The 144,179-nt window shown below is 39.8% G+C and overlaps 2 long non-coding RNA genes and 2 pseudogenes across 3 annotated transcripts; 2 read left to right on the forward strand and 2 right to left on the reverse strand.

Annotated features, from left to right (window-relative positions):
- Nucleotides 1-18,000: 18,000 nt before the first annotated feature.
- LOC106782498 (uncharacterized) lies at nucleotides 18,001-85,780 on the reverse strand. The gene is made up of 3 exons (XR_001379676.3): nucleotides 85,668-85,780; nucleotides 30,360-30,391; nucleotides 18,001-18,514 (listed from the first exon to the last, which is right to left on the reverse strand). It is a non-coding gene; the product is annotated as an uncharacterized lncRNA (long non-coding RNA).
- Nucleotides 85,781-109,620: 23,840 nt separating this feature from the next.
- LOC102149298 (uncharacterized) lies at nucleotides 109,621-121,503 on the reverse strand. Of its 2 annotated transcripts, XR_011422140.1 has the most exons (5): nucleotides 121,463-121,503; nucleotides 117,534-117,662; nucleotides 112,175-112,352; nucleotides 110,969-111,099; nucleotides 109,621-109,762 (listed from the first exon to the last, which is right to left on the reverse strand). It is a non-coding gene; the product is annotated as an uncharacterized lncRNA (long non-coding RNA). The 2 variants fall into 2 exon arrangements; XR_001379250.3 differs by lacking the exons at nucleotides 117,534-117,662; nucleotides 121,463-121,503 and adding an exon at nucleotides 113,306-115,425.
- Nucleotides 121,504-123,359: 1,856 nt separating this feature from the next.
- On the forward strand, nucleotides 123,360-123,723 carry LOC100066922 (small ribosomal subunit protein eS1-like; annotated as a pseudogene).
- A 14,503-nt stretch (nucleotides 123,724-138,226) lies between these two features.
- Nucleotides 138,227-139,573, forward strand: LOC100072528 (tubulin alpha-1A chain-like; annotated as a pseudogene).
- Nucleotides 139,574-144,179: the final 4,606 nt, after the last annotated feature.

The following is a 144,179-nucleotide window of genomic DNA, read 5'->3' on the forward strand; positions in this document are numbered from 1 at the left end:
GTCTCACCCACACCAAGACACCTGGCCGCCAGATTCACACACCATCTTGTCAAATCCTGTCAGTTCATCAACAGCACAGAGGGTCTTTGGATTGGGGTGGCCCAAGGATGGAATGCTTACCAGAGAAAGTATCACATTTTATTCTTTTTCACTGAATGATGATTATCAGAGAACGTTGATCAGCCAACGCTTGTTATTCTCCTTAGTGTCTGGTAAACACTCGTCTGATCCCAAACCACTTTGCTGAGCATTTATTGCAGAAGTGAACTGAGATTATATTTCTTAAGTATTCATCAGACGTTCATGGGCACCCACACATATTTTTCTCAAGATAAATACAGGCAGCCCTTACTCATCCCTGAGCATGAAATTCCTGCTGTTTTTGGTAAGATTCATTACATGCCCTAGGAAAGATGGTTTATATGCTTAGATAATGTGCTGGGGATTTTTTAACGAGGCTCAGGTACTTCAGCTGTTTCCCAAGAATGTCTTGTGGTTTAAATTCAAACCAGGCTGCACTCATCAACACATGTTGCTTTGATGAATTATTATTTATGTGAATTGACAAAGCAGCGTGATTCTTCCATCAGTCATCAAGTCTGCCCTTTCACAGTTGGCAATAAATGTTTATTCTCTTCAGTCAGAATGATCTAAATATACTTGAAACCTGCTGTTTGCTATGATTTTTTGGTGATAATGGTAACTTCTTTTTTAAAAATCTGATTCAAACATTATACCCCTCTTCACTGGGTTCAATACCAGGAAAGCTATCTTTCTGCAATTTTAGTACTATAATAAATAGCCACCAAGTACCTAATGATGTTGGATTGCTTTATCTCAACAGCTACTCAAGGCTCAAACACACCAAAGGAAATTAAAGAAGATAAGAAAAGAGAATATCCTGGTCAATGATGGAAACAAGATGTAACAGATCACCTTTCAATGAACATGACTTTCCGGGACACCTGTGGAATAACCAGGCAGAAATGTCTAAAAAGGGTCCTTAGAGGGGCAATAATGAAGAAAAGGTTGAGAAATACTGCCATACACTGCCCGCCCAACTTATAACTACTACAACAACGCTGGTTGTTATCCCATCTTCCCGAGTTCCAAACTCTCAATGTTCCCCTATTAAAGATGATTCTCTATTAAATTAAAAAACAAATTCGTTGGCCTAACATCCAAGGTTCCCTATCCTCTTGAAACAATCTACCTTTTTGGCTTTCTCTTTCAGTCTCATCTTATAACCCTCCTGTTCAAGAAAACTAACCTTGTCATTTCTTAACCATGCCCCAGATTTCCTTGCCCCATGCCTTTGTTGACACTGTTCCATCTAAGAATCTGCCAATTTTTATTCCCTTTTCCACTCCTCTCTCCAAATTTTATCATCTTTTAAGTCCTGGTTCAAATGCTACTTACTCTTTCAAGGTTCCCCCTGTTTGCAAGAGAAATCTAAGAGTTCATCCTCCCCTTTGAACTTCTAACTAATCACTAATGCTTACCCTCACTGTACCTGGAACTCAAGTTATTTGGGTTCTCTCATTTCCATCATTAAGTATAAGTTCCTTGAGGAAAAGGATTGAGTTTTACACAACTCCATACCACCTTGATGGTCTAACACAGTACTTTGAACATATTAAATGCTCGATTTTATCAACTAAAAGAAAAAAATTATCCTTTAACTCTTTTTTTAGAAGAAAATGTGCTTTTCGGCACAGTTCAATCCCTGGGTCAACATGGGGTTAGTTTGAGTCTTTCGTGAACTCTTGCTTCTTCATAAGTGCTGATGACCGCAACGATCAGTTTGGGGAGACTTCACAGATCTCTTTTCAGGCATTGCTCCAGGAAGATTCCTCTTACCCTTTGAATCAATGTCAATTATTAGCTATGTCATTATGCGTGTGTAAAGTAATACACAAGTGGCTCTGTCTCAGGGAGTTAGGAAGGACTGTGTATAACCGTACTTGTCTCTCCCTCTCAGTTATCCAGGTGTTTTCTATTTTTTCCAGTGCCAGCATGGCTTGTGTTAAATCTGGGAAGACAGATGCCTTAACAAATGCTAATAGGCTCCCAAATGCATAGATGATGGCAGTATGGTGATGATTTCTTGAGTTCCTTTGATTAGCGGTATTTTCCTGAATCATTTCAGAAAAGTAGCTAGAATACCAGGGAAGCTTTTCTGCAGCAGCTAAGTAAACATCGAGCATATCTTGCATTCTGACTCAGCCTAGGCTAGTTGGTCAATGACTCAGGAGAAAGAAGTAGTTCTTCTTTCTGCTGTTTAAAAAGTCTAAAGCTTAGTCGGGTAAAAATATCATTAAAAAAGTCTTGCCAAAATCACACAGCTTGTAAATGGCAGAGCTGGAATATGAACCTATGTCTATCTGATTTTAGAGATGGACAACTTTGGCCATGCTGTCCACACATGACCCTCTCCATGAAGCCTTCTCCATTCTGTCACTCTTCGACTCCAAAAGGCTCCCTTTGTTGGTCAAATATAAAGTATATACTTTTCTGATGGGGAAAGCACAAAGGTTATGAATGGATCCCAAATTTCTAAGAACAGTCGTCAGCCCTGATAATCCTCTAAATGGCTATAATCACTAGTCCTAGCTATAATAAAAGAAATAAATATAATTTTCTTCATTGATGTCATTGTTCCATTAACCCAAGTTGTCAAATTATGGAATGAATTTTTCAGGAAAGTGGATTGAGCATCATCTCTGGACGCTGGACTAGTGTCCATTGGTCCTCAGTAGTCTGAATGGCTTTTGAACATAGCATCAAAATGAGACCATTTGCCATCATGTTTTGACATTCATCTTTAATTGGATTCATTCCTTTTTCAAGTAGCTGGTCATAACTATATTTATTTTCAAAGTTCTTTGCATCCTTGGTACAATTATTTCAGTTGTAATTTATTTATTGCATACATAAAACTATTTCCAAAATTAAACTGTAATCAAATATATAATTAATGATACAGACTTGCTAATCCACTCCACCTATTTTGCATTTTTGTGTCTTGATTACAGTCTTCCAGAAAAAAAAAAAATTGTGGGGGGAGATATATGTAAATCCTCCAAAAAACTACTTTTCTTCTTCACTGTTTGGACAAGATTCCCTTCCCAGTTTCCTATGATATGGGAAAAGATGAAATCAAATGTGTGGTATTGTTTTCGTTAACAGTATTAGGACATTAGCCCTTTCCCTGTTTTGCAGATTCATACTTGGGAAAAGGATGTGATGAATTATATATATATTACATATATATATAATATATATATATTCAGTAACAAGAGATAAAAGGAGTTGCATAATATTTTTGGTAGTAAGTAAGAAAATATTGATATGCACTTCCCAAGGTCCCAATTTTGAAAGAACTTTGCTCTCTGAGTGTTAAGTTAGTAAAATCCATAACAATCGGTGTTATCTGTCAGCTGTTGGAGATGTAGTAAAATATGTATATATAATATACACATATATTTACATATATATATACTTATATATGTGTTTAAAGTGTGTGTGAAGGGTATTTGTGTGTGTACGTATGGGGTTTTTTATACACACACACAAGCCTGGAATTTGCAAAACTCCAACTAAGGTGAACTGAAATTTAACATAATAAGGCAAATCTATAATGTTATTGTGTACATTATGAGGAATCCTAAAAAATTGTATTGTATTCACCCTGGAGAACTGCATGACTAGAAAGGAGATGTTCCGCCCACATCAAGTTAAGAAAAAGCTAAAGCCACAGGAGCTGGCACAGTTTTATCTAGAACAATTTTATCTATCTTTATCTTGGAAAAAAAAGAGAAAAATTTGACCTTGAATTAAATAGATGAGTGGTTTTGACTAGGGTAATGCACCAGGTCCTAAGCCCTGAAAGAAATTTTTCTTAATTGTCCATCTCTTTTGGCTCTGCTTCTTATGTTTCCTAAGCAAACGTACAGATGGCACAAAAAGCAGACCTCAGATGGAGAACATTGGTGTTCCAGATTAGGAATCAGACTCTTAGAAGTTTGATCAGAGTGAGTTGGCCTCACCGAGTCTGATGAACTCTTGGACATTGACAACTCAGTGAGAATTTTAGTAGAAACCCATCTTGCCTTCTCCTGGAGGCACTCAACCTCATCTTCACCCTTCACAAATATTCTAATCATTAGAGACAAGAAACAAATCACTTCACCCAAGAAAAAAAAAAATTTCTAGTGCTAATTCTGAAAAATTTCTCAGGTAAGATTTTGCAGCATGTACTCTGGCCTAAGTAGTGGATAACATTCAGAAACAGTCAGATGGCAGATAGTTTCATACAACCCTTTGATAAAAACTGAGGACATGCCATTAAAATTTGGGGAAAAGTAATTCTGAGTGGCATCAAGATAATGTGGTCCGAGCAGTACCACTTTTCAGTGATCCAGCCTGATGCATGGGTGGAACTTTGAGTGCCCAGGGAATTATCTTCCAAGAACCCTCCAAATAGTTACTTCCTCAGCAGAACATTGAGGATACGGGCTGGAGGCAATCAAAGCTTGCATTCTCTATGGAGAGTGTGGAATCTGGAGGGAGAATTCAGAGTCTAGAGGGACAGTCTAAAGACCGTATCCTGAGTTGGTTGGTTGAGGGAACATCTTACGCTTTAGGATTTGGGACAAGGGGCAATTATTCAGCTTCAGATCCTTCGTGGAAATAAAGAAACCTAACCAAGACCTCTGCCTCGAAGGAGAATGGTTCAGCTTCTACACAGTGTGACCAAAAAGATAACTGATGGAAAAATAAGTGTTTTTCTCAAGCAACTGTCTTTAGTCTGTTCTATCAAGTAAGCAAATTGCTGACTAAAGCCCCAAGATCTCCACTATGATGAGTTTTACGAGAAAATTTCCAAAGGAGAAGTTCCCATGTAAATGGCCCTGGGTCTCCCTTTCATTGTGCCTATGGAGACACAGCCAGGAAACATGGTGAAAAGGTGTCAATGTATATGTTAGAGGAATATAAGGTATTGAGTTGAACAAATATTATGACCTTACATTACAATTCCTCTTTTGTTAGGATTGTATTTTATTTGCTGATTTCATCAAGCATGTCCCTAGATACTATGAACAAGCCACATTTCACTATGACTGTGGCCAATATAACTGAATATCAAATTCCTTCAAGTTTCTGTTCACAGCCTTTATTTGATGCACTTTGTTCTGTCAAAATGTGGTTGTTTGTGAGGGATTTAACAATCTGGTCTTTGATTTCTTAGAAACGGGAAAATAATTTTAAATTCTTCTTCTTCTCATTGTATAATTAAGGCATATTTTTTATAAATTATAAATATAAATCAGCCATAATCACAACACCCAGAAATAACATTTTGGTGTGTAACTTTGTCCTCCAGATTATAAAAAGTACATTTATAAGACGTATCAAGAAAGAGAAGAGAACGCGTTGGTTTAGAACAGTGATTAAGAGCAGCTGCCAAGGCTGACTATCGACAGTTACTAGCTGAGTGGCCCTGCACGTCTTGCTTAGCCTCTCTGTGCCCTCATTTCTCATCTCTAAAACAGGTATATATTAGCTGTATCAACAGCACCCTCACATACCATTCCACAAGGCCAAGTCTTAAGCAACTGATAAAAGGTATGAAGTGCTCTCTTTGTCTCGATTTTTTTCTTATTTATCCTACTTTTATTATTTCTTACTGTCCCTCACTCCTCCTTCTCTCTTGATTTTTAAAGTTTAAGTTACTTAACTAAACCTACTTTCTTGACAATAATCACTCAAAATTTTTTTGTTGCCCAAACCCTTTGAGCATATAATGTAAGTTTTAGACTTTCTTTTCAGAAAAAAAACAGTACTTGTACATGGGATCCTAGGGCAAGATATTTACATAACATTTCAGGCCATTCACAGCTCTTCGCCAGTTCCCTGAAGAATCTAGAACTCCTATTCTAGCTTTCCTTTCTTCCTCTTCTCTCTCTAATTTGATTTTCTTGTCTGACAATACTCCCAATAACACTTTGGAAGCTTTCCTACAGCCGCTGGCAGGACGGACTTTTCCATTCGCTTCTACGGCTCACAGCAGCTGTGGGACTGGGGGCTGGGAGGGGGGCGGGGGAGAAGTGTGTGTCAGTGGAAATAAAGAGGATTGGCTTCAGCAGCAGCTTCCTCTGACCTGCTGGACCCACAGATAATCAGTTTCGTCACCTATGCACAGCCAGTTTTGCATGTGACAAAAATATTTGTGAATCCCAGACGTGGGAAGAGAAACAGAAGGAATAGTATAAAACAATGAGAGAACAGCTTCAAAACGAGCAGAAGATTCTGCATAATATGGCAAAGTCTTTGTGGGGTTCTGGCTGCCAGATGCTCGCTGTTCAAAGATCTAGTTACTGTGCAATTCACAGAAGACTGAAATACCGGGAAATATACTAATAACATTTGCAGCCGGTCCCAAACCAGGAAGCTTGCAAGAGAGCTCCTGGCCGGGCAGTGTGAACTCAGCCTTCTGCTTTGTTCATGAGGCAACCTGATCACTTGCTTAAGGGGAGAAATAGACTGTTTTTCAACCTTGCTTTGAAATCGTGAAAATTCCTGTCATAAAAATAAGAAATCGTATATGTAGCCTTAGGGTCGGATCACCCACTGCTTTCAGGAGTCCTCAATAGAGTTATTATGCTTTGGAGCAAGAAGGTGAGGGGAGATTATGGTTTCATACCAGTATTTGAATTTCCTGCTATTTGTTTGCTTGAGAAAGACTCTTATCATCATGAAAACGTTTAAAGAATCGAAAAGCTCATTTTTTTTGCAAATCCAATTTTTGAAATAGAACACTCCGGGATGGAATGGAACAGCCACAGAATTTAAAAGTGTGTTTTATATGTTATTTTTTATCTCATAAAACATACCAATCTAAGGGTTCAATTTGTATCGTTCTTCTTTTCATATTCCAGTAACATACTTAAATACTAGAAAATACTCTGTCAGGGGCAAAAAAAAGATAAAAGATCCTCTACCATGTGATATCCCATGATATTTTCCTCAGTTGTTCATCACATTGTATTTTTGGCTGTGCCCCAGAAACCACAACCCTCAATTACAGTTGCTTTCAGACATGTGGAAGAAACACATGCTAAAACAATTAACAAAACTATGACATTTACATTTTTCCCCAGGATGTCAGTCCCTGCGATGCTTCAGCATATGATTCCATGTGAATCAAAACAATTGTCATAAATCAAGCCGACCGCATTTATGCTTACCTAGCGCTTTGAAAATATCAAAAAGTAAAGTAGGAGAAAACAGTGTTTTCTTAGACTAAGCAGACTCCACTCCCCGTTGGCAGCCGGAGCCACACGTGACAATGGCAGGAAGGCAGAGTTTCCAAGCCTTTCATCCTAAGACCATGCTCAACTGCCATTTGATTACTAGGAGCTCTGAGCTGTCTCATTTACCCTACATTTGCTGCTCTTTCTGTGTTGACAGATTTTAGTGCTTATTGAATGGAATGTGTAGGATAATCTGAAATTGATGACCTTTAAGTAGAAGATGAAAGTGGAACATCAAATTGTCATAGTGTAAGACTGGAGGTAGCAATGGTAAGTGAATCTTCTAACTTCATCAGCCCATATGTAATAGAACATCTCAGAGAACAATGAGAATACCGTGCTTTTGTTTATGCCCCATCATCAAATTGATTCATAGGTCTTTGATAATAGTTTACCATTGACTCTCTATATTTGTAATTCCACAAGCATTTGTCAGTCAGCTACTATGGGCCAAGCACATAGGCATTGTAGGTATAAAGATGAATAAGACAAGGCCCTTGTTCTCAGGAAGCTCAAAAGAGCGGAAAAGACAGACAGACACATTAATGATTGTGCTCAGTGGGAAGCGAGTTATAACCAAGCTAACCAACACATTCTATGAAGCACAGACAAGGAAGAAACACTTCATCTGCAAATCACAACCAAGCCTATGACTCTGACCACAGCCAACAAATGTCTTCGGGAACTGTGCTGCATATCTCTTGCTTGTCCCTCTAGGTCTGCTCTCTACCTTTCTCCACTTTGTTCTTGCCCCAGGAGGCTGACCCCTGAGGACTGGACCAATAGGCTCTTTTGCCCTCTTGGCTGAAGGTAAGAGGATAGGAAGAGAATGAGGTCAAGCTATTTATCCCCATTACCTCCATGCTCAGTTTCCAGGATTGGTTGCATCTTTCTACCAAAAGCCACAGTTCTTGTCTGGTGTCCCTCTCCACATACCTCCCCATTCCCGGTTCCCAGCCCTACTCTCCCCTTGGCCCTTCTGGCCTAGGAGAGGTGCTGCACTATGCCTGATTGGATTCCCTAAAGAAGAAACCCCTTCATAAACTCTCTCCAATTACCTGGTTTGAGAACATTGCTTCCTGTCAGATCTCTCGCTACTGCAGCAACCCTCTTAGAATTTAAGGGATTAAGTCCAGTGTCACTCTTAGAGAAATCAGCTCTAACCAGTAAACCAGAAGCCTAGAACTGGGTTTTATTAGTCAGTGAATACCCTCAGTTAGATACTCCTCCAAATAATTCCAGTTCTTACTCAGGAGAACCATATGACATTTGAACAGGCCCCATCCCTTCAGTTCTGACATAGGCAAGCCATACTAACACCCACCCTTCTGCAGGGGAGCTTCAAAAGCAGAGCATGTTCTCCAGCTGTTAGAGGCAGAGGAAGTCAGAGATACGTGCTCCTGCTGTCCTGGCAAAAAGTCATGCTGTGAACCGCCTGTGGAGGCCACCTGGCAAGGCATTGGGGTGGCTTCTAGGAGTTGGACAGGGCTCCTGGCCACCAACGAGCAGAAAAACCAGGACCTCAGTCCTACAACCACAAGGAAACAGCTTCTGCCAACAACTAGGGAGGACCCCCAGCCCCAGATGAGAACCACAGCCTGAGGTGACACCCTGATTTCAGCTGATGAGACTGAGCAGAGAATCCAGTCACACTGTACCAAACCTCTGGCCTACAGAAACTGTGAGATAATAAACATGTGTTTTGATAAGTCACCAAGCTTATGGCAATTTGTAATGTAGCAATAAAGAGCTAAAACAGGCCACAGTGTACCTTCGCTTTGTCTTGGAGAAATGAGCTAACTCATGCCAATGTTTTGCTCAGATAAAATGTATTCCTTTAAGTGCAAACACTTGATGGATATATATTATCCATTTATCTGCCTTATTAAATGGTACTTAGTACCCTGCCTAATATTTAAAGAATCTAATAAATATCTGTTGAATGAAGTATATATGGAAACATTTAACTTTTTTCTGCCTTACTCGGACTACTTAACTTTGTGAACACCAGTTATTTGCTGCACTCTGCGATAGATTATATTCCTCGTCACCATGCCTGCTTTCCCTCACTGGGAGAGAGTTATGCTTCTCTGCTTCTTAGAAATGTGGTTTGGCGTGTGACTTACAATGGCTAACAGGGAGCAGAAACGACATGGTTAGCTGCATGCAGAAGCTTTAAGAGTCATTTTATGCTTTACTACCCCTTTCTTCTCTCTGCTGTGGTCACTAGTACGTCTCCAGGTAGGGGCTGCACTGCCTGAAAGGAGGATTATAATGCCACATAGCAAAGCCCCAGCCAGTCCACAATTGGCATGTAATATGACCAAGCAGTAAACATGTGCTGTTCCAAGGCACTGCGAGACTAGGAGATTTTGGTACTGTGGCATAAGCTGGCCCACGTTAACTGATACAGACTCCAATAAGACTGATGCCCTCAAGGGTTGTGAAGAAGTAGCCAGCCATTTTCCATTAGTACGAACTACCTCTTGGACAGATACATTTCCTGGATTCCTTCCAGTGCTGTCAGTTCTAAATGTATCCTTTTAAAGTATATGCTTCTTTTAACTGCTGCCTTCTTTCATACACAGTGCCAGGCTTAGGACCCTCTGTCCAGAACAAAACCATACATTGGTTTTGCAAGAATTTTTTTCCACTTCCAGATTCTTCTCATTTTCTTTCAGAACCATGGTCATATTTCAGGGTTTAAATGGAAAGATGCCTTCCATATGGGTGAAACATTCATTCTTACACACAAACTGGTAAAAAAAAAAAAAAAGAAAAGAAAAGAAAAATCTAGGTGTGAAATATTAAACAAAACTTTGGTTCTAAAAGTGTTTAATCCCAGGAAGTCATCACAAAGTAGCCGTCCCTTCTCACGAAGCTCTGAAGGTGCGTGGGTACCACAATCAGACTGATTTTAGGCGCTCGCATTCTCACCTTCACACCTTGCCTTAACTGATACCTCACTGAACCGCTGGGGCTGGCTAGTTATTGGGCATCCGCAATGCTTTCCCTGCTCTGCTGATGGGGAAATCATCTCTTACTCTGTTCAAACTCTTCTGATTCTCGATACTGTGGGGATTCACCGAGTATATAATCTTTGCCCTCTATAAACTTGTAAAGTTTTGTAAGCTTACATTTTGCAGCTTGAATTTTAAAAATTCTCTTCTAAAATAAACAAATTAAAATGTTTAGCGTCTGAGGAAAGGCAGAAGAAACATTGCTTAATGAGATAAACAGCCATTGAAAATTCATTTTTCACCATGCTCTCTGCTCCAGTGCCTACTGTCTAAACTAGTTCACAGGGTTGAGGGAGAGCGAATAGGCAGCTCTCCATGAATAGTTTTGAAACACTGTCTTCCTTATCCTCCTTAAGTACCTATTTCCCATAAGTTCTACCTTTCCTTTCTTCTTCCTAGACGATAAGGCTTCTATACTTAGGAGAAAATATTTCCTACATCGTTTTACTTGATTACCTTCATCGAATTTAACTTTACCATATTCTTTCCTTCTCAGAACCCCCTAGGGCCTTCCAGTTTCCTCTCAAATCAGATAAAAACTGGCCCGCAGCTGGTACAAGGTTCTTTGTCAAATGACCACAGCGCCCTCCTATCCAAGCAGAAGACAACGTTCCTCATCCAGGTCATGATCCTAGAAGGACCACTAGGCAACAATAGTAGGGTCCTTGCCTATAACACCAGGTCAGGGTGCTTCACTTCTTTTATGAAACATGGGTTGGTTGACATCTCCCCAGCCTGACATTAAAGACCCTATAATGCTGCCTTTCTAATTCAGTCTTCACTAACACTTTTCAATCTGGACAGCCTGGTCTCTTTGCTTTCTCAAAATTCCCACCTGAGTTCACTTAGTTTTTTTTTCTCCCATCTGGAATACCTTTCTTCTCTCTCCTTTACTTTTTCAAGTCCTTCACTTCTTTCCCCTCCTTCAAATCCCATACTCCCCATAAAGCTTCCAGGCCTGTATTGCAACCGCAGTGACTTCCCCTGCTCTGAATGCTCTATGGTTCCATTGACAACTGCAGTCATCATGAAGATCTCCAACGGGCCAGGTACTGTGCTGGGTGCTGGGGATTTAAAGAGCTGCAAGACAGTCCTCACAAAGCTTTCCTTGCTATTGGGGAGATAAAGAGGATAAATATCACTAAATTCCACTAGTACATGCCACCTTGTCTCTGATCCACAAAAAATTACGTGATATGGTAGAGTGATCTGTGTCACTCATTTAACAGTATTTGCAAAAATACACACATGATGGCTTCTGATAAACCCTGAGTTGTTAGTTGAGACATGACACTATCAAGGAGCCGCTCTTCAGTAATCTAAAAGCTTTGTGAGACTAGAAGCCCTGGGACACTGATCTGTGGCTCTACAATTTCCAAGATCAATACAGCACACGTGGCATAGCATCATAGCAAAAAGTACAGACTTTGGAGGCGGAAGATCTCAGCCTGAATCACAGCTGAGCCACTTCCTAGCTGTGGGTTCTTGAGTAGATTTCTCTGTGCTCGAGTTTGCTCATCTGTGAAATGGACACAATAAATGTACATACCTTACAGAGGTTTTGAGAAAATTAAATGAGATACCGCAAGTGAAGCACTTTGCGCAGCACCTGGCACACAGTAAAAAGTCAATAAATGTTAGATATTTGTATGTAGTCTTAATACATCCATAATGCAGGTGCCTGGCTGTCCAGTGATACGGTTCCACTGCCCCTAAGGAATTAGGGACACAACTGTGAAGACACTTTCTGCATGACTGGTCCTCTTGGGGTTAAAAAAAAAAAAACTTTTACATTTAAAACCTAGTCTTGAAGAGAATCTTTCTAAAACTCTGTTTCTTACTGCCTGAGGGACTAGGGCAGGATTCTGGTGAAAGCCATCTCATGCTGAGCTGTGGACAGGGGTCAGGGAACTCCACTCCACTCTTGGCTCTGCTGGTGTGAGCAAGGGAGAGTCAGAGACAGGCTGACTACAGACCTGCTGGTTTGCCCAAGACCTTACTGGCTACCCTTGTTGTCCCAGCGTTTTTATTAATAGCAACTTCTGGGTTGATAATAAATTGCTCATCTGCTCTAGCTGTAGAGCCTTCTTTCAGTTTCCCCCGAAAGAGTAGAGTGAAGGGGGAAAGCAGGCCTGGGTTTAAACCTGGCTTTGCCCCTCATTAGCCACGTGTCCTTGGCAGTCAGCAAACTTGGCTGATTGGTGAGCTTTGCTCACTGGTAACATAGTATTGCTACTACCCATCTACCTCGTGGGGCTGTGGTGATGGTTACATGAATGCATAGGACCTGAAACACAGAAGCTGTCCAAAGGTGTAAATTCTCTTTCTCTACTTTTCTACCCTACCTGTGAGAACAGAAAAGAAGCCCAGCAGTGCCCTTTTTTGAGGTGACACTGCATCTGCCGGGCACCGGCCCCTGCTTTGTGCATAGGTTTCACCTGCCCAACAGTGCAGAGGGAAAAGGCCCTTCTGGGGTGTGTCCCAGAGCTTCCGGAGAAGGAGGGAGAGACCCTACGTCTCCTGGTTACAGTCCGTAGCTGTAATCATTCAATTACACCCTTTTATGTTCTATTTTACTGCACCTGAAAGGGCCAGGGATATCTGGATATCTAATAGCTGCGTTTACCGGAAGGGAGCTGCTAAACAGAGTCCCACAGGCTGTGGGCGGGTTTCCAGGAAATGCTTGACTTGTTCGAGCAGAGCTGTGGAGCGTGTTCATCAGGCCTTCATGGGAATCACTTGCTGTGCTGCTTTCAGAAGCTTGAGGGCTGAGGTCTTGGTTTTATCAAGTGCAGCAGAATCTTAAAGGAATATAATTATAAAGGGAGTTGAAGATTAATAGTGAAATGTTTGTGGGGATTCTACAGGAATGGCTTTAAGCCAGTTGTAAATACCACGTCACTACCACCAGCAGCACCACCACCCCCAACCATGACTTCTATTTTATTTCCTTCTGAATGAGGTTGTCTCTAGAATTTCAAGCCCTTGGTGATGATGTGTGTTTTCATCTGTTGATCCTCTCATACCTCAAGTTGAAGAGGTAGAGGATGCCAATCTTTTTCTACAAAATAGAAAGCAAATACAGTGAAAAAACTTTTTTTTTTAAAAGATTTTATTTTTCCTTTTTCTCCCCAAAGCCCCCCAGTACATAGTTGTATATTCTTCGTTGTGGGTCCTTCTAGTTGTGGCATGTGGGACGCTGCCTCAGCGTGGTTTGACGAGCAGTGCCATGTCCGCGCCCAGGATTCGAACCAACGAAACACTGGGCCGCCTGCAGTGGAGCACGCGAACTTAACCACTCGGCCACGGGGCCAGCCCCCAGTGAAAAAACTTTTAACTTCACAGATGGGCACTACTCGCTATATTTCAGATTATTTAACATAGATGTCCCAGTTGATTTGAATTCTTACAAAGGGCAGAGACAAAGGCTGATTAAGATGAATTTTCATTGTCAGAATTTTGGAGTCTGGCATTTTCCTTGAGTTTAAATGCTATATTAATAAATGTTGAATACCATTTAATGCCACTACTTTTTCTTCTTTGAATTGAAGTCAGTTATTAAAAGGTCAAACATTACGAATGATTCTTAGGAAAGAACACTATGGAAATAAAATACAATGCACATATAGCAAGCACTTTTTGAAAAATGTTAGTACTCTAGTTAGTATGAAAGAATAAATGATCAAAATCTAAAGTTGAATTATTAATTTCTTTTGAACTTTAATAAACGAAAACACAACACTACCTGAAATTAAAATAGAGTATAATTATTCATCAGCTAGAAATAAAAAATTAAGAGGTTTTTAAAATTTTTAACTACTTGAACTCTTCATTTAGAATGCACGAAGGACGTTTTGTAAAGAATTTTTCCTACTGCATTTTTGACCAAAAGAATGGTGAATTTAATTAAGGGGATACTTATGGAAGAACTAACAAATGTTTTGTCATAAGGAAATAAACACCTTTGCATGCAGTAGACGGCACTATTTTGAAGTGGGAATTGATTCCATCTTATACTTTGGTTTTGTTTCAAATTGTTTATTTCTGTAAAAGGGAGGAGGAGGTATTCTTAACAAAAATCTTTCAATCAGCTATTAATGAATCACTTGTGGTCAGGTTCACAGACAAAAGCCTTTTTATCGACTGAGTCAGGTCAGGTTTCCAGACTTTTCATGCTCTTTCTCATCCCATGAGAACAAGACAAGGCAGAGGAGACATGTTTGGGGCCATACATTATTGCCAGTTTTTGAAGTAGGGGCAGTAATCAAGAAATTTGCTTCAAAGATGGGATCCAGTTCCAGGTTTAGCATGAACAGTATGATATTCCTATTCAGTCTGTGTATATTTAAGGCCCAGCATTCTCTTTCTGACAGACATGTCATGTTTGGGGGGCATAGCCGTAAGGAATCAGTGCTGGGGCCCAGGACTGTTCTGGTCCTTGTTCAACCCTAAGGAGCCACGTGACCTTAGTCACATCCTCCAAACTTCTCAACCTTCATTCCTGTCAAATGATGGGTGGTCAGGCCTCTTCGGAGGTCCCTCCCTACTAATTCCATCCATATTTCTTTCATTTCCTGCCATCTTTTTGTTTTAATTCAGGTCAGATAGTTATTTATCTATTAGTAAAAATTGAGAACTATATTATTTGTGATAATGAAGTTTCAAAATTCAAAAAGAACTTGGTTCGTTCTTGGTCTTGTGACAGTTTAAGAAGTCACCCTTTTTTGAGGCTCCAATCTTAATTTCAATCACAAAGGAAGTGGTGATTTGCAAGGCTAAACAGCAGAAAATAATATAAATGGTAGAAGGAAAAAGGAAAAAGAGGAGTGGGGAAGGCACCCAGGATCAAGAAAGTGGGCAATTTCTTTTCTTAAGCAATACCCTGATGGTTAGTAAATTAAGAAGCGGTTGACACACCCACTGTGTGTGTAGAAGAGGAGGTGATGTGTTACTGAAGGAGAGTCCAAGAGCTGATTAAAGGTCAGGTGTCAACCATTTGGCTGTGGTTTTTATGTGCCTTCTACATTCACTGCTCTGCCATAAAACTAAAATGTGACTAGTTAAATGAGTGTTGCTAACACAGGATATTGAGGTTGTAATAATAGGATAGCACTGTGAAGAACTTTTGAGAAATTTAGAACCTATTTCACAGTCTTTCTTAAATAAGATTGAGATATTTGTTTTAGCTTTTTAAGAAAGAATTCACTTAGAAATGATTATAACATTTTTTATTTAGGGAGCTAGATATATAGAGAGATATGACTAAGCTAAGTTTGCATGAAATTGCTAACAAATATATATGTTTGAAATAGACAATTGTCTGCAAATCCTTTTGTTATGCAAAAGCCTTGCATTGGAATGGAACTATGTAGCTGAGCATGCTGTGATTTTAATTTTATATTTTAAGTTATTGTAATAAAATTCTAGATACTGATACCCACACGTTTAAAAAACCAACCTAAGATGTTTGCTCCTGTCTGTAATAACTCTTCTGCTGGGGCAAGGCAATGTGGCAGGGCAGCACTTTCAGAGCCCAGAGAACTGGCTTCTTGTGTGTTGCTGCAAGCGTCACTCCTTCTCAGTATCCCTGCTTTCTAATTACTAAGTCTATAAAATAGGGATAAACAACTGTGACTTTACTAAAAACAGAAGACCTGATCATAGGTTACCAGATCTTACTTCTAGCCCTCAGATGCAGTGAGTGTGTCAACTCATGGCTAAAAAGTACTGAAACTTTAATTTCTAAGGTACTGAGAGGCAAAAACAAAACAAAACAAACTAGCGAAAAATAGCCCACAAAGATGAGCAGCTCATGGCACTCTCAGAATGACTTATTACCGATTCTTCTCTCTCTCACTTCCAACCACACTCTGATCTCTGCTTCTCTCCCATTCTTTCACTACCACTACCAAGCTCGCGGGTCCAGAGGCTTGTCAGCTATAACTGGTAGACTAGTAGCTGTACTCCTTGCTTCCACGCCTTCCCTTCCTCTCCCACAGAGCACTCACTCTTCCTAGGAACAACCGATGTCATCATATCCCTGAGCTCTCAAATCTTACATTAGAAAGTTCACATTTGGTCTAGCATTCAAGACCCTCCATGATCCAGCCTTGTTTTTCCTTTTTAGCTCTGTGGCTCTCCATTCTTTGACCTATAGAAATTCTGGCTCCAAACAAACTATATTACTCATTAGCCCCTGAATTGCAGTGATAATGTCCTGTTGCTGCAATCTTTTTCATACCATCTTCACTCTCCCTCATGTGCTGTACGTTGGAGAGATCCTCTTCAAATATTACAATCTTACCCATTCTTTAATGTCAGATTCAAGTCCAACCACTGCTGTGAAGTCCTCTTTCTCCTCTGAACTCCATTAACAAATCATTTATTTATTATTCATCTTGCCTTTTACATTTACTCTTTTTGTTAAAAGTTTTACTTTCCATGAACTTCTGTTTCTTCTTCCATCTGAGCCATAAGGTCCTTGAAGAATGGACCTTAAATTTTGCTTTTCTCTGTCCCCTGTGCACTTACCCAAAGCTTCATTCAGCACTTCTTGAGTGATATAAAAACAATTATAAAATGTGTCCATGCACCTTGATGTTATGCCTATATTTAAAATCAAATTGTCCGTCAATTCAAGTATTCCTTAATCCTTGACCAGCGCTGTCATCACGTGAAATATACTCAATTGGTAATGTGTGAAGTGTATAGAAATTCAAACATACTTGCATTATTTATTCTCAGATGTCAACAGCTTTTCAAGCTTACATTTAGAAAAATCAATGAAAAATGATAACCAAAAGTGTTAGTGTTCTCTTAATTTCTATTACACATATTAAACAGAATTCTAATCTTTCACCATAATATTTATCACAATTGTTTCAGTACAAAAACCTTGAACATCTTTCCCTTTCCCTCTTCTCCTTTGAGCCAGTGTTCAAGTAAACCAAGTAATAATTCAATCATGGCCAAAATATTCTTCCTTGTGATTCAAAATTAAAATTCCATGTGACCTGTAATTTTTTATAGCACTAACTTCTGGAAAAACACAAGACAACGCCTAAGCAGTTTTAAGAATGACACTATTCAGATATGAGTGTTGGAAATGGTCACGATTTTAATTAATTGTGAACCGCCTGTAAAGCCCAGTTTTTATTTGACTTTAGTTTTTTATGTAGTAAAGTGAGAGACCTATTTCTAGGAAGTCTAAAGGTCTTAAATTGTAGGAATTAGTTATATACCTAGATGATGCTTTGCTACAATCCATCTTGTTTTTACATTATATTTTATGACCTGGGAAGGGAAAAAGTAGAAAACTATAATGAGAAATCAGAGAGGTTGAAGATGGAGGCGATTTTCCTGGCTTTCCCTGCGGTGAATTTCTGGTGGGGTACACAGGGCCTTTAAAGCCGGTGGGTGACCTTGTCTTTCTCTGCCCCTTCCTGCTGAAGGGCCCACAGTGATGGCTCCATAGCTTCCATCCGTGCTCCTAGCTTGGATTGTCACACTTTCTCCAAACTGGCCAGTGTTCGTGCGTCTCAAAGACCCATCCTCAGAGATGCAGGAAGAAGACGCCTGTGGTATTCTCGCTCTTGTATCATTTTAAAGAGCACATTTGCCTGATTTTCTGAATATTTCTTGATTATCATGCTTTTGAGTTAGAATTTTTTCTTTTTTTAATTTTTTATTATTTTTTTAATTGCAGTAACATTGGATTATAACAATATATAGCTTTCAGATGTACATTGTAATATATTTCAAATTCTGTGTAGATTACATCATGTTCACCACCCAACAACTAATTATACTCCATCCCTTCACATGTGAGCCTAATCATCCCTTTCGCCCTCCCCGGCCCCCTTCCCCTATGGTAACCACCGATCCAATCTCCATTGCTATGTGTTTGTTTGTCACTGTTTTCATCTTCCACTTATGAGTGAGATCATATGGTATTTGACTTTCTCCCTCTGACTTATTTCACTCAGCGTAATACCCTCAAGGATCATCCATGTTGTCACAAATGGCTGGATTTCATCATTTCATAAATAATGGATTTTTCAAACGAATTTCCACTTCAGCTGCCTTTCAACACCATCAAGTTCTGTTCCTTTGGTCCATTGGGCTATGTCTGCAAATTCTCCAGCAGGTGAGTCTTGAGCCCAGCCTGGCATACAGCACCTGTGGGAAAGCCAGTCTAGTCAAGCATCAAGAGGAACTTGGAAATTCCACATCTTAGCCCAGAGGAACATGCACCAGGATGGAGATCTGAAAATTTTAGGAGCTTTCACACAGAGGAACTGACTCCTTTGTAGAGAGAGAGTTCCTAAAACATGTCACTTAACATCAGTGCTAATTCCGATCTCTCTTCTGCTATCACTGTCTGGAAATATCCTCTTTGTTCCCTAAACCTCCTAAGAAGACAGTAAGTTCTTCAGGCCAACAGTTTAAGTTTTAATTTCAAAGCTTGCTTTTCTAGGGAGCTGTTATGAACATAAAACCAGTATCTCAAATTTAAAAGGCATTTGTTCCAGATAACTTTTTGGAAACTATTTAATTTAGATGTAAATTACTTCTGGACTCAGCCATGAAGAATCCCGTCACTGTTTAATTTGCCAACAATTTCAGTGGGAAGACGGAGTTCATCTGTGAGTTGTCTGGATCCCGAAATCTGCCTGGATGAGTCATACCTAGTAAGTGCTTCTCCAGCGAGCGAACCCACATCTCTCAAAATGGTTTCACTGCCACTAAAAATGACCTTGCAGAAAAAGGAGAGTGTGTGTGAGCTATCTATCCCGCCAGGGGAGACACAGAAACTCTTAGCTTATTAAAGTCTTGAGAAGTCCAGCAGCGGAGAAATGTGATTTGCCTTGTGTCACAGTACTTCCCAAACTTATTTGGCCATGAAACTCTGAAAAATTGGTTTCTACTTAGCATCTGGAGAATTGATATTTCGCAGAATATACTCTGGGAAATGGGTTAATTATCTTGCCTTACAAAAAAGAGAGACAATTTTTTTTGATATAAAGTATAACTGAAATAAACAGCCATTTCATTTTTATCCTACAATCATTTGCCGTTGTCTCACCATGGGTTTCTCACCCATATTTCTAAAGGCCTGGTTTCAGGTAGTCTAAGAATACATCATTCCTTTTAGTCGGGTTTGGAGGAATGTGTGTTAAAAATGTGACTGGGGATTGCACGCAGTGTCTGGAACTGAGAAGAGAGACACACAGCTTGGGTTTCCACCCACACATATATCAGTGTGATCCTAACGTTTTCTCTTCCTCTTTATTTTAGGTTTTCTGTTGAGTCTATAATTATACTAGATCCCTAGTGGAGTTAGTAGATGTACTGATGGGGGGTCAGCAGGACATCAGCTGGATAAACTTCTCAAAAACTCAACAGAATTCCTAATGAGATGATTGAAGCTATGCTCTATTAAATATTTAAGGTCCAAACTAGACCAATAGAAAATAACTTCTACACAGAAACTGCATGGGAGGAATTTTAAGCTAAGGAGGCACACACATACACAAAGCAATCAAAAGCAAGAACTGCAGACTTACAGGTACGTTCTTCATTAACGTATTCTGACACAGTAATAACTTCTGGTTACATAAGGCACACGACAGAGAGCAGACAAGACTATTGGTCTAAGTGTCTTAAAAATATTCCCTAAGAAGTGGGAACTCTGTCTCCTCTGAAGGGAGTGTGGAAGATGGTGGGAAGCAGGAACTGAGTCATTATTTGAGGGCAAAGTACCAGAAGTCCCGTGACCTGTGATTTCGCTCTATCACCAGTGTCAACCTACGGCCAGAAAATGGGGGTCCTTCGCAACATAGAGACCCATAATCCTCTGATTAATAAGCTTCCCAATTCTCCAGCCAGTAACTTTTGTTACACTGAAGTTTTCCTTTGAGAGGGTTGACAGTCTCCATAAGTTAGGACCCGAATGTCCCCTTGGCTCACCATATCATAGATGCAGAAGTGGTCAGGGAAAGAGTTAAAATACTCCAAATCTGACCTCCTCCTTCCCACACACACCCCCATAAAGTCCCTACACCAATAAAGTCTGCCCTGGATATCTCTGGGAGTCTGAGAAGCGGTCTTAGGCGTGCCTCTCTAATGGTTTGTGGGTCCTGGGGCATTCCTTCTTCAGGCTCTCACATTCCTCACCAGCATGCCAGCCCACCACCATTGCTGATAGTGCCTTCCGTGCTCTTTAAAACAGGCCCTGGTGCACCCAACGCTGCCAGTCACAGGTACCAGAGCATGCTGAGCTCCCCACAGAGATGGTGAGATCACCTCGCCCCCATACCACATCACAGTCTCTACAAATCCCTTATTCCCTTCTCTCACAATCTCACAGAGAACTTCCAGCTTCCTCAGGTTGACCCCAAACCCTCGGTCCACGCACCCTGGACAACAGGGAGGCTAGGGGAAATTTCTACCACCAAAAGACTCTAGTGTTAATACCTCCACCTTCTCCTTAAGCCAAATAAGCCCACACGCAAATCACCTTGAGCCCTTCAACTCCCCAACCTCATCAGACAAATCCAGATGAGTCTTAATTTCCTTTTGGGGCTGCCTGGACCCCCGTGGCTCCATATACAGTTACAAAGGCAATGACAAAAGGAAAAATGCTCACACCCCTCGGGCCACAGATGGCCACTTGGGGCATCTATGGCCTTGCTGCTCCACTTTAAGCTTGACCTTGATATTCATCTTAACCACATTTCAGTAAAATGTTTGGAGAATTGTGTTAGATGATGTTCTCTACCTCAAGTAGGAACTTCCTCCAGAGATGGACCTGCCCTTTATTATGCTGTAAACAGATCTGGCCCCGACTCTCAACCAGGACTTAGAAAATTTGGAGCGCATTCAGAGAGATGTCAAAGGATGATTAAATATTTAAAGCACTGAGAAATAATGGAAGAAAGCAAAAGGCTCTGGGGTCACTGGCAGCATCCCACAAGAGAAACAACATGGGTTTCATAACAGAGAGACCTACATTTAAATCCCATCTCTGTCTTAATAACCGTGACCATGAGCATTTGCTTAACTTCCCTGAGTCCCAGTTTTCTCACCTCTGAAATAGAAATTATATGTGCTTTACAGATTGTCTATATTGTCTGTTATCTAATAAAAGATATTAGAAACATAACGGAATTTTTTAAATGTGTAAAATGTAAGCTCCATTTCTTCTCAGTCACAATTAAAAGATTGGAAAATTTGGGAACTAAAACTCTTGCGTTACAGAAATAACAGAAACAATGCCACCACATACCCCCCACCCAAACATAAGCCTGCTGCTGTGTAAGAACAGTTGAATCAAAAGGTCTCTTATGATTTTGAAATACAGAAATATTAAGACTGGTCCCATCAGCTGTCCTATATTAGTGCCTTCCCTGCACCTTCCAGTTGATTCATGAAGTAAATACATGTTTTCCGGGAATTGGGGATATATAACGATTTTGCCTTTAATGCTAATTTAAGACTAGCAAGCAAATTCAACTTAAGATTAGCAAGTGAAGTTATAAATAACAAGCATTTCTTTCTATATTCTGAGTTGCCATCTATGTTATTTTCACCGCTATAGGACAGATGAAGAAAGGAAAAAAAGACATAGATATATCTCAGTAGTAACATTAAAATAGTCATATTAGAAGTATCAGTAACCATACTAAAATAGGAAGAAAATCTCATTGTAGCTAATTGGTATTTTTCTTGAGCTTCTGTATAAAGTAAATGGCTTTTTTGTACCAGGAGTACTTTTGATTTGTAAGGTACACTTTGTATATGAAGGACAACACAAAGGAAAAGAAACTCTCATAAAGATGAAATGGTATTCTTGTTATAGGAATAAAGTTTTTACCTGAAATCTCTCCAGAAAATAGTAATAAATAGGAATATCATATATTATGCATAAATAAGTAAAATTAATTATATGGAACAAATAATATTAGAAAGTAGCAAATTGTCCTGAGCTGTGACAAAAGTTAATAGGATGCTTCTTCGTGGTTGCCTTAAGAGACTGCCTGGTGTCAAAATAGATCAGTCATACACATAGCAGGAGCCTCCGGTATTTGTCTCCCCTTACCCTGGGAGAAAGAGTTGAAGCAACATGCCAAGAGAAGCATAAATATCGGATACACTCCTGGCACTCTCTGTACGCTTACCACTTACAAATTGGGAATCATAAAAAAGATGTCTAAGCCAGGATGTATATGCCAGGTATACATAAATATGATTTAAGAAATAAGTGGTCTTGATTCAACTCTAAGCCTTAGATTTTATAAAATTTCTTCCCTTACATAAAGGGGAGTTTCACGAGGGTAATCAGTTTCAGACACAAGTTTTAAGGAAGAAATGAGGTTTTTTCTTTAAAAGGTCTTCAAAACTTTACAGTTGTGATATAAATTTTAAATTTGAAAATTGAAAGAGCTCACAATCCATGAAATGCTCATGGCATTTCCAGAAACACTTTTTAAATTGCTACAGTATCCGTTGAATATGTATTTATGCATTTCTCAATGGATTATTCTCCCTTGTTAACTAGACTGAGAAAAGGCAATAAAATATTCAGCTGCCTCATGCAGTCTTTCTGATAAAGAATTCAGCTATAACAGCTACTCAACCAGCCAATGTCTTATTCAGGGATGACCTGAAAACTCTCATCCCACTAACCTTTGATAAAAAAGTTTCCCTACTGAAGAACAGCAAATAAATGAAAATTGAAACTATCACATTTGTCTAAATCAAAGAGCAGGTGTTCATTGTCTTTTTCAGAGGAGAGCTTATATGAAGTCACTTTGTTCTGCGTTTACTTTGCATTTTCTCAAGTCACAAGGATTTCCCTTTTGGAAATTCTGTTCGTTTAGAACAGTAGAACGCTGAAGAGTGTTGTGTGAAGGCGCTACACAAATCTAGCAGGATTCTGTAATGATTTGAAAGAGCCCCTGCAGCTTTGAAAGGGAGCTCTTAGAAGAGGGCCAGCCATCTTACAGAAGAGCTGTGGAAAGCAGCCCATAGCACATTCCACAAACTTGCCCGATAGACCGGGCAAGTCAGGACCGCATTCACATTCACAGTCACACACAATTATGCATTCGTAATTGTGTGCATTTATGCACATGATGATCTTGGGTGATACCAGGAGCATAGACAATGAAAATCACCAGATAACCCCACCATCTCGTTTAAACAATTAGTTTCAAATTTATGTCTTTCCGAGATTTTCATTAGAACTGCTAAACCTAAAATAAAAGAAAATAAATGTGACTAGATTGAGCTTCTCTTTCTTTCTGTGTTGCTAAAAGGAGAAAGAGGGGCAACATATGTGAAAAGGGAAATAAGGGAACTGTATAATCTGTGTCTAGAAAACAGGCTCTGAACAATAAAGATATCGATATAAATCTGCAAATAGAGAAATAGGACTGGGAGTCATTTTTTCCTTATAAGAATCTTAATATTTAAGAACATAAGAACAATTCACCCTTTAGTCCATTATTTAAAAATTTAAATGATATGTTGGTTATATTAATTGTTGCTAATTGAATGTGATTCAACCTCGGATCTCACAGCACTTTGCAAAAAAAGTTTGATGAATATTTAATTCCAATTTATTGAGATAACTATTTTCTTCCAGTCTGACTGCATCCCCTATGGTTTCACACAGCTTGGTAAAATGTGGCTGAAGACCTGGCTACTCACTTTTACTCAGTCATCTCTCTTTGCTTCTAAAGTCATCACAAAGACTTTTGCGTCTAAAGTCTTTACCCCTTACGTGTCACTTTTGCATACATTGCTGCTTTGTAACATTTCTTAACTCTTTTCCTTAAATAATTATCTCACTTCCCTTGTGTGTATTTTGTGCCTTCCCAAATGTATTTCAACCTTTTTAATATCAGAGATAGAATCTTGGTTATGTCCCAAAGCACATAGGTCTCAAAGACCTCTGAAAGCCAAGGCTCTGTGTGTGTGTGTGTGTGTGTGTGTGTAGAGATCAGAGAAACTCATCTGAATGTACCAGGGCCATTTCTCATTACCCAGAACCCGTGAACATGGTCAGCCTACAAAGACACTCTCAGTTTTGTCTAGACCAAAAGGAACGGTGAGCCCAGTAGAATAACTCCTGACTGGCCTTGGACATAGACCTTAAACTTGCAGTTTATTTTCTGCTTCTAACTTCACTTCTAATATCATTCATCAGACCATGGCACCGAGGAAAGGGGAATGAGGAAGAGGTGATCAGACCTCCCAGCATCGTCGTATGGGCTCTGGTGTCTGGTGGTGGGTGGGTGAGACATGTAAAGGGACTGAGGCCATGTTTTACGCCTTTCTTATCTTCCCTCACCACCCTTATCAATTTCCATACCAACTGGGTCAGTGTGTGCTTCTCACTAAGGGCAGAGTTCAGGAATGGCACTGGAAATGGGGAAGGGGATTCATTTATTCAGTCATTGATAATTCCTAGAGTCCTACCGACCCTGTCCTAGGCACTGTCTTAGGACTAAGACTGCAATGAAGAAGAAAATGGGCAAAGTTCCTCCTCACATGGACCTTCTGTTCTAGCAAGCAATGGGTAACATGGCAGAAAGCAAACAACAAAAGAGCACATAAAAAATAAACAAGCAATAATATTTACTAGTGAAAAATGCTCCAAACAAGATAAAACAGAATGGTATAATAGAGATACGGGTGTTAGGATGGGTGGCCATTTAGGCGGGTGGTCAGATAAGACCTGGCTGAGAAATAGACTTTTAGGCTGACACCAGACTGAGGTGAAGGAGCCAGCCCCTGAGCTTCATGGAGCAGAGGTTCTCTGCTAAAGAAACAGCAAGTACCTGGCTGAGTTTTGTGTTCAAAAACAGAGAGAAGTCCTGTGAGGCTGGAGCATGGTGAGCGATGGGCAGAGTGGTACAAGAAGAGATCAAAGAAGTAAGACAAGCCAGGGCCTGCAGGCCTTTGTAACCTCAGGAATAATTCGGAATTTTCTTCTAAGTGCAATAGAAATCCAGTAGAGGGTATGGCACAGATGTGATGTACTCAGACCCAACTTTCCAAGATTGCTCTGGTTGCTACGTGGAGAATGGTGGGGCTGGAGCAGAGATAGGTGTGGAAGCTGGGCCATGCTATCACAGTAGTCAAACTGGCTTGAAGTGAAGCAACCAGTGGAGATGCAGAGGAGGGGTGGTTTCGGGGTAAGATATACAGGTGATGCTGAAGAACTGGAGCACAAGGAGTAAACAGCAAAAAGAGTCGAGGATAGCTTTTGGGGTTTGGACTGAGAAACTGGGTGGAGAGTTATTACAGTTACTGAAATTGGGAAGCAACAGGCTTGGAAGAGGCAGAGGGGGAAAGTAAGAGTTCTGTTTTGCGGCTGGTGGGAATGCACACTGGTGCAGCCACTATGGAAAACAGTATGGAGAATCCTCAAAAAACTAAAAATAGAAATACCATGTGACCCAGCTATCCCACTACTGGGTACCTACCCAAACAACTTGAAATCAACAATCCAAAGTAACATATGTACCCCCATGTTCATTGCAGCACTATTCGCAATAGCCAAGACATGGAAACAATCCAAGTGCCCATCAACTGATGAGTGGATAAAGAAGATGTGGTATGGGGCCGGCCTGGTGGCGCAGTGGTTAAGTGCTCACATTCCGCTTCAGCGGTCTGGGATTTGCCGGTTTGGATCCCGGGTTCAGACATGGCACCGCTTGGCAATCCATGCTGTGGTAGGCGTCCCACATATAAAGTAGAGGAAGATGGGCATGGATGTTAGCCATGTGTTCCTCAGCCAGTCTTCCTCAGCAAAAAGAGGAGGATTGGCGGCAGATGTTAGCTCAGGGCTAATCTTCCTCAAAAAAAAAATTTAAAAAAATAAAAAAAAGAAGATGTGGTATATATATACAATGGAGTACTACTAAAGCAGAAAAAAAGACAAAATCGTCCCTTTTGCAACAACATGGATGGACCTGGAGGGAATTATGCTAAGTGAAATAAGCCAGACTGAGAAAGACAAACTCTGTATGATTTCACTCATATGTGGAAGATAAAGAAACACATGGACAAAGAAAACAGTTCAGTGGTTACCAAGGGAAGGGAGTTGGGGGTGGGCACAGGGGGTGAAGGGGAGGACTTATGTGGTGACACACACCAAATAACGAACAACTGAAATTTCACAAGGATGTAAGCTATTATGAACTCAATAAAAAAAGTCACTGGAAAAGAAAAGAGTTCTGTTTTGCTGTGTCACGTTTGAGATGATGATTATACTTCTGAGTGAAAATTTTAGTCAGTCAAAGTAGTTCAGAGACTAAAAGGCACGAATGGGTTCAATGATCAGCATTTTAATCTGTGGAACGTAGCTATGGAGGGGACAGAAATAAATGACAGTCTTCCCTTCCTTCAGGAGCAAACAGAGCCCTGGAGAGACAGCCATGTCCACAGCTGGGTGTATGATAGGTAAGATCTTTGGCAATTGCTGGAACAGGCCCCTAAAGAGCATTTTAGGAACATTAACAGAGAGGGAGTGATTCTGACTCGTGTCCCCTTTGATCCCACTGCTGTCATTCTCCTTTTCTGCAAGACTTTGCTACCTTCCCACTTCAGTTCCTTTGGGTCAGACTCTATAACTCTTCCAGGCCCATCAATTTTTAAAGCTATTAGGGGAAATTGTGATTATTTTTCCATGACTAATTCCAAAATGTTATCAACACTTTACGGAGTTAAAGATTGTTTGTGACGATGTTGCTAGCTTGGGCTTCTTCTGTGGACTTCGGATTTCATATTTTAGGGGCTTTTAAATGCTTTTGCAGGTCAAATACTAGAGCACAGCCTTAAATCAATTTTAGCACTTTTTAGCACAACACTTACACTATTTTGTTGGAACTAAGTGTCAAGGACCATATGATCTTTGGTGCCCAAATTCTCAGAGAACTTGCAGTTTCTGATGTAACATTTTTATAGATAATTTCTTTATTAAATAGATGGTTTATAAGTATTCAGAAAAGTGAGCAATTGGTGAAACCAATTACAAAAAGAACATTATTTTGGTGCAAAACAATTTTTAATTCCTTGTGCTTTTCTTAGTGTAAGGTTTTAATGTGACTTAAATATGTATTTAACTGTGGCCATTACAGCCTATAAAGGCAAGAATCTGTGAACTAACTAGTGAAAATTTACATCATGAGTGGGGTAGGCTTTGGAAGACCCACAACAAAATAATGACCAAAAACACACAATACCCCTCCCCAAACTGCGGATGGTATTTCTTTGTAAATAATATGTCCAAAGCAATATGCCTCATCAATAAATCAGTATAGATTCTGATCAAAAATATCTTTTTAGGAAAATGTGGTCTTTAGCAAGAGAAAACCACTTATTTTAAACACCCTGCTCCACTGCAAAGCTCCCTGCCCGCCCTGATGTCCTGCCCTCTGCCACCGCATGAATCACTTCCCCATCAGAGCATCACAGGATGTTGGGTCCAGAGAGAACCTTAGAGAGCATCCAAGTTGGCCACCCTGTCCACTCGTGTGAGCACACTCACTTTATACACACGAAAAATCTGAGCCCCAAGAAGCTTGGTGATGTGTACATGGTAACATCACCGGGACAAGAATTCTTCAAGTTTCCAGCCATAAGCCATGGAAATAAATCCTCAATCCTTCCATCAATTAATATTTTACTTTCCTTTGTAGAGTTGATCTACAGGTAGAGAAAATAATTTTATTAAAGGAATCTACTCTGAGATACGAATCCCCTTCCTCCATCCTCACCAGAATTATTTACTGAATTATTATTAAATTAATTATTATTAAAGAATTATTTGCTATTGCAAACACATCTCTAAGTGGTGATATTTCAGCAATGGGGCAGTTTTAGGGGCAGGGGATCTTTGCCAGAGCCATTCAAACCACACACTTACCTTCACCGCTTATGTTCTCTGAGGACACTGATGTGTCCTGTGAAAACCACCAATTCTCTAACATCAAGATATGAGGCTCCAGGCAGCGGACACGATCAAGAACCCCTGCCCCAACCAGAGGAAATGAAGCCTCTGGCTGTAGGGAGGGCTTGCTGTAGTTCTCAATACCCAAGTTCCTGGAGTCCCCACGCCCTGACTTTCAGACCACAGCAGTTGAAAGGATAGCAAGGAGACTTCCTCAGCTCCCTTCACTCTTGCCTACAGAAGGAGGGACTGGGCAAAGGTGTGTCTGTGATCCTCATATCCCTCCCCCACTATTTGTAGTTGGTTGCTTGGGCCCTGGTGTCCTAGTCCAGTTCTTGCCCTCAGTGATGGTGACAACCACTACCTTAGGGGTGGAGGGGTGTGCTTCCCAGCGGCTGGTCCTGTATGCCATCCCTAACTGACCCATCCCACAAAAATAACAAGGATGCAGAGAATCCCTGCTGCCGGTGCCCTGGGACTCACACCCAGGCAATCCCAGGAGGTCACCAGGACAGTTTACTGCTTCAGTCAGTTTAACTCTCCCCCTTTCTCTAGCTCCCCTCTCTCTTTAGGAAAAAGAAAATGACAATAACAATTTTGAGAACCCTGTACTTCCCTACTAAAGGTGCCCCCCGACCCTCTTTCTTCTCTCAGGGAGAGTGTTGCTGGGCTCATAAGGTGAGTTTGGCCCCAAGCTGTGCTTCTTCAGGGGACTCCTCCAAGTGAGTCCAAGGGAAACTCAATCCAAGGGAAGTCGCCCTCCACCCCAGCCTCATCCTGTGGAGGAACATGAGCTCTGCCTCTGGGGAGCTCAGGGATAAGACGTAGTTCTGAAGGGCAAATATGGCAGACTGCTTTCTTAGCCTGCTCCAAAACAGTCCTCCACTCTTCAGTGATTTCTCAGAGTCTGGTAGCCAGCTCATAGAACAGAGGCATCTGCTCCCATTTAAAAGAAGTTAGAGCATATTAGATTCAGCTTTGAAGAAAAACAACTTTAAATTTGGAGAAAGGCCTTTGTTTAATCACATCAAGTCTGTGTCACAAGCTGAAAAATGCCAGGAAATTCCAAGCTAAAGGGATGTACTTCATCTATAACTCATACCATGGGGCTTATTTTTATTCTTTCATATGCCTGCAAACAGAGAATGAAGCAACAGAAAAACTCTGAGTTGCGTGCGTTTTGTTTTTTCTCTTTTTCTTTTTGGGTCTTGTCAGTTTGTGTTATAACCTTGGCATTACTCTGCCTTTTTTTTCATTTAATAAGACTATGAGATTAGACTGGTCCTGTTCTCCTATTTCTTGTTAGTGCTGAACAAGCACTTTTGGCACTCACAGCTCAAATTTCTGCCATGTTGCTCTGTGCCTTTGTATGTTTGGCTATGAACTCAAGTGTCTTGACCTACCATCTATCTTTAAGGCCTGAGAAAGAAATTATTTTAGCATTCCTGCTCTTAGCTCATATATATAAATCTTGGATCTATGACATGTCTGCAGCTCTGAAGTTAGCACAGCCATGAAGAACAAAAGGAGGGGAGGGAATGGGGTGGGGGTGGCGGGCAGGAAGGAAAAACCACAAAGACTCACAAGCAGAATAGTATTAAATCTCCTGCCTTGTGCCCAGGCATGGGTTCTGGATCTTATAAATGGGATGAAGAATGTATGTAACTCCAAAAATATGTAATTCTTTCTCTTTTAAATGTGGAAAGTGTTCTTTATTTTTTTTTAGAAGATTAGCCCTGAGCTAACATCTGTTGCTAATCTTCCTCTTTTTGCTGAGGAAGATTCACCCTGAGCTAATGACTGTGCCAATATTCCTCTATTTTGTATGTGGGACACCTCCATAGCATGGCCTGGTGTGTGGTGCGTAGGTCCACACTCGAGATCTGAACATGCGAACCCTGGGCCGCCAAAGCGGAGTGGGTGAACTTAACCACTATGCCACTGGGCCAGCACCCAAAAGTGTCCATTTTTCAGTCTGAGTGCCCTGAATTTCTGTATTGATTTTAGAGTTGTGTGGTATATAATAAAAATATGGAGCTTGCCACAGACAGCACAGCTTACCTTTTCAAGGATCTGAAAGCTGATCACTCCAACTGTGTGAGAATAAAGGAGAAATAATTAAATATTAACACCGAGTGTAGCCTGGTGACATAATCATGATTATGATTGTCAGTCATTAGAACAGAACAAAGGATGCTAAGGAACAGTGATAGGAATATGGCTTTAGTGAAACAGAGAGTGCTCTGTAATAGATAAAACTTTAGGATTAGTTCCCGATCAATTAATAAGTATTTATTGAGGACCAATCAACTATACGCTTCACTTACTGTAAATGTAACCTATGGAACCTGCCCTCAATGAGCTTCCAATCTACTTTCAATATGACAGTATAGGATATAGGATACATGATAGTGCATATGTAGACACCAGGACTTAAAAGTTCATGTGCAAGGACTGCTCATGGGAACCTGCAACCACTCCTCCAATGGGTAAATCCGTGACTCTAGAGTCATACAGACTTGGGTTGGAATCTCACCTTAAGTCATTTTTTCAACAGTATTTACTGAGTGCCCACTCTGCATCGGTGTCTGCAATGGACACTGGTGGTGAAGCAGTGAGAGTAAAAGAGAAACAATCCTTCCCCTCTTAGAGGGACACATACATTAGTAATCACACAAATGTAAAGTCCCAAATTTTATAAACACTAAGGGAAAAGTTTGGGGGAAGAAAACAGTGAAAGGAGGTTCCAGTTTAGACTGGAGTCAGGCGAGGCATCTGTAAGGCAGAAGCCAGAGTGAATATCGTCAGGCCTGCCAGATGATCACGGAGCAAAGGAGAGATCAGAGTCAAAGAACAGGGCTTACAGCAACCCCACTCCCCCCCAACCCCACCCCTGGGAAAAATAGTGTATCACTAGGGATCGAAATGATCTTGTCCATGAATCAAGCCACCTGAAGCTCAATCTTCTCGTTAGTAGAGTTGAATATGTAAATACCAACCCCAGATTTACATTAGAAAGTAACTAACTAACATCTTTACAGAAACAGCAGGATATCTTAGGAAAACTTACTGAGACCATACTAAAGGTCCGTTAAATGCCTACTGAGGAGCACCACAGACATAATGGAGAAAAAAATAGGTAAAATATTTACAGTACCATAAAGAGGAAACAAATCCTAAAGCGTAAAGGGAACCATGATGTCTGCAGTGGGAGATAATCGTGGGGCCCTTAAGAGTCAACACTTTTTTTTTTTTAGTTCAGTAAACTGTTAGATTTATGAGGCAATACGTTCATGAGTTCATATAACTAAATATACAAACGGGCCTATTTGTTTTGGATCATTCAGTATCTGAGAGTGAATTATTCATTCAAGTATTAATAAATTAGAATTTTTTTATTTGGCAGTTGACAAAATTTACTTAAGGAAATAAAAGAAATATCCACCAAGTTTGGACTGGCTTATGCATTTTTTAAGCTGGCTCAAATCTCCAAGTGTAGAAGAAAGTTCAAGTTATTTATTAATGTGTGTCTTTTATTCTGCTGATTTATAGTACATGTAAAAACAAATCCTGAGATTGTTTGGAGCTCCAGTATGAAAACAGCAAGAATTTACCTGGCTATTATTTAACCCAATGATAATACTGACTTTGGTACCAAAGAGAAATATGCTATAAGAAACAAAGCCGATGGAATTTTCCTCTATTATGAATCAACATTTAACGACACTCCATTCCCTCTCAAAATATCACTTCTGTATCTTCTTTCCCACGACTTGAATATTCTTTTTCTTTTGTATTCTTTACTGAAATATGTTTTTGGTGACTTTGAACTTCTGAAAACAATTACAGTTTTGGCCCATTCTTATCTAGATTCAGTAGGGAAATGTTGTTCTATCATCCACTCCATACAAAAAATAATAGCCCCCAAAAGGTGATGTGTAGTCTCAGATCCATTAGGATTCCAATTTTTCCTAGAAGCAAAACAAAAGACTATTTATTTGACTCCCTTCTTCCTTAAAAAAATCATGGCTATTAACTTCACTTCATTCTGTTTTCTTACTATATTGTTCAAACACCTCTCCTCCAAAATATGTCTTTGCAATTCCTTTTGTTCTGCTTTCTTTGCTGAACTTAATGGAAAGTACAAGAATCTGCATGCTGTTTGCTTATGAATTGCAGAAATTGTGCACATGGCTTGGAAATTTTACAGCAATATCGTAGGAAATCTGTCCAGGTATCTGTCACTGCCCATTCTTTCCAGCACTCTCAATGTCACTTTCTTTCAATGGATGTTGGCAAATATGTTTGTCCTCCACTCTAACTCCTAATATTGAGAGAGGGAAAAACCACAAAACTTAAATCCCTGAATTGTCCCATCTTTTTTAATCTGACTATCATCGTTAGAGTTGTTTTCACCCTTACGCTATCTATAGCTTAACAGAAAACCACATCCTTTCTCTTAAACTGCAGTTTACATACAGCATTTTTCCAGACCCTGATACATAAGAGGCAAGTGAAATAATAATTCCCTTCCTTTCATCCTTTTCACACATCTTGCTACGTCTTTGATCCATTATTGCTAGATAACTGATTTAAATTGTAGTCTAATAAAATTAATCATTATTTCTTTGTCAAAAATCTCCTGTTAAATGTGTTTCTGTGAATTTGACCTGTGGATTTGCCTTAATCCTCCATTTCAGTTCTCTCTCATTCATCTTGTCTAAACGTAGTTTTCTCAAAGGAACTTTTGCTCATCTCCTGTCTTCTAATTGCCCCAACAATCCCTTGCTTCCCTAGCTGTCACCAAAAGTTGTATTCCGGGGAAGATTTCAATCCAGGAGCATGTCCTCATCAATTAATAAATGACTGCTCACCACCGTTGACTGCCTACTCTGTGGCTACTCCAGCGCCCTGCTAGATTCTGTTGGCTATAAAATTATAGATCAGATACAGACTTTATCCTCAGGATCCAAAGTTGGTTTGGACACAAAGCAGTGGATAAACAATTTAGTCCTCAAGTTGCACTAAGTCATGTGAAGAGAATTTAGAGAAAAATAGGATAATTAAATCTGGAATACACATTGAAAACTCCATGGGCTGGGTCAAATTTTGATACATAAGAGGAAGATGGTAATCAGCCTGTGGACCAAATAATATTCTGCTCAGTGGAATGCAAAGCAAGAGAATCCCAATATGCATTGTGCTTTGTGGCACATTTGTTAGGCTCGGAGGAATTGATTCCTGAATATTAGGTAGCAATGATTCCGCCTAATTACGTTTTTTTGGAACAGTAGTTGAAACAGCAAGAGCTGAGCGAGAGCATAGCGACACTCATGTAAACTTCCCATTTTACCACACTTTACAGGTTTTTCAAAGCGTTCCACATTTATCGTCTTATTTGACTCTGTAAAGCAGATAGGAACCATATATTTCGTTTTAAAAATAAGGAAATTGAGTCTTAGTGTAAGAATCTTATCTGGTGCCTTCTGGTATTAGATGCAGAATGATAATGAAAACACAGGCCTTGTGATCCCAAGCTCAGAGCTCCCACCCTCGCAAATGCAATAAAAAACTTCCCAGTCAGAAATCATACAGTAATGATTTTCCATGGATCTGTTCCATAGAGGTAAGGCTTATGGAAAAGACTAAGTGTATTTCTGAGGTTGATTTGTAAAATTTCTAATTACAGATTGCAGGGGGAAAAAGCAAACAGCTAGGGCCTGGCCTGGTGGCGCAGCGGCAAGCCATGCTGTGTCAGGCATCCCACATACAAAGTAGAAGAAGATGGGCATGGATGTTAGCTCAGGGCCGGTCTTCCTCAGCAAAAAGAGGGCGATTGGTGGCAGATGTTAGCTCAGGGCTAATCTTCCTCAAAAAAAAAAAAAAAAAAGGAAAAAACCAAACAGCTAAAAGTAAGACATAATTCTTTTGGTTTGCATAATAATTATTTTAGCTATATATTTAAGAATAGATTTTTTAAGTTTTTAAAAAAATTTCAAATGTCTACTTTATGTATGACCATTTGCATATTACAAGTCCCAGAGATGAACAGAAATTGTTCTCATTGCCCACCAAAAGCAGAGTTCACATTCACCTTATGACCAGTGGATTTTAAGATGCAATTCCACCTGAAGGCTGTTTGAATTCTTTACCTAGTCTTCAACTTTCCCAGTACGGCTATTAATTAGATAGCACTTTCTTAAAATACACAAATACTTGTGTGTTCTATTCTTTGTTTGCTTAAAATGCAAATATTTTAATTACCTGCATATTTGAAAATCCTAAGAATCTTGTCCATATGGAGAACTCAATAACGCATCATGGAATCTGGGCAACCATATTGCTATTGCCACCATTTTTTCTTAACAATCCACATATATTGTAAACTTGGGGACTATGAATTAAGTCCTTAGCTTGACCAGGAAATGTACTAATATTACAGATAGTACCTCATTTAACTCTCTCAAGAATCCTGTTAGGAGAGTTTCATTACCCACATTTTATACATGAAGAATTGATTTTTGGTAGTAACCGGGTAAAGAGAGATCATTTATTGTGGTCATTCCATCAATGGAATACTTTCATAAAAAGGAAGGTATAAACATATCTGCCCTTGTTGTTGCCTCTCTCTGTTACCCTAAAAAGTAATAGTATTAAGTTAGCTCTTTTCCCCCTGATAAGAGAGGGTTGTGGTGCTATAAATAAATTGCAGCAGCAGATATTCAAATGGATGCAGAGTTGCTTTCATTGAAAACCACCCATTCCCATTAATTACACTCACCTGGGGCTCCTGCTAGACGCCGTGGAACGACTGTGTGGTCCACTGCCGTCTGGGTGACATTTTGCTAACAACAATGTATATAAGAGCCAAAATTGACTTCATTTGTCTATCCATATCCTTAACTGGGTCAATGCCATTCATTCTTTGCCAGCAGAACAAGTGCTGAGAGCAGCGCCCCCTCCTCTGTGCCACCTTGCTAAGCCGTCTCTCTCTCCTCCCTCCTGAAACATCTACTCCCTTAGGCTATGGGATAGAGTCAAAAGAACTTACCAGCACATTGGATTTAACCCTTAGTCTTCTATAAATTGGGTAAGTTCAATTGCCCTCAGCAACTATTTTTTTGTTTATTCACTCATTTATTTGGCATATATTTATTGTCTACCTATATTGATGAACTAACAGGCATCTTGCTATCAATGGTGATACTAGTGTGACTTAACATGTTCTCTCCCAAGACTACATATTTGGATTTTAACAACTGCCTTAGATCAAAGTAATGAACGTTAAGCATTAACGAATATGCAAGAGGCTGCACATTTGGACAGAAGCCCTCACCAGCTGCCCTCAGGTTCTGCCTGGCAGCATTGACTCCATCTACAAATAATTCCAGCCTTGGCCATCTACCTCAGGATTCACTGATGCCTTCTCAAGTATGAATCCTTGTTTGTAGAACTCTCTCCCACCAGAATGTGGTTGTGTTTAGTTCCGCTGAATTCCAGCATAAAATGTATCTGATAGCTGGATATGTCAAAATTCTTTTCATAAAAAGACATTTTCAGAGACAAATTCTGGGAGCATGTTTTCTCCACAGTACTTTATTTATGCCGCATTTTTATGTGAACAGTTCTAGGAGTGAAGGGAGAGAGGTGGAGAGCGGGAGAAAAAGTATGACAGTTCCTTGCTTCAGAGGAGTTCATGGTGTGGAGGGAGAGATAGATACTAACACATGCTCACAAACACACAAACAACATGGTAAATAAAGGGAAGAATGGGGAATGATGCTGGGTGCAAATTGGAAATGGAGGTACCCCACCTCAAGTGTCAAAATGGATACACTGGTGTCCTATTTGCAGTTACTGCTCTTCACTCCTGTTTCCCAGGGTTGTGACGGGTGAGAAATCTCAATATGCTTATTTTCTTGCATTTCTATCATTTTACTAGTCAGTCATCTTCCTCCTAGCCTTCTGGACCTTCAGTGCTATCTTCTATGCAGAGGAGTTACATGGGGTCATAAAGGGTTTCTATAAGTGAGGTCCGTGGACCACATGCCTGAGATTCACCTAAGACGTCTGTTGAAAATATGGCATTCTGTTACTCCACTCCAAACGAATGAATCAGTGGGACTCTAAGCTGCATTTTAACATGCTCTCTGGGTGTTTCCAGTGAACATCAAAGTTCAAAAACTGCACTGAAGAATGACACTAGACTAGAATGACTAAGCCCCCCTTTACTTCCTATCTAAAATGAATGAAGAGCTGGATTAGATCATCTCTAAGATAACATCCACCAAAAATGTTCCGTGATTCTAGATTAAATATTTCTATTGTCTTGTTGTATTTCCTTTGGACGCTTTCTATTATTTTTGTGGTTTTTTTCCTCCAATGCCTAATTCTGTAAAGCTTTTATTCCCCCTCACTTAGCATTTCTCTTAACTAATGATATGAAAAAAACCAAAAGAATGGAATGTTTTACTTTGGACATTTAGACAACCTTATGTATAACTGATTTAAGCAATAATGGGAACGCTAGAGTCTGATGGAAGCATTACTCCTGGGAAATTCACTTGGTTAAAATCCAAATCATAAATTTTTAAATGTGGAACAGAGGAGGAGTTTATATTTATGCTCTATTTATTATTAACGCAACCCTCTAGGACGTGGACTTTATTTGCCCTTTGTCTAAAATATGGATCCTAAGCACATCATTAATAAATGAGATGTTCTCAAAACAGGTATTTTAAAATGTCGAATCAGAATTAGCTCGGTTCTTGTTAGCTACAAGCCTGCACGTTCTCGCAGACAGAATACTCAATTTAAACAATTAAAGGTGTTGTGAATGAGTGTTTATTAACTGAGCCATAGCGTTACAGCAGAGGCCCTTTTCCACTTCCTTTCGTCAAACCCATTGAGGATGCGACACAGAGCGATTTGGCAGGTGGCCACCCTGTAAAGCAGCAGAATGGATTCACCCTGGCAGATTTATATTATAAATTGCCAGACTTTTGCCATTTGACTTGCTAGCATGTTTCTCTTTTTTTCTTTTTGCTTTCCTTTTTTCTTTTTGGTCCTTTATATAAAAATATATATTCTTCTCAGCAAACCTATAATTCATAGATATAATTAGCATCATGTTAGCTATTTATAATTAAATTGAAACAATGACTTTACAAAATATTTTGTGAAACACGTGGAATTCTTTCCGGAGAATTTTCTCGAGATCACATAGGAAAATCTCTAATGGGAAGGTGACGGGTATTGACGTAGAAATATCAATTGTAAATATCCATGTTCTATGCAGAAGCCCTATTTACCTCCAAAACATGTAAACTATACTTTACGTAAGTGCAAATCATATAATATTTACCCTTGAAGCAGGCCAAAATTTCTTTTTTTCCTTTAAAGGAATTCTAATTTAAGTCAGTTTGAACTTTTCCATTATTGAAATATTTCTTGACTGAATATGTGTGTTGAATTCCCAAACTGATTTCTTTTTTCTTTTTTAAGATTGGCCCTGAGCAAACATCTTTGCCAGTCTTTCTCTTTTTGTTTCTTCTCCCCAAAGCCCCCCAGTACATAGTTGTATATTCTAGTTGTAGGTCCTTCTGGCTCTGCTATGTGGTATGTGGGACGCGGCCTCAGCATGGCCTGATGAGCGGTGCTAGGTCCACGCCCAGGATCCGAACCGGCGAAACCCTGGGCCGCTGAAGCCAGACACGAGAACTTAAGCACTCGGCCACAGGGCCAGCCCCTCAGACTGACTTCTTAAGCCCTCTGTATCATATTTTAAAAAACAAAAGAAAACAAATACAAAATCTGCCCTGAAACCTGGGCAAGAATGGCACCTGCCTTGGGCCCTGTGTTTTAAAGGACTCTGGATATCACAAACAGAAAAAAAAATCCATTAATGACAAAATGGGTGCCTACGTCACTTAGGGTGCAGAGCTCAGTTCAAGACCCTGAGCAACACCTGAAACCTTTCACATCTGCTTTCCTGCCCAGCAGCATGCAAGCCCCGGGGAAACACTTTATCACATCTTTTGCCTTATATTCTCAAAACGAAAGGCCACAGTCCTCAAAAGTCTGCAAGTTGTGCCATTGCCAATGTTGGAGATGGACACCACTTCCAAGGGCAGAGAAGATTTGGGAGGCAGACACATTAAATAAGAAAAAAGACAAATGACTTAACTTGCCAAATCTTTCCTCTCAGATAGCATGGTGCAATACATTTTTGCATAATGAAATATGATTTCCCAGTACTGCTGAGAGCATCCATTTTTATGCTTCCATTTGTGTCTGAGTTGGTCATTCTGAAAGGACTTGCAGATTAGCTAGGTATTCACAAAAGTTGCAAGTGGAAACTGACAAACATTTCGTAATATTAAGCAATTCCGATTACTCTTAAATTTCTATATATGTGGTCAAGTAACATGCCTAAGGCATGATAATGATTCCTTACATTGGCAACTAGATGGACACAAAATGCTAGAATAATATTTTAACACAAAATATTTAACAAGTTTCAATGAAATAAATTTTAAAAATAAGTAATTTTATTAAAACGTTTGGTGTATATAAATTAAAATTGGCATTTTGCCTGTAATTTTAATAGATAAATTTAATATTTGAGAAGAAAAATAGTCTTTCTTGAAAACCACTTTTAATATTTTATATTTACTTCAATTTATATCTTGATAAAAATGTATTCAATGTGTATACTTTTAATTCTTTAGGTTACTCTCAATACAAAAATAATGTAAGAATTTAGCTTATAGCAACATTAATTAGAGCAGAAATGCTCTGAAATAAATAACATGTATTACTATTATTACACATCAAACATACCTGGTTCATAAGCAGAATACCCAAAATGTGCAATAATAATTAAATTCAGTTGTCTTTGATATCTTCTCAACTTTTAATAAATAAAAATTACAGCTTTGCATAAATTCTCTTAAAAGTCCAACAGTGGATCCCCACAGAATAAACTGATATAAGCACAACCACCTGAATTGGATAAGTGCAAATAGAAGCAGTTCTTTTCAGAAGAATAAATCTTGATAAAAATAGTGATCTCCAGGGGCCGGCCTGGTGGAGCAGCGGTTAAGTGCACAGGTTCCACTTCTCAGCGGCCCGGGGTTCGCCAGTTGGGATCCCGGGTGCATACATGGCACCACTTGGCAAGCCATGCTGTGGTAGGTGTCCCACATATGAAGTAGAGGAAGATTGGCATGGATGTTAGCTCAGGGTTAACCTTCCTCAAAAAAAAAAAAAAGAAAGAAAAAAGAGAGATGTCCAAAAGCCATATTTTAATATTGAATCATGAAAATATCTATAGGCTATCTAAAAACAAGGGATGTAATTACTCAACTATATGAAAAAACACACATACACAAAAGACATGTACAGTTGTTATCTGAAAATAACCTACCATGAGTATTCACTCAATGCAACAAATTACTCTTTTATTCTGAGATTTTTAAATCCTAGATCAAAGTTACTGTAACATTTCTGGATTTTACTTTGCTTTGTATATCACTTCAGATCATTACCCAAGTAAAAGGTTTAAAAGATACTCTTTTCACCTGTTCACTACTCAATTTTGTTCTGGCCTCCTCTATTTCAAAACATCCTATGAATATATCTGACGTGGGCAAGAGGTTGGTTGTTTTATCTCCTTTATGTGCTAATCTTCCTTTTTCTCTAATTCCCAGAATCTGTGACAGCTGGTGGCCAGAAAACAGTCTATCATTTTGCTAATAATCAGATTTTGCTGTCATTGCAAATAGGAAATGATGCAAATTAAAAAGAGATTTCAGAGGCTGACCCCATGGTCGAGTGGTTAAAGTTCTGCATAATCTGTGTCAGTGGCCTGGGTTTGTGGGTTCGGATCCCAGAAGTGGACCTACTCGACTCATCAGCCATGCTGTGGCAGCATCCCACATGCAAAGTAGAGGAGGATTTGAGCAGATGTTAGTTCAGGGCGAATCTTCCACACCACAGAAAAAAAAAATTTCATCCTAGACATTTGGAAAAAAAAAAAATTTTTCAAATGACATTTTGAGAGAGCTGGAAAAATAATGCCATGTGTCCATCTTGGGAATGTTAATGTTTTACATGCTGAATGGGGATTCTTGATATACTTTATAGTCAACAGGTCAATAAAAGTCCTAGAAGCTCTTGATCATTACTATTATTGTTGTTTATTTTAAAAGTTTTCTTCAAAGGACAGCACATAATTTCTTTAAATCAAGTAAGTTTTTCCAATACTTACACATACTTATATGAATTTTCATGCCATAATTTATTCTTAAATTTGCTTTGAGAATTGGTAATTATTATGATGTCCCGCAATTCATTCCTAAAACTTTTTTTTTTTGATGGGTAAGATTTGCCCTGAGCTAACATCTATTGCCAATCTTCCTCTTTTTTCCCATTTTTTTTTTCACCCTCTCCCCAAAGCCACAGTACTGAGTTGTATATTCTAGTTGTAGGTCCCTCTATTTCTTCTACATGAGCCGCTGCCACAGCATGGCTGCTGACAGACGAGTGATGTGGCTCTGCGCCCGGGCACCAAACCTGGGCCACCAAAGGGGAGCGCGTTGAACTTCAACCACTAAGCCATCAGAGCTGGTCCTCATAAGACTATTTAAGGTTAGCTTTATGACACATACAAATGTGAAGAAAGCTATTTGGGAAAGATAAGTAAAAAGAAAAGCCTTTTTACTTCACAATAGCAACATTTTTTCTTCAAATAGTCTAAACGAGATTAAAAATTTTTAAATGACGGGGTTTTTTTTCTCTCTGTGTACACTGTCTGGGATTGCCATATAGTTTTCTTTCTCTAACTATTGAAAATCACTGTGAAGGCAGAATGATAATGATGTGTTCTATAGAACAAGATAACTTAGGAAATCAGCATAACACTGAGAAATTATACTTCTTTGGAAAAATCAGAATGAGGCTATGTTCGGATAATTTTTGTATTTGCATTTATTTCTTTGTTTATATTCAAAGTCACGATCTATCCGCACAGCTTTCTGCTCAAATGCATTGTACTGTGTTTGCAATCGATAAACACTATTCTTTAAACTATCAGTTTGCAGACTTGTAGCCTTCGGCTTTCATTTCATTTCCTTCCATTTCAAAGGCTCTTGGTTGCATTTTTACATTTAACTGAGCGTACTTAACAGGGACATTGCGTAGCCTGCAAACTACCTAGAACTGAAGGGCCACGTTGAAGTTAGTTCAATACCGTGGCCTCACCCACACTCCTTAGAGGATGCTACTGTTCGTGAAGAAACCATTATGTTTCTGGCTTTGATCGTACATTAGCCTCAAAGAGTGAGTAACACATCAGAAAACAGGGCCTTAAATTTTCACATTTTGCACCAATGCTTATTATTTTATACTAATGATTCTATAGAGAGCCCCGGGCCCAGTGGAAATGCAGGGTGGAGGGATTTGTACCCTGTTGACTCGAATGACATCAAAAAATCAAGGAGAATGTTCTCCACTTAGAAATAGCCTGGCTCATGTTCCCAGGGAAGTGTTATTGACAAATTGCAAACTTACACGGGCTTCCTTTCCCTTTTCAGCAACCTTTGAGGTTACTCACCACTGAGACCAGGGTCCAGTCCCACCAGGCTTGGAAATTACCAGAAGGCGCTAATACCCGTTGCTGGAGCAAACCCCGTACACCAGGCACAGTGATCACAGCAGAGAAATGGCCTCGTCCCTCTGAGTTTCCTTATGTACTTCCATGTACTCTTTAAACACTTTATCAAAAATTGAAGACCGTTTTCTCACAAAACAAGAGTGTGTAGTGACTTTAACAGCTAAAAATGTTATCTAAAGAATGACGGGAGCTGCTATCAGGAAACTTGCTGTTCGAAGTGTAGTCCCCAGACCAGCAATGTCAGCATCACTCAGGAGCTGTTAGAAAAACAGAATCTCTGTGCCCTCTGTAGATCTGACGAACCAGAATCTGGATTTTCACAAGATCCTGGGGTAATTCACGTCAACAATAAAATCCGAGAAGCACAGCTCTAGAACAGTTTTTCTCAAACTATCTGTGGTGAAGGAACTGTTTTTTATTAGTAATTTATTTACAATCTATACTTTTGTAAACTACAATAAAACTAAATTACTAGAATAATGAAATGAAAGAAACAGAGGCATACAAACTACAACTCCAATTTTTCTTTTATTAGAATCACAGACAAAATAATATTCTATCAAATTTATAAGGTGTTTGGGGATAACTTTCCACAGATGTGCAATATCTAGATCGTCACCGACTTTATTGATAATTGTTGTTTTATTATGAAATCTATCATCATTTATAGAAGCTCTATTCTTTCAAGCTTCTAATTTCATATTAGCTCTTCAATTTTATCTGCCACTGAAAATCAGGTTGCATGCCTTCCTTGCATGCATACAAGTATTAAAATCACTTGAAAAAGAAAAGCAAACACATTACAGAGACAAGAAATTCTGGTGGGCCAATTCCTATCTTTAAACAGTTGGGACCAAATTATTTCTTATCTTGCAGATGCACAAAGAATGTATATCATAGTGTAAACCTGCTCGACAGAAATTGTCCTCTCTTTCAGCCTCTCACCTCAGCGTGCAATATCAGTAGTTTATAATCCGTTTCCGTATTATCTCATGATAAAGAAAATAATCTCTAATTTAACGCATTAGCCTTTACATAATACAAATTTTTACTATGTTGTTGGGGTACTGCTTATTACAGCTGTCTTTTCATTTTAATAGAAAAATTTCCTTGATGAAGGAAGCAGTGCGTTACTTTCATTCTAACCCAAGCTCCTCAAGCTACATAACAACTCCAGAACATTATTCTGTCACAGCTGGCCCACCATCAGAACGCTGTCCCGTGCAAAACTTAGACTCCAAACCAAATTTGTTGATAATGTAATACTTCATCGTTTTCTTACTTTTATACAGTTTCAGAGTTAGCATTCATTGTCATCACTGAAGGTCAAAAAAATAATTCTTCCTTCACATCACCATCATGTACAGATTGCACATACGCTAAAAGAATTGCTATGTTAATAATACATGTGCATTTGTCAAGTGCAATAAAAAAAATACTCTGCTGGTTTTGCTTATTCTTTGCATAGGTCTTCCACAGAACTGAGCAGTTTCTGAAAACATCCAACTATGATGTCATTGGAAACACACATAATCTTACCTCTTCTCTGCAGATTTTCCCAGTATTTCTAAGACAGCATCTTTGATTCAGTCTTTCACTAGCGCTTCAGCAGTTGTCTATGATTTCTGATTCTTAGCACCCCAAAGTGCTACTTTACAAAAAGACTGAAAATCACTAATATTAATTAATTACTAAATATTAAGCACCTTCTTCTATTGGCTTTTGAATTTAACAGTCTTTCTTTCAGAATCATTTTGGTTTTAAACCTGTGGTTTATGATTTGTATGTAAATGACCCTCAACTTTTAATAGTTTCTTTACTTCATTAGCCAATACATCTTTACTAATAACCAACTGCGATTTTAGCATTCTGCCACCAATTATGACTACAAAGTAGAACTCAGGGTGTGAGGATCATAATTCCAAGTAAAAGAAGTACAAATTCATTTGGTCTTTACTTTCTTAGAATGACTGTCATAGTCATCATGATCATTTCATTTACTTGTATGTTCATACTTAGAGAAATGCTTCCTTTTCTAGCCAAAAGTAATCCAATGAAGCTATTTTACCATACATTAATTAAAAATGCAAATAAATAGTGCATTTTTATGTCTGTTATTTAGCTGATAATATTAAACCATAAATTTAATTTGATTAATATGGAATGATTTGAAAATTACAAGTTATAAGAATAAACAAATGCTTGCATTTTCTCATATTTCTATATATTTTGGAGTTGCAATTGACTAACCTGAAAATGTCACATGTTGCAATATATTCTTACTGTGCATAATTATTATGCATCTCATGCCGCATAGGACTCACAGTATAAGTTTGACAGTATAAAACTAGTCTATACTCTGTTCACAGACACAAGTCAGGAGCTTAAATATAACAACAATGTTAAATTGCAATAAAAGCTTCTAAATGCCTCCTTTCAATTTCTGTACATATCTCATTGCAGAGCACCAGAAACACTATTTGCAGTCTGGTGCCAGTTGGTGGATCACACGTTGACTAGCACTGACCTAGTCTGGCTTTCAGTTCTGCTGGGTTTATTTCACTAGGTATGTACTGAGCACTGTGCCGTGCAATGAGCTGGAGGTGATTAAAGCACATATCTACACTGGAGATGCTAAAAGTCTCCTTAGGGAGACAGACAAGGAAATGCATGGTATATTTACATGTGTATTTGCCCAGGATTTTACTTAGAGTGCCCAGACATACAATTAATTCAAATAAGGGACTAGGAAAATTTTCCTAGAGAAGATAATGCCTGACCTGCATATATTATGAATGAGCGGCAATGAAATATGGGAAAGTTTTTCATGGAGAGAGCCTTCTTAAGGAAGAGCATGGCATAAGTGCTTGTTGGAGGAAGTAGGGGGAAGTGTGGACACAAGGAACACTTTGGTGCTTCTGAAGGGTGACATGCGAGGCAGCACATGAGAGAAAATGGGACTGGAGAGAAAGCAAGTCCGCCTTGTGGAACCCAGGAATTGGACCCATGAGATCTCCTAAGAGGAAAAGTGATTTACTCGTGTGTGTGTGTGTGTGTGTGTGTGCGCGTGTGTGTGTGTGTGTGTGCTCTGCTTCATTTGTGAACATACGGGAGTCAGGCACAAACCACCCCATTTCAGTGATATCCAATCTAGCACAAAACACTCAGCTGTTATACATCTGCCTTTTCTATGGTCTTTAAAATTTTCTGTTACTCTTATGACTTCAAATCCCCCTTTGTAACTATGTACAATTAGTCTTTAATTTCTCGAGAATTGATCTTCCAGTTAGGTATGATTCCAGAATGTTCCTTCTCTCTCTCAAACTAGATCCTTCTCTCTGATACATTGTTATATTCATCTGATCAAGAGGATGAAAAGAACAGGTTACACTGACTTGGGACAATTTCATTATGTGTAGACCAAGAGGACTTTCTTTAAAATATGGCAGGAAGATGTAAGCTGAAAGGCACTAGAAAAAGAAACGGTTCTTTGCTACGTTTTTTATTAATATATAGCCCTTCTTCACTGCATCCTTCGTTATCATAAATAATCAAAATCACTATGCTGTTAGGTTAAATTCCCGTTCTAACTTCCTTTTTTTTTTTTTTTTTTAAAGATTTTATTTTTTCCTTTTTCTCCCCAAAGCCCCCCGGTACATACTTGTGTATTCTTCGTTGTGGGTTCCTCTAGTTGTGGCATGTGGGACGCTGCCTCAGCGTGGTTTGTTGAGCAGTGCCATGTCCGCGCCCAGGATTCGAACCGACGAAACACTGGGCCGCCTGCAGCGGAGCGCGTGAACTTAACCACTCGGCCACGGGGCCAGCCCCCTAACTTCCTTTTATAAGCCTACAGACCTTGAATAGCTGACTGTTTCTTGTGTTCTGACTCTCTTTTTAAAATTCTCTTTGTCCATGAATCCATCACTCACTGTGAAAATAATTTGACCACTTTAAAGTGCTATTGATTTGTTTTTACTTTATGCCTTTTTTCATTTCATTAGGGTAGGAAGCTGGATGTTACCCTTTCCAATTAATTAATGTGTTTATTTGTGAAGTTGTTACTTAAAGGAGCAAACATATCTTCTACCACAATACATTTCTGGACGCTGTCACAAAACAAATTGTTTCAGAATGAAACCTACTTTTTCATAGAAATAAATTAAAATCAGAAACTATTGTTTTTTGATTCCTTCCATTTGTTTAGGTTTCTCTGTTTTTGCTAGCCCTAGCTACTCAGAATAAGATAAATCAAAAATAAATTCATCAGGGGGCTTGCCCGGTGGTGCAGAGGTTAAGCTCAAACGTTCCTCTTCAGTGGCCCGGGGTTCGCCGGTTCGGATCCCGGGTGCGGACATAGCACCGCCCGTCAAGCCATGCTGTGGCAGGTGTCCCACATATAAAAGCAGAGGAAGACGGGCTGGGATGACAGCTCAGGGCCAGTCTTCCTCAGGAAAAAAGAAGAAGATTGGTGACAGACGTTAGCTCAGGGTTAATCTTCCTCAAAATAAAGGAAAAAAATATTATTTCCATTTTGATGATTAACTTTGAGCAAATAAAATGTTACAGGCAGCCTCTACAATCATTTAAATTCCTAAGACAATGCTCCTCACTGAATAAAACTGATATGAATGCCCACCATAAAAAAAGAAATTAGCACATAAAAATACTATTTTATGACTATACTAACTAGGCTAACTGTAATGTATATGTTACCTAAACATTTAAGAATAATTAATTTGTTTTCTGATTTAGAATTTGGAACAGCTTTTGGACTTGATTTGAGTACCCCTGCCATTTGAGATCATTGACCAGGAAAATTTGAACTACAATCTTTCTTTTCCTTACACAAATATCCTTATCAAAAGAGAGCCTTTCAAAGTTGTTCCATAGACCTTAGAACATTTTCAGAGTCCTAAAATAAGTGCTTAGTATCTTTATTGTTGATCTAGTTCATGTTTCTTAGAATGAAAAGCCAGCTTTTAAAGTAAGGACAAACCCAACACTTTTCCCCATTTTCTTCTACGACCTCAGGTAAAGTTTCTCACCTGAACTTTCCTGATATCTGCTTAATGATCATCAGCGAACAATAAGTCGTTATTCTCTTCATCCTTCATTGCCATAGGGCCATTTTGAGACTTAGTTGACAGTTGTCACTGGCTTTGACATTTCATTAGAAAAATGAGAACTATATAAGCGAGTATCCAATAACTACTCCATGCTTTCAAAAGAAACCTCCAAATTGCACTTGAAGAATTGTAAAGTCTGGACTAAGGAGTGCTAATTTGTGAGTATGTACTTGGGGTTGGGGATGCCAAGTAGCAAATCAAAGGTGTTGTGACTTGTGGTGTGAATGGTAATTGGCCAGTAAGGAATGAGAGAGACAGTGAAGTTCAAAGTTGCAGGAAATGACTAACCACGAGTAACAATCCAGCAAAGTGCTGAAAATTACAGGCTCCACATTCGCTCTCCTTTCCCTCCACTGCTTCTTCTACAGAACTGCTTCAGACTCTCCAGCACACGGGGAGAATAAATCATAAGAGCCAACAATTACTGGTGTTTGCAAACTGTTCCAATTCTTATGCAACAGCTAACCATTGCTCAGATCTTTATTTGATTATGAAAACAATTTCTTGAAAAGCATATCAATGGTTTGCATCCACATATATAATGAATAACTTGACTTTATATCCTCTGGAATTCTCATATTTCTCTTCTATTAAAGTTATTTTGTAAGTTGGATTTCTCCACTGGACTCTTGGCTGCTCAAGGTCAAAGTCATGGCATGTTGTGCTGCCTGTACCCTTAGCGTCCGCAACAGTGCCTTCCTAAATAAGGTGCCCAAAAACGTGTGTGGAATTGCTTGCTTTTAAGTCCTGTTCCCTTTCACAGTTACAAGTCTTTCTATTCCATAACTGCCCACTCCCTTTATTTTATTTTTTGGTGTTATTTCCTCCTCCACCCAGACGGTTGCATTGATGAAAGTTAAAAATAACAAAAACCTACATGCTTTGTGTTTGCAAATAATCTCACGAATGGGGTTCACATCTTTGATCCACTTCTTTTCTTTGTTCACATCTGTTGCCCATTTTAATAGAAATTCTCTTTCAGAGCTTGAACTGCAACATTGATTCACCACCATGCTTTTGTTTCCTGGTCCCAGCATGGGGCAGCAGGCAGCAGAGATTTTCATGGGAGGAAAAGATAGAGAATGAACCTCCAGCTACCTTCTAAAGAGTGGATTTAATATTTTGATTATACTTTCCTTTGGAGTGGGAGGCTATTCCTAGGGTAGGTCAGATACTTAGAAGCGTGTTTGGAAGGACTGCGTGGCATTCCATTCCTACTCAAGAATAGGTAATGATTAAACCAGAGATTAAATGCCTCTGTTCAAAAAAAGCAAAAAACAAAAACAAAATTCTAGATTAAGACATCACTCATGATCAGATTATAAAACAATTGCCAAAATTAGCTATTTACACTCATGTGACATTGATACCATACCAAATTGTGTGTGTGGCGTGTGTTTGTGTTTGCACGTGTGTGTAAAAGCATGAATTATGCAAGGAGAGGAATTAGTCAATTAGACATTCAAGCAAAAAATCTATTTGTGGTTTTATAAAGAAAATAGCTAACCAGCTAAAACTTTTACTCTCCAAATAAGTGTGAAAGCGTTGTATAAACATATCTTATGAAGACAGTCTGAGTGTGTGCTTTCAAAAGCTGTTTTGACTTGGTCCTCCCAGCCCCCAATGTTGTTGTTTACTCAGAAGATACTCTGTTGATTGGGTTTCTACCAGGTCCCTGATGTTTTAATAAGACATACACTTATTTAATTCTTCTTGATAATGGGTCCTTATTAATTTATTTCCAAAACAAGAGGAAATGGCCCCAGAAGCCTTCATTAATCTCTGAGATTTTCTTTCTCATTCATCAAAGAATATTACTCATTTGAATTACATTCCAATCCCCTGCTTCAGTAACAAGAGACTGTTCTAGCAATGTAGCCTTTGGAAGAAATGGGACAGCAGAGGGAAGAAGAAGAGATTTGTGAGTAAATTGAAGAGGCAATTTCATGGAGGATTATTTTTCTTTGGAAGTTTCATGTTTGGGGTTTATGTCTAGAGAAATTTAGGGGAAGAAGGACCATCAGTTGCTATGGTCTTAGGGCATTGCCCATTGTCTTTTAAGATTCCTAGTCATTGGGTGGTGAACATGACGTAGTCAACACAGAAATTGAAATATGATGATGTACACTTGAAATTTATATAATGTTATAAACCAATGATAGCTCAATAAAATAAATAAATAAACAAATTTCCAAAAAAAATTCCCTAATGAGATAAACAGCCCCATGTCTCTAACACAAAGTGGAATAGGAAACGACCTCGTTGCTGCTCAGTGGAAGAGGATAGAGGGACGAAGGCTACTTCATTTCTTCTCCACTACTTCCCTTGTCTCTTTGTCCTCCTGGACAGGACAAGTTGACCCCCTATTAGAGCACTCTTTGTTAGCTCTAGTAGTTTCTATTTCAAAACAGAAAATTCCATGAGTAAGGGTAAATTTTTCTGGATTTTCATCTCAAAAGAGCTTTGTCAAAAGTGCAAGTAGATGTCAGTATTCCAGATTCAGATTTAGTCATATGGTTGGGTAAAACGTGGCGCTAGTGTGAACTTTTCATATGAACGTGTTACGTTTGCATAAATAAAGTTCTTCTCTCCTTGGCCAGCTGTCTCACAAACTCATGCTGTCATTCATGGAACCGTTAGGCACATGTGCTGAGGAACCATTAGGCACATCTCCGCTATTGGAAAATCAACTCAAAACACACATCCTAGTTTTAAAATACACATAATATGTCATATTCTTTTAGGAAATCAATTACAAAAAAAATAAAGCATTAATTTAGATAACATTTCTCTTTTTTTTACTATCAGTTGAGAAATCGCGTAAATACACATAATTGCATCCAGGAAACCGTGAACTTTAATATATCCAATTTAGTAGTAATACATACACGTGTTTAGGTTTAAGTACAACAATGGTGTATTTCTTCCAGCTGGTATGTATGAATACTTCAAAGTACTTAGTTCTTAACTGATGAAGATCCCATGTCTTACTGATTTGGTTTCTAGAAAACTATGGGGTTTGTTATTTTCTATGAGCTGGTGGCATTTGAGAAACACATGGGTAAAAGACTTGCAAAATTTATATACACATGCACGTGGGGGTACTTTTATTGATCTCATATGAGAAAATAGAATCCCCAGGTTGGATTTTTCTGTGGAAAAATTTATATTATAACTCTTCCATTTGCTCCCTATAACATGGTAGACAACTAAAATATGTTATGTTTGTTTTTAAAACCAGATGGAAAATTGTGCTGGCTAGATAATACAATGTCTTCTAAGGATGCACAAAAAATATAGCAAGATCCTTTCTTCTATCTTGTTTTAATCTTTTTAGAAAGAAATGAAATTCTTTCTGAGGGATTAGGATTACTGTGTATTTTTTTCTTTCTCCCTTTTTTCAGAGGAAAAAGAAAAAGCTTGCATAAAACAGGACTGTATGGTGCTAAAAGCTGGCTGCTGGAGGCCCACAGTGAGATCTAAGCAGAGTTCCAGACTGAAATAAATGTCTGAAAGCAAGGCAAGCATAGTTTCTTTCACCACTGCAATGTTCCATGTATGAATCTGAGTGCTGGAGTTCTTTTCTGCATTTTTGGTTTCTGTTTTTATAAAAATAAAAACCCTCAGTATAATGACAGAAATAATTTCTGAAGCCACTAATGAGTTTTTCAGAGTCAGCACAGATTAGTCGCATTGTCATTGTTTCCTTCATTGTGTGTTCCACACTCTGTACCCTAAATCTGCAGACAAGTTTCTTTTTTAATCTTTTGACAAGCACAGTAGAAGTTTCATCATCAAACAATTTACTACTTGTTTTTCGAAGGTGATATTTTACAATACAAGATAGATTCTCAAATAAGAAGGTAAGAGTGGCCCTTCTGGAAGTTAGGCCCTTACAGTTAATAATGTCTTGGCATTTTCAACTTTTTGAGTTATATTATGACTCATAGTACTTTGGTAGACATACTTATTCAAGTTTTCATAGGAAAACTGTTGCGTATCCACTGAATGTTTTTTGCAAATCATTTGTGTGTTTGTAGCATTCATGAAAATAACAGCCGATATTCATTGAGAGCGTACTAGGTACCAGTTACTCTTCTATGCTTTATCTGAGTTTATTTATCTACTATTTGAGTTAGGTACTCTCATATCCACGAGGAAACTGAGGCACAAATACCTCATTTAAATAACTTATTTAAGGTCACAGAGATGGCAAGTGGCAGAGCCAGAATTCTAACCTATAAAGTCTGGCTTTAGAGCCATGACACTTAACTAAGACTCTATGGGCATGGATAGATCCCCTGACCTTGTTACCCCATCATTAGGTGCTCCTGGCCTTGTCAAATGATGAAAAGGCCTATTGAAGCCATCCTAGTGCAATGGTTGAGGGACAAAGCTTATTGAGAGGATGCTGTCTATACTGATGTGATGACCCATATGGTGTCGGAAAAGTGGCTCCTGGAAAAATTTTGACTGACAATTCCGAGATAGATTAGAGCTGTGCAGTCCAATGTGGTAACAAGTAACCACATGTGGCTATTTAAATTCATTTTAATTAACATCAAATAAAATTAAAAATTCAGTTCTTCAGACACATTTCAAATGCTCAGTAGCCACATGTGGCTAGTGGTTACTTGTTGGACAGCGAAGATACACTTTCATTGTCATGGAAATTGCCACTGGAGAGCACTAGTTTAGGGTCTAAAGGTGAAAAGGACATAGAGTCTGGCAGTGATGGCTGACACAGCGTTCAGAGGTGGCTGCAGGAAGGGCAGCTTCCTAAGCAGACCCCAGCTGCAGCTGGGCCTGACCTGCTCCAACAGCCTGACCTCTACACGATGCGGTTTGTTGTCTAAGCCTGATTCTGGGGCCCACCCAATTTTCTTCTAACAAATTTCTCTCCTGTTTAAGTTAACCACAGTTGTTTTCTGTTAGTTCCAACAAGAACCTTTCCTGATAGGAGGTCCTTTACTTAGCATTTCCTAAAACTGAAAAACCCTCACTTTGGGAAATTTCTGATGTTGAATTATTACATATTAACATAATTGTCCTTGAACCTCACAGGATAATTACCTAGAAAAAAGTAGATGTTGGGATAGAATCATGTAGACCTGGGATTTGCGTGAGGGTAAATATTTTCCCTTGGTCTAGTGAATTTAAGGCTGAAGGACACTCTGTTTGGTGGTGAACTGAGCATGCTACAGAGAAGAAAACCAGAGGCTATATAGGATGTGCTTTGTGAAAGCTCCATGGCCTACAGGCTTCAAGGCAACTATATCTAATAGCATATAATCCCAAATCTTTGATAAATCTTGATGAGAATTATAGCCTACAGAGAATTACATGAAGATTTTGTCCTACACTTGAGATGGATGGCCGAAGAAAAAACTGTAGCTACAAAGTAGTAACCACCAGTAACAGCCGACTGTGCCTGGCAGAGTTGCCACCTTATAAGAACCATCTGGGTTCAAGGCAGCAGCATGGCAGATTGACAAGAAAGCCAGAGTGAAGAACTGGGCTAGATCTGTATGACAGCGCATGTGAAACAACACTCTGGTGGAATGAAAAATACCGGAGAAGTGTTCTAAAGACTCGATTTCTTACAAGGGCCCATAAGGACTCAAAATCATAATTTGGGTTTTAATGGAAACATAATCTTACACATTTTCAGAGGCTGAAAAGGTGGATGGCATTTGAATTATATAAGGAGGAACTTTTTTTGCTATCAGATGTATTCAATACCAGAACGGGCTGACTTGAGCACTAATAAGGTACTTGTCGCTGGAGGGACTTGGCTAGAGGTTGGCTTAGCAACTGTCAAACACACTGTAGAAAAGATTTCTGCACCTCTCACCTAAAGGCTTTGTGAACCTCTGATTCTAAATAGAATAGCCTTCACACGCGAATGTGATTTCAGATTGCAAAGGTAGCAAATTTTTCTTTAAAACCGGGGAAAACCAAGAATAACTATTAAAATACTTGGAATTTTGTGGCTGGACTCTAGTCTAACTCTCTTAATGCCTGGCTCTTTCCGTTTTCCTTCTCTTTCCTTTGCATGTAAACTAAAATGTGGTCTTGAGTAAGGTAGAAGTTATTAAAATGTTTTACAGGAAAAGTAAATGATTCTTAATACTATTAGAATTTTAATCAGAATATGGTTGAACAAATCTTAGGGAATCTTAATCAAATTCACTACAAAGATTAAAACATTTCTCTGTAGAAAAACAATCATATAAATTGTTCTGATTTCTTCAGTGTTCTGCATATTTATGTTTCCAAGAACATTTCAGTGAAGGGCTGAGCAACTTGGGGAGATAGAATTATGGCCGGGTTTTCCAGGACATTCACATGTGTGACCAGCTCTGAGGATATGCTTGGAATCCGTTCCTGGCCCAGGATCAGATACATATACAAACTCCTCATAAACTCATACCACATTTTCATCCTATCTGTTTCCAAGAGTAATTCTTCACAAATGCTGGAAGCCTGCTTTACGTTTTACTCATTTATTAATGACCCACATAATCTATAGTTTTTTATACCTTTGAAGACTTCAGGTCTAGCTTAATCTCTGCCTGTTCCGCTTTTTACATTTAGTTTTTCTTTTAAGTTATCCCCTCTTCCGGCATATACTATAATGAAATATCAAAATAAACACTCTTAAATTTTACCAATTTTTTTCACAAATTGATTCAGCAAACGTTTGTTTTAAAAACCCATTGTTCATATAGATAGATAGATAGATAGATAGATAGATAGATAATTTGCCAAACACTGTCACCACAATACGATATTGCTTGATTGTTGTACATGTTCCTACTTTTATTTGAGTGTGTTCTTGTTTCTTGTGAGTTTTGTATTTTCCTCCATAAGTAGCTTATAAGCTCTTTGAGAGCAAAGTTAATGTTCCCCATATAGTTGAATAATGCCTGGAACATACTAGATATGTGATAATATTTTCTGATTTCATTTTTAACTATGACTATTTTTATGCTAAACACGGCAAAAATCAAAGAAAGGAAACTATCAGTAAGCAATAATAATATAATACTAATATTAGCCAGTTTCTGTTGAGTGCTATGTGCCACTCACTTTTAAATGTTTTACATGAATTAACTTATTTAATGCTCACAACAAACCTTTGACATGAGTATTATTTTTATTATTTCTCCTTTCCTGATGAGAAAACAAAAAGTTGAGTAACTGGCCCAGGGCCACACAGTAAGCAAGTGGCGAAGTCAGAATTTGAACTCAGATCTTCTGGCTCCAGGGTCTAGCCTTCTAACCACAAATGTATGCTGTCTCCAAAGATGGAGAACAAGTTGAAAGACTTGGAAAATGCACTTTTTTTCTTTGTTTTTTTCCTTTGCTTTGCGCTCATAAAATCTTCATCTGGTGGATCAGATAGTCAAAGATGGTGAGGAAATTGAGGAAGTCCCTTCCTCTGTAACACCACCTCCAAACAAGCATCCTCTCCTCTAGCACACAGGCAGACAGCACTAGATGGAGGGGAGCGTTGCAAGTGCCCTAAGAATAGTATTAGAGACAGTGAGAGACTACAGGCTGCTGAGCTCTCCTTCCTGCACCTGACAGCATAGTTCTACATCCCGTAAAAATAAGCACAAATTCCCTTTAAACATCTTATCTCCCTGTGGTTATTCAGTAATAAACATCTTGCCTCCAAACTGGAGGTCACTTTATGTTTCTGCCTTACTCTGAGACAAGATTACACCAAGATAAGGTTGTAGATCAGTCCAATTCCTCTTTCATACATGGTTGTTCGTATATCTGAGATGGGCTCACTCAGTCATTCATTCCTTCAAAAAACCATCATTCAACCACCTTTCTATGCCAGACACTCCATATGATTGGGGCTACAAATAAAAACAATACAAAATTGCTTCCCTCATGGAATTCACAGTTTAATCAAAAGATAGATAATCAACATATAATTGCACAGGGAGGGAAAACAGAGGCCTCTCTCATACGAGTAAGATATGTCCATTTCCTATAATCATTCATGCAACCATTCAAACATTTATTCATTCAGTAAGCATCTATTAAGAATATAATATATACAGCGTGCTGTGCGATTGGTAACTGTCTTTTGTAAAAATACATCCCCGGAACTGAACCTAGCATTCCAGACATGCCTGACCATCGTGGAGCACAGGACCGTTGGTCTACCTGGCTCCAAACCCAGAGGACAGCTTATATTGGACTGTACTTGATATTGTGCCATCATCCTATAGTGAGGGATATTACGATAAGTACTTCTGTAAAGCCTGTCTCCAGATTTGCTGTAAGCATATCTGCATGAAAGCCTTTCTGGGGATGCCTAGGAGAAACCTCTCTCTAGTTGCACATCAGGAATAGTTGTGCTTCTTATAGGTATCTGGTTGGCTTTGACAGCATGGACACTGTGATCATTGTAAGTGATTCTATTCCTAGTTAGCTGCTAGACTGTATAAATCAGTATTTAGGAACCCCTTCTCCCATGCCTTATTCAATTACCTCTACTGGTCCAGCCAAGTGTGTGTATAGGACATCATCCCAGGCAGTTTTTGAGCACAGTCCTTTTGTTGTTTTGTGCTGACTTTCTCTCTGTTTCAATTCTGATTTATTTTGCCCTCATTTTATCTTGTGATAATGTACGGTTCTTTATAAGTTATTTATATCTTGTTAAAAGTAAGATTTGGAGGAGAAATAACTCGATATCTAGCAAGCTAGATGATAGATAGACAATAGGTGACAATGATAGATAGATAGATAGATAGATAGATAGATAAACAGACAGGTAGATAGATAGATAGCAGGCAGCCAACTAGGTCCTGTAAAATTGCTTGAATTTGATACTATGCTTCTATGACCATTGACTAAAATTTCACCTGTTCATAGTTTTTAGCCATTACTGTCCTCTACTTAAGTGCGGTCTTTAGCACTAATCCACTATAAACCTAAACTGAATTAAGTCCCTTTGATTTTTCCCTCTCACATGCCTCTCTTTTCTCTCCAGTCCCATTTCCACTGTCCTTGTCCAGATCCCACAGCCAGGCTAAGTCAGTGACTCTTACAAATATCCCTGTAGCAAATTCAAATTGGGTTTCTGTCCCATTTACAGTGATCCTCACAGTGACTGTCTCTATGCTACACCCACTCTCTCCCTTGGGGGAAACTGGTCCCTGTCCCCCATCATATTGGACATGTGTTCTAAATATAGCTGCCAATTTTTTGCTTGACATCATCTGCATGGCCACAGTATTTTACTAGAAGTAATATAACACTTAGGAAGGTATTTGGCTGCAAGTAACCAAAACTAATTAACAGTAGCTTAGGCAATAAAGGTTTGTTTTTCTCACATAATAAGAATGCTGGAGGAGCCAGCCCCGATGGCTTAGTGGTTAAAGTTCAGAGTGCTCTGCTTTGGTGGCCCAGGTTTGGTTCCTGGGTGCAGAACCACACCGCTTGTCTGTTGATAGCCATGCTGTGGGAGCAACTCACATAGAAGAACTAGAAGGACTTACAAATAGAATACACAACTATGTACTGGGGCTTTGGGGAGGAAAAAAAAATAGACAGGTAGATTGGCAACAGATGTTAGCTCAGGGTGAATCTTTTCCAGCAAAAAGGGAAAAAAGAGGTTTAAAAGAAAGGAAGAATGCTGGAGGTAGGTAGTTGCTCACATTTGTTATAGTGACTCAAAAAGTTAGGGCCTATGTCTTTGCAATTCCTTTGGCAATTACCACGTACATATTAACTCATGGTCACTAGTTGGCTACTGCAGCTTAAAGCATTATGGCTGTTCTAACGGCAAGAAAAAAAGCAGAAGGAAAAAAGCAGGCCCCAATCGAGTCCAATCTCTTTTATCAAGAGAGTGAATGGGTTCTTAGAAACCCCTGCAGCATGCTTTCCTTGGAATCTCATTGGAATGAAGTGAATTTCAAGGACATCTCCAGTTTAAAAAAACGCAAGTTAGAAAAAGGGAATAAGATTGCAATGCTTGGCTTAAACTAAGCGTGATCAGTCGCACAGGATTGGGCCCACTACATCCCTAAACAAACTCCAGGCTCTATTTTCAGTTAAGAATCTGAGAGTGGATATTGGACAGGCACGTGAGCCCTGAGCCTGTCAAGACATCCCATCCCGTGACCTCAGTGATTTTTCCATGGATGAGCACATGATCCAAACGTTGCCGACAGAGCCGTGACACAGGATTGTTGAAACTTTCCGGCGAGACAGCTGCCTATATTCACAGATTAAGATAATGAATCTTTTATGGGAGAAGGAAGCTGACATAGAAAGAAGTAAAGACAAGGAATAGAAAAATAAAATCCAAATGGCATTCAGGTCACTGATGCTTATAGAGCCACTGTTAAGGCTGGTTTTACATGTACCCTTGGTTATAGGATCCAATATATTCTCTATTATGCTCAAACCAGATCAATTTAGATTTCTATCCCTTCAGCCAAAGACTCCTGACTAACCTATTTCTTAACATGTTTCCCTGCTTGCAGCCTCTTCTCCCATCTGTCAGTGTAGCCCCGAGCCCTTAGAGTTGTTTTCCTCAAACACACATCCAGTGATGCCATCAATTTAAAATCTGGGATGCTTTTCTCATCATTTGCAAGGTGAAATTCAAAAGGTTTATTATATTAAAAGCTTTTCATAACCTGACTCAGACACCACATACAAGTCTATGCTTTGGCTGTATAAAACATTTGTGTGTGTATGTGAGGAATATTGTCCCTGAGCTAACGTCTGTGCCAATCTTCCTCTATTTTGTACTTGGAATGCCTCCATAGCATGGCTCGATGAGCGGTGCGTAAGTCTGCACCCAAGATCTGAACCCATGAACCCCGGGCCACTGAAGCCAAGCGTGCAAAGTTAACCACTATGCCACCAGGCTGGTCCCCTGGCCATACAAAACTTATAGTACTTCTACAACGTGCCATGAACTTCCATGCCATGATCTCCTTTATCTGGGATGCCCTTCACCATATAGTCCTGTAGATAACTCCAATTACTTCCTCAGGACCCAACTTGGCATAATGTGCCTTTATAGCTTCCTCTGCCCTGCGTAGGGATACTCACACCTATACATATACACCCCTGGAAAATGTCTCGCTCAAGTCCTCGTCTCGGCTTCAACTGCAGCTTTTTCTTTGCAGGGAAAGATTCGCCCTGAGCTAATATCCGTGGCCAATCTTCCATGTTTTTTTTTCTCCCCAAAGCCTCAGCACAAGTTGTAAGTCCTTCTAGGTCTTCTATGCAAGCCACCACCAGAGCATGGCAACTGACAGGTGGGTGGTGTGGTTCGATGACCGGGAAACAAAGCCAGCCAGCCAAGTGGTGAGAGGGCCAAACTTCAATCGCTAGGCCATGAGGGCTGGCTCAAGTCTCTTTGACACGCCTTTATCACAGTGTAGATCACATCACAATATAATTACTCCTAGCCAAGTGTGAGTCCCACAAGGGCAGGGACTAAGAATATTCAGTAAGTATTTATTTAATTGAAATAAGTGAAATATTTGCACAAGTAGAGGAAGAAAGGAACTCCTAAAATCATCTGAATTTTTCTCCCACTTGGCTTACATTTAATTAAATTCCCCAGTGCTTTTTCCTTGAACTGCTATTATAGTCGGTTCCCATCCTGTAATAACGTAACTGATATTTTATAATTTAAAGGGAGAAATTTGTGTCTATATATAAACAATCTGGCATTGTGTTTTAGTTCAGCTGTATGGCTATAAAATACTTTGATAATTTGATTCTAGAATTGGAAGCTGTCTACCCTCCTGTATTTATGTATACCTTTAATAACAATCACGTCTGCATTTCTACAAAATGTATTGATAATATGCTGAACAGGATAAAATTTAGAGTTGTAAGGGTCTCTGCTAAAACCCTTATATAAAGGTGACATTGATTCATTAACCAATAGTCTTTGAGCCTATTTCTTTATCTCACTGTGAATCCATCTACCTGGTGTTTCATCCAAACCACAATTGTTAACCTTGCTCTCCAGCACTCAGTAATTTTGGAATGATATTGAAAATATATAAATAAATATGCCTCTTTTACAGATTAAGAAGCTTAGTTTCAGAAAAGCTACATGACTTATGAAAGCATATAGAACTGCTAAGTGGGAGATTCAAGTCAATTTTTGGGTTCTAAGTCCAATGATCGTTTCACTACACAACCCCGCCAAGTGAGACCCTATCGAATGTCCTACTAAAATGAAACACTGTACTGTCACATTTTTCTTATCTACCACTCAACAGAGCTCGTTTAAATAGGAAATGGTGTTGCTTTGGTATGATTTGTTTTCAGTGAATCAATGGAAATTCTGAGCAATCACGGCTTCTTTTTCTACATGCTTACCAACCATCTGTTAATAATCTAGTTTAATCCTAAATATCTCTTCTGGTTATTCGAGACGCCTCTAGTCAGAGTGTTTGCTCAGCTTCTTAAAATGCCAGAAACTAAAAGACTTCTGTCGATTTTTCACTTTTGTAAACTTTTTTGCTCAGAAGCTATATAATCCAAGGAGGCTCTGTGTGGTCATGGAAATATCAGTGAATAAGCTTAACATCCACCACAAGTCCTTTTTTTTTTTAATCTGGGGAATATTCTCTCCTAAACTATTGGCGTGGACAGTTTCTTCTTCCTACATAAGAAGGGCTTATAGGCAAAAATCTATTTTGGCAAAGAAGCACTATGTATTTGTTTTGAATTTGCATGCATAGCAAGCCCGCTGTTTGTTTTGAGTTAGATTGTTATGTATTTGGTATATTTGGAGGGCTTATGGAGATCGGGGTAGGGGACTAAAGCACTGCCCCCAGCCACCTTTGGTGTTGCCACTGGATCCTGGCCAGTTACTTCACATGCCTGAATTCCCATCTCATCCAAGTGACATACTTGCTCTGCGGTCACAGTAGTCAATAAGACTAAAGACTGAACAGAAGCCTGCTAATTGTCCAGACTGCTCATGTCTGGCTGCCAATTGGCAGTTTCCCCTGGAACAGTAGTACACTGCTCAATGAGAGAAGTCAGTGTAGACCAACCTGAGACACTTCCATCCCCCAAGGGGAGCACAGCAGAGGGACTCAAAGACTTTGCCAACCAGAAGTCTGAAGACTTAATTTCTCCAGGGAGGAACGAGCTGCTATACAAACCAATAAAATCACAAACCAACAAATTTAGACTATAAAATACCTCTTCATAAAATTCACACTGTGATGGAAGTAAAGGATTCGATCCATCCTTCAATCTCATTTCGATTGCAGACGAACAAAAAGAAAAAGATGAAGAAGCACCTTTGTAAGGTAGACTGAGAAAGTTAAAATCAGTTTCCAATTTAGAAGTTCCTTGGAGAACAAATAAATGCTATGTCTGTACATATTATTACTTCTTGCCTGGGTTTGACTATATTCCACATAATTAATTACACATCTTATAGACACACATTCACATACACACACCCTTGATTTAGTGAGAAAAACAATGTAAATTAGGAACTTTCTTTCTCAATTGTCAGGGCAATAGGGCCAAAAAACATTACCACTCAACTTAAACCAATCTCCTAAGCTCATAGGTATTTCCTTCCTGTGACATCGTCAGGGCCAACCGTGGGGACAAGGCACTAGGCAAGTATTGCTCTGTGTGCCCATTCATAATGAGGGCAAGTTAATACAATTTTTTGAATTTTAGAAGTCCTTTCTCTTGAAAAGGAATGTAGACATAAAGGATGCCTCTAAGATGGGACAGTGAAGAACTGGGAAGAAGAAAGACTCACTTTTATGGTTTTGTCTGGTTGTGATGAAGTTAAGATGAAGTGACGTGACTATGGCTTCATCTTCTGTGGGTGGGTCTTAGTATTATAAATGTCTCTTGGTAAACCAATTTCCGTCTGCTTTATAAGCAGGCTCTCAAACACCAATGTTGGAGTGCCCATGGTAATGCCATAATCTAGGGGTGATCTCAGACATAACTTTTAAAACTCAATTATAATAATCAACCATTTCCATACTTTTCCAGAACTTAAAAATGATGTTATTTGATTAAATTGTTTGGTCACTTAAAGGAACAGTATCCCGGTCAATGTTTGTTTGTTTGCTTCTAATAAAATTTACCAGTTAGTGATTTTAACTTTCTCTCTTTTTTTCTTCAATTTTGGAAATTGTCAATAGAGTGAAAGATTATTGAACTCAAGTATCCGTTGAAATATGTTAGGTTAGAATATCATTCAGCTTCCTGGATGACTGCCCAACAAGAATGTTATTTGCTTGCATGGAAGTGAAACCATATCCCCAATGTTAAGTCATGACTGTTTTCAGCGGCAGGGGTCTTTCCTTAATGTGGAAACTCAAAAATTAGCATTAGGAGCTTAGAGGAGACTTTCAGCTCTCAAAACATCCTTTTTTTCGTCTGCCCTGTAGGTTTGCCCACAGAGTTAAACACTTGGAAAAACATTTTGCAAAAAAAAAAAAAAAAAAACGTGAAACGCTTGTTCATGGGAAATCTTTACTCCACCCAGGAAAAGATAAATGGTACTTAAAAACTACTCTTTAAGAGTGAGATGTTTATTGAAATAAGGGAGGCTAATTGTCAAAAATGATGAGAAACAAATGTGAAAAGCCCTGTGTTTGGAACTCTGGCCACATGGAGCGTTTGAACAAGCATATGCTGTGTTTCAAAAGAAGAGGCATAGTTTCAGAAGTTGCCATTTTTTGGAAAAACTGTTCAGTGTAAGAGTGAAAAAAAGAACATGGCTGCCAAGGAACATGGAACAAGAAACAAGGAACCTGGATGCCAAAGTTATGTTTTCCGAAATGTTGGAGTTCCACTTTGGTATCAGTTTATCTTTTTTATGATATTCCGTGACATCACAAACCAGTCCTGCTGGAGACATGTGCTAAAGGGGCTGGGATGTGAGACCTGCTGGAGATAGCACAGAATTCTCTATGGATAGGAAATATATAGCTCTGCTTGACTAAGTTCTCAATCTTTCCAACATTTTGCTATTCATTTCCAGAGCATCCTAGAATAGGGTTTCTCAAACTTGGCATTATGGACTTTTTGCAGGCTGATTCTTTATTGAGAGAAGGCTGACCTGTACATTTTAGGAGGTTTAGCAGCGTCCCACAACCCTGGCCTCTATACATGAGACACCAATAGAAGTTCCTACCCACTTGTGACAACCAAAAATTTCCAAATGTGCCCAGGGGGGTGGGGGGATGGGGGGAATTACCCCTAATTGAAATCTGCTGCTCTGGAGGGTAAAACCTTGATTTAGGGTTCTCAGATAAACTGTGTATTGTATGTTTGCAAATGTATTCAGCAAAGATGCAGACTTCGTGGGGCCGGGACAAAACCACCCTGGTCTTAGATGGACCTCACTAAAAAAGGCTAGTAAATTGATGATCCTCCAATTTTTCTCAGGTTATAGGCACTGATTCTAGTGCTCCCACAGATTTTGGTCCTGGCTCCATCACTTACCACTGGCGTGACCAAGGGCATGTTATTTGACCTCTCCAAACCTCAGTTTTCCTTATCACAAAATGGGGTCAATACGTACCTCAGAAGATTGTTGTAAGGATCAAATAGAATAGCATATCTTAATATTCACACTTGGAAATCCCCTAATAAATCATCGTTTGTTATTATATGGTGCAGTTCACATTCAGGTTCGGTGAAGCAGGTATGTCGTCCTTTTTTTTAAACCACTAACTCAATCAGGACTGACAGAGCTCATTAAATGGGACAAGTTTAAATAATCACACAGTTAGAACCTACAAATAGTTAGAGCTCTTTCCAGCTTTTATTTTGACTTGCCTTTAGTTACCCTCATGTTGGACGCACATTAGTCTTTGTTTCTCTGCCATCAGCCCACAGTTTTTGTTTTCAGTGGGAGAGCCCCATAAAATAGTCAATGTCGATTTAACTGCAGTTTGACAAACCACAGAGTTGTTTTAATAAACACATAACATGCTGAGCTGTGTGCATTTAGGAACGGGTGAATGTTGACCAAGAATGTCCTATTTGGGGGCCCAGCCAATCACCATAAGGCAGTCAAAGTGTACCCCTGAAATCATGGAGGGATTCAGATTGCTCAAAGCTTCACAGCGAACAGACATGCACCAGCCAGGGGATAGAGGATGGGAAGGACCCTCACAGCAGACAGTGATTCAAGTGACAAGAAGCAGGCCCAGCTGGAGTGTCTTCTGCTCGTTTCTGCTGAAATTTTCCCAAAGACCATGCTGTTCAGGATTGTGAAAGAAGATCAATGACTACTATAAGAAACAAAATATTCCTCTTTACAAAAGCTTCCCAGAGGGGTCAGGATGCTTACAATACTTGGAGGATGGCCAAGGCAGCGTAAATTCCAGCACAGCGTGGAGAAGTGTTCAAGTTTACAACCCATGGTCCGTACATAGGGCAAGTGTGCCTAATAGCTCCCCAAGAGGGGCGGTCCCTGGAGAGCTCTTGGGGGATTCCACAAGGGAAGATGATTGCTCATCTACGGTCACCTCCACTTGGGAGAGTCTCTGCTTCAACCAGCTGTGCAACCTCACCTGAGGAAAATGTTGTGGGCCTTCAGCTTGGCGTAACCAGCTAAGCCAAAGAGGTAACCACCATCCCCGCCTCCCTTCCAGCCTCATCTTCAGCTTAGTGGTGCTTACTCATTTGTACCAGCAAGATCCTCCCAGGAGCAAGAAACAGAAATACAGCTCACACCAGCTGAAGCCAAAGACAAATTTATTGACTCAGTGAAAGGAAGCGTTGATTCAGGAAAAGAAGACTCTCAATCAAAGGAAGAAGTACAAACTCAACCTCCTACATCACAGTGTGAGGGTAGGGTGAGCACTTCCCAGAAGGGGACTGCTGATCTGGGCATAGAAAACTCTAGATGTCCACTCCTACATTTAGTCATCTCCCACAGATAATCTTGAAGTATAGCAATATCAATGCTTTAAATCAGGCCCACTGCCTGCTTTCATAAATAAAGTTTTACTGGATACAGCCAGGACCATTCATTTATGTGTAATCTATGGCTGTTCTTGTCCTGCAATGGCAGAGTTAAATAGTTGCTATAAAGACTGTGGGGCCTGAAAACCTGTATCTACTATCTGGCTCTTCATAGAAAAAATGTGCTGACCCCAGCTTTAAATAATTCTCTCACAGAATATCTAGATTTAAAATCTGGCCCTTAAGTAAATCTATAATGGCCACAAGTTTAACAAAACCTTCTAGTCCCTAAATCTTTTCTTTAAAAGAAAACTGGGGGGCCTGCCCAGTGGTGTGGTAGTTAAGTTCGTGTGCTCTGCTTCAGCGGCCCGGGGTTCGCCGGTTCAGATCCTGGGTGCAGACATACACACTGCTCATCAAGCTATGCTGTGACGGGCAACCCACATACAAAGTAGAGGAAGATGGGCACAGATATTAGCTCAGGGCCAGTCTTCCTTAGCGAAAAGAGGAGGATTGGCAGCAGATGTTAGCTGAGGGCTAATCTTCCCCCCAAAATATAAAAATTAAAAAAATAAAAGAAAATTGGTTGTGTATTTATTCCTGTACTTACCCATGATATTTAGTTGTTTATACCTCCTCTTTTTAAAGGCTAAAATATATGAGGCAATATATTCACATTTTTAAACTTGCCTTGCATTACGTAGGTTTAATAATTTATGAACAAATAACTAGCCTTACCATCATCCTGAATGTGGAAGAATCACATGTGTTATGGTTATGATGCCCCACTTCAACTGTTTTTTTAAAAATACCCAACTAATTTCAAATCACAAACAGATAAGAAAAATCCTTTTGTATATTCAAATCTCTTACAAAGTCTACAAAGGCTGGACAAGATTTGACAAAAGTAAATACCTATACTCTTGCTGATTTAATTATTACTGATTAAAATAATCATATTTTCCCCAGGCTTGACTTAGGGCCTCCTGGGACTTTCTACAACTCAAGATTTCGAAGAAGCCTGGTGCTAGAGGCTCTATAAGGGACTTCCTTCTAGTCTTCATTTTCTGTCTGTGTAGTTACTGAAATTGCCTGGTAATCGAACTGGATTGCTAGTTCATGAATAGGCTCTTGTGCATTTCCTAATGAGCTAGACAGTCCATGCCCTATTTCCTCTGACCTTTCCTTATATTCTATGACTTAAAGACAAAACAGAGGGAGGTAAAGAACAAAATAGGAAGAACATGCTACCCTTTTCTGCCTCTCAGAATTTTCTTGATGCTATAGTTCAGGTTATTAATGATTTTTAAACAATGGTAAAATTTGACTTTGAAAAAGGTTCATTTTATTTCAAAAACAACCAAGCAACCAAACAAAATCATTTACTAGGGGTCACTATATTCAAGTAAAGCGCCCTTTGACGCAGTGGTGGTTATAAGGCTGTCTAAGACAACAACATCCCTCAAGAAACTCCCAATCTAGGAGAAAGATAAACAGATACAATGCAAATCACACTTTGAAATAAGGGTTTTTTTTTTCTTTTTTTTAAAGATATGTTTTCTTTTTCTTTTTTCTGGTGAGGAAGATTGGCCCTGACTTAACCTCTGTTGCCAGTCTTCCTTGTTTTGTTTTCTTCTCCTCAAAGCCCGAGTACACAGTTGTATGTGCTAGTTGTAAGTCCCTTTTGTTCTTCTATGTGGAATGCCACCACTGCATGGCTTGATGAGCAGAGTGTAGGTCCACACCCAGGATCCGAACCACCAGAGTGGGTCACTCAGTTTTAACCACTATGCCACTGGGCCGGCCCTGAAAATAAGGGTTTTGATGGAGGAAAAGCAAAGCGCTATGGGAACATAGTATAGAAAGCAATTAATTCCAAATAAGGAAGGAAGCAGACTGCTAGAAAACGTTTCACTGGGAACATGCATTGGAATTCAGTCTTAAAACTCCTGATGTGAGTAAAAAGGTAGAGATGAGGGCCCAGGTTCCCCGTACTTCAAGGACAGAGGATACCACAGACGAAGGCAGAGGGAGGGGTGTGCTTGTTTTAATCACTTACATTACATTGAAATTACTCACTCATGGCTCTGCCTTTCCCACCACACCTTAAGGTCTGGAGAAGGGGACACATCTTCTTCATCACTCAGGTGTCCCCTGAATCCAGCAATGACTCTATCATGTGGTGCCCTCCATTCCTTATTTAACTTATTCCAGTTGCATTCACACTTTCCCAAGTTCACGCTTTTAAGAGTCTATAAATTTTAATCTCAGCCTGAATCTTACTAGTTTACCAGGATGCTATATTTAATCTCTTAGATCCTCAGTTTCCTAATCTACAAATTGGAAATTGGGGGCTGGGGGTATGTCAGGGGAAGAATAATAGGACATCACAGAGATCAGGATAAACTGAGACAACGTATATCAAGTGCCTAACTCCATTTTGGACTCAGGTGATTAATTTGGCTTCATATGTCTTCTCTTAAAGAGCAGTAATTGTGTTTTCCATGTGCTCCACACTAACATAGAAATTTCTAAAACTGTGTCCCAAGGACCTGTTACCCCTGTGAGCTCTTCAAAAGCGTTCCATAGTTGACTGTATTTGGGGAATGCTATGGACCATGGTCCTCTCACAGCACATCAGCATGTTAAAGGCACAGAGAAGTCCTGCAGTAAGCAAGTCAGTTTACTTTACTTCTCTCCATAAGTTCCTCAAACTTATTTGATCGCATAGTTTTTCCCCATCATACTAGCACCCATCAAGACATAGTTTATGAGCTCATATCTAAAGAGGACATTCTGGGCCCGTCACTTTCATTCTACCACCCACCCCACAAATATTCCTGCCCTTATGCACATCTAGTGCATGAGTAGAGAGAGCAAGAAGGTAATTTTTTGTTTTGTTTTGTTTTGTTTTTCTGGCTCTGCACAGCTGTCTTACTACATCATGTGTCTTGTTTTCTTAACTATGATTTAAATACTCCTTCCGTTAATGTTGAGGATTTTTTAAAAGTCAAAGCAAAATAATTAAAGGCCATGTTATTTTAAGGTTTAGTTTATAGTTTTGTCTTTTTAAATTTTTTTAATCCAAACTATTTGGGTTTATTCATTTATTTTTAATGCAGAGATAACAAAAAAAAATATTCCAGGAAAATCTCCTTGATGACTCACACCACCCTTGGCTCTCTGAGCTCCTCAGACCTACCCTCTGCCACCAGCACGGAAAACGACGTTTGTCATCATTTGTCATTCAGCACCAGCTCATGTGTCCACGTGGGATTCAGTTCTCTTTCATCATAGTTTCACTTTTTACTGATTTTACTTTCACTATTATCCATTAGTCCCAGCCTGAGGATATTTTCATCTTGAGAAAAACATCATATATAATAATGACACCCTTTCTCTCACATTGTGAAACTAGTAAAATAGAAACGTCTCTTTCAGAAGTCAGAACTCTAGTAAAAGAGTGCCAGACAGCTTCTCTCCAAAGTAGTAAAAAACACTAGTAGCATAACATAAAATATACAAATAGGTTTTAAAAAAATTTTAATGGAAAATATTTTTATCTTCCACTTTCACTGTGTTAGTGTCCCGCGCTAGATTCTAAGTTCCTCAGTAGCTGAAATAACATCTAATGCATCTTTTTACCCCCAGGGCTTAGTGTAATGTCTTATGCACAGTGTGCTCTCAAATATTGTTTATTAAATGGAACTGAATTTCTCTCTTTAAAGAGTTAAGTTTTCCAGCGGGATTTGTTTCCAGGAATACCTGGAACTTTGAAGAGTAATAACCTCTAATTGCGTATCAACTTGCTGAGTCTTCACATGAGTAGGATCTGAGTACATCAGTAGAAAAGAAATGTGACCCAAGTGTCCTGAAACTCAAACTATTCTTGATACTTAAGCACCCAAGGAAAAATAAAATGTATTTTATATTTGTGTTAGAAATTCTCTTCGTTTGGTAAATAACATCTTGATTATCCAGAATTAACAGCTGAGTGTTATCTTGCTGTTCTCAACGTTCAGGAGAAAGGAGTGGGGAGGAGAGAAAGAAAGAAGAAAGGGGTTGAGGGGAGGAGATGGAGAGAGAAGGAGGAAGGGAGGGAGGAGGTAAAGAAGGATGAGAGGAAGGAAGATGTTATCAAGGTTTGCTTGTTTATTTTTTTCAAACAACTTTGACCGTTTGTCCAAAAACTTAAATCAAATTACTCCAATCAGCTTTTCTCAAACCTCGGTATTGTACAGCCAGCCTTCAAAAGGGAAAATTTTGATAGTGAACTTATCTTTTCATCAATCCATTGTCACTAAAATTCAACAGTGACCCCCAAATATAATAATGCAAAAAACAAAAGAATATCTCTGCCTTTTAAGAATCTTTTTCTTATGTTTGCTTCTGCATTTATTGCTGTTGCATTTGACAAGGCGCCTCACCATACTAAGGCAAGAAAGGTCCACACCTGACGTGTTTGCTCACAGGCCGGCTGTTGCGAGGGTGGCGCCGACTGCTTCTGCTGAGGCTCATTTCAGTTGAACATGGCTGCACTTCCGTGTGCCAAGAGAAGTCCCCAAACTCCCACTAGTTCTCTCTAATCAATTATAGTAAAGTCATCTTTTGCATAGCACGCCATGACATCTTTTGGCCTTCACATAGCAAAAGTGTAGTTTATTTATGTAGTAAGTCCACTCATTATTTTCTTCATTACTCCATAATGCTAGGTACCCAATTTCATTTTTATGACATCAAATTAAAATCTCAGTTTCTTAAATAACCTAAGAAATTAAAGTCTCAGTCAATAAAGAGGTTTTTCTGTTGCAAATTATCATTGCAAAAGAAAAGTTCTTTTGTTACAACTGGCAAAAGGAATTCATCTCAATGGCTGTCTTGGGACAAATGCTATTTCGACATTAGGCTGGACCAAGGACATTAAGAGTTAAATACTAACTCCTTAGGTGATCTTTCAGCATTGATACAATAGACCCTGAGTCTAGACAGCACAATACCTATACATTTTTTAACTTAGTGAAATGGAAACATAAAATAAGAAAATAAGTTCTCACAGAATTGCACACACTGAAGAATGCATCAGATTATTCCAATCTGAAAAAACACTGCTGTTATAGATCCACAGTCTTGAACATTGAACTTATTTTTAAAATACTGATCATTAGGTGTTTTTAGGTATTGAAACTATCAAAGAAACTCTTGACTAGGCTGACTTTATTTTCTAAGGTAGGAAAAGATTTTGGTTTATTTTTGAAAATTTTAATAAAATAATTTCTTAACTAAAGGTGTTTTTTTTCCCTTAAAACATGGTTTAATTTGAAATTTTAGTTTATCAGTATGCTTCACTCACCAGGAGTTTTTTTCTATTGGGTTTCAGTGGCCAAGACTTGTCATTCAGCTTCTGAGTAGTAAAATCATCCATTCAACATATAGTAACAAGGAAGTTCATGAAAGACAGTTTGCAATATTTTCTACAATTACTCTGTACTTCTCCTACCATAGTTTTTGTATTATCAGTTTGTAATTAAGAGGATTTCTTTCATGTTCTTTTTTTTATTGATTAAAAATTTTCTTTTAAAAGTCTTATTCTCTGTTTTCTATTACTGTCCATTTTCTTTTTTCCATGTTGGATTTTTCACTTGGAGGTATAATCATTCTTTCAGGGAAACTATCACTTTATCTGAACACGTGATCATTCAAAATGTCTACGTCCACAAAAGATAGAAAGTCGAGCAAAATATTAGTGTTCAGTACAAGAATTATGTGAGTATTTGGAACCTGGTTTTTGCAGGAAAAGCAAGTCTGCTTTCCAGAACACCACCCAGATAGCATCAAATCCGATTAACTAACCATATGGCCCCATTCCAAAGAACCAATTTCAGAGTCATTGCTGGATTTTCTGAATTTGGACAAGATAATGTCATTTCTTTTGACATAATTTGCTGAAATTCAAATTTAATGCAACCTGAACTATGGCCATTACCCTAACTATGTAGTGTTATCTTGTATTATGAGATCTAGCATAATTTCTGTTTTTCTCTGATATGACCAACTTTCCTTTCTGGGATGTCAATTTATATGAAAGGGTATGTTTATAAATGAACATGAAAGATCCTTGGGGCATGGAAAATTTGCTCCTTTTAAAGAGATTTTTGGCTTGGTGATGCTTGGTTTGTTTGCTTTTTGTTCCCCAAGTTAATACAAATCAGCAGTTTGTAATTCCTTAACTGCAATCAAGACAGAAAAGTTAATGCCAATGATACCAATAAAGCAACTTCAAGAAAATCATTAGAGAACCAGGCTAGCTATTAATAATGATGATGATAATAATGATACTTTATTCCTCTACAGTGCCTTTCATCTGAGCATCTCAGAGGACTGTACTGATAAATACTTTGATTTTATCCAAATAAACCTGCTTTTCCAATTATGTGCACTTCTGTAAAGTTGCTTCAAATATCAGCATAATCATATACACAGAATCCCGCAATTTTAGCATTTCAACCATTCATACACTTAGCTTATTTAAAGAATATCTGTGCACTTTTTGATGTTCTGGAAACAGCTTGCTTCCTGGGAATTGATTACAGGTGTTATTAAAGTTAAACATCTATTAATGTAAAAGGTACCAGAATAAATATAGATATATGCATCTCTTTTCTAGCTCAGGAATGAAAACTCTAATGACTGAGACAAGAGAATCTTTGAGAAATTTGTCTGATTTCAATAAAACTTAGGCATTTTTTTTTTGTTATTCTTCTGACTTGAGTTTTGGATAGCAAAACTCTTTGTATATTTTAAAATACGTGTACACACACTCCTTGGGTTTGGTGGTGTCTGACGTATTGCAAGGTACTCCAGATGGGAGAGCACTCTAGGAGTAATCTCCCCTCCTCTGTGCTATGTGGACCCCTCCAGGGGTGGTGCTGAGGGGTGCACCTGATAGAAAAGAGCAGCCTTGCTCAAAGGGATGCATTTTGCTCTGTGGTGAAAGGCATAGAGAAGCTAATGGTCTCCTGATAGAACCCGTACATAGCCGGGCTCCCCAGGTTATCCAGGAGGAATCCAAAACATTTGACTTGATCGTTTAGTCAGTGTCACACGAACAACAAACCCCATTACCCAGTAGAATGACTGAAAGGAGTAGAAGAGTGAAGAGTTAAGATTTGAAGAAGTTCCTCGCATGATGTCAAGCCCTTCATGACTGATTATGACCCAGGGGAACAATCTCATTGAAAATTAAATTAAAACAAAACAGAAGACAGACTGAAGTTTAAACAGGGAAAATTCGGTGGCTGCCTTATGGCTAGGTCTCTGGGGTCCACGGTTCACCACCTCTCTAGACAGGTTTCAGATGATTTGTCAGCAAAATTGGGGGTGAAGATGTACATGGGAACTTTTCTGGAGTCCATCCCTCTCATCAGGGACCCCAAAAAGTCCCTGACCCAAGAGAGTTAGAAAGCATTGCCTCACAGTGAAAATATTGTTGTCAATAACAATGACAGCACGACAGGAAGATTCTTTCCCTCCTTCCCTACCCACCAGACTCTCACAAACTCACCAAAAAGTAAAAAAAAAGCTTTAAGAATTACAATATTTGATAATTTATATCTGGTGCTTTTAATTTCCTGATGATTTTGATCTATAGGAAAGTGTGCAGCCCATGAGCCCTGTACCACGGGTCTACCATTGCCTGGACACACTAGCCTGGTCGAGGTATTCTATTTCTCCTTTTCTTCCTCCTCCATCCTCCGTACCTGTAAATCCCCTTCCATTCATTTCTGAATAAATAGTAGTTAAAATACTGACGTATAACTATGTGGGCAAGATGGAGACGCCGAGTGTCTGTAAATCGTGGTCACTAGCGTTTGTAGACCAGCTTATAGTTCAAGAGTATTTACTGTGAGTTAGGGCGGGATTCATTTCCATTGTATAGATCATAAAATGGGGTTTTGAGTGATTAAATGACTTGTCCAGTTTTACCCAGCTAGTCCAGGACAGAGCCAGGACTCAAGCCTACACGATGCAACACAAAATCCTGTACTCCACCAACTGAGATGACCTTTCCCAAAGGGATGCAGCTTGGCCCTCCTTTCCTGCAACACTTCATAAAAAAGGGTTCCAAAATCAAATACATCTCAATTAATGTGACTCTGTATTGGGAGATATTAGAGGATCTGAACAAAATAACAACTGTTTAACTTTCTTATCCCAGATGTGACAAGAAGACCATCTATAGAACAAAGTACTGAAATGATGCTGAGCTATATCAAGCTGTATCTTTGAAATTAACTCCCTCAGAGTGGAGAGTTGGGACAGAGAGTAATTTTTTATTCCATTTTCTATAACAAACTCCCAAAAACATGTATTTTGAGTGAGTTAGTTATCAAAAGGAGGTTTCTATTGTCTACCTGCTTTATTCTATCAAAGTTTTTAATTAACACTGCTTCCTATCTAAACACTTCCCTTGGTTTTAGTCCTCTAACACTGGTTTCCCTAAGGCTATTCTTTTGCTATAATCAAGCCTGCTATATTTTTGTCAGATCAATCTTTCTAAAACTCAGGCCAGGTGACGTTAGTATCCCGCTTGAAAATGCTTTACTGATAGTGAATACAACTGAGGGCTTTTATAATCTGGACTCAAGTCACCTCTTCAGTTTTATCTCTTTCTATTCCTCTACACTGAGGATGACAAATACTTAGTACATTTATCATCACATCCTTCCCAGGCTCATGTATTCATTCAACAAATAGTTGTTGAGTATCTATGATGTGCCACGTACTCTTCTAAGCTCTAGGAATATCACAGTCACGTAGCCCCTGACCTCGTAGAGCTTATGGCCAGGTGGAGAATACAGGCAATAAACAAGAAGATAAGTGAACTATGGTAAGTACTCCCGTGGAAACAACGTGGTTGCTGAAATACGGAAAATGGGGATTGGGCTTGGGGAAGAGAGGAAGGGATCTAGCTAAATAGGATGATTGATGAAGGCTTAGCTGAAGATGTGATATTTAAATAAAAGGAAGTCATCCCTGCAACATAGCATTCCAGATTGAGGGACCAGCATGTGTGAAGAGCCTGAGGTGGGAATGAGCTTGCAAAAAGGGAAAGGGGCTGCTTGAGTAGAGAGCAAGGGGCCAGGATGCTGGCTTCAATGAGACAGAGTCCACATCAGGCAGGTTCTTAGACCCATGGAGAGAATTTGCTTTTTTAACCAATGTCATGGGAAACCAATAAAGAGTTTTAAGCAGGGAAGTGCCACAATCTGATTAACATTTTTTAAAAATCAAGGAGACATTGATAACCAAGATAAGCCTCTGCCTTCATAGGGAACTTAAAATATAATAGTAACATGGGCCAGCCCCAGTGGCCTAGTGGTTAAATTCAGCATGCTCTGCTTCAGTGGCCCGGGGTTTGGTTCCTGGGCATGGACCTACACCACTCATCTATCAGTGGCCATGCTGTGACAGCGGCTCACATACAAAATAGAGGAAGATTGGCATAGATGTTAGCTCAGGGTGAATCTTCCTCAGTAAAATAAAAAATATATAATAGTAATAATGTTGGAAATCAAAAGTACTGATGTATGAAAAAAGATATAGCATGTTGTACAACTATGTGGTTATTGCAGATTTTCTGCTAACAAAAAATAAGACTGGAAAATTTTGAAAGGTCCATTTTAGGATTGGAACAATCTCAAGACTGTCTAGCCTGGATCTATGGTCTGGCACAGAGTATATGGAGGCAAGGTGGGAGTCAGAGTTCTCAGTCACAGCTACAATTCTTTGTGCCCAAATCTATTGTAAGAGTCTGGGGAATGGGGACAGAAATATAATGTAAATTGCAAAATGTGTTATTAAACAAGCGTAGCCTGAGTTTCAGAATCTGAAAATACATGGTATTCCCAACTAAATTCCACACATAAAACTAGCTAATATCTAAGAAAATCTACTATCTAAGAAAAGTCAGCAGAACCCCTGAAATATCAAAAAGAGCAAGCCTCAGCATTCCCACCAGCTCTGAGTACGATCCGCGAGAGCTCGACCAAGTCCGCTGGATGTTTACAGCCTAACATTAGAGATGCTTTTTTTTTAAGTCTGACATAATATTCCATATTTTGACAAAAATGTGGAGTAGACCCTAGGAAAAAAGTGCAGAAGTAAATTTTAAAAAAACGTATTCTAGAAGCAAGTTAAACTCTAAGCAGGAGGCAGCATTGCCACGGGAAGAGTCGGCTGTGTTTTCAGATCGCTGAGGACCTTCGAAGTCGCAATCGATTTTCTTTCAGTTGGGCCCGAATTGTTGTATCACTGAAGACGTAACACGAGGTGCCTAACGGTCTGTGAGACTGCCGTGTGGCTGATGTCGACATCGCTGGCCTCGCTGCCTGGATTCTATGTGGTTTTTACTGTTTACCCTCTAGTTCCTGTGCTCTGAATCAGTAACTCCGTTTTTGCACCCAAGCTTCTCTTGAAAACAGATAAACAAGGTTAGAAAGATAAAGTGTACTTTTTCAGAGGCTCCGAATTCTCTTGTTCACCCTGCAGAACATTGACCTGGCATTGGGGCTGTGGACGATAGGATGTGTGGAAACCGAAAAGAAATTCTTCTGACAACACCTTACACAGGTTTCAAAACCAATGAATACAGAGCACCAACTTATCAGTTGTTGACTCTCTCGTGGCCAGTTCCAAGTCTGCCTGCTGTCATTGTAGCAGAGCCCGCAGCACTGTCCCTTAGGGAGGCAGGTACACTGCAGTGGTTAAGCTGTGTTTTGGCTGCTTTTTCTTCATGATGCTAACAGAGGATATCACCCTGACTTAACTTCTTTAACTTTCCTTTTGATCAAATTCCCAGGTAGCTACAGCAATTGCAAAGAGCAGCCAACTGAGTTTGAAGATATTACAAATAAGCTTCTACAGCTGTTGCAGTACCGAAAGCAATGATTTCCTCCCAGGCACGGTGGGATGTTTGGAACAGCCTGACAAGCCTTTGATGAGCAGCGCTGGTGCTGTAGAGCTCTTGGTGTAAAAATATCACTCACCCAATACAATTTGCTTGGAATCTAGCTCAACGACTCCTTGAGGCAGAAGTCGTTAAAGTGACACTCTGAGGGAAACCCATTCAAAATTTGATTCCACATTTTTATGATATGGTAAAAAATTTTCTCTACCCTTTAAATAGCTCTCTGCCTTTCAATTCAGTCATTTTTGCCTGATCCATCAATTGGCTCAGGGCTGACCAGGAAGCTCAAGGCAGCAGCTGCCATCCCTGCTTCTTAGGAGCAATCTGTCAGAGGAGACACATCCTTCCCAGAGCAATGATGCTGCTGCTCACAGAAATAAATACCACAAAACAACACCTGAGGTTTATCTTCCTTAGGAAACTGCGTGAAGATGGGAGGTGCTATTTTCTAAGCGGAAAAACAAAGAAAGCTATGGAAGTACAATATCACAAAGAGTTAATGGGATTAGGGGCCAACCTGGTGGCGCAGCAGTTAAGTGCATGTGTTCCACTTCTCGGCGGCCCAAGGTTCGCTGGTTCGGATCCCGGGTGCAGACATGGCACAGCTTGGCACACCATGCTGTGGTAGGTGTCCCACAAATAGAGTAGAGGAAAATGGGCATGGATGTTAGCTCACAACCAGGCTTCCTCAGCAAAAAGAGGAGGACTGGCAGAAGTTATCTCATGGCTAATCTTCCTCAAAAAGAAAAAAAAAAAAGAGTTAAGGGGATTAGAAAAACAGATACCTTAAATAATCAAAGTAAATAAGTAAATTCAAAAAATATCCTCTGTTGAAAATTTAGACCCTGTTTTAAGAGTATAATGCTTTATTTATCCTGTAATCATACTTGGCAAAATATAAGGCTTTATATTTTTGAAATTCTTTATCTGGAGCCAGGCTACTTGGGTTGAATCCTGGCTCTGTCACTTGTTAGTCATTAAATTTAGTCAACTAAATCCACTCTATCTGAGTTTCTTCTGCAAACTGAGCAGAAAGTATAGGAATCTCACAGAACTGATGAGAGGAGAGGGTTAAATAAATGATGTATGTGGAAGGCTGGAACAGTATCAGGCCCACCACGACAAGAGCCAAATAGTTTTTAGATGCTGTTGCCATTACTATTACTGTTATTTATCATCATCATCATCATCTGTCTCATCTTATTGAATTTCCACAACAAAACTGTAAGGAGCCACGGCCAACCTGCCCCATAATATAGATAAAGGAAACTAAGGTCCTCATGGCAAAAAAATTTAAGACTTTCCAACTAATGACAGCAGAGCTGTGACTAGAATTCTGAGCTCTTTCCACTGACAGTGCCACTGAGAACTCACTGCAGGAGCAGGGATCCCAGTAGCACTTCGAGGCTGCTTTCATGAATACCTCTGCATCATTTTCCTGAGTCACTGGCTGCAAATTCCATATTCCTTCCAAAGTCTATTTTCTCCTCAAGGTATCAGCTGTTGCCAGAAGAAGTCACCGGCTGTAACTTCCCCCATCCCTAGATGTTACTCACTAGGCTTTTACTTACCCCTTCTGGATTACAAACCAGTTTATACACAGATTATCTCCATTCTCTCTCTCTCTCTCTCTCTTTTTGCCAAAATGAGTCCCTCCCTATCTTCTGGGAGCTCTCTCTTTCCTCTCCTCTCTTTGCTTCTTGTCCTTCCTTCCTTCTCTCTCTTTCCCCAACTCTAACTTTTTCTAGATTCCTGTTCCCTTAATTATTCTCCTTTTCTAAAGTATCTTCAAATTATTTTTCTTTCAACTTTGAACAAGAAAAGATCTTCCCTTTCTCGTCAAATCTTTGTTTTCCATTGTGAGTTTTCATTAATGGCCCGCAGTCCCCTTCGCTCACTTTATATCCTATAATCTAGCACATGTTTGCCAAGCTTATTGGGATTTCTTGCTTGAAAGTCGCCAGAAAGCCACTTATTATTGCATTCGGTGCCCTTTTCTCACTTCTAACTCCATAATCTCTCAAGCAGTGACAGGATGGACCCCCACCTCTTGCTGCATACTCTTCCCTTGGAATTCACTATATCTGTACCATCCTAATTTTCCTCCCAGCCATTCTTCATATTTCTGTCTCTGCTAATTCTTGCCTTTATTTTCTCACCCCATATTTTTTTAAATTAAAAAAACTATCATTCTAAAAATATCTATCTTTAAGCCATTTACGTTGTCCATCCTTTTTTTCCTATCTGTTATGGATCTACAGTTTGAACTCTCTGTCTTATCACTAAAACCTTTTCACTTCCTCATGATTTCCCTATTTCCTGTCCTGGTCATGGGTGGCTCTCAAGAGATTTGAAATAAAAATGGCCTGGGATTAAATTTTGGCCTTGTCATTTACTGTCACTCAGGAGAAGCTCCTTAACTTCCTTGAACTCTGGCATACCATCCATAAAATGGGAGATTCGATGAGGAAATTACAAGTAAATACAGTCCCATCCCATAAAGGGGATCACGGGAAATTATTTCCCTTGCTCACTCCCTATTCCCACCCCACCACCACATCATCCTTACCCCGCTCCAGACTTCCAGCACTGAAATCATACAGCTAGATTTTATTCCTTCCTCAGCCCCATCTCCCATGTCAGGTCTTTCCTCAGTCCACCTTCTTAGGATCTCCTGCATCCTTCCCTTCCTATGGATTTCCTGTACCGTCTCCAGAGCACAAGCCCTCATTACTCACTACTGGATTGTGTCGCAACAGTCTTCTGACTAGTTTCACTGCCTCTAATTTCTCTCAACTTTCAACCCACCCAGCACAATGAGACCAAATTAATATCCCATCATTCAATCTAAAGTAATTATTTTCCCCAGGTAACCCAGCTAACAAGTAGAAAACAGAGATTTGGGCCCAGAGAGTCTACTCCTGAGTCAGTGCTCACAACTCTTTCCTGCAGTCTCAGTATCAGCGCTTGGGCCTGGGATTCTCCATCCCTCATCCTCTGACCCACATACCTGTCCAAGCTTTCCTTCTACCAGACCTGTAAACCAGGGTTTGATTTACTTACCTTTCCTAAAGTAAGCTTTCTTCATCCTTTAGGATTTTTTCAGTGGTGAGTAATAAAAAAACCATCTCAAGTTGCTTAAACAGTAAAGGGATTTATTCTCTCATATAACAAGGATAACAAGCCCAGAGGTAGGATAGTTGCAGAGGTATTTAAGATCACAGCTTAACAAGGAACCTAGGACCCAGAATCCTTCCATCTTCCCCCTCTGCTATGTTCAACATGACCTCCCGTGAGCTCCTTTTGTGGTTGCAAGATGGGGCCACCGTTCCAGGAAGCATGTACAGATCGACGACATCCAGTGAAAGAAAGGATGGGAGCTCCACGATGTGTCATGCTTTTGAGTGGAGAATCTTTTCCCAACCCCCCACCCATTGGTCAGAACTATATCACCATTTCCGGGCAATTTGTAAACAAAGCACCATGAGGCCAGACAGATCCAGCTGTTCCAAAGTTTTTGAAATATGACCACAGTGAAAAATACATCATATACTCCAACTCAGCACAGGCATAAATACATTTCATAATGCATATATAAAACAAATGAAAATTTCCTAAAATAAAATTCATCCTTACTATGCAATACATTTAGATATTTTTTATTCTATTTTATTTTCCATGCTACTCTATTCCATTAATTAAAAAAATCATGATTCCAGCACTAAAGTGATTTTACGACTCGTTAATAGACTGCTACCTGCACTTTGGAAAACATCACCTTATACTAATGAGAATTTACCCAGATCATGTTGGAGAGAGGCGAACTCAGGAATAGTATCAGGCCAGTATGGTAGAAGGGGAAATGGCTGTTTTGAAAACAACCGATATGTCCCCATTTTTGTGTGTCTTAGATTATACATTTATCATTTATCCATGCCTATGACACCCCTCACTCAACGCCCATTTTCTAAAACTGGGGGGCTTCAAACTTGAGATGTTTCAACTTACTGATAAAAAGGCTGGAGTTTTTATTTATAATTAAAAAAAAAACCCAAAACCAACTGAGACTCCTCAGTAGTTTGTAAGTGACAGAAAATAAATCAAGCATTTTTTAAAATTTAAGATCCAGTTTCTTTTGATGATATAAGTAGGGTAAAAGGTCATGGGAGTTCAATTAATTTACTTTAAAATGTTCTTTTTAAATGATGTCCAAAGAATAAATCAGCAAAGATTAGTCAGGAAAGACTGAGTTTCTCCCCCATGTTTGGAATGTCTAAGGATCTGAGAGCAGCTGGCCCCATCTCTGTTCTCTCTTTTCCTGATTCATCTTGCGTGTGACCCCAGGGAGAGGTCACCCTGGGGCCCTAAATTACATGAGCCTGCACATAGAGCCTGCCACTTTCTCTGTGCAACTACCCTACCCTCAAGAACCTTGCTGAGCTCAGCAAAGGCTTTAAAGAACCTGGGCTTTGTACCCGGGCCCGTTTGTCACCCCACTGAGCCCAGCACTTCACAGACCTATGGCCATTTGTATTTTGACAGGAACACACTGATGTATCCAACATGCCTGAGCATCTGCTGGGTACAAAGCACTGTGCACAGCCGCAGGGGACCCCATGTGAATAAACTGTAGTGCCTATTACGAAGCAACTCGGAGTCTACCACAGGAGATAATCCTGCAAAGAGTTATAAGACAGAATTTCACAGTGGAGGTTGCCAAGAAGGGTGGCTGACCAGCATTTCAGAAGTACCCACTGGGCACCAGATACTGCGCTAGGCCATTTATGTAAACGACCTCATCGAAAGGACATAACTCTTTTGCAGTATTATCATCTCCATTTTGCAGATGAGGAAACTGAGGCCAGAGAGTCCCAGTAACTTTTCCAATAGGACTTGATTAGCAAGCAGCAGATCCCAAGTCTGCAGAATGAGCTCCATTAGACTCCAAAGTTTGTCGGGTTTTTTGTCACTTTCTCTGGGTCTCCAGGCAAAAAAGAATTCTATCAAGATGAAAGGAAGACATATTTGAAATAGAAGGAGTGCATTTCCCAGTGATGGAGGGAGAGCGGGGTGCTGGGTGTGGAGGGCAACCCTTCCATTCATTTTGCAGGCAGGAAAAGGCAGGGTGGGTTCAGGGCATGCTAAGTGGGGCAGTTGGGTTGCCACATAAGATGTGCTTAGGGGAATGAAAGAAAGCAAATCTAGAAAAGGTGCTGAATTCCAATTCCCCCAGCTTTGATAATTCAGTAAAGGTTTCCAGAAGAAGGAAGCCCCTTCTGCAGCTTGCCTTTGAGATTGTGAGTCCAGAGGGCAGGAAGTGTGTGAACAGAGGTGACTCTCTCAGAAGAGGAACCAGATGTTGTATTCCTCTGGGACCCTCATGGTGAAGCTCAGTGCTTTTCACCTAGTAGGTCTGCAGTTTGCCTCTAATGAATGAATGGAAGACAAACAAAGGAGAATTTTCTGCTCTCTCTTGTCAAGTTCCTTAAGGAATGGGTCTGGGTAAGTCGTGGGAACAGTTGGTGAAGGGGACAGGAACCGACAGAACAGAGCTCAGGGAAAGCTTGCCTCTTCCTCTGTACCAGCCTCCAGGTAAGTGAACTGAACAGCATGGCCTTTCGTGGGGTCAAATATCATCCCTTCTCATGTTATACAGAAATAGTGTGCTAAAGGGCAGGAAGTGTTCAGAAGGAAACAGACAACGGTAAGAGGCAAATGTTTTAAAGGATTTGCAATGAGATCTCCATAGTCAATAGTCCCCTGGCTCATACTGCCATACCTCCTAGCCACCTTTTTTGCACACCAATCTGATATTTTCCTTTAGATGGAGGAAGAAGGAAGCCTAAATTTCTAACTGCAGGTTATCTGTTGCCTTGTGGGCTGGGAGACAGGGTGGGTGACAGTGGTGTGGCACAGTGCATCTAGTCTGGGTGCAGCTTTGTGCAAAAGCTTGCCTTCAAAGGCTTTGCAAGTTGTTGATATATAGATCGATTCCAAACAGGAAGAGCCTAAAAAACATGAGCAAAGAGAAGTCCAAGCTGTGGGGGTGGGGGGAGATGAGAAGAGACAGAAAGGGGGGAGGCAAGATGTGGAGAGGAAGGCAAGCCTTCCAGATCCACCTGTTTCTGGTGCAGTGGAGCCTTTGAGCTGATACGTGGTAGTGGTAGTAGCAGTACCAGGAGTTACAGTTATGCTAAACAGGAAGATGTTGGTGACGACTGTTGTTAATGCTTGATGGTATCTTCCACTGGCTTTTATATGCCAATCACAAGGCAGTGTGAAGGTGGGCTGGCCACATTTAAAGTAGCAAAGGTTAGGCGGAAAACACCAGAGACTTTTATATTACTGTTAGGCAATAATTAGTGAAAACAGATGTTGGCTGCGTTGACTTCGGATGAGTGTGCACGAAGTCCGGGACTCTGATACACTGAGTGGGATGAGTCGGACGACTTCCTCGCAGCAGCGTCCTTTTAAGAAATAGTTGGGTCTAGAAGAGCATCATGACACTGTCAGTATATGGACCCCTCTGCTGGGCGACCATGTGGCCAACACTATTGCATGCTTAGCTATAGAGGAGTAAAATATCAAGTTTAACCTGCAGTGAGGAAAAATATCCATTTTGTGAAAGCCAAATCGAGTCTTCTGTATATTACTGTGTAATACTGTGTATTCTGTATATTACTTTGCATATTAATATAATATACTCTATATATGTACTAACTGGCACGTTTGTTCATAAAACGATGAGATATTTTCACTTAAATCAAAAAATGAAACATACTAAGAAATTTTTTGAAACCAAAAAAATCCAGTGTGAGAGGCTAAGTACACCTATATGGTTAATAAACAGTTTTTCCCTTTCCATCCTCTCATTTTTTCATAGAGTCTTAAAAATGATTTCTATCTTTAATTGGGGATTACGCTAACTTCAGGAATACAATGCAACAGTCTCTCTCTCTCCCTCTCTCTCTCTCTCTCTGTACCTGATTTCATAACTACATACATGAATGCACTCCCAGGCACCACAAAATTAAAACACTAGAAGAAAGCTGATTTCTTGGAAAATCCAGGTTCAAAGATCAAGAATTTGATCTGCTTCCAAAGTATATCCATAGGAAAATGTGAGTTTTTTTGTTATTGTTTTGTTTTGCTTCTGTATAGGGAACTTTCAGGATACTAATTAAATATCGGATGAAACTCACTATTTGTCAATTCCTAATCCGATAATCCTAGATGAAGACCTGTGGAGAAATTTTGTCTCTCTGCCGTCATTAACCCGATTTGCCAGATCTTCACTAGTCAGTCCTAGCCTATACTTAAGTGAAGAAACCCAGCAGCTATCATGGGGTCATCTTTTGACTTCAGTAAAAGTAAAATGAGATGAAATTTTTCCTTGTAAGCTGAGTTCCCTTTAATCTTAGCTGCAACGCCTTGCTTCTGAACTGCGGTTTCCAGGTAATGACTCAACAGCAGGACAGGAAAGGTGGCAACGGAGGGCAGCATGTGAAGGCTTCCGAGCATCTTAAGTGTGGAAGGGCTATTATTATGGATGAGTGGGCTCATCTGCCTTGCTTCACAGGTGAGGAAACTCTCACCCCAAATGTTTCAGAGACTTTGCCCACAGGCCTCATCAGAAATCCAACAAGTCTAGTTAAGAGCCCAGCTCTTTCGCGTCACGATTCAGAGTTCTGTTACTTATATCATTACGATGCAGAACAACAAACTAAAAATTTGTCCTCGTAAAATAATGGAACTCACTCCTGAAAAAGATAAAAAATTTGCAATAGAGCAAAATAACTGTAATGTGTCAGGCCTCATGCTCCTGGGAGCTTCTCTGCTGGCCCCTGTGCCCCATGCCCGCCCCCACCTCTGCTGTCAGGAGCTCTTCCTCTTCTGTCCAGCTGTATTTCTTAATATACTCATGCATGGTATAATCGCCAGATATTTGTAAGGCAGTTTTCTCCCCTGGATGTTAAATCCATTGAGAACATAACAGCTGAGAAAAGAAGACTGTTAAATGAATAGTGAATGAAGAAAATTATATGTATGGTTGTATTTTTCTATTTCAAAACAACAAAGAATAATAGTGCCAGCCCTGTAGGATTGCTGTGAAGTCTAAATGTTATCCTATAACATATGTCCATTGCTTTACATAGGGCCCTTGATCTTGTTAAGTTACATACTAGTAGCTCAATACATCTACCGAATGCTTGCTCACTCTTATCTTGGAGTTGTCAAAAAATGTTAGAATCCTTCCACATGCTAATGATTGAACTTTTAGCATCCATTGATTAAGAACAGATAAATGGATGGATGGATTTTCAGCTCTACACCCTCCCAAGGGTCCTCATCCCACAGGTTGGAAATCTCGTTCCCTTTAGATTTTTCCAATACCTAGAACGAGGCTTATGATTCATCAGGAGAGTCATTACAATGGAGCAAAATACCCGCAACACAAGCAAAGCACAAAGGTCTGAGAGCAAGAGAGGAACAGACAGGAGAAGAAACAAATAGCAGCTCTCTGATGCTTTCCACTTTCAAAAATCCCCACTAATTCCTAGGGTGTTGCCAGCATGCAGCTATGCACTGCCTTCAACCCCTTTTGCCACAAAGGTACCCACTGTTCCTGGGCAGCAAAAAAAGAACACACACCCCCCATAATAGCTCTAGAAGACCGTGTAAAAGAAAAATAGACAACCTCTAATTATGTTTCTTATGAGCCTGAAGAAATCCAGCTAGATTTCTTACACTCCTTCCCTCCACCCCTTTTTTGGTACCTATTTTATTAGTTAGGACTGTCCTAGTTTCAAGTGATGGAAATCCAAACTGAATGGTTTAAATGAACAAGAAAAAAAAATGGAAGTAGGTTTAAAGAATTTCTTGGCTTACTGAGAAGTCCAAGGGCAGAGTAGGTTCAGGTAAGGCTGGATCCAGGAACCGCCCCCCTCCCCCCAAAAAAGTCACCAAGACTCAGTTTCTCTCTATTTCTGATTTCCTCCAAAGTAGAAATTACTGTTTATCAGGCTCTCCCCTCATGGTGCAAAGAAGGTTAGCTGAAGCTCTAGACAATAGCCACAGTAGAGAGTGAGGTTCTTTTTCCCAATGGTTCCCACAAAAATCCCATGATCGGTAATCAGGTTTCTGTGTTCTATGTCTGATCCAGTCACTCTGGCCAGGAGGATAAAATATGTTGATTGTACAGGCATGGGTTACATGTGGGATGACCAGCCATTCTGGTTTGCTCAGGACTGTCCTGATTTTAGCATTGCAAGTCCTGTATCCCAGGAGACCCCTGGGCAAATCAGGATGATTGGTGACCTCATTTTTCAGGTAGAATACTGATGGATTGTTTCTAACGTAAAGGGTCGAGAGTGGATATAATAGCAAGGGTTGCATACCACATCAGGGAAATGCCCCCTACACCTCATCTGAACTATAGAGCTGTGCTGACCAACACAGCAGCCACATACGCTCACTGATCACTCCAAATGCTGTAGTTTGCATTGTAACCTGAAGTTGGGTCTGAACTGAGATGCCCATTAAGTGTAAAATCCACACCAGATTTCAAAAATTTACCTGAAAAAAGGCAATGTTTTAGATATATTGAGTTAAATCAAATCTGTTAGCCTTTTTACCTGTTGAATGTGGCTATTAGAAAATTTAAAATGACACACATTGCTCACGTTGTATTTCTGTTGAACAGCCCTGCTGTAGGATTTTTTAACAAGGTAGTGAGGTATTTATGTCATGTATAGGTGAAAGCATATTAAAAAGATGCTTTGAATGTACAGGCAGCTTAAACAACAAATGATAAATAGGTAAAGAACATCAGGCTTACAAACAATGAGAGAGAAAAATATCAAACTCAAGACCAAATTTATTCACTCAACCATTCCTGCTGTCATTTGTGGCAGGATCAGCTTTAAGTACTGGGGCTTCAGACCCAAAGAAGAAAAGAGGTTTGTCCTTCAGAAGCCCACCGACCAGAGAGGGAAAGAGATAGGCAAAAAAATTTTTTTAAATGCAAAATAATGTTATAAGTAATATGACAGACTCCAGCACACATGGTCTTTATTGATTTAATTATGTCATCCAAGTAATTTTTTGTTTATTCAATCCATACTCTACATTTTCTCTTTCTGTTGCATGCCGAGTTCCTTGAGACTAGAAAGAATGTACTAAGTTGTATATGACCAGTTGCATTGGTTTCAATGCCCCCTGTTTACTTAATGATCAAATATTTCTTTGTCTCTTATTTACTCTCACCAGAAGCAGCTTAGCCCTGTGAAAACCTAATGGGCTTAGGTTCAAATATTGCCAATGTTCCTCACCAACCCCCTCACCTATTGAAAGGTTTTAATTCCTCTGTGCCTCATTTTCCATGAACAGCATTGAGAAACAAGATCCCGAGTGACACTTTGAACACACACACACGCATACACACACACACATCTTTGCTTACGATTTAGCTTATTATTGTTAATCATCTGAAAATAGCAAATGCTTACAAAAACTCCATCTTACTATAATTGTACTCTCTCAATAAAACAATTTTCAATCACTGGGAGGGCTCTGCATACTGGTGATTGGGTTCCCTCTAAACATCCTTGAGAATGTTTATTTGAAAAGATTACCTTGTTTTCCTTCAGGATTAAGTCCTGGTCACTGCAGGAGAGACATGATTTGGAAAGATGGCAGGCAGTTTTTGATAGCTCCTCAGAGACTGCCCTTGTTAAATGAATGTACCCACAGAAAAACAAAATGTATTCTAGCCCACACATGTTTGAGACATTTTTTAAACACGTGGATTAGAGAAGATAGGTATTACAAATAACATATTTGTTGGGAAGAGTGAAGAAATCACAAACTCTCTTGGATAAACACTATTAAAGGCATACTTAACCAGTGGATTGTGACAGTTCCCCTCTGGCATTCGCTGACAGTCTTGACTGCAGCTGTAAATTAGGTTGCAAAACTTCCTTGTCAGAGAACTCACCCCATTAGGATGCAACCCTGGCTTTGAATCCGCAAGGACAGAAAAATCAATGTGATAGAAAAGCAGTTGCTTGTGTCAGGCCTAACCAAGGAGAGAAAGGACCTTAAATTAATCATGATTTAAGGATACTGGGAAAACGATGCAAAGGCACATTCCTCTGGCGTCTCTGAGAAAAGGGAAAAAAGAGCCTGGAGCACTCTGCGTATGCTCCCCGCAGATACCGCCTTTCTATTATAAACAGGATTCAGTGTTTACTGAGAGAGTAGGAAAGCATTGTTGATCTTGTATAAACAGATAAAATGCATCAAAATCTACAAGATTTTGTCTGAAGCAATTTTGCACAGTATCTATCCATGTGTACAGAGAAGATAAATGAAAGTTTCATCTTCTTTCCTAGAACCTGTGAACTGAGTTCAGTGAGCTGGGAGGATTTCAGGTTATTTACTAAATTTCGACTCCCCACGAAAACAAAAAGCTGGTATGAGCCACTTACCTGGAGAGGGGTTGAACACCACCTTCTGGATGTGCCTTTGTTTGTCGGACAATGAGATCAGCTAAATGAGGGAAAGCAATTTTTTTACAGGGCTTATACTTAGGGACTTTAAAGCTGTCACAGAAGACCTACTAAGGTTACTGTTAAACTGCCACCATTAGATGGCACTAGTGAGGCAGTAAATCCCTAATGTAGGGGTGAGTGCTACCTCAGTTGTCAATCTCTGTTGGCCAAGCAACACTTCAATTAGGAGATGTCTGCTTCCATTACCAATTTAGGTAGTTGAGCATCTGCATTAGCAAGAATGACCTCCTGGTCAGCTGACTTCAGACTGACTGTGTTCCTGTGCCAGGTGCAATACCTTTCTAGCTCAACAAGTATCAATCCATCCAGGCCGAATTAGGAGAAATGCACTCCCTTCTCTATTGTACTGCTAACCATGGTGGCAGGCAAACCTGGGATTCAATGACTGGGATCCAATGTCCAGGTTTGAGGCATGTTCAGAGATAGAAGAGACCTTGATCTTTAACCTTTTGGGTGAACCTTATTCCGGCTTTAGAAGCCAATGAAAAGTCAGTGAGCCAGAATCATTTATTTCCACAGTCATCTCTGACTTACAGGCCCAGGATTTTGTAGGGCTTTAGAAGATCACTGGCTTCGACTACGTCAGTTGTTTGTCATGATGATACAACAGTTATTCCTCAATCTTTATTCTGTAAGTGGAGAGACATCCAATGAAGACTCAACTGCATCAGATCCTATTTTAAGAATGTTCCTTTGGCTTCATTTTATAGTGTCATCTGTATCATTATAAAACAATCACAAGGCACAAGAAGTTCCACCACGCGATATACGAGAGAATGCTGTAGATGTTGTTCCTGGCCACTAGGGCTCATAACAGAAACTGCAGAGCACTTCATCTGCGCAAGTGTGTTCAGCACAAATTAACAACAGAAAACAACTGCTAAATCCTTGGAAAATAGAAAATAGAATCATCTACAGAGAACTGAGTTGTAAGACAGAAAAATATAAGTGTATATGATTATTACAATGTTTTTTTTAATTAGTGAAATTTTAAAATTTAACCCAGGATAAGGAAAAGAAAAAGTTTATACAGCTACGTTGTTCCATAACTTCCTTAGTCCTGAAATTGCTCAAGAAACGTGGCCTGCTACCTAACACATGGCTGCTTTTATAGCAGACTCTTACAGGTAGCATTGTGTATCAAGCAGCTTTCCAAAACAAAACCATTCCCTTTTCTGTGCGTGTGAAGAAAAACGTACAGCTGTCAGTGCAGTCTTCTTTGAAAACCAAGAACGGTCTTCCTACGTACCTAGGGAAATTACTAGGAGAGCGTGTGGGCACTCCCTCTCTGGAGATCTTTATAAATAGGATAACTTTTCACCTGTTTTGTGTGGCTTTCTCCAAAAACAGATAACAGGCAAAGAAGTCCTTTCAAAATCTTCTTTAGGTTTCTCATTCAAGGGGTTATTTTCCAATCATTCTCTCTATTTGCTTCCTCGCCATCTTGTAGTCAATACCCTTGAGGAAAGGACAATGAGAGAGGACGAAGCAAATAGACTTCAGGATTCCTGATAAAATGGTAACAATAGAATAGTTAATAAATATTCAATTCCTTCTGTTTGCCAACAGCTACTTAGTACTCTACTTGAGTTTTCAAAAGGTGGTAAAAAAAAAACTGATGCAGTCTTACTGTCTAAGCCAAATCAATAGCCAAGTTTATGGAGAAGTTTCCATGTACCAAGTCCTATGCTGAACATTTTATACAAATGATCTTATTCGATCTTACAACCACCCCATGAAATAAGCATTTTATTATTCCCATTTTACAGATGAGAAAACAGAGTCCTAGAAAGATTAATTGCCTTGCACAACAGAACTAAATCAAAGGGTCAGCAGGGCTGATTCTTTCTGGAGGCTGTAGGGAAATCTGTTTCTTTACCTTTTCCAGGATGGATGCTGGCTTCATTCCTTGGTCATGGCCCTGCATCACATCATCTTTTCTCTCCCTGTTCCTCATCACATTGTCTTCTCCTCTTCTTTAACAAATTTCCTTCTGCCTCCCTCTTATGAGGACATTGTGACTACATTTAGGTCCTACCTAGATAATCCAGGATAATCTCCCTGTCTCAAGATCCTTAACTGAATTACTTCTGCATAATCCTTTGTACCATATAAAGTAGTATTCATAGATACTAGGGATTAGGACCTGGATATCTTTGGGGGCCATCATTCAGCATATCATAATTAGCATTCAAACTATCTCTCATTTTCTTAAGCAGTATAATATCTGCTTGCTAGATGAGTAATTCTTAACAAGCTGAATGACTGATCTTCAGCAAGTGGGTGGATATCTCCTATAAATTAAAGAGGTTAAATTAAGTCATTTTTATGGATGGTAGCACAATATAGTGGCAAGAGCCCTGGACTTGCAGCCAGGAAATGGAGTTCTTATCAATAACTAGACATGCAAGGTTGGACCCGACACTGCATCTCTTGGGATCAGGGATGGTAGAGGTCTCAACATGTGTGCCATCTCTGATCAAGAGAAGTGGGGAAGGGCTCCACAAATCTCTTCAAGCTTCTTGGAAAATGTTGAACCCAATTATCAGCGCCTGCCCTACTTAATCTCTAGAGTTTCTTTTAACTCTGACTTTTATGAACACTAACTGTATTAATTATCAATTGCTCCATAACAAAGTTCCCTAAAATTTAGCAGCTTAGAACAATGAACATTTATTATCTCAAAATTTCTTTGGGTCTGGAATTTGGGAGTGGCTTAGCTGGTGGCTCTGATTCAGGGTGCCTCATGAGGTTGCAGTCAAGATGCCAGTTAGGGCTACGTTGTCTGAAGATTTGACTGAATCTGGACAGTCTGCCACCATGATGGCTTACTCACATGGCTGTTGGAAAGAGGACTCAGTTTCTTGCCACATGGGGCAACCCATGGGCTACTTAAGTGTCCTTACAACACGGCAAATATGGCTTCCCCAGAGCAAATAATCCAAGAGAGAGAGAAAGACATATGCTACAAAGTATTCATGACCTAGCCTTGGAAGTGACATACCATCGCTTCTTTTATGTTCCATTGGTCACATAGACCTACTCCGATACAGTCTGGGAGGGGACTACACCAGGGGACTATACCAGGAGTTGGGGCTGAGTCTACCTTAGAAGCTCAATGACCTATGTATATTAGTGCTTCTGCAATAAGACTTTCATGTTGGTGTCTATCCAAAGCCCTCATCAGCACGTGGAAACCCATATTTCATAATACGATGTGATGGTTGAGCGGCTTTGTGGCTTTGAAGAAGGGTACTAACATCATAAAACTTACATTCGTAAGAAGATAGCTCTGATGGCAGAGCAGAGGGTGAATTAATGTGGGTCCTACCGCCTCCCAGGTGCCCCAGCCTATAATACAAACTTCAAGATTGGCCTGCAAGGTCCACATGTGTCCCCAGCCTCTTCTGTCCATGTGTACTCTGTCTAACTACTGTGACATTCTCACCATCCCCTGAATGGGCCAGACTCTGTCCAGAACCTGCCTTAAATATCCCTTCCAACTCAAATGCCACACTCTCCGTGAAGCCTTCCCCAAGTTCTGAGAGAGAGCAAGTAGCTCCTTCTAACATTTCCATAGCACTTTGTTCATCTCTCTGTTACAGTATTTACCCTATTTTCCTTTCAATAGTTTGATTCTGTTTCTCTCTCCAAATATTCTATGTATCCCTTGAGGGCGGGGAACAAGACCTCACACTATGACTAGGATATCAGAGCAATCAGCAGATGTTTTTTGAATTAATGAATAGACTTCTTTCAATAAGTCATATTCCCAAGACACTTAGTGAATACCAACTCAGTGACAGGCCTTCGGCTAGGTCCTAAATCACATAATAGTGATCAGACGCACAGGGAGAGGATTCTCAGATGGTGCTTTTGTCCATGACTGTCCTTGTTCCCTCTCCTCCCACACCATTTTCTGTTTTCCTAGCCCCTTCTGGCATCTTTCCAATTTTCCTTCCCGCTCTGACTCCTCCCTAAGCATGCCATTACACGTATAGGCATTGCTTAGTCTCTCTGACAAATACGGCCAAACAGTCGGTGACTCCAGCTCCAGATCCCGGTACAGGTCTTGATCTCTACATTGCATGCAAAGCCACGTGTACGTGAGAATCTCTTCCTGTTTCCCAAGTACTACCTAGAAAATATTAAAGGATAAATAAGTATTCCCATGTCTGTATGGCTCAAAATTCTTATCTTTTCCTGTCTTCACTGTCTTAAGTGAGTTGAATGCTCAAAAAAAATTTTTTTTAAATGTTGGTTAGAGTATCATCCGTTGTGTTAGTGGAAATGATATAACTACGTGGAATATGAACTCCATGACAGCAGAACATTTTGTCTCCTTTCCCTTCTATATTCATAGCTTCTAGAATATTCTCTGTGATATAGTATATGCTCACTAAACATTTGTTAAGTGTATTCTTCAAAGCTATGATTTATTTTCATGCTAAGTTTAGGTATGACCTGTTCTTTTTCCCATTGCAAATGGCTATATGGCCTCAGTCAAGTCACTTGGTCTAAGTGTGAGTTTTCTTTCCTCCAAAACAGAAATATCAACAGTTACCTCACTTGCACAGGGATGTTTTGAGTATTAGAGAAAATGTGTGGAAGGCATATGTTTTGGTGTCTTTCCAGAATATAAACTGAATAAATAGTTTGATGCTGAATCCAGAATCCATCTGATAACCTTATTTCTCTGAACATGTAGGTTTGAAAAATGCTTATCTCTGATTGTGCATAATATACCAAGTAGACTGGCCTTCTTAAAAGTCAGGCTCTTGATGACTTTTTGAAACACAGGATATACTGAATAAATATTTATTAAGTACTTAATAATGAACATGTTGTTATGCTAGGTGCTAGAAATACAAAGAAAAATTAAAACACCATCCTTTATCTAAAGAGCTTTATTCTCAGATAAGGAAAATAGACAATATAATGAAAAATTACAAAACAAAGTGATGTGTATTAAGATAGAGATAGGCAAAGGGAGCATTTAATAAAAGCACCCAACCCAGCCCAGGAGGGGAGAAGATTAGAAGAAATTAGAAGAAATTTTCCAGAGGGTATGAGTTACAAAGGAGTTAGACAGAGAGAGAAGAACTTAGCCGGAGAGTGGAAGGGAGGCGGGAGCTGGTTCTGTGTGGAAGGAGCAGGCTGAGCAAAAGAACAGGGAACAGAAATGACAGGGTCAATTAAGAGAGTGCAGGTGATATGTTTTGATTGGGATGTGGAATGAGAAACGAAATCAGGTCAAGAGCTGAAGCTGTGCAGTGATGAGCACAAGACAGATCTGAGAGAACTTTGCATGTCCTGCTGTGGATTTTGGACCATGTCCTTATGGTTTATGGAGAGCCCAGGAACAACTTTAAGCTGATAAACTGATAAATTGGACTTCATCAAAATTTAAAATGTTTTAAGCTCATAAAAATTAAAAACACTTGTGCTTTATTTATTTATTTTTGGGTGGAGTAGGTGAGGAAGATTGACCCTGAGCTAACATCCATGCCAATCTTCCTCTATTTTTGTATGTGAGACGCCGCCACAGCATGGCTTGATGAGCAGTATGTAGGTCTGTGCCCAGGGTCTACCACTAACCCCAGGCTGCCAAAGAGGAGCAGGCAAACTTAACAAATATGCCACTGGGCTGGACTCAGCACTTTATTTTTGAAAATAAAAAGGCAAGTCACAGACTGGAAGAAAATGTTTGCAAATCACGTGTTTGATAAAAGACTTGTACCCAGAATGTACAAAGAACACTTATAACCTATAATAAGAAAAAACACCCCAACTTAAAAATGGGCAAAAGATTTTAAGCCGTGTCACCAAAGAAGATATACAAATAGTTGATTAAGCCCATCAAGAGATGTTAAACTTCATTTGTCTTAGAAAAAGCAAATTAAAACCACAATGACATGCCACTCTACACCTCTAGAATTGCATAATAAAAAAAGACAGACAACATCAAGTGTTGGCGAGGATGTGGAGAAACGGGAACCCTCATATGTTGTTGGTGGGAATGTAAAACGGCACAGCTACTTTGGAAAACATTTGATAGCTTCTTAAAAATTTAAACATAAATTTACTATACAACAAAGAGATTCATTTCTTAGGAATCTATGCAAGAGAAACGCAAACATATGTCCACACAAAGACATATAGGTAAATGTTCATAGAGGCATTATTCATAATGGCCAAAAACTGGAAACAATTTAAATGTCCATCAACTGGTAAATGGATTTTTAAAATGTCGCATATCCTTAAAATGGAATATTATTCAGCAATCAAAGGCTAGCACAACTGATATATGCTACAACATGGACGAATCTCCCAAAAAGAAGTCAGACACGAGAGGCATAATTACTGTATAATTCATTTATATGAAGTGTCCAGAAAAAGCAATTTATAGAGAGAAAATGCAAATCAGTGATTGTCTAGAGCTGGAGGTGAAAGCAGGGTTAACTGTAAATGGGTAAAACGGAAATTTAGGGGTAAGGGAATGTTCTAAAACTAAAATACAGTAATGGTTGCTCTGCTGTATAAATTTACTAATCTTTGAATTGTATACTTACAATGAGTGAATGTTATGGTATGTAAATTATACTCCCATAAAGCTGTTTTGAGAAAAATAATTACATTACATTAGAAGGTATCTGGACATAAACTACTTATCAAACAAGAGGTCTACTTATTATAAAGATATCTTAAGGATTTAAAAACTATCACCTACTTTTTTTAGTCTCTTTTCGTCTGGTCCCAATCAAGATTTAGTTAGATTAATTTAGTTAGATTCCTTTCAACATGAACTCATCTTAAACGTGGAAGCAAAAACAAAAAAGTGAGTCAGTTCTCACATGACCCAAACTTGTTAGCCTATCTCCAAAAATGAGTTGTGAAGGCAATTTTTTCCTTGCTTGTGTTTGAGGAAAAACTATGTGCTTGGTTTAGCATAATTGACCACAGTAATTATAGTGCTTGCGAATTTATGTTGTATTTAGAAGACTGCTGGATTGGGCAGTGGGGGCTGGGAGGAGTCGATGCTTGAAATCTAAGTCTTTAATCCACAAAAAGTTACGCTTTTTTTTCTTTTATGGTCCAAACTGGCAATTACGGGTTGTAGAAGTATTTCTGCTTGTTCAGATATTCCATAACCAAGAATTTAAAGATGTCCATTTGCTAAGCAAATCCAGTACTGAGGAAAAGTGTGAAATTGTCAAATCTGAGAGCCCTTTCTATTTTTATGATTCGTCGCATCTCTAGTAACGGGAGAAAGACAAGCTCATCTTTTAAGAGAGACCAAGTCTGTCCAGAAGTGATTTAGGAAGAAGGCGTGATTCAGATTCTTGGAGGAAACAGAAAGTTGCACTTATGATTTGGACTCCATGACTAAATCATTGATGATGGTCCCAGAATAGCTGTTAGATTAGAAGTGGGTCACCAATTTGATTTCGAACCAAGAATAATAGCACGCAGGCCCCATGTGTTCCCACAGAGCAACAGAGTGATCACATCTTTTAAGCAATTGCTGCTTACACTGTTAATCTTGCCATTTAGTCAAAATCAGTAAAGCACCAAAGCCATTATTTCAATCCAGATTAGAATCACAGGATCAGGTCCATAAAGACATGTACTCTGCTGCGCATAATCTGTACATTACAATATCAAGTTTAAAAAGAGCAGCTTTCAAGTTTGACATCCTACAGTCATTTTGAGACAAGATCATTTCAGTTAAGCTTTTTGGAGAGATGATTATAGTGAAAGCAGATAGTCCTTACATATGATAACTTCCTATATGCCAAACATTTTATTTTGTTTCTGCTCCTCCAAGTAGGCAAAGAGCATAAAGGAAAAAGGAGGGTTTAACCACACATCTCAATCACCTCGTAGCTGTGCCTAGTATCTGTGGTCATGTTGGCAGAGGAGAATTTTGCTCGCTTAATCAGTGGTGAGAAGAGCCACAACAGTATCAAAGCCCCTCATTTCTGGACCTTTTCCTCCAATCCACAACCACAACTGAGAAACTAAAGAAGCTTGACTCACATTTTAGATGGCAAAACTCCAAAGCCGGAGAAAGTTTGTCAGAACCTAAGTTCAGCTACTATCCTATCCCATCCGCTATCAAGTATGGTCGGCTCCTGTTGGCATTGGGACATTCAGACCTACCCTTGACCCGGAACTAGTCACTGCTCAGGCAGGAAGTAGATCAGAGGCACCTGGCTGAGCCAAGCTTTGCTTCACAGGGCTTAACTCATGGTACCATTGCCTACTCTTCTTTCAGGGTTCAAGATATTGTACCTATACTGACCTCTGGGAGTGGCTCTTCCACTAACCTGGAGCTCATGTACTTGAATCTTCACCTCCCAACACTTTGAAATTCTTGTCACAGTATGTATGTTTAATACTTTCCTGATGTATTTGGACCTCTGACCTCTGGCCTATTCTACTCTCTCAGAACTCTACGTCCCTATCCTATTTCCCAGACTCCTCATGCCTGGCATTTGCTCAATGATCCCATACTCTGTGGCTGCCACTGGACCTAGCCTAACCGTGCCATGGTGGAACGGGAACCATTGTCACTGCAACGAGTCATTGAATGATCATATTGCACCATGGCCCTCCATACCACCAATTATAATTAGGCTAAATGAAGCTTTTAATCTAAATTCACAAGTCCCCTTTTCTCAATTTAACAAGCATTTGTTAAAGACCTACTCTCTGCTAGGTATTCTGTGAAAGCTACTACCTGGCCCTAACTGCCCAAATCCACACCACTCCCCGCCACCTAAAATTTGTCTGGTTTCAATCTGGACCTCAGGAAGAGTTAGTAATGAGGGAATCAGCTGACCCTGAATGCTTTACTCTCTGAAGCACAAACCCAAAGTTTTCTCTGACTTATGAATTAGTCATGATGACAACATCCTTTGAAGTTATTTTCCTTGAAACATTAGTAAGAGGCATTTCCTCTCCTCTTCACAGGGGTTTTGCGTAAATTAATGCTGCTTCTGGAGCCCTTCAAAGGAAGTATAAATGCACAAAGTCTATCAGATTCTCTCTCCATGATGTTTACTTCCAAAGCATCTAGACCAGCACTGCCTAACAGAATCAGAATGTGAGCTACATATGTAATTTTTAATTTTCTAGCAGCACCATTTGATAAAGGAAAAAGAAACAGGTGAAACAAATTTTGATAGTATATTTTTATTTAACCCTTTGTATCCAAAATATTATCATTTCAACAAAGTCTTTAAAATCTTGTGTGTATTTTATACTTAAGTACATCTCAGTTCAGACAAGTCACATTTCAAGTGCTCAGTAGGCACATGTGGCTAGCGGCCACCACATCATTGAACAGCCCAGATCTCGGTATTCAGTTAGTGAAAGCCATGCAGAATTAAGCTGTAGACTCATAATAATTCATTTGAATTGTTAAACTTTTTGTAATTGACTAAACTTGTCCAGCAGCCGTGCCATTAGATATTGCTTAAAGGTAAGCTATAGGTCAGAAATAATGTTTTTGATTTGTCAAAGCTTACAAAATTACAAAATTGACGCACTTGGTCCGATGGCTTGCTTACATCTTGTCTAAATGTGAAAGGCTTTCCATTCCTGGCCTGGCTGAGAGAATTTAAGATATCACAGTTCAATGAGTAAAGATTTTGATACTAGGCTATTCCACCTTTTGAACTGAGCTCTCTCAAATGCACCAAAATGATTTCTGATGAGAATCAGCATCAGAAAACAAGTTAACGAGGCTATTCAAGTTAGACTCCACCCTCTGCATATCTTGTGGTCTGCCTGGTGGCGCTGCGCCCTTGGCAAAGGTCAGAGACGCAGACATGGAGCCTGAAGGACTGGTCTACAATCTCACGATAATTAGCTTTGCAGACATGAAGTTCCTGACCCTGGAAAGAGAAGCCTCCCTCGATTGGGAAAGAGTATCTCGTCTCTTCCTGTGTGAGAATGTTTTGCTTCAATGTAAACAAACGCAAGAGTTGAAAAATGAGGTGCAAAAATGCCCTCTTCAGAGTAAACAACCAAACCAGTTAGGATATGATTTTCCTGGAATGTGTTTTGAATTCCAAAGGCAGGCACACACTTGTCAAAGAACAGGCCGTCCTTCTGATGGACATAGCCTGCAGACTTACTTGGATACATTCGTGCATTAAATTCCACAAATCCAAATCTGTGTTGACATATTTCACAATGTTTTTATATATATTCAGATATTTTCTGAATCTTAACCAAGGAAGAAGCAAGGCATCGCAAGTACTTGTTTTAAAAAACAACTTGGTTCTGAGGACCATAGGAATCAAAAAATACTTTTCGTTTTTCCCTTTATCACAACAGAGATCCAACATTTTGACTGAAGCAAGAAAAGTTTCCCAGACTGCTTGAGCATCTTCAGAGTGGTGGTAGGGTATGGTTGATTAGACTACTAAAGAAACAGCCAGGTAGGAATATAGCCCCTGCTCCCGACATTCCCATCTGAAAAGGCCTCCACTAATGTTACTCCTTGAGCTTCTTGCAGGGCTGGGACTAGGGTGAGGCTAACGTACACTTCAGGTACAAAATTTAAGGAGGTACCAAAAAACTCAACAATCAAGAAAAATAAAACTTTAATGCAGTATTTTTAAAAATCGAAATGAATGCCAAAAAAAAAAAAAAAATCTATGATAAACAAAGTTTTACATAAAGCCAAAATCTGACTCTCCATGAACACAACTTTGCCTCACTTGCTTTGCCTTGGTCCTGGCCCTGCTGAGCCTCCTGTCTTGGGAGGAAAAGTTGAGTGATCTGTGAGTTTAACAGAAGGATCTGAGCCTGCCCTTCCTTCAAAATCCGCCAGCCTGCCTTGTTCCTCTATGCTGTCAGTGTTCCCCTGGCGAGGTCCTATGAGGGAGGGCCTGCAGCTGGTCAGGGTTGTGGGGACTCTGAAGAATTTGCAGGTCCCCCTCGCTGAGAGACCAAGCCTCAGGTCCCCCAGCAGTGGAGGTGACGGGGTAATATTTTGCTCTCCAGCTGTCTGACTCTTGTGGTTGTGTGTCTCTCTCGAAAGATTCTGAACTCAAGCAGGGGAAAAGGGGTGGTTGGTACTGATTCCTCCAAAATCCAAAAACAGAATATTGGGACTCCTGCACATGCTTCTCCTAGCCCTGCTAACAACTGGTCTCAGGTCAGACAAATGGTGTGCCTCACTCACTCTTTCTTATTTGTTCTTAGGAAAATCATGGTAGGGCCATTCAAATGTTCATTATCTTAAGTTCACCTGAAACAAACTAAAGATAGTCTTCAACATATTTTATGTCTTTTTGGGTTTGCTTCTGTTTTACTCTGTAGATGGTACTTGAAAGAAGAATTAGGTATATTTTAGTCAGAGCCTAAGTGTGCTTAGGCCTGATTCTCAAGAGCTTCAAGAGAGTCCATCACCACCATTATCACCATTCATCGCCTTCTGGAACGTAACATGATATGAATTGCATCAGACTCTCCCTGTCTTCAGTTGGCTTGTGGTCTGAGATAGGTCAAATCAACACATAAATGACAGTAAAGTAAACGAAAACAGAATAAATATTGAATAGTTAAGGGCATAGAAACATCTTCTTAACAAAGAGAATGAAGTCCATTGCTACACTTACTGGTTTGAATCATTATTATCAAAAGTAGACATATGATAGTGACCATAACAGTGGCGTTCTCAGATAAGAAGTTCATAGTTCAACAGTGGTATTATACAATTAAGAAAATAAAATGTACTCGAAATCATAGGTTACGTTTCTGAGAATTTTAAGGCCAAAGAGAGGCAGAAAGAGGTGGAGTTGGAGTAAACTTAACAGAGAGGAGAGAGAATGACGTGTGGTCAAGTAAGTGGAGAGCAGGAAGGTGCTATCAGAAAATGTGTCAGGCTCTAGAAATTATTGACAATAAAGAATACAGCTTCCTTTATCTATGATCAGCCAACTGCTTTCACATGGACCCTCTAACCCCACACCAGAAAAAGCTTCATCATCTGCTTGCTAATGCCTGGAATTTCTTTATCTGGAAATAGAGGAATTGACAGAGTTGGATTAAGAATCATTAATTTAGAGCCAGCCTTGATGGGCTAGTGGTTAAAGTTTGGCACACTATGCTTCAGTGGCCCAGATTCATTTCCCGGTCTCGGAACCCCACCACCCATCTGTCAGTAGCCATGCTGTGGTGGCAGCTCACACAGAAGAACTAGGAGGACTTACAACTAAAATATACAACTAAGTACTGGGGCTTTGGGGAGGAAAAAAAGAGAAAGAGAGGAAAATTGGCAACAGATTTTAGTGCAGAGTAAATCTTTCCCAGCAAAAAAAGAAAAAAAAATTTTTAAAAAAGGATCATTAATTCAAATATGTGGTGAGATCACAAATGGAACTCAATCACACCAAAATTAATCAATAATACATCATTAAACTCTTCTCTTTCTAGTGAGGCAAGGACTGAAATATTAAGATAGAGACGTGTGTTTTATTTGTATTTGTATCCTCAGTGCATAGCACAGCACCAGGAATTAGCATGTGTTCTGTAAATGTTTGTTGCATGAATTAATGAATAAATGAAAATAGGGTAAGAAAGACGGGAAGGGCTGAAAGAGGGTGAAAAAGAGAGAAGCAAGAGAGCAATACAAGTCCATATTTATGAGAGAGAGAATGGCCAACCCTGGCCAAAGACACTGTGATAGATGCTTTCTCTATATTTTCTCATTAAATTTTCACAACAATCACATGTATTAACCATTAAAGAATGTATTCATCTGCTCATAACAGAAAACCCAACAAACAGTAGCCTAAAAAATAGGGTATTATTTTTCTTGCATAATAAGATATATAGACGTAGGTGGATGCTGGTATTGATTATGTGGCTCAACAAGGTCAAGGCTGTCATCATTATTAGTCTCTTGGCCCCAGGATGGCTGCTAAACTCCCTACATCAGGTCCATATTCAGAGGGGAAAATGAGGAAGAGGAGAACCCTGGAGAATTCTCATCAGACTTCCACTTAGAACTCATTGATTAGAATTTGTCACTTTGTCCCCTTTTATGCAAAGAGATTTCAGGAAAATAAAGTATTTTTCTGGGCAGCTTGACTGAATGAAATTTAGATTTTGCTGCTAATGAAAAAAGAAAGGGAATGGATTGTGAGTAGGCAACGGTATTAGTTTTCTGTTGCTGCTACAACAAATTACCACAATTTAGCAGCTCAAAACGACAAACGTGTTATATCTCAGTTTCCATGGGTCAGGAGTTTGGATATGGTTTTGCTGACTTCTCTGCTCAAGCTCTCAGAATTAAGGTGTCAGATGGGCTGTGTTCCTTTTTGGAGCTCCGGGTCCTCTTCTAAGCTCCCGTGGTTGTTGGCAGAATTCACTTTCTTGCTGCTGTAACATTGAGGCTCTCAGGTGCTATAAGCTGCCTGCAGTGCCCAGCCGTGTGACCCTCTCCTTTCTGTTCACATTGTAGTGGCTTGTTCCCGCAAGGTCAGCGGGAGAGTCTCTCCAGTCTGCTAAGACAGAGTCTCACGTAACGAAACATAATTACAAGAGTGACAGCCATCACCTTTGCCATATTGTGTTGGTTAGAAGCAAGTCGCACTCAAGGGGAGGGGATCATACAAGGGCAGGGATCATCAAAATTACCCTAAGGTGTGTCTGCCACAGCAACTGACAGTCTTACAGAGAAACCAAAAGGGGAGACAGTGAAGCTTAGCAGTCCTCTCAGGTCAGGCAACAAGGAAAGAGGCAGTCCCAGGATGAAATCTGGTTCTGCCTGAGGACTCCACAGATGTCCCACTTGGTCAGTATTTTCCAGAATATCTTCTGTAGAATCCCACTTCTACAAGATGGTATCTGACATAGTGTGGGGGTGGGGGGAATTCAGTGTTCAGATAGGATTGGAGAATGCTGGAATAACTAAAGTTAAATAGGTTTTTAAATAAAGAACTCCAGCCCTTTTATTGTAAATCTCATAGGAAAGACAGAGGGAGGTTTCAGCCTTCCAAAATTAATCTAATGCTGGGACATTTTTGTGCATAAAACAATAATAATAATGGCTGACAACCACTGAGAACATTCTATGCTGCAGGCATTATTCTAAACACAGTTGTGAGCCAGTCACGCTGGAGGGGCTGCCGGAAGCTGTGTGTGTCTCTATGTGTGTGTGTGTCTGTGTGTGTGTCTGTACACGCACATGCACGCTCATATGTGTGGTTCGGGGCAAAATATGGGTGATCAGCTTCTCCTCCTATCCCCTTTTCTAAACTTCTAATTTCCCATCAACGCCTGCAGCAGAGTCTGGCAGATATAGCGCAAGTCTAAGAGAGGATAAAGAAGAGTGAGTGTGAAGCTGAGGGAGAACAGACTATCCTACACAGAATTGACATCTGTACTATCATTTGAACAACTACTAAACACTCAGATTCAAGTCTATGATTGTAGGTCTAGCACTTTGCCAGTTGTGATGTGGCGTTGTGTGTTAAAGAAAATAAATGGCGGATTTGCTAATCATACATTCTGTACCAATATCTGTATGTGAAAGTTTATCTGGTAGTAAATCAGAATCAGAATCTGAAGCTTTTTGATATTCTTCCTAAAGTTACCAAAGTCGCTTTATTTTTTTCATTTTGTTACAATCTCTGCCTTTCTTCCTGACTTCCTTTGGCCGACTGTCCATTCCCTGAGATTTGCTTTCTTAAAAGAAGGAGCAAGGATGTTGTTAGCTGACAGCCAGGAAGTGAGTGTCACTCTCCATCAAAGGTCATCGGAAAGCTGCAGCCAGCACCATGGGAAGGGGCGCCTTAGCGCGGAAACAAGACCATGCATTTCTCCAAGGCCATGTGACAACCAAGAATCCACCAGAGCTGGACAAGAGTAAATATGCCAGGAATGGCTTTGTGGTTGATTGTACCATTCCCACAAAGTCTAAAGGGAATTTTAAGGAACCTGCCCCAATTTTTCCTGTCTATGTAAAAACTGTTACTTTAACTCTTTCTTTCTTCATTTCTACATTAAGACCATGTCAAAATGAGAAGATAATGGGCAGTTAGGAGAACTGTAAATGGAACGAACCACGATTAAACCAATTCCTGAATAAAACATTACTTATTAGTACATAAACATAAAACTACCTTTAGTTTTCGAAAACAAATAGGGAAATTCTCAGAAAACCTCAAGAGAAAACCTTTCCTAGACATGAGGGGTCTGATAACAGTTTAAAATATTAATCTGACCTTTATTATTATTATTTGTTTCAAACTCTCCTTGCCTTAGATCACATTTTCTTTAGTTATTGCTTTTACTTTGCACTAGACTGCTTGTTTTTCTCAGCTAACTGAGGGAATTCTCTCACATGAAATGGTACAAACGAAGGTGAGCTGTCTGGAGCCAGGATGTCAGCTGGAGCCGATGTTCTAGACTATGAGAGGTAAATCACACTGGTCACGAGAGGGCAAGAGAGAGAGTCACGGAGAACTGGTGTTCCGTTTTCCTGCAGGAAGAGGATTGTGTTTTCCCCATGTCCATTTCCACTTAAGAAAAAAGCAACACAAGAAAAGCAGCAGTTTATAATGTCCCAATGCCCCAGATTGCCCTTCCCTTCTTTATCTCCATTTTTCCCTTAAGTGGTTAATTCCTGAGATTCTGTCTTCTTTCTTACTATGAAAGAGGAATTCTTTGCAACACGTGTATGTATTTTGAAGCCTAGTTAGTCAGCCAAACTTCAACCTTCTTGCTTTCCTTTATCACCCACTACCAAGAATTATTCTCGAGTAACACTGTGGATTAATTACTGCCAGAGAACAAGATTTGAGTCAAGATCAGGGTAGGTTAATTCCAGTTAGCATAAAGGTTAGAGATTAGATTTGCAAAGTTATTGTATTAAGCCGTGAAAACAACCCAGAAAAGCCACAGGTTTTTCTATGAGGAATGATGTATCGTGTGTTTGTTAACTCAAGCCATACTCCGTGAAGAGGCTGAACAACCAAACAGCAGTGAGTCCTGGAAAGGATGAGGGCAGCATTCACAGGAATAAAAAGCATTAATACAAATTAAAAGAAAATACCTATGTAATCCTTTAGACCAGGGGTCAGCAAACTTTTCCTGTAAAAAGCCAGATAGCAAATACTTTAGGCTTTGTGGACCACATGCAGTCTCTGTAGCATATTGTGCTTTGTTTGTTTGTTTTTCTTACAACAGTTTAAAATGCAAAAGCCATTTTTAACTCTTGGACTGGACACAAACAAGCCACATACCAGATTTAGCCCATAGGCCATACTTTGCCAACCTCTGCTTTAGAAAATTTATACACAGTCATCAAAATCAACTGTTTCTTTTTTCAAATAGATTCAGAAATCCAGACTTCTAGATGTTTAAAAATAACCCAGTAAGATAATGGTTCAAATGTGATAAAACTTTCATGTTGTTAAAATATAATTCAAGGTGTCAAGTCAAAGAGGCTGACTTATTTGTCAGTTTTAAGTTTCTTCCTCCACCTCAAAAAAAATTAAACTTAGGAAAGTGATTGTAGTGTCAAATTAAAATTGTGTAGCTTCAAAAATAGGAAATTTTTCCTCTTTAACTTATTCATCTAAAATCCATGAAATAGATAATAAAAAGCGATAGCTGCCTAATATAGCCTTAGACAGCTAATTATCTACTTCCCATAAATACCAGGACAATGTTCATTCTTGGTTGGGCATAAAAAAGGAGGAGGAAGAGGATGTGGAAACAATATAAAGACCAATAATTAATAAAAATTCAGCTGAACAGGTTAGTTTCTAAAAAGCACAACTGAAGGCAAAAAACTTATCTATTTTTCATTATAAAAAGTAATCAAACAAAGATATTTACTTCCTTAAGATGAGTTTCATAAAATCCCAATGAAGCCAAGAGTAGTCCCACATGGTGGCGTGGAGTGGCAGCTGATTTTACGAATACAGAGCCGTCCTTCTCTATCATTTCCTCACATTACCTTAACATCAGGAAAGAATACTTTCACATTTCACATTATACATTTTACATTATGCCCACTTCAAACACCAAATTACTTTAAAGTCTTTATGTGAATTTTGAATTCTGCCTTGTCATATATCCATATCACTTTTATATCAAAGAATGGGCAATTGGTTAAATTTTTATAGGTACTACTGAAATTCCCAACATCTGCACACGTCCGCCTTGCAGTGTCGTCTGCATGTCCTGACACCACACGCCCGTGGAGTCACCGTGCTGACTTGCAGGGTATCCACAGAAAGGGGCTGAAGAATTCCCCCCACCAGCATCCACCTGTCTGCCACAGTGACTGAGTCTCCCCGTAGGGACTGTCAGCTCTGAGCTAAGACTTCTGGACAGGTCAAAAGGGAGGACCACCTCCAGACCATGGGGACACGGCAAATACTTTATACTATTTCACGTAGCCTTCTGGAATGTATCTCAGTCAAGATTTGTATAAAGCAGAGATATTTTAAATGTACCGGAAAACTGCTACTTACAAGCCAGAAACTAGAAATCTTTGAGCAAAATAATTTTTTAACACAGATTTTCATCTACCCATTTTGCTTACGATACTAAATTACCTACACACAATTATACTATAACTATGAGGGGAATACTATTTCCCCTATTTTACAGCTGAGAAAATGGAATCCCAGAAAAGGCAAGGGAGTCACTTACCTCGTATGTAGTAGAGACCAGCTCGAACCCAGGCTGTCTGCCTCCACAGCCTCCCTTAAGCCTGTCCTCTTGATGATGTTATTCTGACACAGAACTACGTGAAAATCAAAATGTTTCTTAGTATTTTGGAACTTCTTACAATTACACTGCTTGATGCTGACATTAACAACACTGATTACTATTATAATGTCAGCTCAAATATTACTTTATAAAGAGGAAAGGAAATGAGTACTTCCAGCTCTTAGTTTCCTATGGGTTGTTTGTGCCTGGTAGAACCTAGAGCACCACTGCCTTATCTTGTACTTAATAGCAAATTGTCTGGGGCCTGCACAGCCCCTGGCGATCTCACCAGCTGCCCTCCGTGCTTCCATTTGATAATGTTCACCTGCTCCCTCTCGTTGATATGCAAACATGCAGCTTATTTCAGCTTATTCCCTAAGCCTCATCTTGACATGAAGTCATCTTTTCTCTGGGTGTGCTTCTTTGAGTGGCCATTATCTGAACTCTGAAACATCCTGTAGCAACATAGGCATCTCTGAGAAATAAAAATGTCGCATAGCCCTGACAACAGAGACCAGAGGAATAACTGCCTGGATAGATGACAGTGCAACCATGAGCCCCCATAATCTGCCATTTAAACCCCCATCTCACCATTGTCTGGTGACTCTATCACACCTACAAATACTGAAGAGCAAATAGGAATTTCTTGGACTCCGGCTGTAGAAAGTGTTTGGCTAATCCTGTTTCATGCTATCCTAATTGTTTTCCTTATATTCAACTCAGGTCGACTTTGCTAGAGGTGCCCTCAACCAGTCCAGCGGTCATTTTTTCTTGCTACATAAGCATGATGAAGTTAACGTGTTGCCCCATTGTGATCTGTCAGCTATCCTAACAAAAAATTCACTCTGCAAATACCAGGAGGTACCAAAAAAGCAATCTGAGCTTCCTGCTTTTTCATGCTTTGGCTATGTGACCTTTCCTGTCAAAAGTTCAGGGGGAGTCAGGGATAAAGTTCTAACTCTGGTGTGCCTCGTTTCTGGTGTGTAGATACCAGGCACGTAAGCAAGATTTGAACAAGAGGGTGTGTGATTTTTCAACTTTGAGGAAAATATTTCTATTGAACTTTTTTAGGAGTGTGAAAAACTCGCTGTCCTAGGGCGAACTCTGTCAATCTTTGATCAGCGTCTATTCTCCCTGGTATAGTTATGAGAAACAATATTAAAATATCTAATTCTTTAGTTTCAAAGCAGAGTACACACAAGGATATAATATAATTTGCAATTTGTTTATTACTGAAAAGTGATAGCATAGAATTGGGACAATTGTCCACATAATTGAAGCAGAAATAGACCCTTAATCACAATTTTCTGCATTTATCAAACGATAATGTTGTGGTGTTGACCTGATTTTATGGGTGAGTTGCCTCCAATTCTGTATTTCACTTTGTATCAGACCATGAGAAATTTCCATCCCAACCCTATAACCACAATCCTAACACCATCCCTTTAACACATCTCTTTAACTCTGTCCCTTTAATATCATTTACCTTGGATCTTATAAAGTGACCACATAAAATCTTACTTTTGAATGTCACCCTAGATAAACCACAAAGTTGTCAATTTGGAGAAGTAGCCCAGATGTGTGCGTAACAGTCAGGGGATTCAAAAAGAAGAGTTTTTAAAATCAAGATTTGAGTCAAGTTATTTACTTCCTACTGGTAAATTGCACCCATTATAAAACAGAGACATCAAGATCGTGTTGTGAGGATTAATGAGATCGCGTTGGTTAAGTGCTCTAAATTCTTTGGAGATAGATTCCATCTTTTACCACCTGGGTGCATGACAAAAAAAACCTCCAGCTTTCTTTGCTGCACACTGTATAGAGTCAGCAACAGCCAGTAGTCTTTACTCATCTTCTTTCATCTCTTTAGTAATTAATGTTGTTAGAGGAGAGAATGTTATGAACCAAAGCTAAAAGTGAAGTAAAGGCAGATAACTAAGAAGGCAAATAAGAAATTGATTACTACAATTTTTACCCAATACATTAACCTTATAGCCAAATATCACCAAACTCATTTGTTAGTCTACATAGCAAAGCAGAATGAGCAAGAAGTTTAGAATAAGAGCAAATTGGATTCAAATTCTGGTTCTACTGGATGGATACCTCTCCTTAAACTTCAATCTCTGCATCTATAAAATGTCACAACAAACTTCCTTCTAATAATCACCATCAAAGTAATTCAGATCCACACTCCGATTGAGAACAAGAAAAACAGCTGAACAAAATATTTATAATAATAATAATTTATTCTTAAAAAATCAAAGAGATAGCAAGAAACTAAGGAATTACTGAACCAAAATCTAAAAGACAAGATTCCAGCAAAGTTAGATCAAAACTCAAAGCCACTTTTGCTCTGAAGGCATCTGCTGATCTAGAAAAAATAAAATAGTGGCAAAACTGAGCTGAGCTTTTGGCAGCCTTATTGACTGAGAGTGAAAAGGTAAAATCTAGACTCTACCAAAGCTGGGAACTCTGAGAAACCAGCCCTAGTCTAACCTCAAATCCTATACCCTCAGGGCAAAGGGCCCCGGAAGTGCCCAGTCCTACCACAGACCTGCAGGATTCTCGACACCCCAGAGAACCTCAGGCCTCAGACTGGGATCAAAAGATTTTCCTAGGAGAGGCTCCTGGGAGCACTGTGTGTCTGGGTCAATGATGGCTCAATAAATGTTCACTCATAATGCAAGCTTTTACATTTAAAGCATCCTTTCATATGTGTGTTATATTTCATTTATAAAAGGTTTGTTAATACAATGATAACACATCTTTCAGGCTTATGATTGGAATTTGATGAGACCTTTGATATCAAGGTTTCAGCATAATGCTGAATTAGTCACATATTAGCCTTATTGTCCTTTGCCTTACCTTCATTTCTTTCTCTCAATTTCATGTCTTTTCTTCTTTCCTTTGCCCCTTTCTTTCTTCAACACTCAGGTTCAACCTCCTCTCTCAGTCCCAATCCCCTAATAGCCTCCCCGTTAGTTGCTTCTCCATATTATGAATTACTGCTAAGTTTAGTCACATCACATAAGAAATAGTGTGAAAAGGGGCAAAGTGAGCCCATAGCAATATTAAGGCTACTTTAGCATGTGTTGCAAAATTTTTTCTAAAATAATAAATTTGAAGAGGTTGTTATTTTATGTATTTGTGAATCCATCTATTTCAATGCCTCCATTGTTAGGTGTTGAGTGGAGGACATGTGACCAATATTAGCCAGATGCAGGAAAGAGCAGAAAAGAAGTCCAAGAATGATTCCTGTTCTTCAGGGTGCGCTTCAGCTGTAGCTAAAGGAAATAAACAAAAACATACCAAACAATTAGAGAAACAATGGGAATTCAGAAGACTGTGTGAGGAAGGTAGGACTTCAACTGTAAATTAAGGGTGAATGACACTAGAAGTGCCAAGGAAAGAACAGAGATGATGCTGCCCCAGAGAGTGAGGAATCCAACACAGAGGACAGGAACAGAGGGAGTGCCAGCTGGAAGACAACGGTGAGTACATGAAAGTGAGTGCCCACTGTGTGTTGTATACCATTCTGCACATCTTACAGATGTTATCCCACTTTCAAAGCCTCTAGAAGCCTTAGCAAGCGGGCATTACCATCATTTTACAGATAATAAATTGAGGCTGAAAATGGTCATAGTGCAGAGCTTGTAAGTGGTGAAGCTAGAATTTGAAGCCAGTTCAACAGGACACCAAGACCTGTGCTCTTGACTACTACCCCAGAATGCATTTCATTAGGGTCATTTTATGGAAGTCATGGGGTCGTGTTATGTTGTAGGCAATAGCCAAATGGCAGCTAATCATTACAGGTTCTTGAGGATAAAAATAAAATGCTAAAAGCAGTTTTTAGAGCAATTTCTCAGATCTGGACATGAGAGAACAGACAGAATTTGGTTATGACCAAATGAGTTGGACCAAATAGAAGATTGTGGGCTATATCCGGGGGTGGTTGTGTTCTGGTCTTAGACCAAGTGGGAGGCTGTGAGAACAGAGACCAATGGGTGAACCTAAAAACCAATTCAAAGGAGGAAAAGAAGGACATGTTGACATTGGCTAAAGAGAAGATGGAAAAAGAAAAATCAAAGAAAATCTGAGATAGAAATGGCAAAAAAAAAAAAAAAATATATATATATATATATATAAAGTTGACAAGCAGACGACAGACAACGCAAGCAATTTCTATGAGAAGAAAGGGACTTCAGGTTTTAATGTGTTCAGTTTGGGGCAATGGCAAGACATACGGAGGTGGGTTTATAATAAGCATTGAGAAACCCTTGGATAAGAGACCACAGTAAGGGGATTGGCCTGGTGGCATAGTGGTTAAGCTCATGTGCTCAGCTTCAGAGGCCCAGGGTTTGCAGGCCCAGATCCCAGGTGCGGACCTAGCACCACTTGTCAAGGCACGCTGTGGCAGCATCCCACATAAAATAGAGGAAGATTGGCACAGATGTTAGCTCAGGGCCAAACTTCCTCACACACGAAAAAACAGAGAGACCACAGTAAGACGTCTGTGAAACAGCAAACAGGTGAAGCATCAGGGTGTCAGTAAGATAACTATTATTTTGTAAAGACCCAGAGGCTTCTTATAGGAAAGATGCAGCATAAGTACAAAAATGAGACATAATGAGAAAATTTCTCCCACCTGCCATTTGCCTAAATTTCTCTTCATTTCACACTTTTCTCTCAATACTCACTAACTGTTAGGCGGGCATGTCGTAATTCTCCCTCCACATCTTAATTTCTGCCCGTGTTTGTTTGTTCAGATGAGCTGTGCCTTTAATCCTGCCCTACTTTTGCGCTGTCTCAAATAATAAGGGCAATAATGACCGGAATCTGTCTATTTCAGTCTATACAGCACTGATTGGTTTGATATCCCTCTATACCATGTTATTTTACAGTAAACATAAGATTAAACTCAATTACGTTGAAGATTAAATTCTTTAACGTCAGCCTTTCTAATGAAACTGACCTCATAACTCTCTTTGCATGACCTTTGTAACATTACTTTGGGTAAAGGCTGAGCTACTACTGAAAAAAAAAAACCTCAAAATACAGGGGCTCAGCAACATGAAATTTTATTTTTCGCTCTTATCGTAGTTGAAAAAGAGCAGTTACGGTCTGATGGGATGGCTCGGACATTCTCAACTCATGGCTCCCACCATAGAGACTAAGCTGGCTGTGCTAGCCACTGGTAAGGGGAAAAGAGAGAAAGGAGGGCAGTCAGCTTCCTTTTTTTAAAAGAATGACACAGAACGTACACACATCACTTCTACTCACACTTTATTGTTCTAGACTTAGTTACATGACTCAGAGCTAGCTCAAGGAGGCTGGGAAATATGGCTTCTAATTGGGTGGTCTTGTACCAGCTAAAATGGGAGAAGAGCAGGAAAATCAGAGCTCCAATACTGAAAAAAAAAAAAGGAGAATGGATTTGTGGCAACAATTAGCAGACTCGACCACATCGGATTCAGAACCCCACTGCACCCCCATGCTGTTCTCTTCCTTGAATAAGACCTTCCTCTCCAGCTGTCAAACTAATTTTTAAAGCAGTAAATCCATTTTGTAGTATTGTTTTCAAATGTAACACATTACTGTTTAAAAAAGCTGAAGGGAGCGCTCCTTGGGTTGAAATGAGGAAGTGAGGGGCCAGAATGAGCATCTGAGTCTCCTCTTGTCGCTCCCCCACTCATTTCGTGGGAGCTCGTTGACTCTAAGAAACAAAATTTGGAAACTGTTCTCAAGGCATTTATTACCCAAAAAAGAATGTGTCATGCTTCTTAAACAGTCAAACACAACCAGTGAGAATCACTCTCTCCCATTTAAATAATGAAAAGTCCTCTTCCAAGCCTGATTTACATCATCTTGTCAGCTAAGTGAACATCCATGGAAGTGAGCACAGAGCCATTTGCCAGCTCTTCCCAAGAGTGCTTCTGACCTTGCAGAACGCCCCGCCAAGCATGAATTAATAATCATGTTGATGCAAAGGATAAAAGAGGAGGCTATTTCTGTGATTCCTCCCCACAAATCTAATCTTGACAAATGAAATAATGTTACGTCTCATTAGCTAATAAACTGTCTAGATTGGAATTGCACGTAGGGGTAGAAATGAGCTCAAATTATGCCTAATACTCTGGGAAACAACTTTTCATCTTCATTTCAAGAGGACAGGAGAGAAAAAATAAATCCCAATAGAAAAGTCAACAGAACTGAAAACAAACAAACTGAGAAGTTTTCATCATGGCCAATAATTCCATGGGCTCCATTACTGAAATCTAAGAAAATATGGCAAACACCTCGCTCATGCGGGGCTGTGTCTGGTTACGTCAAGTCCTCCAAGCCAAAACCGTGCCATAAAGTTTACCAGGGTTTTCTGATTTTCACCAACTAATTTTTGTGCTATTACACTTGGAGCCTATATTTTATTTTACATATGTTAGGAAATGGAATAAATCGTTTGATTATAGGCAGTTTTAAAAATATTTAACTGTTTGTTTGTCTTTTTTTTTAGAACAGTGCCATAGTTTCTCATTTATTCACCCATTTCCTGATAAAAGTTCCAAGGAGAGAAGGTCTTCCTTGAAATGCCCATGTTTGGGGTACAAATCACTTACCTTTCAGATTTCCGAAGGGGAGAGTAAGTCACATTCAGCTACTTGTTGGGACTACCCCTAGGACAAGTTCAAAATGGATCATATGGATGGATACTTGTGAAGAGAAGTTCTTTGCAGGACAATCTCATTGCCTGAATTAACAAAATACACATGCTTTATTACAGTATGACTTTGTCATGGCCTAAGAACATTCACTTATAGGTTATTAACAGTGTCTTTATAGAATTCAAGTGGAAAACTCAAAATATTGCTATATACTTTCTATTTGTAAGAGTGAAGCTTCTCTGTACTTTACAAGAGTCTCTTGTTTATAAAGAAATAACTTCCAAGCTATACTAGTGTTTTTATTATCTCCTAGTGATTACTTTGCTATTGAAAATTACAGCAACCCAATGTTTAGGATCCATAGTAGTATTATCATGAAACACACATTAGATGAACTACCGTTTAAGTTTTGTTTCGGTTTCAATTATTTTCATTTGCCCAGGACCTCATGCCAAATTTCATCCAAGAAAATATTAGGGTTTCAGAAATTGCTTTACATGATTTCTATCAAACAATATTTAGATGAACAAAATACTGTTTTGCAAGTCCTGCTCCCTGGAGAGTCATGAATAACCACTTGTATTCGGTAAAGAGAATCCATGGAAACAATCCTGCCTTCAAAAATGCAACGTGTTATTTTTCCAGCAATTCATATTCTAGGTGCCTGATCAAACCAGCAATTAAACCACCTAAGCACTATAGAGATAAAATCAGATTAAAATCAAATTATGGCACCTGGTCAAATACTTCCCCAAGTAAAAACAAAAAGAGAGTCGATAATCCCTTTTTAAAGATGCCAGATGCTTCAACTCATAAGATAAATAGCATTTAACAAGTCCTAGCTCACAGCGGCAGCGCCTGTTCTAGTCTGTCCTGTGGCCCTTGCAGTAAACTTCCCTTAGCCTGTGTCTCTCTTGCTTTCTCCAGTCCCTCAAGTGTGTGTACAGATATGCACATGCACCCATTTAATGAGTCTGTTTTGAAGTTTATCTCTGCATGAAATCATAGCCTGTCATTGTAGTGGAATACTCTCAACTTTGAGAGGTCAGGGACAACGTCTTTTTGTTCTCCTCAGATCCCCAGTGATTGGCACAAAGTAGATGCTCAATAAATATTTTTGAATGAATTAGTGAATGAATAAACCGGTGCCAAGATACTCACCTCCACACTGCTGAATCCAGCTGTCCAATCTCAGTCCTCATCTTTTTGACTCATGAGCCAATTTGACAAGGTTGGTCACTGTCTCTTCTCTGGAGTCTTCATCCTGCATCACTGGTCACTCTTTTCCAATCTCTTGCTGGTTTTTCTTCTTCTCCATGAGTTTTGAATGTCAGAGAGCCTTGGGATTCAAGTGGTGGTGTTCTTTTTCTCTGTTCTTCAATGAGCTCACCCATTCTTAGAACTTTAAATGACATCGCTAACTTTCAAATTTATACCTGCAGCCTAGACCTCATTCCTGAATTCCAGACTGTCTGGTTCCTTACTCCCCACCCGGATAACTTACAAGCATCTCAAACTGCCATATTCCAAAAGTGAACTTCTACTTTCTCTCCTATCCACCCAGCCCCTTCTGCCTCAAACAGGCTCCATTTGCATTCATCTCCATATCAGTATGGGTTTTCTATCCTCTAGATGCTGTTACCCACTGCTCCTACTGCCACTGCAACTAGAGGTGCCACCAGAAGCAGAAAAATGGCTTCTCTCTTCCTCCTACTTTCATGCTCCCAACGTGCTTCCCATTGGCAGGTCTCATGTGGAAACCAGCTGGCAAGGGAGTCTAGGAATAGTAGTTCACAAGCTTCCAGCCTCATGGTACAGAGGAGTTTAGAAGATTGAGTGTGGAGCTGAGCATCTGTGAGCGTTATCTGCCACAGCCTCCTAACTGCTCTGCCTGCTTCCACCCTTACCCCCTAGTCTAATCTCAACACTTCACTCAGAGGCATTTACTTTAAAAGCAAATCACGGGGCCAGCCCAGTGGTGTAGTGGTTAGGTTCGCGTGCTCCACTGGGTGACCTGGGAGTTCAGATCCCAGGTGGGGACCTACACACCACTCATTAACCCATGCTGTGGCGGTGTCCCACACACAAAATAGAGGAAGACTGGCACAGCTGTTAGCTCAGGGACAATCTTCCTCACCAAACAAAAAATAAAGAAGGAGAAGAAGTCAGTCAGATCATGTCACTCCTCTGCTAAAATAAAATATAATATAACTAACTTCACTTACTCCCTGTTTCACTGAATAAAAGACAACAAAGTGCTCACAGATGGCTACAAATGGGATGTGAGCTCACCTCTGTGATCTTTCTGACTTTATCTCTGCATTGTTGGCTCTGTGGCAGCTCCCCTGGCCTCCTTGCTGTTCCTGGAATACAGACACACTCCCTTTTGCCCCTGGCACTGGTTGTTCTGAAAACCTAAAACGTTCTTTCCCCAGGTGGCCACTTGCCCGATTCCCTCATCACGATGTCTTTGCTCCTTGTTACTTTCCAGTGAGGCCTATTTTAAATTGCAACCCTCCCACACCAGCATTTGCTGGTACCCCTTACTCTGATTTCTTTGTTGGTGGTGGTGTTTTGAACATAGCCCTTATCATCTTCTAACCCACAGAATAATTTACTTGTTTAGTTTTTTGGTTTTTTTAATTATCTCTTCCTACATAAAAAGTGAAAGCCCACAAAAGCAGGAATCTTTGTTTAATGACATTTCAAGGGTGTGGGCCAGTATCTTAATGGTTATGAAAAACACCTTCCCATATGCTTAGCCTAACGGACCTGAGGGCAGGGCTATTGATAACCCAGCAATCTGTTTGTGTGGACGATAAACATAATAATTGCAGGTAACTCTTTCATGCCTTTTCTAAGAAATAGCTTTTCAGGAGGAAAAATAAAGAATGGGCATTACAGTGAAATAGTATAGTAGCTGCAAAGTGACAGAACCAAGTATTTCATTGGATCGCCTTCATCTGCGGGAGGAAAAAGACAATCAAACCGGCTTAAGCCAAGAGTCGATTTACTGACTGTATATGTGAAAAGTCCAGTAATTGATGTGGAAATGGAAGGACTGGATCCAGATCTTGTGGTTCTAACACCAGGAATCGGTCTCACTTCTCCACATGACTTTTCCTTCTGTCTTGGCTTTCTTCTCGGACAGGCTCTCCCCAAATGCTGCCAAATCTGGCCACCAGTAGCAACAGCCTCCCTCCTGCCCATGAGAACCATGGTGGAGAAAGCGGCTCTTTCCCCAGGGTTCCAGCAAAGTACTCTGAGTGTCCCTCACTGGCCTGGACAGTCCCCGCCCTCCTCAAACCAATCATTCAGTCTTCAGCCATCCTGGTTTGGGTTAGATGCTGTTCCTCAGGCCAGGGACTGTGGTGAAGCCACTCAAACCAGAAAACAGTGAAGGATAAGTGGTTTAACAAGAAGTCAAGGGCTTTTACCAAAAGAGGAAGAAGGGCGACCCGGCTGGCATTACAGCTGATGTCACCTGTGTTATGAAATGCCGGGAGTTCTGAGGAAAAGTTAACAGCGTGTCTAGAGTAAAGTGATAAAAAATGAGGCTGCAAAATTAGGTTGAAGTCTGACGGGGAAGAGCTTTCTTTTTTTAAATGAGAAAAGCACCGGATGAGGTCTCTGGAGACCTGAGTTCTACTCCCAGCTCTCTCCAGAACCATCTGTATGACCTTGCCAAGTAACTTAATATCTCTATCAATGCATCCTCAACTGTAAAATGATAAATTACACTAAAATAATCTCCGTGTTTCCCACCAACTCTGTCAAGTGACAATTCCAATGGAGCAAACTAGGTGTCACAGCTAGCTGATGTCACCCTCCCACAGACACACTTATTATCACAAGAAGGAAACACCCTCTCCCTACTCCCTTGTCATGGGTTAGGGACACTGTTTAGCACCCGTAGCTGGTACAATAGAGCATTCTGACAGATGTTAAAATTAATTCCAGGCAGAAAGTCAGTGCTTCCCAAGGGGGCCTGTGCCTCACTGTTACCTGGAGAGCTCAGAAAAAGTAGATTCCTGGGCTCACCCCTATGGCATTGAATGGGGCTCAAGAATTTGTATTTTTACGATTCTACTTGGTTTTGCTTACTCCTACTCTCCAGGCTTGGAAGTGGCAGTTTTCTTTTGGTCAATATTACTAAATACTAATCAAAAATTGTATATATCTATATGCCAAGAGTGATCCTGCTTTGGGAATATGTATCCCCAAGACATAGTCTATATTGCTTGACTCTAAAATATGGGGGGGGAAATAAACACCACATTTACTAACATATTTGAGTTTTTTATGCTGAGATGTATTTCATTCGCGAAGAATGAAGGTTTTCATAATATATATGACGCATCATCTTCATTCTGCCAGTTTCAGAGAATTAGTCATAACTTTGCAATTTTCACATAACATCCGAGTCACAATAAGAATGAAAGCACCCTTCACATATCTTCAGTCATTGATTTTTTTCAGGACATCTCCAGAATTTTTGAAAATGTGATGATGTAAGTACCTCAATATCAATCATATCTAGTGCATCTGTTCCCTTTTGTGATGAATGTTTGAATAGATCGCCACATTATATTTGATCAAGTTCCTAAGCTAATCAATAATTAGCTTTAGTCTTAATTTTTCTCAAGACATTTTTCTTAGATCAGTTTAGCCAATATTTTTTTTAAGTCCATATATTGAGCTGTGGTCAAATTAGTCACACAAAAAGCCTGAGACCTGAGGAAATGACATGTCAACACAGACATGTTTACCTTAAGTCATTTTGTCATTTTGACTTCCTTCTCGTCTGTGTGAACGTGCGCTCTGGGTTTACCAGGAAATAGTTAACTTCAGCGTGATGCGTGTTCCTCCAACTGTAGGGAGGGACTTCTGAGAAAGCTGATGTGACGTACAAATACAATACAATATTTCCTTTCCACAAGCAGAAGAAAATAAACAATAGGTGAGCGCGTGCACAAGCGCACACTCACACATTTAAGATCAGCATGTGAAGTGCTCTGAGAAGAGGTTAAGTAAATGGTTGCTTCAAGTACAGTGGGAATCACCTCCAAACATCAAATAAATTCTGACTTTGCTACAAGAAAAAGACTTGAAGAAATATATGCTTCCTTTGCTGGAATAAAGAATAAAGGTGATGTTTTATTCTTTAATGGGCTACCCTTCTTGCTAGGGCTTTTTTGAAATAGAAAGAATTAATATTTCAAGGCACTAAATTGTTCATGCATTCATTTATCAAATATTTATTTAGCCTTTACTATGTCTAGACGGAGCACTTGGTACCAGGGAGATTTTTAGTACCTTCCATATAAACCAAGACGGAAGCTCCAATAGTTTTTGGAGTGGTTTTCCTGAGGCCTTGAAGTTGCCACAGCCCTGCAAATCAGAGGAGAGCTCAGGAGCACCTCAAGGCCCCTCTCTGCCCAAATGCATCAGCTGTCGGGACTCACAAGAGACACGCCCTTCTCCCCCAGGTTCATAGAGCACCTCCTCCGAGCCTACTGCTTCTCTCATCCTAATTCTGGGAAGGCAAATCGGACGCAGTCCCTACCTCCAGGAACTCCCATTCCAGAGAGAGAGAGGGGACATGTAAGAAATCCCAAGTGTGTGACAAAACCTACAATAATTGCAAGAGCAGAGAGCCAGGGCACCAGGGAGGGCAGCTAGCTCCATCTCTCATGGCAGCACGGGGCACTGAAAGTGACGTGAAAAGGAGGCAAGAAGGACCATGTGAGTGTGGCAGAAGGAAATGTTGGTGCAAGAGCAAAAGCAAGCATGGCCAGGTTGGGGGCAGTAGCACTGGATGTCTCGAGAAAAAGGGAAATGAGGAGGAGGGATAAAGAGCAAATACAAACGTAGATGTATTTTGGGCGTGAGACCGGAAGTTGAAGCCTTTCTTCCTGCATCGTCAATTTTCTCTGTGAAGTAGTCTGAGTCATCTTAGGAGAGGGAGCATCTTGAAGGCCCCACTGTTGCAATCTCTTCCTTGGGTGACGTGAGGAATGTGAGGACCTTGTGACAAGAAGCTGAGAATGAAAATGCACAACCCTATGGGGCAGCAACAGCTAAAGGATCCCTCCAGTCATTTCTGAGTAACACTTTGGCTGTAAGCTTGACTGTGAGGGGTGAGATTCCACCAGGAAATATCAAAGGATTTAGCTGGAATGTGGCAGATATGGAGGGCAGAGGGCAGAGCGGAAGAGATAGGTGGAAGTTGCCTCACAGAAACATTGGGCCCTGAAGGATGTCAGGGTTGCAAGCAATTTCGAGAAAAGATGAATCCTGAGTTAACTAATCAGGTAGAACAAGAAAGCTGTTGTAGGAAAATGTTCATTTACTTCATTATCCTGCTTGCAATCCAGCACTGAGAGCCCTACACATTGAAAGTTTTTAGAATTTATCATGCCAGAGATTAAACAGTTTGTCATTAATATTAAATTTAGAGCCATTTAAAATTAAAAGCAATATTCTATTTTTGTGTGTCAATAATAATTGAAAAACTAACCTTTAAATATGATTTTCTAGGGGCTGGCCAGGTGGCATAGTGGTTAAGTTCGTGTGCTCTGCTTCAGTGGCCTGGGGTTCACGGGTTTGGATCCCGGGCGTGGATCTACACACTGCTCATCAAGCCGTGCTGTGGCAGAATCCCACATACAAGAAACAGAGGAAGATTGGCACAGCTGTTAGCTCAGGGACAATCTTCCTCAAGCAAAAAGAGGAAGATTGGCAGTAGATGTTAGCTCAGGGCCGATCTTCCCCACCAAAAAAATAAAAATAAAAATAATGTGATTTTCTACATTTGTTTTGGCAGACATTCTGTCTACATAAGCTATTGATAAGGAACATTGTAACCTCATCAAAACTTCTTAGCTATATATTCATGGCCATCCTAAGCCTCTCCATGTTAGTTTCCTTTTCTTCAACCATATCTACACAAGTCCTTCTCTAGTCAAACTGGTCTATTCAAATACAATTTCATTCTCCTTCTATATTAGAGCCTACACTAACCCCTTGCCCAACACCACTACCCTATTCCTATTTTTCTGGATTGTCTTCACCCTCAAGACACAGATGGCACCTCTTCTTTTCCATGGTGCAGTCACAGATAATTCTTCTCTATGGCGATGTCTCCGTTATTTGAACCTCTGTAGGAGACATTGCCCATCTCCCTCTTCCAGTACCTATAAACATCATCCATATTATAATTTTTTTTATTTCTGTTTAATCTACAATTTGATTTGTAGAAAAGCTAAAACCCTTTCCTACATGTCTTTGTATCCTCTCCCTTCCCATCACCACTCTCAACTCCTTCTCTCCAACATCTCACTCTCTGACCACCACACTCTGCATATTCCCAGCTCTCACCCGCTCCTTCCCATCACGAATGATCTCCTGCTTCATCCACTTTGTCTCTTCCTTAAGCTCTCCATTTTCTCTCACTCCGTCTGTTAGTTCTTTTTGTTTCCTTTTCCAGTCAGTCCAGATCACATGGTCCACCTCTTAGACCACAATATTGTTGACACCATCAGCTTCCTTATTGTTAAAAATCAACCACCCGGTAAAATTCCAAGCCTCCGTTCATCCAGCCATCAACCACCTCCACTACTGTATCCAGATTGCTGAAGTCACCTGAACGTTAGCACCATGGTCTCCCGTCTCAATGATGCACTGCCATCTTTCCATTTGATACCAGGCAGCTACTTCTCCCACTCTGCACTACAACTTTTCCAACATCTTTCGTGTTCTCCTCTAGTCACCAACCCCACCAATACTCCTCTCACTCACAAGAGATTTGCCTTCCAATTTACAGAGAAAATAAAGGCTATTCAGTCTCATCTCCCATAACATCATGCCTTCCTTCTTCCAACAAATTTATTTGTTCCTACATTATCACTTTTCTTATATCCCAATGGATGGACAATTTCTTCTTCTAACCAAAGCTAATCAAGTTATCTGCATCATGTTATACATTATCCTCCTTTCCTCTTCAAAGACCTTGCTATTTTTCCCTCTCCTTCCTATATCTTCAACTTCTTGCTCTCTACCACCTCTTTTCTCTCAGCTTACCAACATGATCAAGGGTGTCTGTATTTTAAAAGAAAGAGAGAACAAAGCCCACCTTTGACCCTATGTCTCACTCAGCTATGGCCCCATATTTGTATCTATTTATTTCTGTGCCCCCAAACTCATTGTATCTCACTATAGACCTACTTCAGAACCCTCTACTCCATTGGAGTGGCTCATGCAAATGGCGCCGATGACATCCAGAGGATTTTTAGTTCCTATCTTTCCTGATTTCAGTATTGAATGCTGTTGGCTGTTTTCCACGTTCTATCCCTCTCCTGGTTTCTAGAAATAACCCCTTCTTGTTTTTCATCTATCTCCCTGGGCATTCTGTTTCAGGTCCCACCAGGTTCCCTCTTCCTAGATCTTTCTCAGGATCATGTCTTCAACTCGCTTCTCTTCTTATTATACAGTTTCCAACCCCAACTGTGCATTGGAATCACCTCAGAGATTTTTTGTAATTATTGATGCCTTGTCCCCATGCTAAGAGATTTTGATCCACTTGATCTGGGGTGGGTTCATACATCAATATTAAATGAAATAAGATAAGTCTGTCACCAGTAATTCTGGTGTATGGCCATGTTTAAGAACTACTGCTCTTCAGAGTTGCCCTGAGTAATTCTATCCATTTCCATAACTGTGCTTACTATCCATTATCAACTTTAGATTAGCCAGTACAACAGGGGAAGGAAATCATAGATAATCATCATGTCACAGAGAGAACATAAATAGACAAAATACACTACAAAATGGTTTTGCTTTTTTTTTTTTTTTGAGGAAGATTAGCCCTGAGCTAACATCTGCTGCCAATCCTCCTTGTTTTGCTGAGGAAGACTGGCCCTGAGCTAACATCCATGCTCATCTTCCTCTACATTATATGTGGGATGCCTGCCACAGCATGGCTTGACAAGCAGTGCAAACCTCCATACCCGGGATCTGAACCGGTGAACCCTGGGCCGCCAAAGTGGAGTGTGCAACCTTAACTGCTGTGCTGCTGGGCTGGCCCCCAAAATGGTTTTAAAGCCAATCTATTTAGTAAAATTTATTTTAAATATTCAGAGACTTATTTACCACTCTAGAGACATCATTCGAAAATATTAAAGTAATATAAGTGCAATGGTTTAGGGTTATACCATTTAAAGCAAAATTGGTCAAAATGTTTCAAAGCTGTCTTTCTCATATTGCTGTCTCTTAGAGCTGAGCTCTCCTTTTGTTCAGATACGAAAACAAAGACTACACGCCTGTTTCACTCTGAGCAAATTCTCCTCTTCACCTTTTAAATGGTCCAGCCAATCACTGGCATCACACAGCTCATCTCCGAGAGTGATCTCGTTTTTGCTGGTTGATGCCTGCCTTTTGCTATCACTGCCATTTTTCTTCTTTCCATATGGTAATGTTTTCTTTTCTCAGAGTCTCATACCTGAATTCATACACATTATAGTCAAAATACTCATTTTTTAAAACAACTTTCTGGTCTCCAAAAAGCACAATTCGCGGGGGCCAGCTGGTAGTGGTTAGGTTCACGCAATCCACTTTAGCAGCCTGGGGTTTGCAGGTTCATATCCCGGGCGCACACCTACACACTGCTCACCAAGCCATACTGCGGCAGCATCCCACATACAAAGTAGAGAAAGATTGGTTCAGATGTTAGCTCAGGGCCAATCTTCCTCACCAAAAAGAGAAAACAAAAAATCCAAAAACATGATTCTCAATTTAAGCTCATACCAAGAGAATGACAGTTCCACCATGCCAGTGTCCTAGCCTCATATCCATTTGGTAACGAAGAGGGCTTCCCAAATTGTAGTAAAGGCTATGTAATCTATTGTTTACTAGACTCCAGATGACAAATATCTTCTAAAATATTGCTTCATGGACATTTTACTTTTTCAATAAATATAGTTTAATATTTTTTAACTGCATTGAATCCACAACCTGCAAAAAGTGTATGCTGAGCACCATGCATGTCTAGAGCTCCCAAATCTATAGTTCTATCTCCAATTCTTTGTAATAGTTTCAGACCGTCCTGCCAAAGGTCTGCTGAAAAATCCACCTGGATGCTGCATCGACACCTCAGTCCTAAAGTGTCCAAAATGAATGACTCATCTCTGTCATCCTTTCTCAGGAGCCTGCTCCTTCTCCAGACTCCCTCTTTTGGTGATCAGCACAACTATTACCACCTGATCGCTTCGCCAAACCCTGCGGAGGCTCAGGACTCTGAACGAGATTCTCCTTTGCTGTTCTTATTCTGCTAGAATCCCCACATGGGTGATTTGGGTCAGAGGTAGAGTTAGCAAGAAATAGTGAGCCAATTTTCAGGAAGTCATGGGGACAAAGAAAAAACAAATTTTCAGCAACTGTTTTGAAACTTACCTGACTCAATTCTGAGTCCCTGGATAGAGAACCACAGCCTCAGGAAGCACGTGTCTATGTCGTGCATTTCGTCACTTAATTGCACCATGCCTGGTGTGGTAAATTGACTCGACATACCTGTGTATGCCTTGTCTCGAGAAGCAGTGTGGTGTGGCGCAAAGTGCACTGACTACGGGGTCAGAAAACCAAGGTCCTAGGTCATTAACTAGCTCTGTGAACTTGGGAAAGACCTATATATGTCCTACCCCACTGACTAGTGTCTTCTCTGCCCTCCAAACCAGCGAGGACACAAAACCATTCCTTTGGACAAGAATTTTAAAATGCTCATTTAGTCACTTGACCTTGGCAGCTCCTCAATTTAGCTCACACTCAGTTCTTTCCACAGTGCCCCTTACTGTTTGTTTATATTATTTTTGTCCATAGGCCAGATCTTCTTTAAGGTCTTATTCATGTCGACATCCCACCTTCCAACCCAACCCCTCATCCCTACCCACTCCCAACCCCATCCCCCCAGCATTATGCATGTGGTAAAAAATCAAAAATGTTTGCCCAAACTTGCTGAAAACAAAGTAGTAATATGCATCAAGTACCTTAAAAAGAAACATATTCTTTGACCTAATTATTCTTTTAGAACCTAGCCTTAATAAACAATTCCAAATGCAAACAAGAATATGTCTGCAAAGATGTGCAATATAGTGTTGTATTAATTGCAAAACAAAACAAAACAAAAAGAATGGGACAACACAAATAATCATCAAGAACCAAAGACTAAGTAATTCATGGAATATCCAATGATAGAAGCTTCATATATATGAATATATGATACGTGATGGAAAGGTACTAAGCATCCTTGAAAAATGTCTTAATAGGAAAGAAAACGTACTATTAAGTGAAGAAATTAAGTGTACAAAAACTATATGCATTATGATTCCAGTTGTGCACATACCACACACATACAAACAAAGAAGACTAGGGAAATACGCCAAAATGTTAACCATGGATATTCTTGGAGTGAGATTATGGTATGATTATTTTTCTTCCAAATCCTTTTCTGTATTTTCAGTTTTCTATAACGTACATGTATTACTGACTAATAATCAGAAGAAACAAGTTTTAAAACTTTGCTAATAAGTGAGTTGATTAATTAAAAAAAAACTTTTAGAGGAACTAATTTATTTAACAATAAAATGGAACTAATAATACTATTCCTACTCCCATATTCTCATATGTGAAGCTTAATGGAAACACTATATACTCTGCATTAAAATTGTTAATGGTTTCCTCCATAGGTTAGTAAAATTTTAAAGAAAAAATGACATCTTATATTTCTTTCAGATTAATGACCTCTAGGGCACATAGTAAGACATGGCCAACAAATAGTTGTTAAGAAATTATGACTTACAAAGATTAAGCCCTTTAATTTTGGAACTCTGAAATAGACAGTAATGCAAATCAGTGCTCATCTATAGTCATTACAAAGGAAGAAAAAAGAGCTAGACTATTCAGAGCATATTGAATGTCAGATAATTTACATCCGTTTACTGGAAACTGTGGTATGAGGTAGGAATTAATAGCCTTGTTTTATACGTTGAGGAGGTTGAGATTTGGAGAAGTAACTTCAGCAAGATCGCTGAAGTAGATTATATTCTGAATATTCTCTGCTATTTCCAAAGGGCCCCTCCCAATAAGGAGATTATACAATTCTACCCCATTGACTCAGGCACGGCCATGTGCCTTGTTTAGGCCAATGAGCAGAAATATCACAATGTCCACCACAAGCCCTCTTTTCTCCCTCTCCCATGAGGCCACAATGTCCTCAACAACAACAAGAAATGACTGCTTCTTTATTTTGTGTTCTAGAAAGAAAACGTGGCCTTTTGGCTCTCTGAGCACCACCATGGCGGTAGGCAAGAACAAGTGACTAACAAAAGACGGCAAAAAGGGAGCCAAGAAGAAACTGGTTGATCCATTTTCTAAGAAAGATTTGTATGATGTAAGCACCAACTATGTTCAATATAAGAAATATCAGAAAAACATTAGTCACGAGAACTCAAGGAACCAAAATTGCATCTGATGGCCTCAAGGGTCGTGTTTTTGAAATGAACCTTGCTGATCTGCAGAATGATGAAGTTGCATTTAGAAAATTCAAGCTAATTACAGAGGATGCTCAGGGCAAAAACTGCCTAACTAACTTCCAAGGCATGGGTCTTACTCGTGACAAAATGTGCTCCAAGGTCAAAAAATGACAGACCGTGAGTGAAGCTCATGTTGACGTCAAGACTACCAATGGTTATTTGCTTTGTCTGTTCTGTGCTGGTTTTACTAAAAAATGCAACAATCAGATTCAGAAGACCTCTTAATGCTCAGCACCAACAGGTCTGCCAAATCCAGAAAAAGATGATGGAAATCATGACCCAAGAGATACAGACAAATGACTTGAAAGAAGTGGTCAATAAATTGATTCCAGACGGTATTGGCAAGGACATAGAAAAGGCTTGCCAGCCTATTTATCTGCTCCGTGATGGCTTTGTTAGAAAAGTGAAAGTGCTGAAGAAGCTCCAGTTTGAATTGGGAAAACTCATGGAGCTTCATGGTGAAGGTTGCAGTTCTGGAAAAGCTACAGGTGCTAAAGCTGAATGAGCCGATGGATATGAGCCATCAGTCCAAGAATCTGTTTAAAATTCAGACTTTTAATAGAGAGGAATAAAAAAATCTTATTTGTTGAAAAAAAAAAGAAAACCTGGACCAAAGTCATAGTCAACCCAATATAAACTGTAATGTGAGCGAACAATAAACCTTTGTGGTCAGAAACTACCGAGAACTGGCCATGTACATCCTAACCTAACCTATGCCAATTAAGAGTCACTAGTGACTGGTGATGACAAAATTCACACCCTGGTCCATTTGGCTCTTATGTCCGTGGTCTTTCCACTACATCGTGCAATCAACTCTTAAGTTTTCAACTGTTTTGCTGAAACTTATTTTTATGCTGAGAAAGAAGATATAATAAAACAGTAGTTTGTGTGGGTCAGGGATGTTTTCTGAATGGAAAACTGAAATAAATAGTAGTTTGCTTCCCCGTGACTCTGTATTTCCTATTATTCCTATTATTATTACAAGTAATTTTAAAGATTTAATCTAACACCCTGGAAATTGCCACTCACGCCTGCAGACTGACGCCTAGCTAAGATCTCAGGTGTTGAGTTAGCTTATTTCCCGATGTTCATACAGAAAACCCACATGCAGGCAAATCCTCTGCCCTTTTGCTTTGGAAGACTGAACTCAGGGGTATATGTTATCTCTTATTTGGGAATCAATCCTGTGGATGAGGAAATGGACTTTTTTAAGGCTTCTGCTTTTATCTTGGCAAGGTGCCACTAGGCCACTCTGTGGGTGGGAATCTCTCAGTGCTGGCATTCTAGGGGCTCAGAGATTATCAGGAAGGCTTTCCAAAGAAATGGCTTCCTCTACTTGGGGGTCCGCTCCTCCTGAGCACAGCCATTTGCTGCCGTGGAGATTCAATCTCTTGGCAGTTACTACCAGACTCGCTATAGAATTTTACAAAATTCCTGGCAAGCTTACCCATACTATTTTGAAAGTCTGGAAACTGAAAGTTAGTTTCAAACTGCTTATAGGTTATGACAATAAAATTGATGATCAAACCTAGTCAAACTCATTAAGCCTTGGCCTTGGGGCCCGAGAGCACACACATAAATACAAATACACACATACCACCTCCTTTATGATGTAATCCAAAGCCTCAGGACTCACCAGTGTTGAGTACATCTGAAGTCACAGCAATTTTTGTACTCAAGTCTCTGATTCATCTCCCCCTTTTTCATGTCAAATTTTAGCCTTCTCAAAAATAACATCCCTGCCCCAAAGATGTATTTGAGGAGTATTCCTAGCAGGAGTTTCATGTGCATTCTGGAACAAGTCCTGATCCACTGGACATAGTATAACTATTTCCAGTCTTATACTGGACAAGCACCATGCCCAGGAGCACCCTCTGTGTCCACCATTATTTCTTCTACTTCTAGAAGACTTTGCCTTGCTAAAGGTGCTGTCTCCTGATATACTGAAATTATATGGCCCTCATGGTACTGATACACAGCTGTGTTCACATCCTATCTAAGCTAGGGATCTGAATCAATATGTCACCATTAACTATTTTTATCTTTATCCTCCTACCCCTTCTAGCAATGATGCACAATCTCTCTCCCTTCAACCAAAATACAAAAGCCATTACGTAGACTAAACTGATGTCTCCTTACCACCTCTATCACTTCTTCAGGTTCTCCTCACTGAGGACCCAGCACAAATTTCCCTTGTAATTTCTTATATCTTTACAATATCTTATGAAGTTTTTAAAAAAATGTATGCCTATAGTACTTTATTGAAGTATAATTTACAAACAGTAAAATAAAAAACCTTCGGTTTACAGCTTGATGACGTTATACTTCAATGTAGCCTAGTCAAGATAGCGAATATTTTCACAAGTCCAGAAAGTTTCTTCAGTCACTTCACAGCCAATAATGTCAAACCTCTGCAGGTAACTGCTCTTCTGAATTCTATCTCCACAGATGAGTTTGATGTATTCTTGAATTTCATGTAAGTAGAATCACCCATCTACTTTTTTGTCAGTATTCTTTTGCTCAAATAACTTTTGACTGTAATAGTAACTTATTCCTTTTTATTGCTGAGCAACAGCTGTATATGTATGAATGTCACAGTTGGTTTATCTATTTTTCTGTGGATGGACATTTGGGGTCTATTATGAACAAAGCTGCCATCAATATGCTCATGAAAGTCCTTTCATGGGTGTATATCTAAAAGTGAAATGGATTAGTTGTACAGTAAATGTCTTTTTATTAGAAACCGCCAAATGGTTTCACAAATTATGCACCATTTTATATTTCCACCAGCGAAAGATGAGAGTTCCAGTTGCTCCACATACAGAAGGGTATGTGGTGGTGTTTCATTGTTTTTCCTTAGTTCCTGAAAGTCTGTTAGCCAAGCTAATCCAGTCGTATGGCAAACAGAACATAGTGCCTGTGTTCAGGTTAAACAATGGTGATTCTTACATGCTTATAAGCTTCTACACACTAGACCCTCAAGATAGATTTTCCTTTCCAGAGATCAGGGAAAAAAACTAAAATAAAAGCCTGGAGTCTTTTATCCAAACAGAATTTCTCTATGTCAGCTGCTACTGTTGTGCATGCTTGAAGGAAAAGTTTTTAATTTTGTCTTGACGTTTTTATTACCTGATGGCTCATTTTCAGAATCCCTCACCCTTGAAGGGTACTTGGTGATTTCAAACACTCATTGGCTCTCATTGCAGCCTTTATAAGTCAGGAGATAAAAGGGTTATCCACCTGCCCGGAACTCCATGGTCGGCAACGAGTGCTCAACAAAAAGAGCAGCCCTGGTAGTGAGGTTTCCCAGAGGAGGTACCGAGAAGCTCCCTGTTCTGCCTGAATTGAAACCACGTTCCAGATCCGCACTAGAGTGAGAGCTGAAGAGACTCCAACACCTGGAGACTAGTCACTTGAGCCCCCCTGCCCCTCCGCTCCCCTCAAATATGCAACAGTGTTGACTAATGAGCACATGGCTGCCCGTGTGCTATTTACTGCTGGGCTAGATATTTCGTAACTGACTCAGCTGAGGCCCAAATCAACAGTTACAAAGTGGTGAAATTCAAGGTGGTGGTAATTTCTTAAGAATTTGTTTCATAATTAATTAAACAGACACTGCCCCTTCACTGGAAATCTTCATATCCCAGGTACTGGAACACAGTTGTTTCAGAGAAGTACATTCTAGCTTTCCTTTTACTCTGCTCTTTCTGTGTTGGTTGCACAAGGTTAATTAACACAGGATTTGAACAACATTTTCCCTGGATTAATCCATTATAACAGAAATATACTTTTAAGTAAATTATTTGGAAGAAGAGGATTAGGCACATGTAAAGGAATTACTGGATAACTTTAACTAATGGACTAAAATTAACCGATATGATCTCTAATCTTTATTTTCTCTAAATTAATTTGCATATCTATGTACATGTTTTTGTCCGTGCGTGTTTGTGCATGCACACTTGCAAGCTTCGTAATTAATTGAATCAGGAACCCTAAAGCTGCCAAAGGCGACAGCCAGGCCTAACCACCTTTGCCCTGTACAGGTCTAAATCTTCATGGATTATTCATTCTTGTCTTTGCGATCTCAAAGGCTTTAAAAAGAGCTATAAAAACTGGGAGACAGTTAGGGCTGAGTTTTGCAATATCTTGCAGTCAACAGGCATTTGCCCAGGGAAGTAATTGATGGACCAAGATACAGCTGTGACTTCTGCTGCTGCTTTTTATCTTCTAACTTAAGTCATTTGTTTCCCAACTCTCCTAGTTATCTCAAACTATCTATGGAAATTTACTAAATCTCCTTGAGGAAACAGCCTATATGATTTCCCAAGAGAATATTCAGTGGACATACAGGATCTTGGTCCACTCAGAGTTGCATGACCTTCCAGAGCATCAGTTTCCTCCTCTGAAAAACAAAATTCGTAATACTTATCTTGGGATAATTGGAAAAGCAGATGGATTAGTGATTGTGGAGCCCTTTATTAACTTTAAGGCATAGCAAAATGTTATTCGTTGCTCTTTACAAACAGAAAAACCAAAATGAGTGCCTAGAGTAGGCTATCACTAAAAGTCTGACCTGAATGTATCAATAAGATGCGCGGTATTTCTCTCAAAGTGTTTTACATTTCATGTCAAGGGGGAAAAATAAGATAAATCATGCCCAAAAGAGAGTGTGCTGACGGAAGGTATGTCTGACAGAGGTTGAAAGTAGAGAAAAGGAAGGGCAACTAGAAAAACTGAGAAAAGAAAGGAGCTGGGACAGAGGCGATAACACAGACAAATGAAATATACTTGTGCTCATAAAATTTAACAATAAAGCTGTTAGACTGTACGATAACTAACCTCGCTAGGACACATAGTAAAGAGACATTTAGAGATCTGGTAAATCAAAGAACTGCATCAATCCTCTTTCCAGGTGTACCTATTGTTTGCAGAACCCATCTCTACTTATGACTCGGCCCCTTGTGTTATGGGATCACCCTGAACCTTTGGCCCAGTAGCCGTTCCAGTAACTGTGCTTCAGACTGCTCTGTGTGCTACATTGTTTATCATCTACGTCCAGCCTGAGACTCATCTGTGGCCTGGACTATATTTGCCTCAGTTCAGTTCACCTTACAAACATTCTGGGGGGTGTCTTGCTTTCTTTATCCTCCAACAACTCAGTGGAACGACACTTGGATGAAGGAGGCCTCAGCCCTGATCTTCGGGACCTATTACTGCTAATCAGATCTTGACCCATGGAAGGGAATTTCGAGGGGACTCTGATTAAAGTTCTCTGATTTCTTTCTACAGCAAGACTTTGTCGACTGTAGATGTCATCCCACTCCCACCTGAGAAAGCCTGATTCGCAAAAACGCCCACCTCCTAAATGGATCCATTTAAAAGTGTCCCTTGGGTTTATGAAAAGATTTGCTATAGGATTTCTTTAAATAGCTCTTTTACTGCATTTAAATAAGATTTCATTTACCCATTTTCAGGAACACATCCATCCCAGGTAAAGTGTGGGATTCCTGCATAAGGATAACACAGGAGGAATATCTTTAAAAGCCTAAAGGCCTGCCTAGACAGCACAATAAAAAATACTGAATATTAGTCTTGTTCACAAAGAAAATGGCCTCATTTCTTCCAAGTCCTGTTAAGGCTTTATGCAAACATGGATCACCCATTACCCACTGTCCTTTGCATTCTAGTTGCTTGGGCTTGACATTTAGATGTGTTCAGAATCATGTATTTTTAAGATAAACTCCCTTTCGTATGTGTAAAAGAAAGTAGTGCCTAGAGGGAGTCACAAGGTTAAATATTTCTTTTGAAAATAGCATGAAAGGAGAGTAGAAGCATGTAGCCTTCAATTATCCATGTTAATATGGGGCAAGATTAGTTTACTTAATCCAAAAGCTTTTATTTTAGACAATACATTCAATTCTTTAATTAATTCCTTCACGATAAACATTGCTTTTTATTTCTTATTAATACCTTCACCTCCTCTCCTTTCTAAATCTCCACCCAGTTTTTGTTTCCTAAGAGCCCAGGAATATTCTATAGACATGAAAGAGTTAGATCTCACCTCTTCAGCTAATCCACGTAATTACCCAACTCACCTCCAAGCAATGTGCTAACTGGAAAGACAACATATTTCATTAGTGAGTATGCATGGTTGGTGAAACTGGATCAACGAGATTCTGCTCTGTCAAGGTCCAGGTTTCTGAATTTCTGTCCTCAGTGAAGCTCTGTAGGTTAGAGCAGTATTTCAGAGACACCGAAGGCTTGAATTAGTTTCTAGATTCTTCCTTTGTACCTTCTCTTCCAGTCGTGTTTAGCCATGTACAAAACTCTCCCATAACCATTTAAAAAAATCTCCTTTGATTCCATTCTATCTTCTGACTAAAACTCAAAATTTTTATTCCCTTCTCCGAATTCCTCGGAAGCACAGCCTACACTCCCGTTTGCTTGAGAACTCAGTGAAATCCGACATCAGCTTCATTACTTGACTGAAATCGTTCTTATTGTTCCTCCTAAGGTCACAAGCAACTTCTAAGTTTCCGTATCCAAAGGATATTTTTCAGTCTTTATCTGTGGAAGGCGACTTGGTTTAAAACTGTTGACCACCTCTTTCTTCTTAAAACTCTGCTCCCTTCGTCTCCATGCCACCACATCTTTCTGGTTTTCTTTACATTTTTATGAGCATCCCTTTTGCCTGTTTTCTCTGCACAACCATTCAATGTGGCCCAGGCAGAGAGCTTTATCTCACCATTCTCCATCTATGTTCTATCCCTTTGTGGTTTCATCTACACCTGTAGTTCAAGGATTATATGTTGCTAATAGCTCCCAAATTCAATCCTTTGTACAGCTCTCCCACCGGAGACTGAGATCGTATGCTGAACTACAGGCTGGATAACTCCACCAGAATAAACAATGGAGTTTCAAATTCAACATGTCCAAAGCTGAAATTTCCCATTTCTTCCTTAAATTTGTTCCTATTCCTATATTCCCTATTTAGTTTACAGTACTGCCATTCAAACAAATATTTAAACCAAAAACCTGCATGTCATTCTTGACTCGGTCAGTTCCCGCAATCCTAAGAGGTAATCGATGAAATCACAAAATCCTGATGATTTTACCTCTAAGTACTTCTAAAATCTATCTTTTTTACTACCCCACCTAGTACTATTATAACTAAGGCTCTTATCTCCTCGTAAGCAGTGTGGCAACCTCCTCGATCATCTCATTTACAGTCTTCTCATCTTCCACTAGCCACTAGAGTTCTATCTAAAATGTCTATCTCGTTAATGGCTCCATATCTCCTCAGAATGAAGTCCAGGCTCCCTTATAGGGAACATGGTCCCTTGCGCACTTTTATGCCCTCATTTCTTGCCACTCAATTTCACACCTTTAATTTTTCACCATTCAATTTCACACTTCATATTTCAGAAAGCTTGAAGTGCCTATTTCCCATATGGCGTTCAATTTCTTGCCTCCACACTTTGTTCAGCCTGTCTCCATTCCTATCTCTTTGCATCTTCCCCTCACCTCTGCCAACACCCTCTACCTGCCTAGCTTCTACTCATCTTTTGAGAATGAGTTAAGTATAATCTCCTAAAGCCTTTTTGATGACAACACCACTCTCTCCACCCCAGGCTGAGTTAAATATCTCTTCTCTAAGACCTCATAATGGCTTGCACATTTCTCTCCTGCATACTCATCCTCAGTATTTAGCATTGTGCCTAACGAGAATTGGCTCTCATGAATATTTGTTGAGTTAATGAATGCGGAATAACAGGTTGGCTTCCTGCTGACTGGGCTTTTAGTATTTTGTCAGTCTAAGAGGTGATGTCATTCCTTTCCACCATAAAGGAGACTGAGCAGAAGATTGTGACAAATGATTTTATCACCATTTCCTTTTAACAGTTGAGCCTCATGATGTTGTTTTAAGAGTTACAAACTTGCAGAAAGACCAACACATCCAGATCTAAATGTGGCCATCAAATTACATTTCAAAAGTAATAATTTCAAAATAGCTCCCATTGTGGAAAATGTGTGACAAATTTCTGCCAACGATCAAAGGTTGCCCTTTCTTCCAAATTTTTCATTGGAGATGCCAACAGGTACGACCAAGTTTCACCTTTGTGTCTCGTCTCTATCTAGGCCCTGGTACAAGGGTGGTAATTGATGTAAAACCTGGTTAGAAAGTTGGTCACCGAAGAGAAGACGTGAAAAATCTGAAAGCATGGGAACCACCTTTCCAATCATCAAGAGATAACATAGTGCATTTTTACACTATTTCAGAATTTTCAACTCCAGAAAAAAAGAACAATGCTTCCTGAAACTCACAAGTCAGCGCCTGGCCTTTGTCTCACAGGAAGCATCTGGGGGCTGCAGGTCGCAGGCCATGAGGGTTACAATGGGAAGGTTTCACAGGGATGATTAAGTGTGCGGAAACTGGAAGTTTTGGGGGAATAGGATGTGAATATTTTTTAAGACAAGAGCAAAGAAGCATAGACAACAGAAGGACTTTCGGAAGAGATCTGAAAAAGAAACCAAGAGGCTTCAAGAGAGAAAAACAAAATAAGTCAGATAATTACTACCCATTGTGTAAAAATGATAAAAAGGGAAGATTGAGAGACTGAGTTTTTAACTCAAAAAAAGACAGAAGAAATGCAGCAGCATCTGTGGGTGACTAGATCTCAGGTGCTTCATTTGGGAGATGGTGGGAAACAAGGAAATACTGAAAGGAGGAAGGATAGTCCTTTTTATCAGAAAGTTTTCCAGCTTTATAGACAAGAAAGTATTTAGTTCTTTACCTGCATAATACTTTCCTTTGTTAAATCTTATGTTACATATCACTAATTTTCATTTAAGCTTTAAAACTAAAAAATTAAATAATTTTTCTTAAATATTTGATTCTAAATAAGATACTACTCATTAGATTGTCCCCCCATATCAATTCATTTTCTAATTTGTGACATTAGTATTTGGAAATTTATATTCCACTCTTATCCAATGGGGATTCCCCGTTCAAAGTATGAAACCCAAGAAACTAACTCCAAAACTCTCCAGGCTCATGCCCCCTTCAGCTGCCAGAGGGACTCAGCCTTGCTCTTCGTTTCCCATGCCCTTTCCCCAAAGGCTTTGACTCCCAGCTCAGCCATCAAGACTGCCGGAGCAGTCTCTTACCTAACAGTTTTTAAAGACTCAAGTTTTCGTAATGGATCACCGTTCATATAAGTAGACAATTGTAAGTGGAAAGTTGAGTTCTATCTCTCTTGAAATGAAATAACAGAAAAATGGATGAACATACTATTTTAGATTAAATGCAAATATGTTTGGTCTGAGCTTGAAAAGTCAGTTAAATGGGGTTTCATTAATATTTTGTAGTAACACAATACATAAGCACTACTAACGCAAAAGCTATATTTTCAGAATATTTAGACAATATCTTTAAATTTTAGTATCACCAAGGCACTTTACATCCTGGAAGCCAAAACCCCACAGAAAACAATGTCTAAGCCACAAAATATTTTAGGCCTAGCCAAAAGAAAAAAAGACATGATATTGAAAAGTCAAATTTATTACTACATTAAGGAATCCTAAATTTGTCTACTTATTATGCAAAAACAGTGACTTTTTTCATTTCTAAACTATAAACACACCTATAAATGTTACAAATACAACACCTTATTGATGCCTAAAATGAACCCCAACGTGAAACCATTTCTCCAGGCTGTTCTCCATGGGTTACAGGGAAACAGGACCAAAAGACAGAAGAAAAGGCATCGGCACTTCTGTTTTATTTGGTTTAAGCATTTCTTTGTTGTTTTGAGATATTCCCAGACAGTAATGCCATTAGTGTTCATGTGGGTATTCTTACTAGTCCAGTGAGAAGACATTCTGCTAACATTCTCCATAGCAGTTGAAATAAGCATTACGGTGCCAGGAAAAACAAAACACTCTCTGCCACATAGGAAAGTAGGATCTGCAGAAATCTCCTAAGCAGAGGTATAGAAAATTTCAGCCTAATCCTTTGTATTTTCCTTCTTCAACACCCTTTTGGTAGGGACGGAGCACGGCTTCTTGGTGTGGTATGACACGGCATGTGTATTACCTATCCACTGCTGGTTACAAATTACCCCAAAAAACATTTTGTATCTCACACAGTTTCTGGAAAGTCAGAGATCTGAGAGTGGCTTAGCTGATAGTTCTGGTTCAGGACTCATGAGGTCACAGTCAAGCTAGGGTGACCAATACTCTCAGTTTGCACGACAGAGGAGTTTCCCAGAATTTTGGCAGTAAAACTGGGAAAGTCCCTGGAAAACCTAGACAACTGGTTCCATTAAACTGAGGGTCATTTGGGGCTGAAATCTCTGAAGACTTGACTGGGGCTGGAGGATCCACTTCCCAGTTTACTCACATGGCTGTTGGCAGAAGGCTTCAGTTCTTTACTCTGTATTCCTCTCCATAAGACAAGCTTATAACATGGCTTCCCTCAAAGACAGTGATGCCTCACTGCCTTTTATGGCCTAATCTTCAAGTCGTACAACCTCCTGCCTTAGTCTATTTGTGAGACGCAAGACTTTAAGCCCAGCTCACATTAGAGGGTAGGGAATTATAGAAGGGTAAGCATACCAGAAGACAAGGATGATTCCGGCCATCTTGGAGATTTGGCTACCACTGTATGGCGTGGTATGGTATGGTATAGTATGTATGGTTTGGTGTGGTGTGGTGTGGTATGGTTTGGTATGGTTTGTTATGGTATGGTGTGATATGGTTTGGTATGGTATGGTATGCTATGGTATGCTATGGTGTGGTGTGGCATGGTATGGTATGGTATGGTATGTTTGGTGTGGTGTGGTATGGTTTGGTATGGTTTGGTATGGTATGTTATGGTGTGGTGTGGCATGGTATGGTGTGGTATTGTATGGTATGGTTGGTGTGGTGTGGTATGGTATGGTATGGTTTGGGATGGTATGATACAGTGTGGTGTGGTATGGTTTGGCATAGTTTGGGATGGTATGATATGGTGTAGTATGGTTTGGTATGGTATGATATGGTATGGTTTGGTGTGGTGTGGTATGGTTTGGTATGGTGTGGTGTGGCATGGTATGATATGAATACTAGAGGAATGTGTTGAAAACACTACAGTAGATGTCTAGGCGAGGCACCTTCATCTTTTCATTCAACAGGCATTTGTTATGGACCAGATACCGTGTTGAGCACCCCTGTTTGAGCTTATACCAGAAGAATAATGATAGCAAAGCAGTCCCACGGCAATGGGCACTCTAACAAGTCATTCCCCTGCAAGTTTATATAGGAAAAATTGGGCCTAAAAGAATTATAAGGTTAATCTTGAAAGGGAAAATAAGTATAAAGAACAAAATGTAGGATAAAGAGACCATCACATTTTGTAGCTTCTTTGGAAACTTTATAGGCCAAACTCTTAGTATAACGCAACATAAGGCACATGGAGCTGATTGTGTAAAGTGTCTAGAACAGAGCTTGGCACACAACATACAGCTATTAGCCTTTGTTAACACCCGTCGCCATTCTGGAAACCAACATCCTTTACTTCTTTACCACTGCACACTCTTAGTTCTCTACCTCCTTTGCAGATCATTTCTTCACCAGCTCATTTTTGGCTGCCTTTCCTTTTCCCACCCTGTGTTTCTTAGGATCCTACCCTCAAATCATTTTTTTTCCACACATTCTCCCTGGGAAATGCCATCCTCACACACAGCTTCAAACCCCCACCTGTATGTCGAGGACTTCCAAAACCCATTTGCCTGTTCACATTGCTCTGCTGTGGGCTCCGGATATCACCTGGACTCTTAAGCAGCAGGAGCACAGCAGATCTAAAACCAAGATCCCTATGTGCCTGCTCTGCTTCCTTTCCACTGTTTCCCTTTCTTGGTAAATGGTGTCACTATCTCCCTTGTTGCCCAAGCCAGAGTTCCACCCAAGAGTCACCTAGACTTTTTCCCCTGTCACACTCAACATTCAATGTCATCCCATCTTCTCTCTTAAAATCTTTCAATTTATCTCTGTACCACTAATCTGTCCCATCTAATGCCTCAGCAAGACCTTCCCATCCACGGAGACATTGACGTAGTATGGGGAAAGGACAAGGCCTTCAAACCCCAGCTCTGTCACATTTCAGTTATAGGGCCTGACTAAACCTCAGTATCTTGTCTATTAAAAGAAAAAAAAAACCTTTCCCCATCACCCTAGGAATCTTAGAACCCCCTCCTCAAGCTCCCACAATACCTTCTATCAGGGTGTTGATATCTACTTGACTGTCCCCACTGTGCTGTGAGCTCCTTGAGGGTAGAGCTGTGCCTCAGTGGTTCTGTATACCCAATAAAGCATAATGCCTGGCCCAGAGAGTCCAAAAGATGTTTGTGGAATGAATTACATTGTGGTAGGTGTGCACTGAGCCTTTCCAGTTCCCAGTGTTAGAACCATCCCTGCTCCCTTGTCAACTGCCTCCCTGAGCCCAAGTGCATGGTGTCCACCACACCGCCCACGTTTCACCACCACGAATGACTCAACTGATCGCCTACTGGCCATTTCACATCAAACTGCATTTTACCAACCACAAGCGTATACGTGTTAAATGGAATCGATTTTCCTCTTTTTTTTAAACTGATTAATCAGATCCATGATAAAACCACTTTAAGTTGATAAAAGTCCTAACTTTTATAGAAAATTTTTCTTCAAAAATAGGGAATTGATGAGTAAATAGTATTCATTACATTTTGCTTTCCTTTAAAAAAATAATAATACATTATGTAATTTTTTTTCACTTCTGACCTGACACCATGATAATGATTTGAATCAAGTTTGAAAAAGAAATGATTATTTTTGCTAGCATAAGTCCTCGAAGTATAATTGGGTTTCATGCTGGGAAAAAAATATGAGCCATTATCAGGGCTTCTCAGGTCTCAAATTACAAATATAAATTCTGAGGCCTTTTTTGACAGAGCAAGTGATTCAGGCCTCTAATATCAGGAATAGGGGGAAATATCCCAGCTATTGGTAAATATCACAACTATAATATTTTGTCTCCAGAATCTACACTTCTGCCAAGGCTTCCCAATCCTGAATGCACCTCAACATTCTGAAGTATTCTATGACTCGGGCTGCTGAACTGGTTTATACCTAAGAAAATGTTCTTGTTCATTTCAAGTGATTTTTATGTTTATGATCTCATACCAATTGACCTTTGACATCTGGTAGAAAACAGCAAAGATGTTTTATACAAAGGACAATCTCCCGTTTGTCACAGAATTGGTACTAGTTAAGAGCCCCACCACAATTTCATGTCTTGTCTACTTTGGATTTCTTCCCATAATCCTTCAGACATGGTAAATGACATAATCAGTGACATGGTAAATATTCTTAGAATGGAAAGGCTATCAGTGCTCACATTAACCTGCGTGATTGGAGCCAGTGTGAGATATAGTTAGGCCAGAACCAAAAGGAACTGAAATGAAATGAATTTTTTAAAATTCCTTATCCTATTAGAGCAAACATATGTAATATTTAAGGTTTCTAAGATCTCTTTTTTTAAGAGGATTTCTTTTTTTTCCTGAGGCAAGATATTTGTTATCATTTCTCATTATTTTGAAAGTCCCTTACTTCTAAATTTTAAACTTTATCCTTTTAAAAATTGATACAATGGTCGAATATCATTGATCAAATTAGATGTGGCAAGCAACAAAAATAATAACAATACAACTGATTCGTGACACGATACTCAGATTCTATAACCATATTAAAAATATATGAGAAGTATCTCCCTTTATAACTTTGTTAAAAGACTCTTAAGCACAGGTTTTGTTTATTATTTTTCCCTCTGTTCCCCAAAGTATAATGCCAAGTCCTACACACAGGGAGAAGTGATGATCAGAATTAGCCAAATATTTTTTAAATTTTTTAATAAAAATTGATGTTCTTTTCCTTATCCCAAAGTCATCTAAACTCATTGTAAAAATTTTTAGGAAATGTAAATAAACACAAAGAAAATGTAAAATACACATAATCATACTTCCCTAGAAAATCACTTTAATATCTAGAAACCGTCCTTTTCTCTCTCTCTCTCTCCAACTTCTTTTTTTTTTTTTCCCCCTGAGGAAGATTCCTCCTGAGCTAACATCTGTGCCAATCCTCCTCTATTTTTTTGAATGTGGGACACCTCCACAGCTGACTGGTGAGTGGAGTAGGTCCACTCTGGGGATCTGAACCTGGGACCCGCTCGGCTGCCCAAGTGGATTGCAGGGAACTTTAACCACTTGGCCACAGGGTTGGGCCCTCTCTCTCCAATGTTTAAAAATTAAAAATGAAATATCGTACTATACTTGTATTTTTATAACCATCTAAAATATTTTATGTTGATATCCTGCCTAATGAGATCATTATGAAGAAGGACGCAGTAGCAAATAAAGTTATGAGGTTCTCTTATGTTGACGGCCTAAGAGTCAGACTGTCAGAAGCACCAACCCCTCCTCTCCCTCTCTGCCATCTGCTCTGCAGCAGAAAGTGGCAACCACGCGTGAGTGCGTCTCCATCCACCTTGGCCAGGCTGGTGTCCAGATCGATTGGCAATGCCTGCTAGGAGCTCTACTGCCGGGAGCACAGCATCCAGCCCCATGGCCAGATGCCAAGTGACAAGACCACTGGGGGAGGAGCTGATTCCTTCCACACCTTCTTCAGTGAGACTAGCGCTGGCAAGCATGTGCCTAGGGCAGTGTTTGTGGACCTGGAACCCACAGTCGTCGATGAAGTTCACACTGGCATCTACCGCCAGCTCTTCCGCCATGAGCAGCTCAATACAGGCAAGGAAGATGCTGCCAATAACTATGCCCATGGGCGCTACACCATTGACAAGGAGATCAGTGACCTCATCTGAGACCAAATTTGGAAACTGGCCAACCAGTGCACAGAACTTTAGGGCTTCTTGGTTTTTCACAGCTTTGGTGGGGGAACTGGTTCTGGGTTCGCCTCTCTGCCGATGGAAGGTCTCTCTGTCGATTATGGCAGGTAGCTCAAGCTGGAGTTCTCCATTTACCCAGCCCCCCAGGATTCCACAGCTGTAGTTGAGCCCTACAACTCCATCCTCACCACCCGTACCACCACGGCGTACTCTGATTGTGCCTTCATGTAGACAATGAGGCCATCTATGACATCTGACATAGAAACCTCAATATTGAGTGCCCAATCTATACTAACTTGAATAAGTTGATAGGTCAAATTGTGTCTTCCATCATTGCTTCCCTCAGATTTGATGAGCCCTGAATGTTGATCTGACAGAATTCCAGATCAACCTCGTGTGCTCTCCCTGCATCCACTTCCCTCTGGCCACATATGCCCCTGTCATCTCTGTTGAGAAAGCCTACCATGAGCAGCTTTCTGTAGCAGAGATCACCAATGCTTGCTTTGAGCCAGCCAACCAGATGGTGAAATGTGATTCATGCGATGGTAAATACATGGCTTGTTGCTTGTTGTACTGTGGCAATGTGGTTCCCAAAGATGTCAACACTGCCATTTCCACCATCAAGACCAAGCGTACCATCTAGTTGTGGATTGGTGCCCCACTGGCTTCAAAGTTGGCATTAATTCCCAGCTTCCCACTGTGGTACCTGGTGGAGACCTTGCCAAAGGGCAGCAAGCTGTGTGCACACTGAGCAATACCACAGCCACTGCTGAGGCCTGGGCTGGCCTGGACCGCAAGTTTGACCTGATGTATGCCAAGCGTGCCTTTGTTCACTGGTATGTGAACATGGAGGGCATGAAGGAAGGAGAGTTTTCTGAAGTCCATGAGGACACGGCTGCCCTTGAGAAGGGTTATGAGAAGGTTGGTGTGGATTCTGTTGACAGAGAGGCTGAGGAAGAAAAGAGGAATACTAAAGTTAAAATGTCACAAAGCTGCTGCTTTTGTAGGGGAGCTTATTCTGTTTTAAACATTGAAAATTATGGTCTGATCAGTTAATTTGCATGTAGCAGTGTTTACTTTCATATACAATGACTGACTTTGCTTTAAAACATGATGCTTTGTTACAGACCCAAGCTGTCCATTTCTCTGATGGGTTTGAATAAAGTATCCACTGTCTTAGATGAAAAAAAAAAAAGTTATTGATACTCTCCAGTGCCTCAGAACACTTACCCAAGTGCTTCATAAAAATGAATGAATGAGTGAAGGAGCAAATGAATGAATTAATTAATGAATTTATCAATACTTATCTTTATGGGAAGCTGAATGGTTGCTTTAACAAAGCACTTTTGGCAAAAATGATAATAGTACTCACTTATTGGTTTTTTTTTTTAGCCCATTGCTAAGCTTCACAGTAACCTGAGAAGGTAGATTTTGTCATCTACCTCCACCACTTCAATGGTCTCTGAGAGAATGGAGAACCTGCCCAAGCTGCAAAGCTGAGATTGAAACCTAGACCTGACTGAACCAAAACACTGATAGCTCTTCCCACCAGAACACACTGCCTTTCCAATATCGCTAATACACTGAAGTGAAGCTTTGTGAAAAGGACACCACCCCCCCTCCAATAAAGGAAAGAAGCCTTTCAGAGCTGTGCACGGCATGTAGATTCGCTGTCTTCTCTCGTGTCCCAGTACAGCTGTTACCATCCATTTGTGTGGTGGCTGTTTCATACTAGTACTGTCAGGGTGGTCGAAACCACAGACACATTCACTCAGAGGAAAATAAGAATGGATTTTCTTTTTCTTTTTGAGAAAGCTTTTTACATTAATCCACTTAATCCTATGACTGATTTGCCATTGAAATCTGAAGCAGAGTACCTTTTACTAGAAATTTCTTAACTTTGGAAAAAAATTAAATTAGCCAGCAAGATATGTTTATTGCTCCTTCCTTAACTTTCAAAAAGAAAGTGTGTGTGTGAGTGTGTGTGTGTGTGTGGTTGGGAGGATGGGGGTGGGAGGGAGAGGGCAGCAGATGGATCTTTTCAGCAAAGTGAATATTATTTTACCTCTGAGGAAAACTACAGCATAGCCCATAAAAGTAAAGAAAAATTGATTTACTTAATAATAGCTAAAAATAGCACTTTTTTTTAAGAAGGATTTTGGATACATGTCATTATACACCTGTCAAAACCTATAAAATACACAACCCCAAGAGTGAACCCTAACGTAAATACGGACTTTGGGGGATAATGATGTATCAGCGTACGTTCGTCAGTTGCAACAAATGTGCCACTCTGATGGGGGATGTTGATAGTGGGGGAGGCTGTGTGTTTTGGAGGCCAGAGGGATATGGGAACTCTGTACTTTCTACTCAGTTTTGCTGTGAACCTAAAATTGCTCTAAAAATTAGTCTATTTAAAAAAAAATAGCAGGTTGGGATGAGACAAATGTGCTCTCTAGGTTTTACAAAGAAGTAAAAGATGTTTTTCTCATTCCAATGGAATAAACAAAAAATATATATATATACACGTATATCTCTCATTGGCCTTATAGCTTACTTATTTATATGAGAGGTGATCCCACAGCCATAGATTTCTAGTTTAGCTCTCCCTCGTCCTGAATGACACACCCATTGCTGGGCTCAGCCCAATGCAACATCAGCATCACCTGAGAACTTGAAAGAAATGCAGATTCTCAGGTACCACCCAGACCCACTGAATCAGAAACTCTGGCAGTGGGATGGGCAACCTGTTTTTTAACAAACCCTCCAGGTGATTCTGATGCAAACCAAACTTCGAGGACCACTTGTTTAGAGTACTCACCATTGTATTTCCAACCAGATCATTCTCTGAGTTGAGAGCAACCATAGAAAGCCAGCCCTCTCATTTCACAAACATGGAACCCAATTTCAGGAATCAAGAGATGGATCATCTGTAACAATGGATAAACAATACCTACTTCACAAGATTGCTATGGCGATTAATGAGTTAGTCTATACAAAATGCTTAAAACAAAGCCTGGCATATACATACCCACTAAATATTAGCTCATACTGTTACCATTGCTACCGTTAGAGTTAGCTAGCTTTTCAAAACGGTTCATGAGCATAATTCAAAAACTCTGTTGGGACAACTGACCCCTGATTCTGTTAACTGCTCTTAAATTCATTTTGTGGGCAAGTGTTTGTACATGTCGCATTGATGATAACCTCTCAGCCTTGACACAGGCTCCACACACAGGTTTCTCACTGTCTAGCACAATAGGGCCGCTGGAAATGCCCTCTCCTCAGCAGATGTGCAGTATGAGAGTGATGATGAACCAGCCTCCCTGGACCAGATGCTGAAAGCGGGTAGATAATGCCAGAGCTCTTAAACAGGCACTCAGTTACTAGGGAAGGGAGAGTTAGATGACAAACTGCTAAGGGAAATGTTGTAAAGACACACTGAAGGAATAAACTGTGTAGGGAAACAAAGTTAAGCCATGTAACCTAGCTGTGGAGACCCAAAAAGGATATTTTCTACAGCTGAAGGAGTAATGAAGAAATGATGGAGCGAGGATCAGGGATGACAGGATGAATGGCAGTGATCAAATATGGTCCCATCACTGCAGTACGTTTAAAAAGGGGGGAAATTCAATGATTTGTTTTAGTCTATGACAAAACTGCCTTATCAAAAGGGCCTCATCAAAATGGCCATGCTAAGACATTACAGACCCAACAACACAGAGTAAGGAAGAGTCTAATCTAGAGCAATCATAACGTCCACTGCTGTCACCTGGGCTCTTAAGACCCAGATCAGATTGATATAAATTCTCACGGTTCATTGTCCTCTCGCGATTTCTGTGGCTTTCCAGTAGACTGATGTTCTTATGGTCCTCATCAAATCAACGTAGTCTATGGATTAATCACAATAGCTAACACATACATTCTTTACTCTGAACCAGGCACTGTTCTCTGAGCTTTACAAACAATAACTTGTTTACTATTCACAACAACCTTAGAGGGGACTATTACTTTCATCAGAGGAAACTGAAACACAGAAAAGATAAAAACTTCCCGAGATAACAGAGCTGGTAAATGTCAGAGCTGTTTCAAGCCCGGGCAGCTTGGCCCTAGAGGCCAAGTTCTCATCCACTGAGTTTTGCTGACTTCGTATTAGCCTGTCCTGCATGTACTGTTTCTGTTCTATACTTCGTGGACTCTAGAATGGAATCACCCCTTTATTTGATTTACCCAAAAAAACGATAAGGAACAATCATCACACAGGCATTTGTGTGTGGAGCTGACTTTATTGAGGATTTGAGAAAACGGATGGAGAAAGCCTTCCTTACAGTAATTAAAACAACTCAAAATCGATTGTAAACACCGATGTATCTAAAAGGCTTTCCTTTTTCCCGTCTTCCAGCCTGAACCTGGGGCCTCTTTTTTCATGTCCTAATGGTCTCATTGACTTCGTTCATAAAGAAAGGAGAAAACCAGTTTGTTCGCTGAGAATAATTCTGGCGCTTGCCACCAAGATGATCATTTTTATTTAACCTTGTTGCCCTGGCATTCAGAAACCAGGGAAAACCAGAAGCCAATTTTAAGTAAATGCCTTCTAAAGGACTAAGAAGATGGAATTACATGAACAATAGGCCCTAACACACACCTGGCTTCACCAGAATGCAACTGTGAAAGGGACTGTTGTTAATCTTTTTTTTTTTCAGGCCATGCAGGCTTGACAAGAGACAATTCCAGGGCTGGCCCGGTAGCCTACCGGTTAAGTTCGCATGCATGTTCCGCTTCTCGGGGGCTCAGGGTTCGCCCGTTTGGATCCCAGGTGCAGACATGGCACCGCTTGGCAAAAGCCGTGCTGTGGCAGGCATCCCACATATAAAGCAGAGGAACATGGGCACAGATGTTAGCTCAGGGCCAGTCTTCCTCAGCAAAAAGAGGAGGATTGGCAGCAGATGTTAGTTCAGGGCTAAACTGCCTCAAAATAAATAAATAAATAAATAAAATTTAAAAAAAAGAAAGAGACAATTCCATCAGCAGCAACAGCATCTTTGAACTTAGATACCACATGGGCCTGTGTAGATACCAGAATGAGGTTCACTGGGATGCCTCCTAGAGCATTCGTCAGTGCAGGCGCAGGGCATCTTGCTAAGGAATTAAGTTCAGTGGGAGCAATTTGAGGACCTCCATCAGGGACAGCATCATAGGCCTTTGACCTGTGCAATTGCACAGGCCTTCCCCTCAGAAGGGCCCTGCACTTGGTTCAATGCTCTGCCATCACTGTCTTGGAATTCCTAATAATTTTTGAATAAGGAGCCCTGTGTTTTCATCTTGCACTGAGCCCCACACTTTATGCAACCAGTGCTCGCTCCAGTCGCTGCCCTACATTTTCGTATCTGCTAGTCAGCATAATACCGTCTATATGGACAGGAAGGTGAGTTCAAACTGTCAGCAGATATTAAGCCAAACAGCATCTCAGCTTGATCACCCACCAACTAGAATTTGACTTTGAATGGCATCAGGTACCTTGGCGCCATTCTCCTCCTAGCACAGCAGGGATACTGGAAGCCCACCTGCAAACTGTCACCAATCCTCAAAGCGGCAAATACAGAAACTGAGAGTAAGCATTTAGAATTTTTTTTTTTAACAATTTGACATTGCGGCAATATCC

Source organism: Equus caballus, chromosome 10 (genome assembly GCF_041296265.1).
Source record: "Equus caballus isolate H_3958 breed thoroughbred chromosome 10, TB-T2T, whole genome shotgun sequence".
Lineage (NCBI taxonomy): Eukaryota > Metazoa > Chordata > Mammalia > Perissodactyla > Equidae > Equus > Equus caballus.